Source organism: Poecilia reticulata, chromosome 18, assembly GCF_904066995.2.
Source record: "Poecilia reticulata chromosome 18, P_reticulata-male-v2, whole genome shotgun sequence".
In the NCBI taxonomy this organism is placed as follows: domain Eukaryota; kingdom Metazoa; phylum Chordata; class Actinopteri; order Cyprinodontiformes; family Poeciliidae; genus Poecilia; species Poecilia reticulata.
The window spans coordinates 19510004-19647726 of NC_088847.1; the positions used below are offsets into that span (position 1 = coordinate 19510004).

At 38.5% G+C, this 137723-nt stretch overlaps 7 protein-coding genes across 18 annotated transcripts; 2 read left to right on the plus strand and 5 right to left on the minus strand.

Annotated features, from left to right (window-relative positions):
• Positions 1-1717: 1717 nt before the first annotated feature.
• mark2b (MAP/microtubule affinity-regulating kinase 2b) lies at positions 1718-64732 on the minus strand. Of its 9 annotated transcripts, none has more exons than XM_081600101.1 (22): positions 64455-64732; positions 63489-64153; positions 40226-40396; positions 38586-38639; positions 35910-35958; positions 35656-35721; positions 35306-35376; positions 34089-34145; positions 32110-32346; positions 30683-30802; positions 29534-29633; positions 29306-29418; positions 29065-29139; positions 28253-28310; positions 27869-28020; positions 26354-26448; positions 21331-21471; positions 13811-14077; positions 10994-11020; positions 6138-6176; positions 5513-5619; positions 1718-4406 (listed from the first exon to the last, which is right to left on the minus strand). In XM_081600101.1, exons 2-22 carry the CDS (start codon positions 63537-63539, stop codon positions 4057-4059), a joined length of 2400 nt encoding a protein of 799 aa, XP_081456227.1. In that variant the 5' UTR covers positions 63540-64153; positions 64455-64732; the 3' UTR covers positions 1718-4056. The 9 variants fall into 9 exon arrangements, with proteins under 9 accessions (XP_081456227.1, XP_017166009.2, XP_081456225.1 ...); XM_017310520.2 differs by having other exon boundaries at positions 6138-6173; positions 29534-29636; XM_081600099.1 differs by having other exon boundaries at positions 29534-29636.
• Positions 64733-69304: 4572 nt separating this feature from the next.
• krcp (kelch repeat-containing protein) lies at positions 69305-76134 on the minus strand. The gene is made up of 13 exons (XM_008435935.3): positions 75806-76134; positions 75463-75624; positions 75078-75159; positions 74935-74982; positions 74301-74526; positions 74075-74152; positions 73361-73492; positions 73085-73272; positions 71695-71891; positions 71511-71605; positions 71362-71416; positions 71134-71231; positions 69305-69927 (listed from the first exon to the last, which is right to left on the minus strand). The coding sequence occupies exons 1-13, from the start codon at positions 75865-75867 to the stop codon at positions 69707-69709; spliced, it is 1644 nt and encodes a 547-aa protein (XP_008434157.2). The 5' UTR covers positions 75868-76134; the 3' UTR covers positions 69305-69706.
• Positions 76135-76479: 345 nt separating this feature from the next.
• On the plus strand, positions 76480-83954 carry cct7 (chaperonin containing TCP1, subunit 7 (eta)). Its single transcript, XM_008435944.2, has 12 exons — positions 76480-76600; positions 77226-77309; positions 78162-78231; positions 78313-78419; positions 78499-78677; positions 79449-79620; positions 80757-80921; positions 81009-81197; positions 81264-81361; positions 81472-81604; positions 82087-82293; positions 83286-83954. Exons 1-12 carry the CDS (start codon positions 76595-76597, stop codon positions 83508-83510), a joined length of 1635 nt encoding a protein of 544 aa, XP_008434166.1. The 5' UTR covers positions 76480-76594; the 3' UTR covers positions 83511-83954.
• A 1260-nt stretch (positions 83955-85214) lies between these two features.
• On the minus strand, positions 85215-111049 carry hspa12b (heat shock protein 12B). 3 transcript variants are annotated; one of them, XM_081600061.1, is made up of 17 exons: positions 110935-111049; positions 107631-109678; positions 106118-106222; positions 102606-102679; positions 101134-101194; positions 100760-100842; positions 99611-99735; positions 99339-99525; positions 97405-97509; positions 97183-97299; positions 94583-94760; positions 89290-89376; positions 87585-87689; positions 87255-87513; positions 87064-87167; positions 86132-86322; positions 85215-86058 (listed from the first exon to the last, which is right to left on the minus strand). In XM_081600061.1, the coding sequence occupies exons 2-17, from the start codon at positions 107656-107658 to the stop codon at positions 85573-85575; spliced, it is 2295 nt and encodes a 764-aa protein (XP_081456187.1). In that variant the 5' UTR covers positions 107659-109678; positions 110935-111049; the 3' UTR covers positions 85215-85572. The 3 variants fall into 3 exon arrangements, with proteins under 3 accessions (XP_081456187.1, XP_008434163.1, XP_008434164.1); XM_008435941.2 differs by lacking the exons at positions 107631-109678; positions 110935-111049 and having other exon boundaries at positions 102606-102683; positions 106118-106199; XM_008435942.3 differs by lacking the exons at positions 106118-106222; positions 107631-109678; positions 110935-111049 and adding an exon at positions 102794-103463.
• Positions 111050-111149: 100 nt separating this feature from the next.
• paip2b (poly(A) binding protein interacting protein 2B) lies at positions 111150-122944 on the plus strand. 2 transcript variants are annotated; one of them, XM_008435937.3, is made up of 4 exons: positions 111150-111288; positions 120040-120206; positions 120737-120919; positions 121036-122944. In XM_008435937.3, exons 2-4 carry the CDS (start codon positions 120051-120053, stop codon positions 121090-121092), a joined length of 396 nt encoding a protein of 131 aa, XP_008434159.1. In that variant the 5' UTR covers positions 111150-111288; positions 120040-120050; the 3' UTR covers positions 121093-122944. The 2 variants fall into 2 exon arrangements, with proteins under 2 accessions (XP_008434159.1, XP_008434158.1); XM_008435936.3 differs by lacking the exon at positions 111150-111288 and adding an exon at positions 113376-113577.
• A 1626-nt stretch (positions 122945-124570) lies between these two features.
• Positions 124571-131007, minus strand: LOC103480771 (uncharacterized). Its single transcript, XM_008435945.3, has 9 exons — positions 130873-131007; positions 128214-128345; positions 128038-128121; positions 127813-127945; positions 127667-127729; positions 125768-125908; positions 124973-125063; positions 124741-124882; positions 124571-124657 (listed from the first exon to the last, which is right to left on the minus strand). The coding sequence occupies exons 1-9, from the start codon at positions 130894-130896 to the stop codon at positions 124628-124630; spliced, it is 840 nt and encodes a 279-aa protein (XP_008434167.1). The 5' UTR covers positions 130897-131007; the 3' UTR covers positions 124571-124627.
• An 816-nt stretch (positions 131008-131823) lies between these two features.
• nagk (N-acetylglucosamine kinase) lies at positions 131824-137232 on the minus strand. Its single transcript, XM_008435953.3, has 10 exons — positions 137088-137232; positions 136656-136740; positions 136333-136431; positions 136105-136246; positions 135212-135322; positions 135036-135148; positions 134183-134270; positions 133999-134096; positions 132600-132678; positions 131824-132511 (listed from the first exon to the last, which is right to left on the minus strand). The coding sequence occupies exons 1-10, from the start codon at positions 137114-137116 to the stop codon at positions 132306-132308; spliced, it is 1050 nt and encodes a 349-aa protein (XP_008434175.1). The 5' UTR covers positions 137117-137232; the 3' UTR covers positions 131824-132305.
• Between the last annotated feature and the right edge of the window lie 491 nt (positions 137233-137723).

A 137723-nucleotide genomic window follows, 5' to 3' on the forward strand; every position in this document is an offset into this window, starting at 1 on the left:
TAGTCAAAAAAAGTTTTATTTCGAAATTGTCAAATTGCGCAGTTATGTAAATGGAAACGCAGCTATTAGGACAAAAGAACCAGAAAATATAGTGATGAAATTTGAAGTCCATATCGCCCAGAGTACGGCTTGTATAACACATGTTGCCCATCCGCCAACAAAAAAAAACCTGAAGGCACAATGTCCAAATTTTCTCCCAGTTTACCATTTTCTCTCGGCGATCTATCATCTAGTTTTGAAGTTGTAACTTGCACTCTCTCATACTGGTCACTAGATGGCGCCATATGGCAAAGAACTCTCAAGTTGGTCACAATTTGGACATTTTCACGTGCGTTGCCAGAGGTTTAGACAATGTCTTATCGTGAAAAGCTATAAAATATTTACACCCAGTCTAAAGAAATGTATTAAAATCTTTGACATTTGTTCGTCTGGAAAGGGTTAAAACAAATGTATATAAATAAATTTCAGACGATCTGAAGTGAGAGCCAATATCCGAATGGAGAAAATGTCAAAGTGGTGAAGCTTCCCAGGAGCGACCGGCTTGCAGCAGCTTCTAAAGCTCAGCAGGTTTCACTTGCTGCTGTAAAGGTCACCGTTCATGATTCAATAAGTAGGGGACAAAAATAACCTCATAGGGAGAGATCGAAGGTCCAAACTACTGCAGATTAAAAAAAACAAAATAAAGGAGCGTGTCTTATCTGCCAAACATTTCTTGATGTTTGGGGAAACATTTGAGACGAATTTGGAAGGTTTTGGTGTAAATCTGACAGTATTTCAGAAAGAGACATCCAATATAGTAAAGCATGGTGATGGCCAAGTGATGGCCTGGGCTTCTGTAATGAGAACGAACTGTACGAGGTGGATGGCTCATGTGAATCAGCAATGCTCAAAGTATGAAAACAAATTTTATTTCAAAAAATGATCGTTGCATATCATTGGGAAGTTGAGTGGAAGAAAGAACTGCAATAGAAAGCGGCACAAAAGCAAGAGTGATTTGTTTACTTCTGTTCATTTTGATGTAAAATTTATGATAATCCAAAGTTAGCTTGTGAATTTATCAGTTTTTCCTTTCACTCAACTTTCCATCAATACACCTGTATGCTGTTAGAGCCATTTTTAAAAATAATAATAAAAAATAATGATGGTTTAATGCAATAATCTAATTTTAATCAATTGTAAGCAGGGCATTCACAAGTGCAACCAATTACTTTTTCACATTGGGTTTAGGTTTAATAAATAGAACTGAAGCAATTGGGATTAATCTATTTTTTTAAAATAATTGTTGACTAATTTAGTAATCGATTATAGATTTAAGTATAGAAACTCAAAAACTTGAGTGGAAGAAAAAACTAAAAGGATGTATCAAGGACCAGATGTTAATTTCTGTTCACTGAAATACATGAAAAATTCAAAACATTTTAATATATCAAAATTTTAATTCCTTGAGTTGCACTTTTTCCTTCCACTCAACTTTACATCAGTATGCTTGGATACTGCTGCAGCGTAGCCACAAGACGTTTCAAGTAATTTTAACTTTAATAAACTGTAAGCAGTAGTTCCTCGCTTTGCTTTTCCATATTGGAGTTTTTATTTGCATTTCTTTGTCAATCTGAAACATTTCAAGTTTCAATTTAACACTTCTTGCTACGTTACCTGAGATGATCCTCTCCTTCGCCACCTGGGGAGGCAAAGCGGCGGCAGCAGAGCAGAGTCAGGCCATCATTATATCATTGTTTTATTACTATCATTGTAATTTTTCATTATGTCGTCTTTGCACAAAAAAAAAAACAAAAACAAATACATTTTCTTAAGGAGCTGATCGTCCCTCCCCAGAGGAAAAAAAAAAAAAAAAAACAGAACAAAAAGTAATCCCACCACTACAGTTACACTTTCCTCAAAACACATTTAAAATCAATGTAAATTACAGCAATGTAAAACGAAAATAATGCAAAATAAAAATCAACCCTGAAAGAGATAATATAACAGCAACTGGCTGAATAATAATAATAATAATAATAATTAGAATCCAACACCCAGCACCTTAATACAATGATTTTAGAGAGACTGACGTATTAAAAGCTGAAAGGAAAAGTGTTGAGTTAGGTTCGACTAACTGAGGCTTCCTCGCTGATCCCAGTTTATTTCTGAAGCTAAAGCGTCAAACGCAAACCAGAGTCCGCTTGGGTGTTCTTCTTCTTCTTTTTAGTTTTTTATTCTTTTTCCGAGAAACTAAACTTTCTCCATCTGCTTCAAGCCATTCTGGACCAACAAAAGGCCGCCTTTAAACAGAGTAAAAATAATAAAAATAAAAAATAAACCAGCAGTAGTCATCATCACCACCACCACCATCATTAAATAGGTCAATAATCCAGGGAGGGTCGGTGTTAATCTGTGTTAAAGGTGCAGTACACCAGAAAACAAAAACAAAAAGGCAGCAATGATATGATCCGAAAATCCCACCCTGCCCGCCCGCCCGCACAAATCTGTACAAATCCCCAATAATTTCAACGACACAAAAATATATTATCAAATCAAAAAAAAAAAAAAGTAGAAGAAAATAATTCACCATTCGTCGTCAATTACCTTTTTTTTTCCTCGTTGTTTCCAGTGATCTTCAATAACACTCATCCTCCAAACATAAAAACAAAAAAACCCAGACTTCCTGTGAGTTTGCTCTTTGGGACGCTCAACAAGCGGGAGGAAGAGGAAGATGGCTGACATTCTGGAGATGAAGGCGTGAAAACAACCAATCGGAGGTGAGCGGGGTTTCCAGGGGCACAAATAAATCGTTCGAGGACGAGGAAACGAAAAAGCCCCCCCCCTCCACCACCCCCCCGATTTAAATTCTTCTACGAAAGGCAACGTAAAATCCTCCCCATCTTGTTCCAGTGCACAACTCTTACAACGACGGAGTATTAGAGCCATGCTGAGAAAAAAAATAAAACTACGACAATAAAGTCAGAATATTACCAAAATAAAGTTAAAATGTTACAAAAATAAAGTCGAAATATTACGAAAATAAAGTTGTAATATTGTGAAAATAAAGTCGTTATTTATTGAGAATAAAGCTGAAATATCACAAGAAAAGGTTGTAATATGAAAATAAAGTATTACGAGAATAAATTAATGTTACGAAAATAAAGTAATCATGAAAATAAAGTTGTGATATTGTGACAGTAAAGTCATAATATTACAGAAATAGTCGTAATACGACTATTTTGTGATACAACTTTATTCTCAAAATACGACTTTTTGCACGAATTCTCATAATGATTATTTTCGTAATACTACGGCTTAATCTTGTAATACTACGACTTTTTGAACGAGCTATCAACTTTTTGTACGAATTCTCATAATGATTATTCTCGTAACACAACTTTTGGTATGAATTCTTCTGACTTTTTGTACGAATTCTCAACAATTTTTCGTAATACTACGACTTAATCTTGTAATATTACGACTTGTTGTACAAGTTCTCTATTTTCGTAATACTACGACTTTATTCTTGTAATTTACTCTGTTTTCTTGGCGTGGCCGTAACACTCTGTCGTTTATTATAAGCCTTTTAAAAAAAGAAGAAAACAAACGTAAAGATGGCGGCTGCAGAGAAACCAAAACGGAGTGAGAGAGGTGAGAGAGTTCGGATGTGTTTGTGCCGAAAGCGGGGAGAAAACAAAGGCGGCAGGACGGGGACAGGGTCCGTTCGCTTGTCGGGACGAGTCGGAGCAGAACCCGAACCGAACTCACCAGCAAAATAAGGCTCAAAAGATCGCTTTCCCCACCAGAACCGCCCGACAGCAGAACCGTGCAGGAACCGAATAAATACAAGGAGGAAAAACTGGAGTGGTCCGAGTGATCAAAGTGCCTCCTAATGAAAAAACAGAGAAGAATCAGACATGCAGAAGAGTGGAACGTCTCAGCAGAAGATGGCGGCCATCTTCTCCGTCTGCAGGTCTCAGAACCGGCAGCCCTACGTTGCTTCAGACTGTAGTCTAGACAACAATCATGTTTTTAAAGTGATCCCGCCCCCCGCCGCTGGCATCAGCCCGCCGCCGCTCACAGTTTCAGCTCGTTGGCGATCTTTGAAGCAATGTTCTTGAAGGCCATGGACGTTCCCGAGATCCGCTTGAAGCGCACGCCGTTGAGGGAGAGCCGCGGCAGCTTGCACACCTCCATCTCCCACTGGACGAAGTCGTCGTGCGCCGGGTTGCCCGACACGCACATCAGCATGTAGCGCTCGCGCAGCTCGTACTCGCAGCTGTTGGAGTCGAGCACCTTGCGGATCTCGCGCATCATCTCCGTGGGCTCCATGGACGACGTGGTCTTCATGGACCAGGTGAAGCGCAGCGAGCGCGGCTTGGCAGCGTCCTTCTGGCTGGCGTTGGCCGGAGGCGTGCCGGTGCCACCTGCAGGCGGACCAAGGAACAACAACAACGTTTCACTTTTTTTTTTTCTTCCGCAAACCAGGAATGTCTTTCTACAGTGGCGTTTTAGGGTCATTACAGATAGAAAAAAAAGGTGTAAATTTCTGCCAGAAAACTGTAAAAATTTTAAATTTAATCCCAGAAATTTTCTTGAGGGGGAAAAAAAAAAGTTGCCAGTTTTTGAATTTCAAAAGTAAAACATTTCTGACTTCTGAAGATTTCCTGACTTTCAAAATGTTTAATATTTGAAATGAGAAATTTCTTTATTACTAGAAAATTTCTCAGAATAATCAAAAAATGTCATTGTTTTATTTATTTTTGCAAATGTTCGACTTGAAACTCAGATTTTAAAGTTTTTTTTATAGAATCTTTCTGAATCTCAAAATTTCTGAAAATTTTTCACTTTTGGAGATCAGAAATTTCCTTTTTTTCCCAGGAAACTTCTGAGTTTAATCTCAATTTTTGAGTTTTCTCACAAATCTAACTTTTTCAAACTCAGAAATCTCAAAAACATTTTCTAGAAAATTCCTGATTTTAATCTCAAAATTTCAGAAATTTTTAATCGCAAATTTTTGACTTGATCAATGTTCTTTCTAAAGAATTACGAAGTTTAATGTCAAATTTTCTGAGTTTTTAAAGCGAATTTTCAACATTTGAATCTCAAAGATTTTTTTCTAGGAAATTTCTGCTAATCTCTAAAAACTTCCCAAACATGTCCTTACCATCAGGATTGATAGTTTTATTATTTTCTCCAGTATTTGTTCAATGACCGTGTAAATATACCAATGCATGTGAAAATGCGGTTGCAGTATATAATTACTCTATGTAACTTGTGTCGTAAAGAAACTCAATGGGAACATTTTCCAAGAGTAGTATTTGTGTTTGTGAGGCTATAATTGCTGCGACACCCAGTCAGTCACCTAAAAAAGGAAGTAATTAATAGTTTATGTCATCATAAAAGTACTAACACGGTAAAACTTTAACCCCATACTGCCCGCCTCTAGTGTACATTTTTATGGTTTTATTCAATATTTTCTGAAATGAACGACTGAAATAACTGAACGAGTTGAAGGCATTCTGTCACCCACCGGTGTTTCCAGAGCCGGGCGAGGAGTTGTTCTCGTCGTTGTTGGAAGAGGAGAGAACGCCGCCGGAGGTTTTCTCCGACTTGTCTACAGTACTGCTCAGCACGGATCTGTGAGGAGCGACGAGAGGGAGGAAGGGAAAGTCGGAGAGGAGGAGGAGGGAGGAGAGAGGGGAAAGTTTGAGATTTAAGAGGAAAACCGTAAAAAAAAAAAAAGGGGAAGTCAGAACAAGGAGCAGGTGGGGAAACATGGAGAAGCAAAACCGATGAGGATGTACGGATGATGAAGATAAACTTCACCGCTCCTCCGTGTGTGTTGGTGCGCATCGTGGTTCTCTCTGGGTTTTTGGACCGATTTGTTGCACACAAACACACATTTCGGAGCCTAATAAATGATTTCCCCCGCCCCACTCTCCCACACACTCATGACCATGCAAGCTCACCCTCCACGCCATCGCTGTCACTCTCTACCGCTAAAAATGGCCGCAGCCCCCCTGATTGGACACCGGAATCACCATCACCAACCAATTACAGCTCCCCTCTCCCAGGCGGTCGTCTACTGATTAACAGGAACTTTGCTACAATCTGAGGGATTATTTAATCTTCGGTCGGGTCGCTCTGTGTCTCACCTGCTGCCCTCATCCCGACCCTCTCCCTCATACGAACTCCTCGGAGAAAATCAACACAAGTTTAGTTTTTGCTCAAGTGTTTGGGGGAAACATTCAGGTTCTCATAGATAATTACAAAATAATAATAATAATAGTAATAAAACCAAACATTGTTTTCTTCACCATGCCGTCCTGAATGCTCCAGTCCAAATATCAACTTTTTATTTTCAACATTTGTCAATTAGAGTCGCTTTGGATTACACTGAGAAAATTTTTTTAAAAAACTATTTCAAGCTGCTATAAACTGACATTTTTTCCAAACAGAAAAATATGAAGCAAATTGGAAGCCTTTCATTCAACAGAAACATTTTGGATCCTGTTCACTACAAAAACGTTTAAATAGTTCATGCTTGGCTTATTGTTGAGAAGGTAAAGTAATATTTAAAAAATTACATTTTTGGTGATTTTAGTTTTTAAGTGATTTTTTTTTTTAGCTGATTATTTTTACCCCACTTTGACAAAAAAGTTTAGACATCAAAAGGTTTAGGATTTTAAGATTGAGGTTTTTAAATGTAATAATATTTTCTAATGTTTTTAAATCAATGCAGGAAGTTTTGAATGCACATCAAAGCTTCTCAGAAATTCCCAATAGAATTTAAAAACATCTCATCTGATCTTTGGGTTTGCAGTCGCTGACTGCAATCTTCACAGTCAGCAAATTTTAAAAAATGAGAACGAAAAAAAGCTGCCTTTTGAGCTCTGTTTTATTAAAAATAAAATGCCTAACATGAGAGCACCTATTATATTTCTGTTAGTTTGAGAGTTTCTTAAAGTGATAATTTAAAAGAAGAAGAAGTTAACTTGCTTTGAGTCAGGAGCTCAGCTGCTTCACAGAATCAAAATGCAAACAGGAAGTGATGTTAAAATGTGTTTACTGTCACATTTTTAAGAATACACAAATATCAAGGCGTGACTTTTTCTCAACTTGAGCAGCTCCACACATCCTAGAGATGCTTTTAAACACGTTTAAAACACTATAATTAAATAAGTGAGATAATCGTAACAAGTTGGACCAAATGAGAGGCTCTTTGGATGAGGGCTGGACAACCAGGGCGGCATGGTGAGGGGGCGACGTTAGGAGCATGAATGACCCCATAACTGGAGGTTAAACCAACCTGTGTTAGTAACACATTGGACCTACACACAGTCTAAACACACACACACACACCATTCGCGCTCACAGCAGCAGACGGGACACGAAACACGGAGGACAAACTGAACGGAGAGACAAAGACAGAGACCAGGATGAGACACATCCAACAGTTTGACGCCTGATTCCTGGTGGCTTAGTAACAGGAAATATAATATATTTTTAACACCACCAGCAACATTTATTGCCCCACACCTCGAAAAAAACGTGTTGAAAGCTTTAAAATAAATTCAGCTTTTCCTGCAGCAGAACCTCAGAAAAAAATGACTTATTCAGTAGAGAAAAGTAAGCAGTTCAAGGATTAATTGACTTTAAAGTTTGTTTAACAGTGGGAGCTGACGGTGTCGTCACAAGAAGAAAGGAAGCTAATAAAGAAAGCTTGACTAGCAGTGACTGCGTTTCATCTCCAATCTGATTGGACGTGCAGTCAGAGCTGAGAGTGATGTGATCATTTCAATCTTTCAGCTAAATCTTTAGCTAATTCGTCTGGCCTCTTCGGGTTCAGATTTATGATGCACGTCTCACTTTTTTCACGCAACTGTGGGATAAAATGCGACTGCGGCCTCTTTGAAAACGATCGTGCAGGTATCTGACTTGGTGCCACATCAGGAAGTGGTAAAAATAAAACTTTTTGCGGCGAAAAGATCAAAATTCTGCCGTTCAGATTGTGACGAAAAAGTTTCCCTGCCATGTGAACATAGCTTTACCCGCCTACGACAAATCTGATTCAAATATTGTTTATAGTTAAATTTATAGAAACTCAGATCAGCTTGAAAAATTTAAAAGTATAAAGTTAGAGTAAATACATGTACAAAAGTCAGAGTTTATAAAAGCTGCATTTATTTTAAGGCTTTTCAACATCCCAACTGAAAGCCAATGTATGCATCAGACACTAAAAATATAATTTAAATGAAAATATGGGAGTGAAAGCTGTAAAATAATTAATTTTAAATCTATTTAAAAACACCTTAGAGCTGTCCTCCCAGCAGCAGAATAAACATCTTTTTAGACACTGAAATAATCTCACGTTAACACAGACACAACATGTAATACAAGCTCTGACCAGCAGGTGGAGCAGTGTCCCGCACTAAGTGCTAGCATTGCTCTACCGGCTGGCTGAAACAAACCAATGCAAGGGATAAACGACTTCTCTCGACATGCTTTTTGCATTTCCAATGAACACAAACATGTGAAAAGGTGTGAGCGAGAAGATCCACATGTTTAAATGAAGAGATAAAAAAAAAAAAAGGTTGTTTTATTTTTTTTCCAGCCACAGTTGCTCAAAGCCATCCAGGTCTGTTGCTGCTGCTGTTGATGTTAGAGAGCCAATGCCAGGAGTGAGTGAGTGAGAACAGAGATGAATGTTAGGGGAGAAAAAGCCTGAAGGCACTGCGGACCCGTCCCTCCGGGGTCCTCTCCTCTGCTAAACCGACCAGAGCTGAAAACAAGCCAGGCGGACGACCCGGCGTCGCTTTGTAATCTGATTAAGGCACAGGGATGTGATGGGTGATGGTTTGGAGGAGTTAGCTTGGATTAAAGGAGCATTAATAAATGCGGGGGGGGAAAGGTCACAGTACTATCTACTTTCAAAGTGCTGAGGGGGGGAACAAACGTTTGATCCTCAAATAAATTGTTTTTTTTTTTTTGTCACAATTTTTCAGATCATCCAACAAATTCTAACAAAGATGAAATGAGTAAAATAAAAAAACTATCCATGTTCATATTTGACAAAGTAATTAACCCTAAACCTTAGGGTGAATTCACGCCGGCCCTCATTAGCCTGCTTTAATTAAACTTTAGTTTGTTTGCATAGAAAGTCCGGTTCGTTTGTTGGAAGTGTGAATGCGCAATCAGAGCCTGATGCGGACCAAAACGTTGAACTCAGGTCTGGGTTTGCTTGACGTGAACTCTGCCCGAGTTTGAATGCTTATGTGAAATACTGACCCTTTGCAATACTGGACAGTCGTCAAAACAATCTGCACGCTCCTGTAGATGACGTTTATGACTTAACGTCACTTTTATTTAGTTGATTTCTTTGTAAAAACGGCCATATGGTGCTACACAAACATTAAATTGGATTTTATCGTAAACCTTTGATGAGAAAAGACGGCGGCGATGGACAGCAGCCGTCAATTAGCCCTTGGGGTTACTGCCAATTAGCAGTGAAGACTTTTTACAAGGCAAAAAGATTAACGTTTATATACTTCATGAGACCAGTCAGATGTAATCAAGTACTGCATTTTGGTTGATAATCTTTCATAACCATGGAGAAATTGCCCAACCGTCATGTAGCTAAATGTGTACGGAAAAATTGGTCTTTTGTCTGCTTTTCAGTAAGCCCTGATGTAAGAGGAACATCAGGGGACAGAAGGTTTTGGTTGGTTTAGAAGCTACACTTGCAACTTTCTATAACCAGACAAGTTAGCTCGACTGGCTGCACCGCCATAAACAACCCGGGAAAACAATCAAAGCTGATCCGTTTAACACTTCCGACGTCCATTATGGCGCCTTGATGTGATTAGCTGACGTAGTCGCAAAGGGTCAATACCAAAGTGGACTGTAGAGAAGGGCATTCTGGGTAGATACAACCTGAACAATTGTGTGAGTTTAGCGCTAGCTGGAAAAATGGCTCATGATCTTTTACCAAAGACATAAGAGTAATCCTGCAACCGCTAAAATCTGATGTTACTCCATTTTTGTTAATAATACGCTCGTGGCTTCCTCAGAGGGTTTTGGTGTGATTTCCTGTGTTCTGTACAAGACGCTGCAGTTTTATGACTGTTGGTGTGACTGCAGGTACAACACGAGTCCCAAAAACGTAGAAATGGTCTTGTAATCCTCTCCAGTCTGACAGATCTAGTTTTAATCTTTTCATTTCTATAGATCAGGGGCATGACTTGCTGCTTTCGCCTTTTTCTTGGCCTTCAGGCTCTATTAAAGAGATTTTGTGACTTTACAGGCCAGGCAGTCATTATGACTGCTTCAGGCTTCTGAATGTGATAAATTCATGTTATAACAAGACGGGGACGATTATATTTTCACACGGGAGTCAGGTTATCTTTACAATAATTTAAATCATTTTGTGTTGACTCATCTTTAGCTGATATTCTATATGATCTGAAACGTTTGTGACAAAAAAAAAAGCAAAATCAACAACAATCTGTTTATTTCTGCAACTATTTCTCCTTGTTTTTGGATTTTTAAGAGAAAATGTTTTCACATCTAGGAAGGCAGAGGTTTGGGCTTAAATCTGGGATTTCTGCAGACGACCCAAGCTCTCACACATTCCAGACGGATGGTAAACAGGATGGGGGGGGCGAGGATGAGGTGGATGGGAAGGACGGTGGCAGGACGAAGAGGAAGAGAGGAGAAGTGTTATGCTGCATGACGATGGCTTGGTGAGTGACAGGGATGTTAGTAAGAAAAATAAAATAAATAAAATCTGGCCAAAACACAGCAGTCAAACTCAGGGGGAAAAAGGGGCCAAACCACAGATAAAATAGGAAGGCAACAAAAGGAAGATCCGAACAAAAAAAGCGGCACGAAAACACCAAAAAATAAATAAAGGGAATAAATATATATATATATGTGTAATATATATAAAGAGGAAAATATACGTGTAAAAATATATCAAGGGGTTATGTTTAACGTCAGGTTTGTTGCCTACCTTCTTGGAAACCTGAATGAGAGATTTCTACAAAAAGCAAAAGAGGGATAAAGAAAGAAAGACAAAAAAAATTGGATGTATAAAACGTACGCATTTACAACTTTACTGTAAAAAAGATACTGTCCTCAGGATAAAAAATAAATTAAATTAAAAAAAAAAATGAACAGACAAAACATCAGTATTTCTGCATAAAGTGATTAAAGGCGAACCAATGACGTTAGAGGGATTTTAAAGGACGTCTGAATCTAAAACCTACGACGGAGTTAAAGGGCCATACGGACAAAATGAAACTAACTTATGACAATAAAGTCATAAAATAAAGAACTAAAATTACAAATCATAATATGAGAATAAAGTAATACAATTTCAAGAATAATGTCAGTTATACGAGAATGAAGTTACAATAATAAAAGAAAAGAGTAAATGTTATGAGATTAAAGTCGTTATATTACTTTATTCTTGTGATGCCACGACTTTGTTCTCGTATTATTTCCTTTTTATTTTGTTCGGCTTTGTTCTCGTAAAACTATGACGTTGTTCTCGTACAAATTTATTTGACTATTCTTTTCATTTTAAAACTTTGTTCTTGTAATTTCTTTATTTTCTTGTAATACTACGATTTTAATTTCGTATTATTTCAACTTTATTCTTGCAATATGTAATATAGCAATAAACTGACATTATTCTCATACAAGTTTATTTTCGCCATATGGCTATTCTCAATTTTACGCCTTCATTCTCATAATTTTCTCATAATTTGATTTCTTCATCATTTTCTTGCCGTGGCCCTAACACTCTGCCGTAGAAAGCCCTTCTGCTCTGCCTCAACAAAGCGAGATGAAACTCTCCTCCACATAACTCGGCCGTCCTGGTTATTCCTGAAATTAAGTGTTTGTGAGGTGAGAAGGTCAACCGTGCAGCAGAGAACAAAAACATTCCCATAAAAAAAACACACAGAGACGGTTAAGCAACAACCTCATCTGTAAACACACAGACAGAGACTCCAGAACAAGCATGGCGGTGATGGTTGGGTGCTACGGTTTCCTGCTTTCCTGACCGGGTTTGTGTGCGAGCGTGTGTGTCAAGGTGTCCCCACCAGCGGTATTTATAGTTGTGGGAGAAACTATATCTCCGGCGTAACCATGGATACGCTGAGTGGGAGGCTTGGAGAGCGGCTGTACCTCCGTCTCCTCCTCGTACACACAAACACCCGGTGTGTTTCCATGAGGACGAGCAAAACGCAGGCCTCATCCTTAGAAACACCTGAATGACCCGGCAGAACTCAAGACAGAGATAAATCTGAAGAAATACTTCATTTATGTTCCTTTAAGGATGAAAACAGTAAAATGAGGCCTGGCGTCGGACTCGCTGCTCATTGATCAACTTTGACTTAATGTGGAATCAAATATATATAATACCACAGAATGACTAATTATAACTAGTTAACAGTGACTTGCTTATCTTAATATTTGATTTTATTATACATTTTCCATTCACTTTTATTATTTTAGATCTATTTATATTATAATATACGTAAATTGTTATAATAATAACTATGTTTATATAATATTTATATTATAAGTATCTTATAGACATACTAATAATATTATTATTATATTAGTCGTTAGTATTAAAGCCACTAATTATTATAATTTCTGTGTTATCTCAGTGTCATACTATTTATCACTTTTATTAGTTATTAATTATTATACTATTTTTCACATTTATTTAATGAATTTAATGTAATTTAGTTTTGTTATTAGAGCTGCTCATTTGTATTACTATAATCAATATTACTATCATGTTTCTATATTACAGCTGCATTATTACTAACATAACTTTAATTTTCAGGTTCAGATGTAATTTTGTTCAATTTTAAAAGTTTTTTTTACATATTTATTATTATTCATTCTTTATGTTTTTTCACATTTATTTTCTACTTGTATTTTTTTAGATTATCCAATTTGTTTGTTACTGTAATTATTTCAAATCCTATAACCACTAATATTTCTCAATTCAGATGCAACTACAGAAACATAATTAAGCGAAATATTACAATTGCAAACGTTAATAATTTGATATTCAGTAGATTTTTAATAAATTATAATTAATATAGTTTATCATTTATTACTATCAGTTTTATTTCTTTTCAGAAAATCTTACATGCTTCTACATCTGAAATAATGATATATTACCGCCTTAAAGAAAAAAACAGAAATGGATTTTCTAATTGTATTGCTTTAAAAATGCGTGTTCCTGTAATTCTGATTTTAACGCTATAATAAAAGTCACTGCCCTTATTATTGTTAGCATGACGTTTTTGTGACTGTCTATTAATTTTTTCTTTGCCTTAAGAGGTTTAAGTAGTCAAAATCGACAACTTAATGACAATAAAAAATAAAATAAAAAAACACTTCAGTGTCTGATAAATCCTCTACAACTGCATAAAACAAAATGCCAAAGAAACTGGACCACAACCAAAATGACTGGCTGGTGAGAGCAGCTCCAGCCCAGATTACAGAGCAGCTGCTGCTGCTGCTTTCCTTTTCCACCTAAGCAGCGCTGTGACGGTGCAGAGTGCAGTGATTCTGGCTGGAAACTGGCCCGTTAAATAACCTGTAAAGAACATCCCGCCTCAGCCGTCTTCAACTGGTGCTTAAATACCAACTACCAATATAACTTCACTGCCTGTAAACCTTCTACTCAACATCCTTCCTGTTCCACTTCCTTCCTCTGATCCTTCCTTCCTCTAAAGCTGCAAACGGAGACGAGCCTCAACCTGCTCATCTTTCGACGACGACAAAGACGACGACTCACTTTCGTACAAACTTGGATGTGAACTTGCTGAAGATCCCTGTGGCCCCGTGGCCCCGCCGGGCCTGGCTGTTGCCGTGCGACAGGGACGGGGACGCCGGCCCGCCGGGGTAGGCGGAGCCCTGCTGGTCGCGGGCGCCGCGCTGCTGGCCCGCGTGGAACGTGCTGCGGATGACCCCGCCTCTGGGGAAGTTGGTGCGGTCCGACACGGTCGAGCTGCTGATGTTGTGGGCAGACGGGGAGGCACCGGGCGGCCGCTGCGGCGCGGCACTGCAGAGGAGAAGAAGGGGGGGAAAAAAAGGGGAGGAGGGGGAAAAAAAAAAGGGAAAGTGGAGTGATAAGGGAGAAAAGTGGGAGGCGAGGAACAGAATTTAGAGGTGAAAAACGAGGAGGACAAACAAGTTAGAAAAACACTGGAAATCCTTTCACTTTGGTTTTACAGTCAGTGTTCTGATGAGGTCACGTTGGGTCAGCGACTCACTGGGCTAAACACTGAGCTAAAGCTTATTAGCATGTGGAGGTCGGGATGCACAGATCCACTTTAGGCGCTTTTCCACTGGCACGTGGTGCTCTGACCGGTTAACGCGCCGTTCGGTTTTAACCAGGTACTGAGCTTTTCCGTTATGCGCTCCGTTCCTTGTTACGGTGGGCGAGAAGCGAGCGCAGCAGCAGCGGCTGTGGTCAACTCTCTGCTGATGGAGAACCTCGAGATTCTGATGGACTAAACTAAACCCAGATATTTCATTTTGTCTCATAGAAATTAATTCCTGACCGAAACAATGACTGTTGCGCCATATTTACATTCTGGCTCTTTATTTTTAAAATGTGCAACCTTTTGGACTTAGGTAATGCAGACAAAAGGTACAAACCAACAGCCACGCATAGACTATTACTTTTAATCCAAATGAAAAATAAAATTCACATCACAAGTTAATATTATGTAGTTCCAGTGTTTCCTGCGGTTTGACCACAGCAGCACCGTTTCTCTCTTTTTATTACTGTTCGTATTTCAGAGCGGCTAGCTGGTAGCGGTTAGCTGCTAGCAGCGCTGCCAACTCATGGTCAGTCTGATGCAAAACGTCCTCCTGACTGAACTCAGATTAATTAAACTCCATTTAATCAGACTGACAGACTGCTTGTCCACGATTCAAAGCCAAGCGCTGAAGGTTGTTTTTGAGTTTTCAGTGACGTAAATCAAGAACCAATCAATGATTGTGATCAGCTGTCAATCAAATGGTTTCGGTGCCGTAGCCTGGTCGGTTCTGCTACCAGAATCTGAGCTCATCCGGGTCGAGCCGCGCTGGTTCTGCTAATGGAGAACGAAACTGGGCACAACAGACAGAGACCGTACCAGTCAGGAGGAGATCTGGTGGAAAAGCGCCTTATTTGACGTCCGATACCGATATCTGGGGATTAGTATCGGCAAATATCGATTCGATACAGCAGAGCAATGCTGAACCAACTTGAAATGTTTATTTTAAAAGAAGGGCTTAAAGCACAAACACAAAGGAACAGCAGTGGGCTGGAGATGAAGCCTCAATCACTCAAGACCAAAGAATAAAACATCTACGTATAAAAAAATGTTTTTGTAACCTTGTGATTTCACAGAAACAAAAAAAAAAGTTTAAATACACTCTTCCCACAATAAAATTTAAGGTAGGTTTTCAAACTTTTCCAGCACCACACTTTGGCATTAAAAACTATAAAAACTTTACTAAAAAGATTATCAATTTAATATCATTTATTACCGTTTTACTGTTCACATTATCACAAGACTTTGTTCTACAACAAGAACAAAGAAAAATAAAACGGAACGAAATTTTATGTTTTTAAACGTCTGTATGCCCCTGATTGGCCTGAGAATGGATTTTACTTATGTTTAATGCATAAAATATAAGTCAACCTTTATTTCAATTATACAGATGTTATAATCGAACATTGAGATATTAGGAATAATAAATGTGGATTACACTAAAACACTCCAAAAAAAAGAAAATTGTTAAATACTTAAACACGATGTACAAAGAAGGTTATGAAAAAAATCTCTGCCATTTAGCAAAGAAAATAGTTTCATCTGTTTTAACTTCAGACTTTTTAAATATCTGGTTTAATATGCAACATTTTCTAAATTTAAGCTTTTAATCAAACGTTAGACTGCACTTTATTAACAAAACTGTGCAGATTAAATATCAAGCACCTTAATTGACATTCAAACGTTTTCAAGGATTTCAAGCACCTTAGATTACTTTAGCTGAATTAATCTTCTCAGAGGTTAGAGACTGAATAAAAACCATGTCTGACTGATCACCTGGATCACCTCAGAGCGTTTCTGTGCTGCTCTCAGCTGCATCACCCAACAGCCTCTCTGCCGTCGCCCATAACTACGGCTTTCTGACAGAGACGGATTACATAACGAGTCTGAGAGCGAAGCGGTCCTCTCCAGCCCCCTCGACAAAACTTAGAGCTCAATCCAGAGCGGAGATCGAGAGAAGAACGTCAGCACATCAGTCAGCATCAGTTAGATGAAATGGAAAAAATAAAACACTCGACGTAAACAACACAGGCTGGATCGGGGAGATTAGTTGAGTGGTTCTGTGAATGGAAATGATGCGATTTGGGTTAGATAATGTGTGTTAGCATTAAGAGAATCCGTGTTTCTAATGTGGCGTGAGAGCAAAGGTTAATGGAGCCGCAACATAATTTCTAATGTGGGCACAATTGCAGGTTTTCTTTGCATTTAGCATCAAATTAACCCTCAGCGGATCCCGTCACAAGCAGACGGCACAAGAGCATCGGTAAAGACCCGACAGGGAAAACGTTTTAATAAAGCTCCTGCAACATCCTGAGTTTCAACAAGCTGCTGTTGTGTCTCAATAACGGATTCAGTTTAACATCATCATCATCATTTTCCTGGGTGTAAACGCTTTGATGAAGCTGTTGCCACAACTTGCTGCAATTAATACAGTGTTGTTGTTTCAGTCTTAATGCAACATTTTTGACATTTTTATGCTGCAACCAAGTTTTTAAATTCGAAAAACTTTGAAAATTCAGATTTTCTTCACAGGTTTGCAGCAACAGCTCCGTTATTATGACCAACGGCTCTGAAAATAGTTCCTAATTTAATCAACATTTTTAATTATTTTTTTTAGAATGTTTTTCCACCAAATGTCCTTTTTAGAGTCTGTATACTCCGATCATCAACTAATTTAGTAATTGATTAATTGTTAACTGGAGCATACAGACTCAAAAAAGGCCATTTGATGGGGAAAAAACAGATCAAGTACCTGAATATGCTGCAATATGTTTATTTTTTCCTTTATTATTGGATTAATTTTAAGCACATAAATGTACTTTGCATGGAAACTACTCCTGGCTCAATGTTTCTATTTATTTAATTTACTGGGTTTTCCTTTCCTGGCTCAGTAATTTATTTTTCTACAGTGTGTTCTCAGAGGAAATCTGAAAGTACTCCTGGTTCAGTGGTTTGTTTTGTGTGTGGATCACCTTCCTCTGGTTAAAATGAAGTATTTTCCCCCCACAGTCGCCACATGCTTGCTTGCTTAATGTAAGGTCTTCCTTACATAACTGAATTTGACAGAACTGTGTTTTAATTTATATCAAATTTGACTGTAAGGTATTGAATATGAATATGACTATTTTATTGTGACTAATAGATTTTATTGTGACTAATAGACTAGACTAATTTGGATTTCTTTAAACTAATTAGTTTCTTTATTGGAGGTTATTTCAAGTTTATTGGAGCTAAATGTATAATTGAAGTCAAGTTTGTTATAACCAGGTAACTATCTGACTTTAAAGACTTGGAACTCTTCTAAACTTCCTGCTTTTTTGCAGCCACACAGCGTTTCCTCCTTGACCCTGTATAACCTCTACAACTGTTCCCCAATTTCTTCAGACGCAGAAAACCCCGCAGGTTTTCGAAACGCTTCTCAAAGAAACCTTCGGTTTGAGATCAGCAGCTTTGGGGAAGAGGAAATAACGCAGCTCTAAAAATGAGAGACAAATGAGCAGCTACCAGCTGCTGTGTTGACTGCAGGTGCAAAAATTAACACAAAGCGGAGGCGTTCTGGACATCCTGTGCACTTGGAGTCCCTTTTTACACGGAATATTTTTATTCTGGACACGAGGAATTAAAAAATGAAGACAAATGTGCCTCTGGGTGAGGACTGCAGCCGGCCAAAATTTGGGGAATACCAGGCTACGACCTGTAGCTCTTAACTTTTTCTTTTCTACATTTATTGAATATTTTATATAACAAAGCAAGCAAGTGATGTTACATTACATTATATTAGCATTCAACAAACTAACAACTAAACAATTATAGGACAGAAACAAAAAAAAACCTCAGCACTAAGAATAATTTTCTTAATGTCTCGGTAACTGACAATACAAGCGAGTCGTTCCAGTTCAGCTCTTAGTAATTTTGGTCAAAAATGCTAAACGATTGTCCCTTTTGTGTGACAATAAAGACCGTTTCTATTGTGGCGCTTTTGAGGCTCCAATTAAATTTTGTTAAGTTGGACCAAAGGCTCTCAGGGTTGAAAGGTCGCTGACCTCTGATTTAGATTACACCTGCACTTTCCAGCGATCCATTTATGAGCAGAACTCCAGAGAAAAAGAAAAGCAACACAAACACAAATAAAATCAGTCAGAAAACGAGTCATTTTGGAAGTTTGTGGATGACTGGACAGGTTGTTATGGATGGGAACGAGTTAGAGGCGCGGATTATGTTCTGCCTGTTGGTGAGTCGTGGTTCGGTCCGAGTGTCTGAGTGGTACCTTCTCTCCGGCGTTCCCAACCAGGTTCTGAACGGGCCGAGCTCAGGGCTGAAGGACGCATGCAACAGAACGAGACAGAACCACACACAGCCAGAGGGCCACTTTGACATTCGCTCTGCAGAAGTTTAACGTTGACATTTGAGCCAGCTGCACCCAAAGTGTTCGGGATCTCCCCGATCCGCGCCGGGAGTCACGCTGGGCAGCGGTTTGGGGAAAATTAGAGGAAAAATATCAAAGTGGCCCTCAAGGAGACGCACAGGGAGAGCGGGGAAGCGAGCCGACAGCAGGACAATGCAAGACACAGAAAGCGGGTAGCAAAGTCTGATTGGTGGTTCTTGTAAGGGAGTTAGGATTTCCCAGCCAAATTTGTTTGAGATTAAGATGTATTGCAACAATTTTCACAGAAATTAGAGGAACAGAATATATTTTTTTAGCCAGAAAAAAAGCTCTCGCTATACAGAAACAACATGTTAGTATTTAACAAGAATCTAAATGCATTCAGAAAAACCAAAAATAAATCAGCTGTAATAACTTCATGACATGAAAAAGAGATAATTCATAGGTTAATTTGGGTGAGCTGAAGAAACTTGTATAAAAAAAACAAGTCCTCTATAGAATGAAGACATCACTATCTCAACCTGAAAATCTACCAACACTTCTTTTTGTACCCTTTTTAAAAAGGTATTTATAAGCAATCACTAATATATATGTAAAAGTGGTTCTTCTGAGGACTTATAAGATCCAGTTTGTTCTCAATTTCTGAGTAAAATGTGCTGTGATACAGACTGCTACAGGTTTTGCCATCAGGATCTACAAAAACCCCTTGAAGAACCTTGATTAATAAGAGCTGCAACATGTAATTTATCTCTGGGATTAATGGAGTATTTTGAATTTTCTTCTACTTTGTAGATGTAAAAGCGTAATTTGTGTTTAAAAAAATGCCCATATTTTGAAATCTAAGCTAAAATCCGAGTATAAAACTCACACCTGGACCAAAACCAGCCCTTAAATGTGTGGAGAAACGTCTTTTTCCTTCAATCACTATAATAAACAAGGCTTCCCGTTAGAGGCAGAATGTGGAGAAAAACCTGCTCAGCTTGATCTGAAACGTGTGACTGCTCAGTTATGGTCTGACGAATAAAAAGTGTGATTTGACAGCGCCTGTTTAGCTGCAGGAAAAAAAAGGAGAAAAAAAAAGCAAGCCATGTCAACATTCCCACGCTGGCACAGTTTTCTCAACTCGGCTGTGTAGTTCCTGGCTGTTGCTAGGGAACCAGCAAGTCTGAGATGGCCAGTTTTAGAAAATGTGGAGATGCTGTAAACATGTAAAGTCACAATGTTAGCTGCTAACTTGTAAAGATGAAGGTAAGAACGGTTATTTTTCAGCTTGTTTGCTCAACGATGAGGTTAAAGTTGACTGAAAACATTCTGAAATTGTTAGAGAAACAAAGTCTTCCCCCATCTTGACTCTGTGGCTGATGCAAACAGAGCAGCAGGAAGAAGAACTGCTTTGATTGATAAAGTCATTAGTGAGGGGGAATTATTAGGGATGCACCGATCCGCTTTTTTCACTTCCAATATCGATATCTGAGGTGCAGTATTGGACGATACCGATCCGATACAGACAAACAGCGCTGAACTGACTTAAAATGTTTCTTTAGACAGACGTAAAAGTACTGAATTAGATTTATTTGATAACTGTGCACCAGAGTGCGCAGCACATTGAAAATGAACATGTAAACATGTACAAATAAAGAACAACCACCTTCTTTTAAAAGGTTCAGAAAGTGAAACTAGGGACTCTAAATATAATGTTAAATATTAAAGAGAGACATCACTCAAAGCACAGCAAAGAATTATACTGACTAGATCTGCCCTTATATCGGCACATTGAAATGATACTTGACCTATAATTTGTTTTCAATAGGGATGCAAGTTATTGATTAATGAGTTAATCTGAAGTTGATTGATCTCATTGATCGAGTAATGATTAATTATAAGCAGCCATTTTTTCTTAAAAACTTGAGTTTTTTCTAGTATCAAGAGAATCGACTGTCTTTCCGTAACATAAAGGTCTGAAGTTTTCATAATACGCCAAATTAAGAAAAAAACAATAGTCATCATACTTTCAGCTGCATTAGATACCAACTGAATAAAATTGTTATTTTCTCACCTTATTAGACTTATTTGTGAAATATACTGTTTTTTAGGTTCCTGTTTTTATTAAGGTGAAACTGTTTAAGTGTTTATATATCAAAACTGCATAAAGTGCATTTTGTGTCCAAAACGTGGAGTCTGTTTGGAGCGTGTCTCTTCACCATCCTGTTACTGCCCCACCATCTTTGTTTCTCTGTCAGCAGGCTCCAGTGATGACCAGTGTTGCCCTCTACTGGATGGGGGCCAAACTGCAACACTAACAGAAAGATCTAAATGGGTGTTTTTAGTTAATGGACTGGAACAAATTTGAATCTAATTAACCAATAAAAGACAATTAATTGTTTGCATCCTTAACTGGGATCAATACAGATGTTACTATTGGATCGATGCATCTCCCAAAAAATTATTAGCACAGGGAGGGGGGACAAAAAAAATGTTAAAAAAAAATCACAGATTTGTCCCAAATTGTGTCAACATGCGTCTTCATCTCTCCTCTTTGTCCTCTCCAAGAAGAGTGATGTGAGGTAAAAAGGTGTGTGTTTGTGTGTCTGCGATGCGAGGACTTGCCTGGGCCGAGGTGCGTGCAGGTCAGAGGGGCATGGATGATTGGAGGAGGACAGGGACTTTTGGTGGCGGGGACGCGAGGACGTGGAGGAGAGGACGGCGGCAGCTGAGGCAGTGGAGGCTCGGGAGCCCGGAGTGTTTAGGCTGGCATGGGAGGGGAGGGAAGGAGGAAGAGGAAGAGGAGGAGGAGGAACACCCCGCCCGGCGAAACACATCCAAACACATTCACACACACACACACACACACACACAGCATGGGGCGTTTGCACACACAAAGCGGGCGGGGTTTGTGTGAGGGTGGGTGGGGAAGTGAGGTGGAGTATGGTTAGAGGCAGCATTTATTTTTTTTAAATAAAATAAAATGACGAAAAAAAAAAAAATGAGGAAAGTGAGAAACAAATAAGTAGGGACAGGAGATGCATGCAACAAAATCTTCATTTGTTTTCATCTGTGCGGTTCCACAGAAAGAGAGAAACCACAATCAAACAGGTTTTTAGTGCTTTCATCTTTTCACATAAAGGAAAACACAAAAGACCAACTTCTAGACGATTCAGAGCCGTCGCACCAGAGGAAGGCAATTTATGGAGACAAAGAGAGACAGAAATGTGCAAAGCAATAAAACTCAAAACGTCGGGAGACAAAAACATCTCTGTTTTATGGTCTATTGTGCCCACTGTTTAGGACTGCTGTGCGCAAACTGAACAACTAATTTTGCTCCTCATCCAAAGCTTTCTAACAAAATTATTCATACCCCTTGAACCTTGTTCCAATCTTCTCCCATTAACGCAACACAATCGCACAATCACAGGGCGAGTCTCAGTAGAAACGGATAAACACAAATGGATCCAATTCGGTTTTAAGTTCCAATTTAACTCAACATTGTCACTAAAATCCACCACTTTGTGTTGCAATACCACATGAAATCAGAAAGAAATGCATTTTGTTGTTGTAACCAAACAAATGTGAAGAACTTCAAGGGTGGGCTTTTTGTACTTGGACTTTTATCGTAATGTTTTGTGGTGCTATAGTGATAATGACAAAAAATGTGATCAATTATAATGTATATTTTAGGCTTTTTCAGAACACTGCTTACTTCAAAATGTGTGATTTATATCACTGAGCTGCACAAATCAAATTTGTCTAATCATATTTTTTTAATTTACCAACATTTATTGATGCATTTTCTATCATACCATCAGTGTCGTTTTTTATTTAAAATCAATCATTTTAATATATTAATATGGCAATAAATGACGCCTCTATCAGGGGGTATGAAAACTTTAGCAGGATCACATGCAAACGAACATAAACCAACATCTACTGATAAATATCTACTGCAAAAGCAACTAGCAGCAACATTTGCCCAAGTGTTGCGTGATTGCACTGCCTAAGCTCTGACTGTACTGCAGTATAGATTTAATCTGCGTTCACGCTCCCGTCACGTCAAGCAGCAGATTAGGGCTGAAACGATTAATCCAATTCATCGTGATTAATCGATTATTGAAATAATCCTCAGCTAATTCAGTAATCGAATAATTGTTAGCTGGAGTAGGCCATTTGCTGAAAAAAAAAGAATAGCATATTAAGAGTAGTAATTAAGTCAAAAATGTATAATAAATATATACATTTTGCATTTAAAATAAAAACATATTTGTCTGTAAATATGTTTTAGCTCCTCAAGCTGCAGTTTTAGCTTCACCTGGTTTGGATTTACTAAAGAAATGCTGCATTATTGCACTTTCGGCAATAGGATGTTTATTTTCTTAACTAAAAAAGGAATTTAGTTGTTTATTTAGATTCTTTAATGCATTCCTAATATTGTATAAAAAAGGCTTAAGTGGTTAAATTAAATGTCTAATTTTTTAAAATCCGATTAAATTGATTAATCGTCAGAATAATCAACAGATCCAGACTCTCGACTTTCTAAACATTTTCTATTTCCATCTCTTTACCTTCCCTCTGTTAATTAGCACGCTTGTCCAGATGCTACAAAGCTCTGCACATTACTGACAGCTCCAATTCTGTGTTAACATGGAGACAGAGTGAGAGAAAGAAGAAGAACAAGAACACACACAGTGAGAGTACTGTGTGTGTTCTTGTTTTTTTTTTTTTTTTCTCAGAGTGGTACCACAGGGAGCCGGAGAAAGAGATCATTCGAGAGAGAGAGAGAGAGAGAGAAAGAGGCACAGTTACTGAAGTCGAACAACAAATGATTATTGCACAGAAAAAAAGACATAACAGTGAGGGGGAAATTCTCTCTTTCCGATATGGATTAGCAAGGCTGGCGATGGTAGAAACAAAGCACTGCTTTCATTTCTGGAGTCTTACACATCAGGACATAATAAAAGCTATCGGTTCTTTAAATAAAACTACATAAAGGAGAGAGAAATTAGTGGAGTTTGTTCACCCCTAATCTTTTCATAGGATTTAAGAGGGAAAGCATCAACCAGGTGATATTAATTAAATGAATTTGATCAATGGCAATCTCGAAAGAGATTAGAAAGTTTTCAGCTCTAAAGTGTGCCGCCGTGTTTTAACACAACGCCAGGCCGGAGAGGCATCAGCAATGGCTTCACTGCTATCAATCTGGGAAGGGTTATAAAGTGATTTACAGACAATTAAAGCTATGATCCAACAGCAGGTCTTGATGAGCAATTCCAATTTTTTTACTAAAATACTATTTTTTTATTTTAAGTTTAGTTGAGTTTAGTTCATGCTACTAAATCAGACTTGTGTATGAATAGTTTTACAACCCCAAAGCAACGCGCATGTGAAGAAGAAGAAGAAGAAGAACGTTGACGTCACACAGCAGTGCATGTTTATGGGGGTAATAATGGATGGAGCCGTTTGTGGATCGATTTAAAGTTTATTCAGCAACGATTCACAAAATCATGAAACAAAAAAAGCTAATAAAAGAAAAGAAAGCACAACTAATAGCAGTGACCTCTTGTGGAGAATTGACTGCAGTTTTTACAGAGAAGTCTGTTTGGATGCATAGTGAGCACTATGACTGCACTGACAGACTTCCTTCATATTTTTCATATTAATATTTTTCAGCTAATGTTTACATCTGGATTTACCGTGTCTGGGTTCTAGCATTAGCTTTTTAGCTAATTTTGACTTCAAAACTAAAACGTTGTCTCTATGAACAGATAAGGTTTATTGAACATGCTAATCTAAGCCAACATGAGCTTTTTGGCTGCAAACGCTTCAAAAACAATCAGATATACAACTGATTTAGTGCCACATATATAGAAGAGGCACAAATTGGACTTTTTGGGGTAGAAAATATCAGAATTGATTTGGGTCCCATTTGCCTGCTGTGTGAACATAGCCATAAAGTCCCAGCTCCAGCTAGCATGTTAAACGGTCAAATTTGTGAACAGCGCTTCCTCAGTTGAACGATTAGAAAAATATGCACTATTGGATACTTGTGTGAATAGTTACAAAGAAACTGACTATATCCAAGCTGTTTCTCCTAAATGGAGTTTAATTTAGTTTCAAACACATTTATTCTTGCTTCATATACCGAAAGTAAGCTGCTGCGTGTTTTAATACAGCGGTTAGATTTAAATACCTTCAATACCTGGTTAAGACCAGATCATTTTATTATGTCCTGATATGAAGGAAAAAAGCTAGAATTAGAGTGGGTGTACTTTCGTTTTACCATGACTCTGTTTAAAGCTGCGTAAGCCTATAAACAGCGACCACACAAATTAAGGAGAGGGTTAATATTCCACTAGTGGTGCTAATCTCAAAAAGAGAGCGAGGGAATGTAGAAATGGGACAAAAGATTAATATTAAGACAAGGAGGACTAAAGGAAGCCAGGAAAGGAGGAGTCAGAGAAAAGTAAGACTCAGAGACCAGAGGGATAAGCGCTCAGACGAAGATAAAAAACGACCAAATTAAGAACATTAGAAAAGTTGAGAGGGAGAATGAAGATGAGAGAGAGACAGTGGGAGGAGTAAGACAAGTAAAAACAATAAAAAGAAGCCCAAACTTCAAAAGCATTAATGATGATCAAACAAATGCAACTTCAAAAACAAAGCAGATGATAACCACTGTGTTAGCAGAAACTAGCATAGCTAATTAGACCCACATGACTTTAAAAACACAAAGCAATGAGCTCTGAAATGAGCCCTTCATCACCAGGCAGCGCTGAAATCTGTAAAACATGTTCAGATACATCAGTGCCTGAGCACAGATTCAGCTCAATTTCTGCTACAGTAGATAAAGCGCTGCTGGCACCGAGAGGGGTCATTTGAGAACAACAACATGAACAGTAATAAAGCAGTTATGAACCATGACGCCGTCGCAGTTGGGATTATGTTTTGGCTTAATGTTTGAAGCTCATGAGAAAGCACACAAAGCGTATGGCTGGTTAAGCATGAGCTGCGTGTGAGGACATGAATGAGTTGGGAAATGCAAAATGTTATGACGATTTGGGCAAATATTTGCTTTCGATCATCAATGTGTAGTTCCAGTGCAGACAAAAGACTTTTTTTTTTTTTTTTGTCCAAACTGGAAAAGTCTGAAGCAACTGAGAAGGAAGAGTTTGAAGTGTGAGCTAAATTTAGAAAGAGTAAAATGAGAGGGAGTATCCCAATCCCAGAGGAAGAACATGGGAAGCCGGTTTTATAGCCTAATATTATAGACTTGTGATTCCTTTTACCGTCCAGTTCCCTCAAGCTCCCTGCTCTGACTGCCGGGCCTCCATGTCAGCATCATGGGGGAAATCTGTAATCTACTGGAGGTCTGGCCTAAATTCCCAGGAGGGCCTGATTTTGGAGTCCAGGAGGGCTTACCCCTCCCTGCGCCAGCTGGCAGCGCACTGCGGAGCACCAGCCAAGGTTTGGGGATCAGTCAGTGACGTGGCTGAGGGGCGGCTTCATTCACAAACCGGTGTGAGCGCGCTCCTGCTCGGCGTGCAGCGGCGGGGAAGCGGCACCGGCTGCCTTTTGATCGCTGTATGCGGGTGTTTTCAGAAACATCATTGTTTTGCGAGCAAGGGGTGTGTTTCTGTACCTGTCCTTGCCGTTCTGGATGCCAGTGCCAAGCGTGGCTCTCTCAGCCAGCGGAGAGTTCCGGCTGCGGCTGGTACCGGTGGAGAGGATGCTATTCTGCAGACGGACAGAAGACAGAAACGTTAGAACCGGAGCGACTGGTCGCCTTTCATGTCGGACTCGTATCATTTCCATATTGGGATACAATTTGCTGAAACACACTGGAGGTTATGGACTGTGGCAATGGCAGCCAATGAATGTAGTACAGAGAAATAACAGCATTTCTACACCCGACACAATGCTTCTGAAAGCAGCTGAGCGGCCATTTTACGGCTGGACGATATGGTTGAAAAATGTGACGGTTTAAGAGTTTCGTATCAGTCAGTATCAATAATTATTGATTAGTTTTTTTCATTTTAAATATATTAAATACTGCCAAACTGGTTGCGTGACTTTTCGGTTTTCACTCCATGTTGTCGTTATCCATTTTTAAGCAGACATGACGCACGGTGGTGAAACCTGAAACTGCTGCTGCGCAAGTTACTCAACTGGTTGTTGCTAGGTAACCGAAGGGGTGAGTGAGTTGTTGCTAGGTAACCAAAGGGTGGGCGAGTTGGTTGATTCCACCAACCTTAGTTGAGAAAGGTTGAACAGCTAAAGCCTTTCCTCTGCCTACATCTCCCAGAATGCTGTGTGATTCTGGATTAGAGTCCAGTGAAATGATTGAATATTCTACTGGACTGATATTGATCACGTGTCGATTGCGATATACATCGTTATTGATTTGCGCTGGAAAGAACCACTGCTGCCAAAAACTCTCTGCCGTCTTCATAGAAAGTATGCACGGCCTTCTACTTTAGTTTCTCTTACTTTATCTACTCTGTTTGCTTTTTCTTGTTTGTACAATTGTAGGCTAATTACTGCTCGATCTGCTCTTTCACCTTTTTTGAGTCACTTGATGATTTTATTACTAAATTAGCTGACAATTGTTTCAATAAGCGATTCATCATGATTAATCGTTTCAGCCCTACTTTGTTCTTAAGCCGTTTTATTCCCTGGCCATTGACAAAAACAGAAAGTATTCCTGACTCAGTGCTTCTGTTTTTGTTTTTTCATCGTCTGCTTCCTGTGCTGATGATTGAATCTGTTTGTTTTTCTTTTGAAAAGAAATTAATCCTCTAAAGTCTCACAACATGATTTATTAGACAACCATTTACCAACTGGCATTTTTTAATCAGAAAGTGGACTGTTTTTACATCTGAATGTGTTCATATGATTGGATTGCATTGGAATGAATTCGAAAAAATAAAAAAGACTTTAACTGGACACATTAAACATCCTGAATCCTTTTTCGGAAATAGTTTTTCACATTTTGTTGTAAAGTAGTAGAGTGGACGTCTTGACGTAGAAACGTTGAAGCTTAAAGTTAAAGAAACATCAGAAAACATCTCTATTCTGGTTTTGTTGTTTAAGTAAATAAGTAGATGTAGTTAATTTTTTGTTGTTTCATTAGAGCGCGGCGTTTGGCGGGTCTTACAGTGGAAGGCGTGGCGCTCTTTTTACGATCCGATGAGACCAGAGGGCTGGCCCCCACCTTGGTGGTGGAGCTGCCTGACGAGCTTTTCCTCCCAGAATCCTCTGCTGTAGAGCGGTTGTCAGTCTGACCTCCCCTCTTCGAGTAGGAGGAGCCTAGGAGAAGACAGAGTCGGCGTCAGACGCAAAGACCTGCAGTTCATTTGTCTGGGATCACAAAATAAAACTGGGCAGAATAAAAACCAAAGAGACTCACAAAGACGAGCTAATTTGTTTTCCAAACAACCAGCTAGCTAAACCTGCTAATTTCCTGGTAATATTGTCCCAATTCACATTTCTCCCCTTCACACATCAGCTTTAATAACTCTGATAAAAAAACCAGCCTCACTCTGGTCAGTGGTTCTGCGGTTCTGAGGCTTCGGGTTGGACGACACGCTGCGCTGTACCTGTGAAGAGGGAACAAAGGAACAAATCATGACGATGTTACAGTGAGATAATGCTGTCCAACTGCTGCTGCTGTTTTTTTTAACCAAACTGAAGTTCCTGTGGGATGTCACAGGTGCAGGAAATGATTTGATAAAGTAAAAGATAAGTAAAGAAAAACAGAAAATGATTTTAAAAATGATAAAATGTATGTAACTATGCCTGTCAAGATCAATTTTGCTGGACCTTAAGATGTCCCATAAATTACTGCGATAAATGATAATATTGCCATTTTTAACTATGGTTACTAAAGTACACCCCAAAAATAGAAAAACTTTAATTTCCAGTGAATATTTAACACAGGAACTGGAACACATTTTAAATATCCAAGATAAATAAACAAAACTATCAAACCATTAAATAAAATGGATTATAAATCTCAACAAAACATATTGATAAAAACACTTGGACAGGGAAAACAGGCAAAAAAAAAAAAGAAAAAAAAGCAAACTTACTACTTTGTACTGTGTCAAATGTTTTAAAAATTTTTAAATTGCAGCTTTTCACTAATATTAAAGATCAAGCATCTCTTTAAAGATTAAGCTAATTACACAAATGAACATGATCAAGATTTACTGCAGATTTTTATAGAAACAGCCCCGGCCCACAGCCTCCATGTGCCTTTAATGCCCATATATTCAGAAATTACAAAAGGTGTGATATAGAGGTAAAAATAAAAAAAAATAAAAATAGCAGCATTAATATGTGTATTTGTACCTTGTGAGGTGGAGAGGGGGCATTTATGTTGCTTAGATCATTTCCTGGCCTTGCTTTGAGGGGTAATTCATCCAGCTGAGGAGAAGGAAAAACATTATCAGGCACTCAGACACAAACACAGAAAGACTAATGGTGCTCTTATGTTTTTATGTAAATACTGAAAGGAGTTACCAAGTCACTCTATTACAAAACAAAACAGAGAACAGAGGGTTGGTGTGCGAGCATGAGAAGAGGTCAGTACCTCAGAGTTCCTATAGTCCAGAAGCAGGAACGTAGCCATCACTTCATTGTACTTCTGGTTCAGCAGAGAATCCTGGATCTCTTCTTGGGAATAGCCCATCCGCAACATTTTCTCTGTACACAACAACAACACAGATCATTCACGATTAAAACGCTGTGCTCCTTGTGTAACCATAACCCTGTATGTGAAAAGGGGAATGAAGAATAGATGGGTGGGTCTGCTACATACCTGTTCTCCTGGGGTCTTTGTAATCTGGTAGAGGTTCGATGTAGGGTTTGAGTTCGTCCTCTTCATAGCCCACATTCATCCATCGGTCCCTCATTATCTGCTGCTGGGATAAAACAAAAAAACAAAAAAAAAACATGCATACAGGATGACATGGTTTGCTAAATAGGATAAAATAAACTGCTGCATCCTAAGTGCACAATGGCGCGTTACCTCAGATCCTTCCTCCCAGTATCTGACAGATTTCATAACCATCACTGCTCCCAAAGAAACACGTGTTTAAATCCCTGTTATTTGCAGTTTCACCCATCTTAACATTAATTGCACACCTCTGCAAAATCTTTAGTTTTATATGTTATTTTCAATCTATTTGTTTTTTTAATGCACAAATACACATGAACATTATGTACTTTTTCTTGTTTTTAATTATGCTGCTCAGCTTCACTTTCATTAGATCGGAGTATGCCATTTGTTGATTACGTTTAAGTTATAATGTTGTCCTTAATGTACAGAACATTTCCTAATTTGGCTTGTTTTGGTTTGTTTTTATATACAGGGTTCTTAAATTTTTTCACATTTAGTGTTTTAATCAAGCATTAGGTTGCACTTTATTACAAAACTGTGCAGTTTGAATATCAATCACTTTCAATGACTTGAACCAGAAATCAATTACTTTTCAAACCTTTAAAGCACTTAATTGAAATTTAAGCACCCATAAAAACTCTGTATACTTTAATACTTTTTTTTTTTATCTTTGGGTGAACCTAAATGCCTCAAAGCTGCTGGTATAACAAAAAAAGAGCTTTAAAATGAAATCAGAATCATTTCCCCTCCATTTTGTTCTTGGAACAAAAGTCCCGCTGTTTTCAAGTTAGTAGCAGCAAAAAAGTGACATAAAACTGAACCTAGCTTGTGCTCACTATGCCTTTAAAAATCACTTTACTCTTTAGTAACAAAGTCACATGCAGCTGATGAAACAATCTAGGTTTACCACATCACATGTGTGCAACAAAAACTGGTTCTATGCAGTGTTTAATAATAATAATTCAGCTTTATGTAACATGTTTAATAGTCACGATTAGTGGGATTTCCTGTTTACTGCTGTAGTCGCTGTGTGTTTTGTGCTTTTTAAATTAGTGCATGTCTGCATACCTCGAGGCTTCCTCTTTTAGAAGGGTTTAGGATCAGGAACTTCTTCAGCAAGTTCTCACAGTCGGTGGACATGTAGAAAGGAATCCTGTATTTACCACGTAGCACACGCTCTCTCAGCTCCTGCACAGCCACAAGAGCATCAAAGGTCAAGGGTTAATTCAACATATTTAGTCCATCTTTAACCTGACAATCAGGTCTGTCCAGATAGGCCTTAAAAGTTGTGTTTACTTGAAAAGAAACAAGGGAATTTGTCCAAGTAGAAGACAAAAAAAAAAAAATCACTTCAAAAACAGTTTCTTATTTTTTATGTACTGCTCGAGTATTTGTACAATTACTTTATTTTTGTTCTTCCTTCATACAATAAAAACAATCAGAAGTTGTTAATAGAATTAAAATCTTCTGGCTTTTAGATACAATCTGAAAAGAACGAAGAAAGTAAAATTTGAAAGATTCGAAAGAGCTTTTTTTTTTTTTTTTTTGTTAAATATGCAGCTATATCTAGAATCCACACAAGCCTAGATGGTGCATCTTTGAACCCACATGTGGTCAACAGCAGGAAGTGAAACTCAAGGTCACCGTTATGTCATGTTTATGTGACACAAAGTCATGGATTACAAATAAAAATTCACACAAACTGATAATTAAAAAAGTAAAGTAAAATATTAAAATGTAATCAATTTGTATTTTTAAATATAACCAACATTAAGTGTTTGTTGGTCTTTTTTCTGTTTTGTTTGTTTTTTTCTTTTTGTTGTTATTTTTGTTTAATAAGTAAATATCAGTTACTATATCTGTTAAGGTTTATTGAACTTTTTCTGAAAATGAAAAATGTTCACACTAAAATAGAAAAATTAAGTGTCTACATTTTTCAGAGTGAAATTTTGCATTTTTTTGTCTTTTTTCAAGTGCAAATATCTTAGTACACTTGAAATAAGACAAAAGCTACTTATCAGTAACTTTTCAGTAAGATATAGGAGTTTGTTTTAAGGTCAATCATTTGTTAATATTGATGAAAAAAAAGTTCCAATTCTACTAGCAAATTACTTCACTTATAACATTGGAAAAATGCCTTTTAAGTGAAATAATGCAAACTTTTTTTTCATTATTAAGGAACTATTTACTGAAAATAAACTCTTATTTATTGCTGAAAAGATACTTGTGTCTTTTGTCTTATTTCAGTTGCACAAAGATGTTTGCACTAGAAACTGGACAAATACTTGGTAATATTTTGTGTTTCGATGCGTGCTACTGCAATGAAGACTAATTTATTTATTTATCCAGTCTGCTCCTCATTTTGGATTTAGTGGGCCAAACGGAGCAGAAACTAGCCTGATAAATCCAGCAACCACCCACCGAATGCAGACGACTGATTGTGTAACGCACAGAAAACACACACACACACACACAAAAAGTCCTCCCGTCCCAACCTTGAGGTTTTGTCCGTCAAAGGGCAGTGAGCCGCTGACTAGCGTGTAGAGGATGACCCCCAGGCTCCAGACGTCCACTTCGGGCCCGTCGTACTTCTTGCCCTGGAAGAGCTCCGGAGCGGCGTAGGGCGGGGAGCCGCAGAACGTGTCCAGCTTGTTCCCCAACGTAAACTCATTACTGAAGCCAAAATCTGCTATCTTGATGTTCATATCTGCGTCCAGCAGCAGGTTTTCTGCCTGCAGTCAGAGAGGCGTGGGAACAGAGAAGGAGGAGACAGATGGACCAAAAAGTGAGGCACAGAAGAGGCTTCGTTTGTCCAAAAAAGTGCATCAAGCTAGAAATCAAGCTGATTATTTTTGCTCTGCTTCATCTAAATGATTTATTTAGACTAAATCTTTCATTCCTCGTCTTCCATGCAAACTGCGACAACAGAGAGAGTCTCACTGTCTTGCAAATGAGTTTAAAAACTATAATAATAATAATAATAATGCTGGATCAAACACGTGCTTTCAAAGTGATGGTCTGAGGCAAAGTGAGCTGCCGGTGCTTATACTTTCATGTGTGCCTTTTTATCTTTAAGCCTGACGTGAACCACCGAGTAAGGAGGCTGGGTTGCCTAGCAACAGGTGTGCTCTCCTTTTCACTTGCTCTGAATGCTCGGCAGCTTCTGTGCGTTTCTGGGTGAATGAGCGTTAAATACAAAACGGACATCGTCTCAGAGCTCTGAGCCCCAAAATGAATGAGAGCAATTTCTGCTCCTTTAAACGGCGCCGGGTGGGATTCTGGTGGGGAGACCCGTCAATCACACTGAGGTTTCGCACCATTGCTACAAAACTGTGGCACAAAAAAACATTTCTAACTTGATCTAATTGCTTTAAGAGCAACGTGACTAGGACTTTATTTATGCTGACTTGTTTTTTAAATGCTAATAAATATGGATGTGTGTAAAGAGACCAACTGATTTATAAAATTAAAACCACAAAAAGATGAAATATTAAGTCAAATATCACAAAATATAAAGTCAGAATGAGCAAAAGCAGCTTCTTTCAATAGATGGTGTAAAAAAGAAGATTTAAACATTGATGGAATTAAAAAAAAAAGTTAGCAAAGGTGACCAACATGCTGTTTTACATCATTTCTGTCTAAAAACCTCACTCTGTTGCTAGTTTTAATAAATTCCAACATAAGTTAATTGAGAAATTCTCATTTATATATAAAAGTAGAACAGCTGATTTGTGTATTTGCATATTTTAATGTATTTCTGGCATTGTATTAAGAACCTGCTGTGCCAATTGTTTTTATCCGATTTATTATCAGAAAAAAATAACAATCGCTAGTTGATCTAAAATATAGTTCAGGCCAAGAAGAAAAATATCACATAGTAAATATTCTCAGCTTTAAATACATCTTCTTATCTTCTGCATTCTTTCTGTTTTGTTTCTTTTAACGATTATAAAGTTCAGAAAACCAGAAATCACTTCATACCATTTTAGTTTTAGGAGACAAAATATTCTTCAAAAGCAAAACGTTGAGTTCTGCCTCAGTGTGGGACGGAGAAGGGGTGTTCTTTCAGGTTATCGTGGCAGTAATCACGATAATGCCTACACGTCTGCCTTCTGGCACAATAAGAGGATTTAAAAAGCGCCATAATATGATGAACTGAAACGACCCTGAGGCTCGGATCGGCGTGTGCAAAGCTGCGGCGGAGGTTTTGCCCCCAAATTCTGTGAATCAAACAGAAATAACTCAAACAATTTTCCTAAAACGGACGAGAGAGACGTGGACGGGAACACGGAGAGGTTATATCATCTTTGTTGTTAAGCTCAGGGCCACTTGGTGGAGGGGGGGCAGCTCTTAATCCAAACTTGAAATCATATGAGGTTTAATGTGTTCAGAGAGATGGGGTGCTTCTTTTCACATAGAAAAACGCTTGTTCAGTAACGTGTGTGTGCGTGTGTGTGTGCGTGCGTGCGCTCACCTTGAGGTCTCTGTGTACTATACATTTCTGATGACAATACTGCACTGCTGACACAATCTGGAGGGTGACAGAGTGGGTGGAAGGGAGAGAGAGAGGACAATAAGACGTTCAGGGTGAAAGAGTTGCATAATTAAGTAAACGGCAGAATGCTTCATTAGGAATTAATCAGGAAGCATTTATGAGGAACAAGAATAGACTCGAGGTTTACCACAGAAATGTCGCTTAAAAAAATAAATAAAATTGCTTGAATTCATGCAACGCCACTTCCTGGACAGCGTCTTGCAAAAGTATTCATACCTGTAGAACTAGGGCGATACATCGAATTTATTGATTCATCCAATTTTGTTTCTGGAGATTTAATTTTAGGAAAATTATACATATACATATATATATATATATACATATAATTTTTATTTTATTCCCCCCCCCCCACCAATTAACTCCTTGTGTTTCTAAAGTTTAGAGTGATGTCAGCATTCCCAAAGATGCCATATTGTATGACAAACTTGTTTTTTAGCTTCTAAATATTTAAATTCATGTCAACTCACAGAAAAAATTACTGAAATAAAATAAAGTTTTTGAAAATGTCTTCTGTCACGTGGAGTTTCTTTTTGAGAAAAGAAAGCGAAAGAAAGAAAAAAAATAAAAATAAATCAGGAAATACATTTGGTAAAGAAAATGAAAAAAGAAAAACATCTTGGTAAAAAAAAGAAAAAAGATGTTTATTTTGAAGCCATAAAAGGGGAAATAAGAAAAAACGAGAGGAAAGGCATGAGGTGGGACAGAAAAAGAATTAGAAAAAGAAAATAGAACGAGTCATCTTTTAAAAAGATGGGATACAGAAAATGCAGATATTTTCTTTTTTTATATCCAGACTTGAAAAACTGTAAATTCAAATCAGAGAATTTTCCAGATTTAGTAGGAACCCCGATTTGTGACAGACAACTAAATTGAAAAAACTGGGACATGGAGTCAAGATGATAAAATAGTTTTCGATTTTTTTTACAAACTAAACATCTGAAACGTGTGGTGTGAACTTGCATTCCTTCCCTTTTTAATTCCAAGCCCCTAAACAAAATCCAAAATATCAAATTACCATTAAAAGCTATAGACGTTTGTTGATTAAATATGAAAGGATTTGAATACTTTGCAAGGCGCTGTCGTTTCCTTTAAATGAAAGCTAAGGTAAAAAACGTTTCAGAAACGAGGATCTTCACCTGTCTGAATTTGGCACGTGCTTCTTTTTCCTTCATCCTGCCATGGGCCACCAGATAATCAAAGACCTCTCCTGAGAGAGCGAGAGCGAGAGAGAGAGACAGACAGACAGACAGAGAGAGAGAAAAGGCAAACAGATTTAGTGCTGCAACCAAAAGCTGTACAGTTGAGATGTCCTGTTCTTTTTTAGACTTATTTTTTCAATGGGTAAAAGACTAAACCCTTAATCCCAACACTGATTCAGAGGAGGGAACAGCCCAAAACATTAATTACTTTCTGTTAGATAGCTGGTTACATAACGCGCAGAGATCCAAGCTGCTGGGTCAATAATTTCCCAGAGACATGTGCTTACCTCCGCTGGCGTACTCCATTACCAGGTACAAAGTCTTCTCCGTCTCTATCACCTCAAAGAGCTTGACTGGAGGCAGAAAAAAGAAAAAACTTTTTTTTTTAAAAAGGAGGAAGAGAGAGAAGATAAACAAAAAAAAAAGTACAGGATGTAGACTCTCTCTAAAGTAGACGTCATGACCTTGAAAGATCAATCGGGTGTGATCATTTCTCAGCAATTGACGACAGAACGGACCGTGGTGCTTCAGGGTGACTCACCTATGTTGGGATGGTTCAGCATCTTCATGATCCTTACCTCCCGAAACAGCTGCGGCAAACACAGACAAACAGGTCGTCAATCGACGACACAGAGCTACGGCGCACAACCGTCGGGTCTGCTTGTTTTCTACACATCGATTCATTTAAATCTGCGGTTCAAGCTAATCATCATCCAGGCACAAACCTCCAGGGTTCTCAGACTATTTAACAGATTTTAAAAGCATGAAAGATGAAAGTTAAAAATGGGCAGTGGATAAAGACAAGAACATTTTCCTTTTTTTATGCTAATCCTAATGTGGATGGTTATTGACTAATTCCAGAGTTTTCCAGGACGGCTATAATGGAAGTATTTGCAGGAGAGAAAAAGAAAGCAAACATCTGGTTCCTGTTTATAAACATGGGGTGGAAGAAGATTCAAGCTATGCCGCCTGTATCATCTGCTGTAAACGAGTCAATAAAACCCAGTAATGTTTGACTTGAATGTATTAACTTACAATCAGAAAAAATTAAATAAAAATGTAGCTAAAATTTAAATTTTTTAGAACAAACAAATGACATTTTCTGTAATCCATTCAGTTTCTGTGAACTAGTAAAGAAAAATTTAAGTTTCATAGGCTTTTAATAAAAAGAAGAAGAAAAAAAAACCTTAAGATTGACATTATATCCAGAACATCTGCTGCTCATCCAGATGTAGCAGGTATCAATCTCTTCAGGCCTTCTTGGCGTTTTGAGCTGATCACAAGTTGCTGGCTACCACTTATCCACCCAGTTTTTAAGAACTGACTAGTTCCCAATGTGGTAAAAGATTGGAGGCTTTCCCTGACCGCAGGTCTAAAATTTAAATGTTACAATCCTTAAAGGTAACCAATGGGATATCAAGGCCATCTGCCCTCTTTTATAGTAATCAGTCTGCTAATTACAGCGATAGGATAATATCTTGTGTGCTCTTTTATGATACAACTATACTGTAATTAAGCTGGGTGATAATTACGTGCCAAGGCATGAATAAAAGTGAAATTGTGTGTTATATAAGGCATCTTTTGAAGTCAATAAAGCTCTTTGCTTTGTTAATATGCATTGAGTCATCATGCACACTAAAAAAAGTGAACAGATGATCCAATTTAAATATATTAACTGGTCACAAGTAATTAAATTAAGGTTATCCAAGTTTATTAAGTTGTTAATTTAAACAAATAAATTAACTTGGATAAGCTTAATTCAATTACTTTTGACCACTTTCAGAAATTTAACTGGAGCAAAATTCTCTTTTTTCAGTGCGTAACACTCTAAAAACAAATGATCAACTCCAAAACAAAGTCTATGAAATATTTTTTAAATGATGCCTTGAAAATGAGTGAAAACGTCGTCAGCATATTCACTTTTTGGCACATTCCGCCAGAAGCTTCCTATACACACCATGCCCACAGTGAAACATGGTGGAGGCAGTATCATAATGAGGGATTGTTTTTCTCTAAATGGAGACGAATGGAGAACCTGTTACTTGAGACCTGGGTAGAGGAGACCTTTTATGCCTCCTGGAACAGGTTTACACTTGCATATAATAATGGCTGCAAATAGACATGTATATGCGCAACCAAATATATTTGAAAATCAGAAGTGGAACCTCCAGTACAATCAACAAAAATCCAGCAAGTGGTTTCTGGATGGCAAGTCAACATAACACTTGTCTTTTCCAGCAGCCACTGTACATACAACGGTAAACCCAGCTGACTAAACGTGCTGGAGCTCAGCTTGGGTTGCTAGGCAACGGAACAGTGCCCATCTATTGTGACTCATCAGGAGGTTTTTTTTTTAAACAGCTCGTTTTTCAGACAACAAAAGCAATTAACCTAGTACTTTAAAGTGCTCAAGAAGCAGTCAAGACCAAAATGAAAGTATAAAAGTGTTCAAAATGTGAATTTTGAATAACAAGTCCCTTTAAAATTCAGGGAGTGTGATTAGTTTTGAATGTTATTGTGAAGAGTGAGTGAGGTACAGTGATCCAGAAACGCATGAAAGAAACAGCTTAGATGTCGTTCTGTTCAAATTAAGGCTGCTTACTAAATGAAGAGATTAAAATGCTTAAATAAAAACATCTGTTTTAACTAAACATTCCTTTGTTTTTAAATAAATATTTAACTTTATCCCACAAGCCTCCACTATCACCATTTTTATTTCTCCGATTAGGAGACGACGGTCGATCTAATTCATCAACTACAGGACTTAACTGCATCTGCAGGAGCCATGTGACTTACTGTAAATGATTTACTTCATCTCCGCCACTGTGCTGCCTCTACATTTTGTGCCTGGTGTCTGTATTTGGATACAAGTGTCTATTTTATGGCCTGCGTCGGTGGATGGAGACGTTAGAGGAGCGCATGATGTGTGTGTGTGTGTGCGTGTGTCTGTGTGCGCGCGCGCGAGGCTGGGCCGTGTCTGTTTAAGTGGACAGACCCCACCCTGCCACGATCAAAGGAAGTAATTGCAGCTTGTTTCCCGTAATTAAAACTCTCTCTGAAAACTGGACCACTTCAGACAAGTCGAGCAGAGAGGGAGAAAGGAGAACATGTGGGGCAGGAAGAGTGACTTCTGAGAAAAAAGGGAAACGAGGGAGTGTGCTTTAAAGATTTTCCCTGTGTGTGTGTGTGTGTGTTGGGGGAGTTTATGGAGACCCACCTTTTGCAAACTGGAGGAGTTGAGCTGTGTCTTATCTATTATCTTTACAGCCACCTGGAAGAAAAACAAAACGTGTGAGCTGATCATTGCGCCTTTCTTTCCATTTATTACACTGTTGAATCTCACTTAGAAATCCCATTCTGTGACAGCAGAGCACACACAAATAGACCAACACTGTTATCTTTTCAGACACATATCGCTGGAACGACACAGTCCTGCAGCATGAGCACACAACCACAGCACAACACGGTTGCATAATAAGACAAAACAGAGAGAAACACACACACACACACACACACACACACACACACACACGCACACGCACACACGAGGGGATGAAGGATGATTTTGGCTCTAACCAATAATCAGGTCTACAGTTTATAATCCACCAAAGGAGACAAAGATGAAACGGGAGGAGAAAACTAAACAAAATTGAGAAATGGGAGGGATTTCAAGTGAGAGCCGCACAAGAACAAAAGAGCCGAGCACAAAGGCAGGGCAACAAAGAATCAGCTCTTCAGGAGGAAACAGAACAGGGAGGTCTACTTCTGCCTGATATTTCTGTCAACCAACGTCTTCCTTTCAGTCCTCTTTCTGGTTGTGCCTGTCTGACTCCCTTGTTTTCTTTGTGTGCCAGCAGGTCACGTGGAGCGTTATCAGGGTGTCAGGCACAAGGCTGTCACATATTGACAGAGCCTGCCCACTGCACTCTCTCACATAGGAAAGAAAGGGGAAAAAAAAAATCAACAGCTGACTCAACTGGGCATTGGACCGGAGTCCAACACGGGCTCAGATTTTAGCTCTTAAAGGGACAGACCGCCACCTTACATCACAGCTGTGGTTCGGCGGAAACCAGAAAGACTCGGGCTTCTCTGTTCAGCCTCACAACGCTGATACAATCTGCAGCAGCCGATGCAGAAAAAGCTGTGCAAAGCTTTAGATCAGATCAAACTTGCTCTGTACCAAGTCTGAGAGCCTGTCAGTATCCTTAGCAACCAGGAATACAGTCCAACACTGGAGGACTCAGCCAAACATCAACCATCAACTCCTACTTTAACCATAGCATCAAATAAAACTTAGCCTTGTAGGATTTTTTTGGGTCTTATTTTACAATGTTTGCTGAGATAAGACATCAAATTGATTCATTAATGTCCTTTATATCAGAAAAAGACATAAAGGAGTTTGGTTTTGAAGTAGTTTTCTAAAACAAAAGTTTGCTTTGGACCGATGTACAAGTTTGGGTTGATATTAATATCCGATATTCCTACTGCTGTTATGGTTGATAACTAATTTTTACAGATTTTCCTACGCTACACTAGCAACTTCATGTCTCCCATCTGTTCCTCACAATAATGCAGGACGTTTCAAATGCTACCTTTGATTGACACCAATTTCTGTGGCGGCACACTCATGTTTTACGAGTGATGATTCCTAATACATGAAACTGAAAATGTTATTTCCTCTTTGACTCTAAAAATAAAGCAGACAAGTCATACCTGAAATGGATTATTCACCAATGTTAATTAGATTTTTTTTCTAAACAACACAGACTGTGGCTTAAAATCAATTCAAGTAAATATAATCATAAAACCAGATGATCTGAACGAAGCAATTTGCAGGAGGAGCGTGTTCATGCTCACCTCTTTTGACGTGAGAACGTGTCGTGCCAGTTTGACCTTGGCGAAGTTGCCTTTGCCGATGGTTTTCAGTAACCGGTAGTTGCCGACGTGCGGCTGTTCCTCTGACGTGGCCGTGGACCCCGAGTTCGGACATCGCGACATGCTGTATCGACCAGTTGAAGACTTCTGCTCCTGCAGAAGCAGATGAGGAAGAGTTAGGCGGTGCGATGGGATGTGAATATGAACAGACATGCAGACAAAATCTCAGAATTTAATTCTCTTTCATCGCAGGTTTACTTTAAGTAATCCTAAATATGGAAAACAAAAGTCTATATGATAATTGAGTGGTCAATGGTGGATCTGTTTTTGATCCAGATGTTTTTTTGGGGGGGCCGGGGGGGTTCAGATGCTAATGCTAACTTTGACTAAAGTTACAACCTTGCTTAAATGTGTAAAAGCAGTGATTTCATTAAACATCAACAACAGGTTGTGTGAAACTGAACTGCTTTGACATTTTTGCAAACCTTGTGGGGTTGAAAATAAGGATTTAAGGATGAATATGAAAATGTACCGATTTCTGAAGAGGACCGTTGCTACTGACATCAAGTCTGTATCTCATTAAAAAGTGTCCAGGAATCTACTATTTCTGGATAACTATGTTTAGTTTGGATTATTTGGGGGATGAGGGTCTAATAAATGGAGGGAATAATGTTAACATAGTCACCTTTAAAGATTCTCAAAGAGATTCTGCAGATTTCAACCCATAGCAACAAACGTAATAGGATTCCAAAGGACCTCTTAAGGGTAATAAATAATTCAGTTCGAGACATCTGTGTGGCCATTATCATGAAGCTACAGCTAGCGTGAAGAAAGTTTTATGAGCACAGAAAATGTGGGTTTCTATTTATTGACTTGGCTTGCTTTTCCCTGGTTACATCCGATAAAGACTGCTCAAAATATTCCAGACTCAAAAAACCTCAAGTATGAGGATAGGTCTGAGTCCAGACGGAAGTCATTTATTGTATTGGGTCATTTACCTTGTATTGTTTTCATAAGTAATTCAGTTTTCTTTTAGAAAATGTGTCCGTATTGTTGGAATTGCCATTTTCTTTGTTCAATGAGAGCACCAATTAATACCAGTAAATTTGAAAACAGGATCTAGCAGTTTTAGTGATGCAAATCATATTTCCTTTTACATTTTCAAGAGCAATATTGGTGTTAGGTGATGATTGCTCTTACTCACAGTTTTAGACGTAGAAAGAAAGAAAAAAGAAAGAAAGTAGTTCTTATTGCCACTTATGACAATGGTACCACAATATATCATGATAAAAGTCCATATTGCCCACCACACGTCTGAAGTATTGCAGCTTGGTTACAAGTTTGAAGCTCCTCTAGTTCTAAGATTAAACTAAGATTAAATCTTAATATTACGAATAATTTAGCTATTCATTTTCCAAATAATGCGACATGTCTAAACCATATTTTTGGCACACAATTGCAGCTTGGTCCTCTAATCTTTAAAATGAAATCATGGTCCACACAAAATGAATTTAAATGTAAAAGGTTGTTGGTCTTTTGAGTGTGAATTGTTCAAAATAGGGGTGGGTGATACGGACTTAAAGTTTTATCACAATACTTTGCGGTACAATTGCAATAATAAAAGTGACGATAAAAACTATTACTTCTTTTTAGGTGACTGTATGGCCGTGATTGTTTGTCACAGCAATTGCAGCTCCACAAATGTTGTGACACTTGCTGTGCTGTGATTTGAATCACACTGCGACTGTATTTTCAAATTCATTTATATTTATTGATGCTTTTGTTGAACAAACAGCAGAGAAAATAATAAAACTATCAATCCTGACAATAAGGACATGTTAAGTGGAATTTATTGCGACAACAATAAGTCAAAATTCTTAAGACATTTAACATGATAAATGAAGGATACAATAAATGCCCACCCGTAGTCTGAAAGCAGTGAATGTACATCCTCAGGAGCAGTTTGGTTCTTGCTCTATCAAAGGTCAAAATATTTTAAGACATTCTATAAAGACAAATATAAACTAAAATAACTTTAGCTGATCCTGCAGTAGACAGTAGGCCCTTCATCTCAAACCCACGCTGGAAAAAGAAAACAAAACCTTGCTGTGCTGGCAAGTTTTGCATGGCTGGCAACTGTGATTGGGTTTCAACTCCAGGAAAGGGTCACGGCAATTGTGCGCGCGTGTGCGTGTGTGTGTGTGTGTGTGTGTGAGAGAGAATGTGTCTACGTATTTCCATATGTGTGATCTGAGCGGACAGGTGAAGCGGATCAGGGTCAGAGGAGAGGACGACTGGCTCCAGGGTGACGAGACGCAAACACACACACACCCAGGCTATGAAACAAACAGCGACAGTGCACAGAAACTAGAATACGCTGTTGTGCACACAAACGTCTAACAAGACTGACGCGTGTTGTCATACACACAGGCAGAAAGTCAACACACCTCTCTGAAGTTTGCTATCAGCAGCAAACATGGCGGCCAATGACATCTACACAAGAAACGCAGCCGGTAATTCTTCAGTCCTGACGCAAACTTGACACACAGAAGGAAATTAAAGCTGCAAATTACAGAGACTCCACATTTTTATTCTCCTGCCGTCAAGTCATGGGAAACGAGAAGCTTCCTGATTACTCCACCGGCTTAGTGTGGGCTTTTTAGCTCCAGATGGTATAATCTAATGGCTGCATCTCTGCCTCCCCCCCACAAGCTTCCTCATGCTGACAGCGCAGACTTGAATAAAATGTAATAGGCCAGATTAAGCATTAACAAAAGCAGGGGAACAAGGATTTAAAAACAAATGACAGTTACTCTAAACCCAGAGGACAAGGCAAAAAGGCCCTTATGTCGTCTTGTGGGAGGGATGAGGCCAATGATTTTTATTTTTGGACTATGTGGGTGAGACCAACTGTCCTATATAAGCGCCATTAAAGACAATAAGATGCAAACGGAGCATTCGGAGTCAATTTGACGATCGACTGCTGCCCTCATGTTTCAGGAATCTAACCGTTTGTGACCAACTCCTCTCCGCATTGATTTTACTCAAGTTCTGCTGACTCAAACAGCATCAGCAGCTCATATTTTATTCTTGACAAAATATCTGTAGATAAAACATTTTTAAAACGATGAGCCACAACGTTTCAATGCCCTGTTAAATCCTGTCAATCCTTGTCGGGAAAGCTAAATGGAAAAGCTGTCAATACTGCATGGCGAAGCTAAAAGACTGACAACAGCCCAACAGGCAACCACGCAAACTTTTAAAGTGCTCCCACGTGCCGTAAAAGTGCTGCAGCAGGCAGAGGAGGAGCTGGGAACTAACATGAAAGTAATGGAGAACCTTTATTAAAAAAAAAAACCCTCAAAAATATTTTGATCCAGTGCTTCCAGGCCACGCTGAAAACAACCTTCAGTGTGGAAGTTACTAGAAGACTATCCATTCTGAGCATTACTGTCGTGTATAAAAATAAAGGCACAGAGAGGATCTAATTCAAAAGGAAATACATTTTTTCCACATCTCTCCAGATTGTTTAGATTGCAAGAGAGAGCAAGACTTTCAGCAAATACCAGGAAGGTTGAACATTTTACAACAACTTTGTGATAATGTACTAGTGAGTTTGTTAAGTGAAAGGTTAAAAGTTAAGATAAGAATCAACATTCTCTAGAGCAGTGTTTCCTAACCCTGGTCCTCAAGGCACACTGACCTGCATGTTTTAGATGTTCCCGTGCTTCAAAACACCCCATTCAGATGATTGCAATTCAGCAAAACCCTGTTAATCAGCCATCAATTGAAATCATGTGTGCTGAAGCAGGGGAACATCTAAAACATGCAGGTCAGTGTGCCTTGAGGACCAGGGTTGGGAAACACTGCTCCAGAGGGTACAAACAGCTTAATGCTAGTCAAGCTAATCGCTAATAAAAGATGTCAAATTACATGACTTTTGCTATACATAATATGTAAAAACCTTTTTCACCATGAGTCCTTTCTCCCACACTGTGTAATGTCATCTCTGCTGCTCCAAACATTAATAATGACCGCTCCGGGCAGGAAGGTTAGAGAAAAAGAACTAATTAAAATGCTGCTCATATCTTTTGTCATTATAGTTCTTAAAGAAAAAAATCAAAACAACAGGCAAAGCTTTTAAAAAGTTGCTTAATTTTTCTCCCCATCATGCCGTTCCTAAAGTTTAGGGTGCTTTGAATGAGATACCGGAGAAAGCCCTTAAGTTTCACAGTTCTGCCCCTGCCCAACCTGTTGCTATCCATTGCTGGTTAGCGACCTATGGAGAGGGTAATGTGTTTTTACCTTGATGTAAAAAAAAAAAGAAAAGAAAAAAAGAAAAGAAAAAAAGACTAATTTGTCAGTTTTAAAACTACAGTTATGACACATCTGAAGCAGCTGCAGGTTAACTATGTGAGCAGATAGCCCAACTAATTAGGTTAATGGCATTTTATTACAATTCCCAAAGAGCAAAACTGTAAAAAGCTACACCGCAGGCTCTTAAAAACTACTGTTAGCTGCGATTTGTATACATGATTATTTTTTGCTTACACGTGTGTTTAGATAAAAATAAATCTAATTATTTTTGCTTACATGTGTGTTAAGATGAAATAAATCTAGTTAACGCTATAGCTGTAATGATGATTGTTGAAATTCTTGCTTTGTTTTGAATAAAAACAGGAACATGGGGTATTTTTACACAATGTCATGACACTTTGAGAATCTCAACAGCTTTCACTAAATTACTTTACTTATAAAAACAATAAACTTTCACAAATGTCAAGATTGAAATTGTAGACTTTTACTGTTGCCACAACAGTGGAGGCACTTTTAATGTGAACAACCAAGTATAAAACTGCCTCTCAATAAAACATCCTTCAATTTTCAAGATTACGTCTCCCTCGTCTCCGATACATTCGCCTTTTCACTCGGCTTTTAAGAATGATCAACCCTGACAACTATAAAGCTTTTAGATTTCTGGCACGATTGGATAGAGTGTCTTGCAAACCAGATATGAGAGACTATAAACTGCTCTTTAGTCTTCCTGCTCTCCTATCCTCTTTCATGTCCGACTATTTTTGCCTTCTGATTCTTCCTTCATTTTTGGGCAGCTGCAGGCCGAGCCAACCCTCCTTACTAACACACACACACCCAGGAATACAAGCACATAGCCACCTCTCGCCATGGCTATAATTATAGACGTGTCGGAGGACAATAAGTGACATCATTGTTTAATTCTCATATTACTCTGATGTTAAGTTTAACTCAGGAGTACTAGCAGGGAACTACAACCCAGGAAAAAAAGGAAGGACATTTTGTGGCATTAGGTTTGATTTGATGTGTTAAAGACTTTCAGAATGAGGTGTCTACAAGTCGTCCCTCAATCAAAACTCATGTTTAATGACAGAACTTATCAAATATTTCCCCTATTGTTATTTAAAACCTTACATTGTGAAAGTAAGAGGTAATATTTGCCTAGCGGATATAAAGGTTGCCAACATTACTGTCAACAAATCTAAGAAGAAGTGCTTTTATTTTGAAGAATCTGAAATGTCACGAGACTGGAGTCCTGAACTTTGAGTTCAAGTCTCGAGTCTCAGAAGCAGCTTCAGTCCGAATCGCTGCCTTTAGGTGCCGGTTTATTAAATTTAGTCAACATACTAAATTCACCGTTTTATGGTCTGTTAACATTCACCATCTACACTCACCAGCCACTTCATTATGCAAACAACTGTTAGCACAAATAGAAAACCAGCCAGACACCTGGCAGCAACTCAATGCACTTAGGCCTCCAGATGCTGCAAAGACAACTTACTGAAGGGGATTTCGGTCATTTTCAGTCACTGCTAGACAAGACGGTCTGTGTATTTTACTTGGACTTTCCACACATAACATTCTCTAGCACTGCCATTTGATGTAACATAAGGTATGAGGAAAACCATCTCTCAATGCACAACACATCAAACCCTTAAGCAGATGAACTATAGCAGCAAAAAAGTGGTTGCTGCTCCTGTCAGCTGAGACCAAAAAACATGAGGCTGAAACACCGGCGCATATAAAGATTTGGTGAGTATTCAGGTAATAAGCAATGAATATGCCCAAGTATTGCTGCTGACCATCTTCTAAAGGCTACTTCTTGAACGTGTCTGAGTAGTTCTCTGTCTGAGTAGTTCTCTGTAGTCCAACGGCTTCTACAATCAACAGATCTTAATTTAAAGGAGCACCTTTAGGACTCAGTGGAAAAGGAGATTCATTTCATGTTCAAATCTGAACAGCTTTATGACACCGGCATGTCAATATGGACCCAAAAACTCTTGGGAGTGTTTCGACAGCTTATTAAATCTGTGCAAAGGCGAATTGGAGCAGGTCTGAAGGCAAAATTGAGGTTTGGTGTTAGCAAGTGCCGAGGTGGTGTTTAGAAGGATAACTTGGTGACAGTTTGGTGGTGAATATGAATATAAACCATTAAAAATTTACGCTCAAAACGGAACCACCATTAAGCAACTATTAAGTCGAGTCATAACAACAAATGCCAGGTCACATTCCCAGCAGGTTTCCAACAAATGAACTGTGAACCTTTTCCGTTTTGTTTTTGTCAGAAAGACAAGAACAAAGTTTTTGCTCCTCTTTTAGATATTTTGTTAAATTTCCAAAATCTTCTGGCCCAAAACTCTGCCCCTAAAGCAAAATGCAACACTTTTTAAAATTAAAATTATGATATTTGAAGCTACTAAAGGTTAAAGAGGTCAATCAATGTTGATGATAGTAAATTAGTATAAGTTTGGTGCAGGTGTTCTCAATGGCAGATAGATCTACAAAATGCTAACTCGTTTCAAATTATTCCTTGTGGTCTTCCTAAAACAGTTTCCATTTCCGCTTCCTGGCACAAATAAACACAAAGATAAGCTGACAAAAACTTACCATGATACCACATATGTTAACATTTTCTTCTTTGACTACAATCAAACTTTGAACAACGTGAAATTACTTCTGATTGACAGCAAAGCTACTGCTAAATCAAGCACCATCAGCTCTTTGATACTGCATACAGGAAAATAAAGACCCAAGAAGTGCAGCTACAAACCTCCTCCACACATCGGCCAAAGTCTTTGTTCTCCTTTTTGTCACAGATCTCAGAGACTTCTTTAATGACCGCCACTTAGAGTGCAACAGAGCAAAGCCCTTTGCTTTAAACCTGAAAACATGAGCTACTGTATTGGAAGCACATTGCATGGGGTGCAGGCCTTTTATGTCCGTTGTGTACCGTGTGGAGAGACCATTAGCGTAGTGTTTACATCCTGCTCAACGATTGAAAACCCTCTCCCAACGCTAACACAGATCCAGCACAGTTACTGGCGAGCTGTTCGCAGCTGAAAGCCATTTAGTGCCAACACAAGCACTTGCACAAGATCAAAATACACACACAAATGGGAAAGTCAAGAAACACCAAGGTGGTACTGGTTATGTTTTGACTCGGGCCTCATTATTACTGACCTTTGCTTATCTGACTTTGAAACCAATTCACTCTGATGCAAACAGATGGAATTTTACACCAAGAAGTTTAACAAAGTGCTTATTTTAACAGCAAGAAACGTTCGCCTAAAAAACAAAAACAAAACTGACTGCACCTTAAAATGTGGATTGTAGCTACACGATTATTACCCTTACAATTGCAAACAATTGAAACATAAAAACTTCAAGCTAATGAAGCTCATTAGCTGCAGTTAAAAACTGTTTATTCAAACCGCTTCTGTAAATGAAACTCAACCAAGTATTAATTTGACTCAATTTACCCTTTCTTCAAATAATTAACCCCTATAAAATCAGAGTACTCACCTGAATTATCCCCTTTTATTGCACATTGGCTACAAGTTCAGTACGTCTTGTTTTTTTTTTACTGGAAACATTTCAGGAAATCTCGTTACATAACCTACTAGATGCAATATGCAAGAGAAGTAAAATGAGCATGAAATAATAATAGCTTTGTGATGCTGCAAAGCACAGAGTCAGCACTTCTGTGCTCGCTGGGCTTATTATTTCAAACATTACAAAAGCACAAACTGCCCCGTCTCAAAGCATGTTAGTAAATGTGATGTACAATAGAGGGCTTTAGAAAGTTAAATAATAAAACTAATAAAACAGAAGTTGGTCAATTCCGTAGAGCCACTAATACCACAGCGGCTTCAAACCACCGCTGGCTTGAAGCTCTTCAGGGTCAGCAATAATAAAACATCTTAATAGGGATGTCCGAAAAAAGGCTTTTTCTTCCAGATGCTAATTTGAGTCACAAAATGCCAACTATTGGTCAGTAAGTAGGTGAAGTAGAAGTTCAACATAATGTGAACAACCTGCAGTACAGCTTTGAGAGGCATCCACAAGAAAAAAGGCTGCAAGTTGTCTGAAAAAATAAAAATATTGGATGTCCAAACTACAGTACATCTTATTGAGGGCGTGGCTGAGAGAAAAAAAAAAATCTTCACTTTCAGTTGAATCTACACTTATATTCTTATATTAAAAGGTATTCTCAGACCTGATAGTCTGGTAGATCCAGTTTGATTGGGAACCAAAGTTGCAACATTTGTTACATTTTCACTTGCTGCTGTTTGCTTCCACACTGCACTTTGTCAAATGATCCAAATCCTTTGAAAAACTTGTTCCCCTCCTCACCTGTGGTGGCGCTGCACCAAGAACCACTGAAGGAAACGACATAAAAACCTCTGAAGACAACACTGACTGCAACTTTCTTTTTTAGGAATGTAAACAAAATGTAAATGTGGAGTCAGATTTCAGTGGTTTCTTTTTTGTCTCGCGTCTAGCGCTAGACACAAGCGTTTGCTTTGGTTGTATTGACCCTGCACCATAGTCCACTTCCTGCGTTTGGAGCAGTTTCTGGTCCACCTGGCATTCATACATGACCCCTAAATGAATCTGACTTTCTAGGCAAACTACAGTTTGATTTAAGCAAATTAAACAAGACTTTTTTTTTTCTGTCGGTCTTTACACAACATTTCAATGTACAACTCTACAAATGTGGCCTAGAAGTCCAAATCTCATCTACAGAATGTTTAATTTGAGCTCTGATCCTAAGATGCCTGCATTTCTCTCCTGCCCAACCTACTTAGGGCAGGAAGGTCTTACTAGAACAAAAAGTCAAGTTTACTGCCAAGCTAACTACAACATTTTAGATTTAAACTTAGGCTAATTATCTGTAGCATCCCAGCAAATCCCAAAACATTACCTTTCAAAGTATCTATCTGGAAACTACAAGAGATAATATCTCCCAGACTGGTTTTGCCATACTGCAAATTTGACAGTGATAGGGTTTACAAGTTATTTAAAAAACGAATCTCAACGTGTTCAAATAAATATATTTCAGTAAAAGCTCTGTCAAATTAACATAGTGATTAATGACAAAACATAATTTAAAAATTGGGTCATTTTCTTCCGCTAGCAGGCTCAGAAATCCCAACACACCAGTAAAGATGAGCCTTCCAGTGATTAAACTCTCCATCCACACAGCACTATTTAAAAAGGCACTTCTTTGCTACAGAGCAGTCATTAAATTTCCTCAGATCTCCACTCCAAAATGAATAAGTGTTGGCTGATGGATAAGGAGTCCTAATTAAAAGCCAAAAACAGGAGGAAACAAAAAGGGGAAAAAGCAGCACCTCAGCCAAAATCAGAGATAAAAGAACTGCTGTAACACCAGCTACACGTGGCCTCGATATTATTCCTGGGAGCTTCTTTCATACGGTCCATAAAAATCAGATGCAGAGCTGCAAGTACAAAACATTTACTGTAACGCCACTGAAATAAAAGTGAAGCTGCTGCTGCTTTGAACACACGAGACTTTATTAGACTTACTCATACAAAACATCTCAGCTGTATTACCTTCAGTTTACAGAAGATTCACTGGTCTGGAAAAAGTTTGCAGTGACCATAATAAAATGACTCGGTGGAACATTATGTGGAGAAACTAGTAACGTGACATTTTTTCAAATAAATATTATATTCTAAACACAAACAGGGTGAACTTTACTAAAGACAATACTTCTCTAAACAAAGCCCCCACTAACATTCTCAGTTACCCAGATAAAGCTGCTGCCCCATGCAAAAAATTAAATTAGTTAGATGCCACTCTGTACATTTGCTCTACATACACGCTTGCTTATCTTGATGTTGGTTTGTATCGCCGTTCAATTGTTACCCCACTTCCTCATCAATAGGATTCAGACTGCTGTTCTTATGCAAGCATTTAGTCTTTGAATAAAAAATATTTAAAAATTTCCAAACAAAATACACCAGCACGACTTTCAAAATCCCCAAAACTTTCCAAGCCATATTTTTCAAAGTTTTGCATCCCCTGCTTTGCAATTGACTGAAGCCACCAGTTAGAGGCACTAATATAAATAAAAATCAGACCAGGTAAATGGATAAAAATACAAATAATTGTGATTAGTAATGTTCTTCTGAACCACAGACGGATAGTAAAACTGAAACGAGGTGTCAAGATTTGCACATGCATGTTTTTTTTACAGTTGCTGATGGAATAAGAGGAACAAGACCTTTAAAAACATCCCAGTTATTAAGTAGGTCAAAGACAAACAACGGTTGCTCAGTTAAAACATTATTGTCTGTTTTGAATGCAATTAAGCAACTTTTAATTTTTTTTTGTCAATTTATGCAGAAGTGTATTTCTAATGGAGAATACCCAGGTGTCTGAGCACGTTTTCTCCCTACAGGTATGTAAATGCAACTCTTATACAAATTTGTTTTACAGAAAAAAAAGAAAAAGAAATCTACTTTTAGCTGGCACTGTAGTTTAAGTTTCTAATTGCATTTACTCTAGCTCTGCCATAATGTTGTAAAATAAAAAAAAGGGGGTGGGGGGTGGGTGAAGGAAAATATTATATTCTGGATCTCAAACATAGTTAAAGCCTTCAAGGTCTGAAACATAGATAAGAATCAGCCTTTTCCTTTTTAATCATGTTAGTGCCATCAAAAAAGGAAACTTCTCTAATACAAAGAGTCACGCCCTTCAAACCAGGTATGCCACTCCTCATATGGATAATGATGTACTATTCACCACACCATCTTGAAGACAGTCATCTTCAACAAAATTACAGATTATTTTTATCCCTTTCTCATATGAATACAAGTGAATGGATGGGTTCCCACTTATCTTTGTTAACTACATATTTTTGACTTTCAGCTACAAAGATCCATTTGCAGGGGGAAAAAAGAGGTTTCAGGAGAGCTGCAACTTATTTTTCTATGTGACTGAGCCAAGTGAAGGAGAGAGTGTTTGACTATGTGGCATTAGCTTGACATATTGATAGTTTTGCTCTCAACATGTCAAGCTAACTATACGGACAGTGTTTTTTCCCAAAAGCTACATTACTATAGTGTAGTAGTTGAATTCTTATGAGTGAAATGCAGATTATGTGTAGAAAAGTGAGGCTCACACAATCCCAAAAACCACATTTACGCAAATACTGACATCATTTAATGCTTCAAATGACAGTTTTTTGTTTTAAGAATTAACGCTCACCCATCTTAATAACAACCAGACTGTTTAAATCCACAGGGAAGATGCTGACCTGTGCCCAGCTACTTTAACAGGATTTCCACCGACACTCAATGTTTATTAAAAAATTGCAGATGATGCACAGAATTTTAACCAGTCATTTGAATTTGTAACTAATAATGCACACATTTACTGTGACATAAATTAATAAATCACATTCAGTATAATAAACTGAGGCCCAAAAACAAACAAAAAACCCTATTTATTTAATGGTATTTTTTCCACTTTCAAAAGTGATGCAACTTAATGTTAGAAGAAGACAGCATCAGTCTGTCGTTAGTGTGTATAAATCTCACCTTATGTGAAGGAAGTGGGAGGCAATCTCCCCCCGTAGGCCTTGATACAGCCCAGGTACAACAGCCACGCCAGTATAACAAACTCCCAAAGTAATTTTGAGAGAGACCCCTTACTTTAGCAAGATGGTGTCACGCCGAGTCTCAATTCGCTGTGAATGCAGTGTGTGCGGGATCGTAGTGAGTGTGTGCCCCCTCTGACTGGACACTCGCCCCCCCAGCTCCCTTTGGTGTGTGTGTGTGAGTGAAATCAACCCACCAACTCCTGTTTGCACTCTTGCCATCATAGTTGGGACACACAGCACAGCACTTCCTTGATCTGAGAGCTGAGTGACTGGGTGTGAGCGCTACATGCTACTGCAACCTTCAGAAGGTGCGATAAACCGATGGCTACGTCGTCAAGTCTGCTTGCGTCATTTTGTTGCTCTGAATTGAGGATTTGGACTGGAGAAGTTTTCTTCTTGGAACTTGTCACAAGAAACTTTTAGATTGACTGGATTGCTCTCATTTAGTGATTTTAAATTTAAACTAAAACTCAATGGGGCCAATTCAATGACATGCACCTGTTTAATAGCTTGACATTTTAACTGTATTTTTTGTGTTGTATTTGTTGCTGCCTCCTGACCAGGACTCTCAATGGGTTTTTATCTTGGTAATAAAGAACAAATATTTAAATCCGTTTCTTTGATAACAATGCGCAAAAAGCCTCTGGTGAACTGTTTTGGGATCAGTTTAACCATACGTTTTGGATATTGAATTAAAATCATCTGGTACTTAAAAGCCCAGAGTTTCCACAAGTGTATTATAAGTCTGGCGGGCCACCAGGCTTTGCTTGTGCCAGGTTAAGCATTGCTTATTTATTTAAGTTTTTAAAAAATGTTTGCATTTTTTTAAGACTTTATAGTTGATGTTCAGGTATTAATGTTCCAATTTTTCAATAACACATGATTATCAAGTGCTGTTTTAAAATTTTCTGTCAACTTTCAAAAAAATTTAACTCAAAAACACCACAGGACGCTGGATGAGTGACTGCCCTAGCACCCAAACACGGGGCCAAGTTTTCTGGGGGAAACCATGAAAGCCTATGACGACAAAATTGATTTTAACAACATGAACAGGCCCACAGCATCACAGATCCTCCACCGTATTCAACAGTGAGCGTTAGTCGTTTTTATGCATGTTCATCCTTTATTTCACAGAAATCTAAATCTTTATATCTTAAAAGTCAAAAGCAAACTCCACAAAAGCAAATGTAAATTTGTGATGGTAAACCAGATTTTCTCTGCTTCCTGAATAAAAAAATGCAAGATAAAACGCTTTAGTTACATTTTAGTATTTTATTCCCCAGTGGATTTTGCCAAACTAAATCAAGGTAATCCATGAAAGAGGTCAGACTTCTTTTTATTTCTCAGTATGAGCTCACACTCCCACAGTAAAAATAACTTTTTTTTAAAGCTTTAGTACATGGTGTGCCAACAAACCTGCCCTGCGGGTTGATCGAGGCCAACATGAGGCGACTGTCCCTGTGAGAAGATCCTCCTTTCCTTCCTCATTTTAATGGACTCTAAACAAGGGTGTGAAGTCAAACTGCTAATCAGCTGTGTTTTAAAAGGCATTTTTCTGGATTAAAGTCGATGAAAATTGAGCTACGCAAGCATTACCAGAACTCAACATTCAGGGTTTGGTAGCAGCGACTCGATGTTTTTTAAGAATGGGTGATCGTTTTTACCCTAACAGACATTTTCCCATCAGCTAAGCTAACATGTCAGAGCTTGAACTGCTCAGGTATTAATTGTCTGCTTTCATTCTCCACCGTTTTAGTTCATGGTAGAGGTTTGTGTGGTAACTAGGAAAATATTCTTTTTAAGATTTGATTTATTCATGTCTTTTTTTTAATGTTGAAACAAATCTAAGTATTTGCTATGATGTTTTATTCCCATCTCTTTAAATGTTTTAATCTACAATTTGAAACAGCAAATCCATGTCAATAGTAATAATAATGAGGGAAACCTTGCGTTGGACTGGCAGGGCAGGTGAACAGAGTTCACCTGAAGCCTGGAGAAAAGCCCATCGTTTCCCCTCCTGTATGACGTCAAGCTCCTCAAATCTACGGTTGAGTGCCGCACCTATGGCTCAGCCAAACCAGAAAGGCCAGTTTCACCCCTGCTCCCTGAGATCCAGTCCAACAAACAGCTGGGAGCTTCACAGAAGCCGCCGCACCACTCCAATTCCCAGGAACGCCAAACCTACGACGACGACGTCGAAAACGAAGCTCCGATTTGATTAATAATTAACGGAGTGTGCGAGGGGGAAATAATGAGTAACTCCTCTTTGAGTGAGTGAGCGAGTGAGACGAAGTGAATGACCTTTGTGTGCTTGAAGCAGAATCCCTGGTTAGCTTTGCTTTTCATCTCATCTGGCTCGTGACAGGTCTGTCAAGGTTAAAGGCCCAATTTATTGTTTTCTGGGAGTGAAAAAAGGCATATCCAAATCAAAGCAAAACATTGCTTAGAGATGAATCATAACGACAAAAAAATTGGTTGTGATATATTTCACAAATCCAGAAACTCTCATGTATATAGAGTTTTGCTGCAAGCCTCTTTCACTCCCAAAAGGTGTCAGGTGAAAAACATGAACTCGTGCCCAGCTGCACTCAAATTACCAACACGGCGTTTGCTTTGTCTTTTGTTGCTGTGGTGCTTAGCAGCGTTTTTAATCTGCAAGCCACAGTGGGGTGGGTTCAACAGGTCAAAGTAAAACACAAACTAAAGCTGAGAAACAAGACAACTGTGCAGTTGGTACAACACTCTTAAATTAATTCAGAGGCTAAATAGATCACCATGCTAGCTCACAGGTGGTACAGGGGTTTCCAGACACACAAAGGGTGTTTTTTTTAAACACAGCAGGAGGTGTTCCTAATCTTATTCATTAAAAGTCCACATAAATACAACACAATCTGATTTAACCTCATTAGAAGCAAGTATTAAACAGTTTCCTAATGAAGTTTAAAAAGGTTTCGTCACTGCTGAACCTTATCGGACAAGAAGATCCTAAACAAAGGAGCAAAACTATGGGAAAATGTTGCTGATCTGTCTAAAAATGCTGACTATAAATAACATTAGAGACTGTTTGGGTTTTAACAGAAATACTTTACACAATTCCCAATGATTTGGCAAAAAGGAGAAAAAAAAATAAGATTACGTAAAAAGCTGTCAAACCAAAAGCCGTAATAATAGTCAAAAAATATTCTCACACCACCCTTGAACTTTTTCAGTGTCACATTATAACTACAGACCTGCCAATTTTATAGGATAGTTGAAGGAAAATGATAGTAGGACTTCTCTACTAAAACATATGTGGGTTAGGAGAGTGTTAAATATATTGCTATGACATCATCAGTAGGGATAAACACACAGGTACCCAGCAACTCTGTCAACTAAAACCGTGAAGATCATTTTAACTATAATTTATTTTAATAGTCATATTTTCATTAGCTGTTTATTAGTTTATGATTTGATGCTTTTAAAACTAAAATACATTTATCTGGTTGAATGTAAATGTTGATACTTATAAATGGTGCTGCTATCTTGTCAGATCCATCTTCAAAAAGAGATTGCAGACCTCAACGAGGGTTTTTTTTTATTATTTAAAAAAGATTATTATTACTGTGCAATATCACCAATATCCAACTATCACAATCTAAATTTATTTAATTTCAGTTTGTGGCTGCACAGTAACAAAAATGCAACAGGATATTAACAAAATTTCAGGCGAAACCTTCTGCTATTTGCCCTCTAACATAACAAAAAGTAAAATCAATGTATAACATAATATGTAGTTCTATACATCCATTCATTTGAATATTCAACTCTAAAAATGCCTGCAGTGACCTATTTCAGTATTCAAATTACTAAAAATGCCTTAATAGGCATCAATAAGTGCAGTGGAAACCATCTTAGTGCCAACACAGATCCTAACGTCAATCAATAGTCCCATTCATCTATGCTCAACAAAAATTATTCACGTCAACCAATAGCGTGTCAAGAAGCAAGTTGATATGCTTTGCGAAAAATAATCTGCAGGCAGATTAAAATTTTCTGTGAGTAATGCTGTTATGTTCTACAGAAAAATCCTCAAATAGATAAATCTGTGAATACTGAACCGCAAATGCTGCTGAAAACTGGTACAAAATTTAAATAATATGCATTACTAATCATTCTGGCATCAGACCTAAACTGTCTGCTGTTTTCATAAACACACAAACCCTAAAACCACAATGAAAACCACAGTCTGGTCCCGAGCAGGACGACATGCCAGCAGTGCCACATATACCAGTAAAATAAGTCAGAGTGTGATACTGAAGTGGCCGAACATGTGCAACATTATACGACTTCCCTGCAAGTACAAGTCTCAATAATACATGGCATGCACTGCTGAAAATATTAACCAAAGGCAGCAGACAGGTATCTGATTTCAGGCCAGTTCCTGTTCAGACACAGGCCAACTGCCAGCATATAAATCTGATATAACCGCACAGCTTCAGGTCATAGTTATAAAATACGCTCACTTCCATGTTACCTTATGAAACGTTCATAAAATACAAACAATCTTTGTGATATGTAGCAAAAGGCCTCACTAGAAAAATCCCTGCATGTGAAGTTATTGTTGGTCATATTTGCACCCCATATCACAAAATGTCTGGGAAAAAAACCTACATAGCAAATCTTTATGTAAATAAAATGAATGAGATAGAAATTGGCTTGCCCATGAATTTATTTATTTTAAAATAATTTTCATCTGTCTAGTATGTATAAAATGTGAGCCAAATATTCTACTGATGTTTTGACGTCAACATATTCTTTCAGGCACTTATTAAAACATATATACAAGAAATCAAGAGTTTCTATAAATTTAGCCATCATAAACCAAAATAAGTAATATTTAAATGATTCCCATAGCCATTATAGATAATTACTGGTATCTTACATGCTGACGTGAAAGCATGTGAATGATGTCAAACACAGAGGGAGAGAAAAAAGCAGGTCATGTTTATAAACTTGGTGTCTGGCGGTTAAGGTGCACAGTCATACGGGGTGTTATTGCTGTTCCTAAATTAGGCATGGGCTGGTGTGAGACTCTCACAGTACAATGACCTTCAGTAAAAATGCCAGTTTCATAATATTTACGTGTAAATGTGAGACAAAATGATTTATCTGCTTTTATTTAAAAATAATAATAAATCCACCAGTTTCCCTACTGGTACCAAAGATAATTTAACATCTTGGTGGTTAAAGTTATGTTATTATTATTATTTATTGTTATTTTGATACACTGACTTGGAAAAAAAAAGAAATAGAAAATCCATTCAATTTGAAATTATTATGTCATCTTAAGACGGAGTATTAGAAAAATTGTACATATAAACAAAAGAAAGAGTACATTTCTGCCAAAATACTCAGAAATTAAGATTAATCTAAAATTTTCTCGAAATAACAAGGATATTTCTGAGTCTGAAGTTTAAAATTTGCTAGAAAAAAATCACTGAAATTGTGAACTTTTTCTCCCTAGAAAATTCCTGAGATTAATCTCAAAATGTCTAATTTCTCTGCAGAAATTGACTCCTCTTTTTTTTTTTTTTAAATCTACAATGGCCCTAACATGCCATCATAATATCTTAATTTTATTTCCAATCATGATTTGTAGCTGTATCTGAATGCTTTTTATTTGTTAGTTGCTACTGATTAACTGAATGTTTTCCATTGGGGGAGAAATAAAGGATTTTTCTGCTCACTTTTGAACTTTGCATTAGCTTTCAAGGCCTTTTTATCATTGTATTATTGCTAATTATTTATTAACTAAGGTAGCTAGAAGAAGGTTGTCAAACAGAGAAAGTCAGTGATGAGTTAGTCTAATTTATAATGTTTTATTTTCAGCTATCATTTATTTTTTATACTTACAATTTTTCTAAGCAGATAAAGCAAAAGACAATGAATGGATTCAGATCCAAACAGTCAAGCTTTTAAAGGGTAATATTGCAGCCACCTGTTTGGCAGTGAGCAGCAACAAGTTACTCAGTTGAAGAAAGCTTAAGAAAAAGAAATGGGTTCTTGTTCCCTTTCTTCTGCTCCTCTCCCAGTTTAACTACAGACTCAGACAAACACTGCAAAAATAAAATCGTACAAGTATTTTCCATCTAGTTTCTAGGTCAAATATCTTAGTACACTTGAGATAAGACAAAACTAGCTTCTAATGAATATTTCATAAAGCTATAGGAGCTTGATTTAAGTAAATAAATGATTATTAAAACATTGGCTCCACTGGCAGATTATTTCTCTTAAAACAAGATTAAAATGTGTACATAACTTTAACATTCTGCTCATAACAGCAGAGTATTTGAATTTTATTTCCTTTGAATCTTCAATAAACACTTGATTTAAATGAATAAAAACATTTAAAAAAAACAAATTCAGTAAAACTTGAGCGCCTCGCCTTCATTAAAGCTCAACAACAGAAGGATCCAGTCTGTTCAGCCACTTCCCAACAATGACAAAAGGACAGAACAAATCGGACCGACCTGTATTTCTAGCTTGCATGTGTGTTAAAAGACACGGTTTGACGAAGACTTCTCTGTAAAACAGGAAATCAGTAGGTCATTCGCAAGGAAGCCGACGAGCAACAACATTCTGGAGACATTTTACACCAAGAAACCCTCTTTAGTGCTGAAGTAATCAAAGTAAAAACAGCTACAGCTTTGCGTTTGAAAACAAGTCGCCTGTGTGTCATGCACTTTTCAACAAGTTCCTCAAACCGACTGCCGGTATTAGCCTTGCATAACGAGCCACTTAACATATCTGCCATTTAACACTGCTAAACACATGTCACAAGGCACTTCTCTGACGATACGCCGGACCGGGACGTCCTCACAGGTTACGTTTACTCCCACCTCAGTTTGGAGTAACGTGGACATTCGCCGCCATTTGGTCCTGCATCTGTAGCTTTCCAAACAGAACCGCTTGTGAGGGGAATGCACATCGGTGACCTTTCAACCCAGCAACTCTGTTAAGGACTGGCAATGATCAAAACCCTTTTGTCTCCTGAATGGAAAAATTTAGATTAGATGTGATCGGGTTAATGAATAAATGACTTCAATCGAATGCACATCACGTTTCGAGGAATGAGGGGGACGGGGTTTCCGGCCGCTACAGGGAAAATATCCTCCGCCTTCTCCTCTTCTTTATCGTCGTGTCATTTATGAAACTCCACTTTGGAGGAGAAATTGCTGTGTGCCAGTGAGAGGCATAGAGGAGAGCTAAATGTAATGCTCTCCTCGTCATAATGAGAGGTTGGAGCTATTCTAGATGGACGGTTATCTGCCTTCATCCGGCCAGTAACCGCTCTCGCTTGGTACAGACGAGAAAAATGCAACATTAATGGCCTCATCCGTCTGTTAAAGCACTGGCATTTAGCATCAAGACAGATATTTAATGCACAGCTTCATGAATATTTCTATTTTAGTTTAGTCAGCTCTTTGTCAGGCCTGAAAGGAAAAGATGCTGAGCACCAGAGAGAGGTGAACATTAAGAGTAGCTTTTATTTTTAAGATTTCCTTGTGAAAAAAAAACTAAAACAAATGTACACATTTTTACATCTTACAAAAATCTTATTTTTTTGTTTATTTGGAATTTTTAAAATATATATTTAATTTTTTTAATGGAAATTTAAATTTATTTTAAAATAATTTTTCATTTAATATTTATATTTTTTTATCTTAAAAAATGTATATCATTTTTAAAATTAGAAATATATATATATATATACTTGTTTGTTTGGCTAACACTAATGCTGCAACAAAAAAATTATGCTAAAAAAAAAAAAAAAATGTAGTGACCAGTAACCCTAAATAATGTTTAACAATACAATTTACTGGATTTACCAATAGAGCACATTGAAGTAGTACTAATCTATAAAATGCCAAAACAATACAAGGTTCAGTTTGAATATACAGCTGTCAGAAACAAGTTAAGGAAATGTATCGTAATGTTTAAAAATTAAACCGAAAAGATTTAGCTACCGTTATTGAATATAAGCAATAAAAGAATAAGATAAACATCTTCCCAAGTATGTTCCAAAGGTTTATTGAGACTTTAAAAGTATTTCTCACTTGATTCAAGATATACGACGGTTTTTAAAAACCCCAAAATCTTACGTAAGGCTTATATGTTGATTAAAATGATTTTGTGGAAAGGCAGAGAAAATGTTATGGAAATGCAGCTAACTTTCAAAGAGAGTTTTGATTTAATATACTTAAAATATTGATTGAAATGACTAACAACACATTGTTGTTTTTAAACAATTTGCAAGATGTTATCTGAAAGATCTTTAGATTTACATGCAATGCAACATTATCTTTCATAAACATGTTTTTTTTAATGAAATAAAATGAGTGTTTTTTTAAAAAGCTTTTTACAAAAAACAGCAGTAAAATATTAGATTTTTTTCAAAACATTTTTCAGTTCATAAATCAATTGATACAAACAGGTTGGAGCTTTAATTCACCTAAAAAGTGTAAATCTTTTGGTAGATTATTGGTATTGATGTGCTTCCCAACGGTTTAGGAATACAAACTTGAACAAATGTGTTTCCTACCATCACATCACATCCTCTCTGAAACAATACAGCTCAATCGTTTTTAAGCTAGCCGCTCTATTCTGGCTTCGTGCCCCGACAGCGACGCAGCCAAATACGGAGGTGCGTATCTCTCAGAGTGCGTGCGGTTGTACCCTCACCTACATGTGGTCAACATGCTTTTCCTTTTACAGAACACCGGAGGTAATGATCTATGCTGTTTAATGTGCCAACACACTCTGGTTGACTCATGGAGTGAGATCAGGGTATCAACAGATAACGTCTGACAGCGGCCTGCTTTTTTTTCTTTTTTTTTTTTACACTGAGCAAAAACCTCAGGTGTCCGTCACCAAGAAGCGTCCCTATTGGCTGATAAGAGCCCACACACCTGAGCTCTGCTTTTCAGTAGAAAATCAACAAGATTCGTGTTATTTCCTTCTACCAGAAGTGGTAAATATATTAAAATTTCCACAAAAATAAAGTTCACTGTAATCTCTCAGCAGATGTTTTTAAAGTCGTTCAGAGTTCAATTAATAACCGTAAAACCATGAAACGTCTCAATCAATGTGATTTCTTTATATAATGCCCACTCACAATAAATGACAACTCAAAGTATTTTAGGTGCACAGCTTAACAGACCTTTATTCTTCCAACAAAACAATTTGTTTCCCATTGTTCAAATCCTTTGCAAAGCACCAAGTGATTATTCCAGTGTATTTAGGAACCTCTTAGCTTAAGAAGAGATAATGGAGCATTGTTTGACATCACATGGTGATGTGTATTGCTGCAGTGTTTATAATCACTTCCTGCACCTGTATAAGCCATGAAATGACGGTTGTGCCTCTCCCCAACCTCAAGGCGTCACTTGAAATCCAACACGACAAAACCTTTTGGTAGATTTTAAACAGAACTGAGTATGTGCAGTAGATAGGAACTGAAGTTTAATTGGAAGTTTGTGTTTGCACAAAGCTTCTTCCTATTGTTAATGATCCACCATCACAACAAACAAGTGCTTCCTGCTGGGAAATATTTAGTTTTCCTGAGTCAACACAGCCCTGTGGAAACAATACGCGAACTGATTTCTTCAGTGTGAAGCTACTTCACTGACGTATTGCCGTTTTGAATGGCAAATGAGAGCGTCTGTGTATCTAAAAGGCAATGTTCTGGCCTTTATTTCCCCTCTACAAGAACGCACGTTTCACCAAATTCAAATTATTGTTTCCGCACTAAGACGTGCCCCACATAGGAACCACAAAAGATTAAAGATAACAATTCAAAACATAAGCTAATGTGGGCAACGAATACCACATCTGCTCCAGAAGAAACATGATCCTTTTAGCATTTCTTATTGCTACCTATTTATTTGCTGCTAGTTTGATACACAAGAAGAAAAACACAAAACGAACACCATCCACTAAATCTACATGCAGTTCTAAAGCGCTAATTATGTAAAATATTGAACCTTTGTTCTTTGTAGAGTCATATTGGCTGGTTCATTATTCGGGTTTTCTGCTACGCTAGCCAGCTAGCATCCAGTCAGGGTGTAACTAACGTCAATGCCTCAGTAGGAGTGACGAACGGCACTCCTTTAGCTTTCACACCGTGACTGTTTGTGTTTTTTTGAGTCCACAAATGCTTCCAGACCGATGAGCCCTTCTGTGAATGACAAGAGACGCTTTGTAGCTTCCTTTCAGCCAGAAGACACGCAGTGCTCAGCAACATGTATCTGCTTGGTATCTTATTAAACTAATATAGTTGTTGCCAAACATTTATGGTCAGAAAGATGGCGACTGTGTGAAGGTACATATTTTCGTGCCGCTATTACGCCTAAATTTCTCCACTACGGGACAATAAAGACTATTTCTATTCTTGTTTTTCTTAAAATGAAAGAAAGGGTCAGTATTGCAGCTTGGTAATATCTAAATCCAGTAAAAACATAGTTGGAAACTAAAAGCGATGCAATCATTGCATTAATGAAGGCATCGCGGTGCAAGGGTTGCAGTTGTATACCGGATCAACGATCTTTAAAAACCCTGACGATTTCGATTTTGGTCAATAATTCCTTTTTTGTCGAAAAAGTCGCTAAATGTAGCAACAAAGTTACTAAAGGGAACAGCAGATGATTTTTAGACCTTTGCAAAAGGTAATGTAGCATCAGTAGACGTCATCGCTCTACCAAATTTAAGGAAATCGGTTGATTTATCGGGTCACCTCTACTTATAACGCAAGTTATCAAGTTGTTTTAAATAAAGGGAATTTTATTATCAATAATGTATGTTCATTCAAGGTTATTCCAGTCAATGTTAAGTCAAACGGCTTTGGTTTTAGCATTAACATTTGGGGCATAAATTGCCCCAAACTCTAATGTTATTTCTTACAACACCAGTTTTATTCACCCTTTCAAATGGATTCTTTGACTACTTTTTGCCAACATGCCTATGCTATGCGTTTCTGGTCATTTGCAATGACAAGTACATTAACAATCACGTTAAATTGTCTATGTTCCAACATAGACAATTCCAGGTTGAGGTGGCAGAAAGTCAAAAAAGACAGACCTGCCTGGAAACACAGACTAAACAGATACCTAAATTTGCTCTGCCCTACTGCAAGGAGTGGGAAATCCAGCCTAATTGCGTAGGCACGCTGGTGAATCACTGTTGTGTGGCAAACGACAACAAAGGCAGAGCAAAAGGACTGAGAAATCAGTCATTTATGACACTATTCGGGAGAGTCGTCTTACCTGTCCTGTTGAAATCTCAATGACTTGCCCCTGTGAGGGCCTTGTTGACATTTCGGGAGAAAACCGTTAAGAAAGGCCGATCGATCAGCGTCTGTTGATCATTTAAAACCCCTTGTAGCCAATGGTGGAGGGAAACTTCCAACAGATGTCCCCCGTTGAATCAACAAGTTGAATCCCACATCAGCGGCTAGTTAGGAGAGTTAGCCTGCGAGCTAGCGTCTAGCTTGTAGCTGCTGCGCGTCCCATGTTTGTCAACGGACAACAACCGTGCGAAAAAGCTTGTGTTTCCCCCCCTCAGCTTTGCTGTTTGGCTTTAAAAGCATTCAGGTCCAAATAAGCATTTACAAATGGGAAGCAGAGGAGTTCGCAGAATGGGTACGGTTTCTGGGACAGCTAGCGTGTTGTGCTAGCTTGGGAGGAAAAAGTTGAGCAACGGTTGAGCTAAATGGGGACAAGGCAACTTAATTCTTCATGAAAAATTTTGTTTTCCTCCAAAGCTAACTCCACAATTCTCCTCGACGGCGTTTCAGCGATCCTCTTGTGCCAACAGATGTTTCCTTTAAGCTTCGAGATCAGGTCCGACGTCCGAGGTCCAAAAACTTTCAGGCCAAAAGTTATTCCCGACTCTGACAGGACAAAGTCAAAATATTCCACTCAGAAGATCCCTGGAAGGAGACAGGAAAGGTAAAACTTTGTAAAATAGAGACATTGCAGGTGAGAAACTCCGAAAAGAGTCTGTTGCGTTGGCTAACAGTTAGCCAAAATCGCTATTTCAACGTCTCTTTCAAGGCAAGGCTTAGCTAGTTAGCTTCTATCACCCAGCGACAGACCGCAGTGGCGCTGACTGCCAAAAGGGCGACCCGCAAAAGAAAAAAAAAAAAAAAAGGGAAAAAAAAAACTCCCAAATCCACGCAAATTACCGGCGATTTCTTTCTCGCGTTGCGTGATTGGAATAAGGTCGCTCACCGAGTGCTGCACTGCAGTGTGGCGATATAGCAGCAGCAGCTCGTCCTGTCGGTGCGCCGACTGAAGGAGGAGGAATCATCAGGTTGTTGAATCCATTATAGGGCAAAGTGGGGCTTTCTTCTTTAGGAGGTGTGTGTGTGTTACGGGCGGCAGGAGGAGGGGGGGTAGAAAGGCGAGGAGCTGCGCCCCGAATGCGGTCTATCCTGCCCTGATACCGGAACAAGCCAATAACAGCAACATGGCTGCTTGCACCACGACTAAGAGGGAGGGAGTTATGTGTTCGGCTTTGCTCGATTTTTTCCGAATTTTCACTGCTGAGCGACTGACCGCCCGGAGATGGGAATTCCGACTACTTTCCGGGATCCGACTCATCTCAATTCAAAAATACTTTATTGGTCCCAAAGCGGAGTTTATTTTGTTGTAACTCATGCTATCCAAGATTCTTCAAGGAATCGATGCTGATGGTTATGAGGAGAAATGGTGTCATGTAGCAGTCTGTATTACAACATATCTGAGGAAGCTTCTGACTGAAGACACTGTTTTTGTACAATGGTCTCGTGAAGAGGATGCTCAGGGTTGTTGATAATGTTCATGATTTTATGTGCTTTCATCTTCAGATTTTCCAGAACAGAACTATCCTTCTTAATCACGTTGTTGAGCCTTTTATGTCACTTACTTATGCTGCTACCCCTCAACAAATGATGGTAGAGGATCTAAGCTTCCTCAAGAAGTGCAGTCTGCTCTGCCCCTTCACTGTTTAAAAAAAAAAACGGTATATATTTACATTTCAATTTTTGTATAAAAAAAATCAAAGACCCACTAACTTATCGTAATCTTTCAGTTATCAGATTCTGATAAAAACATGAGTTGGTCGTGGTTTGTTCATGTTTTGGTGATTGATTTTGGATCAGATCTACATGAAAACAGACAATAATAAAAATGAACTTTTGAATTGTATTTACTCCAGCTCTATGGACTCATTTACCTCTCAAACATGCTCCACTGAGTTGGTCTGTCTTTTTTCTTTACCTTTTAAATAAAGAAGATGATGAAACCTTAATAGATTTTACTGTTTGTATTTAATCATGCTTTTACCTTTATTCTCCATATCTGGTACATTATTAACTTTTATGGATAAAGCGTGAAGCTTATTGGTAATATTTAGCTGATTTAAATCTATAATACAAATAAACTACATGATTGAGGAGACAAACTTTTAAGTCATATTTAATATAAAAAACATATTGTAATGTTCAGAAATAATTATATATGTGCAGTGCAGCAAATATTAGTTCTTGTGCTGGAAATGAATGTGCTCTTTATATTGAAAAGGGGGGAAATGTTTTTCCCTCCCATAATTCACGAAAAGGATTTGGCCGAATGCGCTGGCTCGCTCACAAGCAGCACATTTGTTTGACCGCGATTCCTTCATGTTGGAAAACAGCAGGTGCTGGTACAGATGTCCTCAGACGAGTGCATTAGACTTTTAAAAGCTGTTCGAGATAAGAAAAAATAATTTACCTTTATTCTTATTGTGAGAAACAATTTAAATAAATACAATATTTGCAAAATCTATGCATTATAGACAGCTATAATTAATATAACCGTCTTTATTATTCTGCTTACTGTTCTTTATTATGGTGATTCAAGAAGTATGCTTATGAAACATGAATTATTAAAAACAACCATACGGTTAAAATGGGCTCTAACATTGTCAGAGTCTATTTTATGCTACTAAAATTAGCCCATTTAAACTGAAGTGTAGACATAATTGATTATGTTAGAAAACATATCTATTTTGTTTCCTGAGAAAATTATTTAATAAGGACATATGCATTTTTTTACAGTAACTGTAAAAAATATATAATTCTTTTGCAACTAACGCAAATTGATTATTAAACAAACTTAAAGTAATTGTTTTTACAACTGTACTGGCAAATTTCTAACTGTATTTCATAAAGTAGAAATATTCAGTTAGGGTTCTTCTGTAATATTTAATCCCTGTTTTCTTTCATCTTTTGCACATTTAGTTTTCCCCAATTTAGAAAAAGACATAGGTAATGTTTACGTTTGCAAATTATACACCAATGTGACAGATGTAAAACGTTTTGTGGAGCATTGCAGCTTTTCCACTGGACTATCTATCGCTAATGAACTGAGTTATCGAGGTACACAGTAAAAATACTTCAGTTTGATGAGACCAAAACTGCACAGCATGGAGAGAAGCACTCACTTTCTATGCACCACAAATATGGAACAAGCTTACAGAAAAATATGCAACAGCCAAAACACTCAGTTCCTTTAAATCAGGGTGACCTGGTTGTCTTTGATTAAAAACAACTAAGACATTGATTAATATATTTGATGTATATTTTATGATTATTCTTGACGATTTGCATGAATGTAATGTTTATTGCTTGTTTCATAATTTTGTTTTACTGTATTTTATGATGCAAAGCATTCTGACCTTCTCACATGTCTGTTGACGTTCTGCTGTAGCTTTAGTTGAATGCAGTTTCATATTTCACAAAAACTGGCATCACACATTATGTGTCATTAATAGATAAACATTTTTCACTGTGACTATTACTTGCTCATTTTGAAACTACTTCCAGAGTGACAACAATATTAGAAACTACTGAAAATCGTCACAATAATTACCTGCCTAAATGATTGGATCATGGCAAAAAGCCAAGATTCTTGGAAGCTTAAATTGACACTTTTCCTACTAGCTACTGTAGCATCTACTGTAATGCTAATGCTAGCTTGTAAGCATGAACACAAAACATATTTATTCCATTATAAAATAAGTCCATTGTGTATATTAATATTGCTGTTGCTCTAGCTTATGACAAAGTTTAATATTTCACAAATCACGGCAGCTTATGACTCATTGCTGGTGAAACTTTACTTTCGTAGTAGTTTTGCTAATATAAAAACTGCAGCCTGAGAAATCCTAATATATAAAAACTGCTGAATACAATCTGAGTAAAATAGTTGTCTGAATTGTTTCCATCAAACAAAACAAAATAAATTAATAAACAATCTCAACACAGTTGACATAATGATATTTTTAAAGAAGCCTGTAAGGCAAGGATGTTTAAGTGTGTTGTGTCATTCCTTTACACCGAAGTTCAAAGTCCTTCACAGATAATAAAGGAACAAAGGTAACCTAACTGCAACAAATTTACAACTAAGAGATGATAAAATGCAATGATAAAATAGTCGTTGTGCTTCATGGGGAAGTTGCAGTAAACTAATGTTATCAGTGACTTACACTTATTTATGTTACTGAATCAATAGACACGGGGGTTGTTAATTCATTGTTGCGCATTTTGACACTTTCTAGCTCCAATTCAGTCAAATTATGGGCTCTCTGCTCTAAAAATAATTTGTACATGTAAATACCCTCTGTTGTTTCCATGTGTGATTGTGAAATGCAGACTGCAGCCTCAGATATTTTCAAGTTACTAAGCAACAACAGTAGGTTGCCTTGCATAATGTGGTCTCCCCCATGAAAAGAAAACGAAAAAGGATGCATGATCTGTCAGCTGGGAGATCTGCAGAGTCGCAAATAGTCACACAATAAGAGGATGTAACAGGCAGAAAATAAAAGACGAATCCAGGAAATGAAGGGCTCTGAGAGACTGGTTCAAAACGACTGGGAGGGAATCCAACTGGCAGGATTTCCCGATGAATCAAGGGGGAAAATCACCTTCCACATGTGGTGGAAGGATACTCTACGATAGGTGCGCCATTAAAGTACTCTATAACAATCGTATTATAACATAAAACCATGTATATCTTTTTAGAAAGACGTAACAATTTGTTAGCACAGTTTTAAAGTGGATGTCAATCGTTTGTGGAGGAGGAAAAAGTGACAAATATCGCCATCTGCAGGCTGTTGGAATATTACAACTTATTCTATCTATGTAGTATATTTTCAGTGTCAGTTTAGGTTGCCAAATAATCCATCCATTAAACATCATATGTATTTGGTAATATTTTCCATCAAACCTGCCAAGCCACACACATGATCAGGTATTTGATATCTTATCAGCGTTTCCAGTTTTTTGAGTTTCTGTAAACTCAGCGGACTGGTAATCATCAAAAGGAGATTTATCATAATTCTCTCTAATACAGTTTCAAATGTGATTTATAGGCAGCAGAGCATAGACAATCCAGCTGTTAGGACCTGATAATAAACAAAGCGTGGAGGGAATCAGTGAGAAATGTCATGCACAGTCTGTGAGGAAGAGATAATCTTAATTTGACTTTTACTGACATTAACAGAACAGTGTTGGTGACAAATTTAAATTAAAAAAACTGAAATCTGATGTAAAAATTAAGGTTGTATTTACATATTTTTAGAACCAGTTAAAGGCAAGATTATTTATATCACCCAAGTAAAAAAAAAAGAGGGTATCATCTGAAATTTCTCACATTACAACCACAAACTTCAATGTATTTCACTGGGATTCTCTGTGGTATGCATCACTTTGCGTCAGTCTAACTATTAGGTGAACGACAAGTGTGACTTTCTAAATGTTGGTCAAACAGAAATCTGAAAAGTGTGGCATGCATTTGTACATAGCCACCTTGTGCACTGCTAATCAATGTTATTTTGCCACTCCTCTTTAAATCTGTGCGACAGAAAGCCGGGGAAAGAGATAATGCCTTACCTAAAAAACAAAAGAGGAATGAAATATTTTTAAACACTAAAATGATAGCTGAATAGAATCTTGTTGTAAATATTTCTGATAACCAGGTGATGCAGATTTAGATTAGCCTCTCAAAGTTGACCCACTGAATGAAGATTTATGAAAAACAAAAATGAAAGGCATAGAAAGAACAAATTTAACAGAGAAACATTTATTAAGTATAAATAGAAGCTAAGAGAGGAGTATCTAAACAATATATAAAGTAGTTTAAATACAAACCCTGAAATTGCTGAAAGGATGGCTTATAACACAATAAAAAGACAAGAAAATAAAGTAAATTTCCCCCAGGATAAGTTTTAAACATATATACAAAATATTTTCTCAATACACATTTAAAAGCCTAATAAATGATTACGATTTTTACAAAATAAGCAGTAGTTTGACTCTTAATGCAGTTTTGTTTATACATAAGAGAACACACATGAAAAAGAAAAATCTCTCCACTAAACTCAAAATATACACTTCAACAGCAGATACCTCGACTTTAATCATAGAGCCGGATGTAGCGGGTGGAGCTAAAAGGCTAGCTCTTTACGCCGCGGCTAGCAGGTCCTCGACGGAAACGCTCGTCACGTCGGAGAAAAACGTTCCCTCGTTGTCTCCGCCTCCGAACACCAGCAGAGTTCTTCCGGAGGAGACCGAGGAGTCCTTGGAGTAACCATGGTGATCAGGCGTTTCCATGGTGACGATGGAATGCCCCGCCCTCGGCATGGAGAGCTGAGCTAGCTTCAGCTCGGTCCAACTGTTTGTGTCTGAGAGGTGAGAACCACACATCAGAACAGTGACGAAAGAACCCTCAAAATGTTTCTTTTATTTACTTATTTTTAAATAAACTAGGAGCCAGGCTACTATAAGGTATTAGGGCTATTTAAGATAGAAAAAAAAGAGAGTAAATGTCCACCGCAAAACTCACAAAGACATTTCTGAGCTCCAAAAGTAAAAAATATGCTAGAAAAAAAACCCCTCAAATTTTGAGATTAATCTCAGAAATTTTCTAGGAAAAACAAGTTTCAAAAGTAAATTATTTTTTTCTAGGAAGGTTTTTCTGGAAACGCTTATTGAAACTCTAAAATTCTTTTGTTTCTAGAAAATTTCTGAGCTCAATAAAAAAACAAACGTGTATATATATATTTATTTTATTTTATTTTCTGTCTGGCACATTTTAGACTTTTCAAATTCTGAAATGTCCGAGTTTTTCCTATAAAATCCCCGGGGCGTAATCTCAACATAATCTTTTGGAGGAAATTTACTCGTCCTTTTTTCTTTTCTACCTGCAATGACAAATAGCAATGGCTCTGCTTCCGGTCTGCATGTCGAGTTCCTTCTGAACAACAGCTGGGATTTTAAAATTATTATTATTTTTTTGGTCTGGTCATTCATACGACTAATTAAACCCGACCACAATGCATCTGATTAGGGCTAAACAATTAATTTGGTTAATCATGATTAATCAATTACTGAAATCATCATCAACTAATTTAGTAATTGATTAATTGTTAACTAGAGTATACAGACTGACAAATCAACATATTCAGAGCTTTAATTAAGCCAAAGTTGTACAAAATAAGTACACATTTTGCATTTAGAATAAAAAACCAACAACCTCTGTCTAAAGATGTCTTTTAGCCAAAACGTCTCAAGTCGCATAGTTTTAGCTTCACTTGTTCAAATTCACTAAAGGAATGCTGTGTTATTGCATTTTAGGCAATAATATGCTTATTTTATTTAAGAAAAAATTTATTCTGTCATTATTTTCATCCTTTAATTTATATCTAGTATTGTATAAAAAGACTTAAATGGTAAAATGAAAAGGAAGTAGAATGTCCTGATTTTTGATCGTCAGAATAATCGCTGAAAATAATAGTTAGTTGTAGACCTACATATGATTGAAAGCCTAGCTAGAGCTTCATATTCATCTATTTCAGTCCAGTAACTGTATCTTTTAATCTGCTTCTCACCTATATCGAAAATGAAGGTGTCACTGAGGGCGTTGTTTCCGTTGTAGCCGCCGTGGATCAGGAATTTGGTTTCTGAGAGAACTGCACTGCCATGCCAGCTGCAACAGACACAGACGTTCATCTTCTTCATTTAAAATCCTCCAAAAACTTTTTTTTCTGTGTGTTTTTTAAACTATTCCAACAAAAATAACAGGAATGAGATTTCAAATGCAACTTTTGTGTGTGTACCTTCGAGGAGATGGAGCTTTTCCTGATGTTTTCACAACAGAGAACTCCATTAGACCTTAAATTAAAAAATAAAATAAAATGCAGAATATTAGCTTGGTCTATATATATTCACACCCAGTGAGATCTGGTTCTGGTGCCGTGAGCCTCACCGAGGTCCAGCATGTACATGTCATTGTAGCAGATGGGAGTGTCCCATCCCCCAAACACATAGATGTACCGTTCCTGCATCACACAGGCCGAGTGGCTGGAAGGAAGCAAAACACAGAAGCAGCTAAAGCGTCGAGTTTGAGCGTAAAACGTGTTTGAACGAATGTTTGGATCGAGTTCTGGTACCCTGATCGGGGGGAGGGCTTATCTCCGGTGACGATGGGCTGGTACCAGATGGAGAGGTGGGGGTCGAAGATGTATAAAGAGTCGCTGCAGCCGTCGGGCTCCGGGCTGGGCCGAGGGAACACGCCGCCCAGAACGAACAGCTCGCCCCGGAACATGCTGCAGCTGTGGTAGGCCAGAGGGGGAACCTTTCCCTGGGCCTGGTAGAAACACAAGATCCCAGTGAAACCTGGGAGTACTGATGGACTCTGACCTGAACCTTCAGAGCCACATGAAGACAGTTACAAAGTCGGCCTTCTATCAGCTGGAGAACATCTCCAGGGTTAGAGGACTGATGTCTCAGTGAGATCTAGAGAAACTCATCCATGCGTTTATCTTTAGTCTCATTGATTACTGCAACAGTGTCTAAAACAGTGTTCTGGATCAGCTGGAGGTGATGCAGAACGCTGCTGCTGGTGTTCTGACTAAAACTAGGAAGTTAGAGCACATCACCCAGTTCTACAGTCCTTCCACTGGCTCCTTAGAGAATAGACTTTAAAATACTGCTGTTAATTTATAAATCACCACAACACATTAAAGATCTGCTGTTGATGTATCAACCTTCCAGACCCCTCAGGTCTTCTGGTTCTGCTCTGAAGAACCAGAACCAAACATGTAGAAGCAGCATTCAGCTTCTATGCACCACAAATCTGGAACAAACTTCCAGAAAACTGGAAAACAGCTGAAACACTGACTTCCTTTAAATCTAAACTAAAAACCCAGCTGTTTAGAGTTCATTTTTATACATAATCAATGAAACATTAATCAGCAATCTGATGTGTGGCGATGGCAAAATGTAATGATTCAACTGTTGACTCAGTGGCACGACTTTGTATGTTTCTTTTTTTATGATGTAAAGCACTTTGAAATGCCCTGTTGTGAAATGTGCGATGCCAATAAGCAATAAATCAATAAATCGCATGATGAATTAAAACCAGCTCAATCTCTCTTACTACCAAAAACTAGATAACAAAAGTCTTCAGTCTGGTGGTTTGGTTTCAGCTAAGCTTGAGACTTCGGTTTCCATTTTATTTGTTGTTTCTGTTAAGAACTTTCAATGACTTTATACAGAAATCAAGAACTTTCCAAACCTTGAAAGCACTTACTTGAGACTCAAGTATTTTCAGCTGGTCATTAACTTTCCCTGAATAAAAACCTCCAATTAAATTCACCTGTGTGGAACCTAATGCCACTACATCCACTGTGGAGCTTGGTGGTGGCAGCGTAATGATGTGGGCACGCCACACTTCTCAGACATTTTGAACAGACATTTAAAAATGTAAATTTGTGGCTGTGAGAAAACGTAGAAGTGTTAAAGTGGTCTGAATACTTTTTGTGCGTCTGCTTTACTCGCCTCCACCATGGTCCACCTCCAGCTCTGAGTGTCCAGGATGTGGACGTCGTTGAACCACTTCTTGTTCTTGGAGCCTCCGAACACAAAGATCCGTTTGGAGTCGGGGTCAAAGATGGCAGAGTGGCCGATTCGGGCCTCGGGGGTGGGGCCCTCCGCCAGAGTCTCCGCAGCCACCCAGGACAAATCCTCTGTTGCGTGGAGAGACAGTTTTAATACCCGTCGAAAGCATTCGGACTCAAAGAGGCGTTTCCAAACGCAGGGCAGCATGGAGCGAACCTGTGCAGAGTTTCCACATCGGGTCTTTGCAGAACTGCATCCTGGCTCCCTGACCGCCAATTAAAATGGCCGTCTGAGAGTCGATGGGGCACAAAGTTTGACCCCAGCGTCCCGACGGGCTGACCAGAGAGGCTGTGGGTGGAGGAGAAACTCATAATGAAGTGCCACATACAGAGTTAGGTAGTAACTAGTTACATTTACTCAATTACATTTACTTGAGTAACTTTTTTTTAAAATTACTTTTAGGATTATTTCTACTACGCTGTATTTTTTACTTTTACTCGAGTAATTTTATTATAAAGAATTGTAAAATTTCTGGATTCTCTAAATGAAGAACAAACATGTTTTAACCAAAAATTCACCAGACTCAGACACACACCTGCGGTTTCTGTTAAAGCTTCATAAGTTTTACATTGAAGGAAAATTATTTGGAGACATTTTCTTTTGCCCGATTGTTATTTATTTGCTATTTCACCTGAATATGTCATTATCTACAATGAGAGCTATAATTCTAAAAAGTTTAAAACACCTGGAGCTGGAACTAACTCACAGCTAATGCTCATTGTTATGTGTGGTGGAGGCTCTGTGATGCTGTGGGTCTGTTTCTCTTTCAAAGGAACCATGTTAAAGTATGAAATACCAGATTTTACATAGAAATCTGCTGGTCTCAGGATTCGCTCGTGTACATCTCATATGTTGTGTAAATAAACGTACATGTCTGTGTGGGAGTCTTGGCCTGCCGACTCTTCGTCCTGGTTGCGTTCTGAGGCGTCGTCGCTCCTGCTTCATTAGCTGGAAAAGGCGACAAAGAGAAGCAGAAAGGAGAGAAAAGCCCAGCTTTACACCTTCTTGACACACTTAATGACTGTGTTTTACTGTACTCTGCTAAAACTCTTCCTCCCAGATGTAAATTAAGGTGAGAAAACTCTTCCTTCCTCACCTGCTGCCTTCACCTTGGAGGCGTCTTCTCCGTTACCAAACAGTTTCTGGCTTTTGACTTGACCTTTGCCTTTTCGGACAGGCGTCACCTTCTCCCCAACTCCATTTGGGCAAATGTTTTCTTCTCCTCTCGCCTTTGACATCCTGTCGCCACCGTCTTCCTCAGCCGATCGCTCTCTCTTTCTCTTGCCGCTGAGCTCTCGGTCTGCGAGGGGAGCCGTCGGATTCTGATGCGACAGTGTTTATGAGACAAACTAAACATGACCGCCAGGAAAGTAAAGAGTGCACATACCTGCGTTAAAATACCATATTTTTAAACATTTTTTCCCAACTTCCATAAAAGTTGAGTTGAAAAAAAAATAGAAAACTGGAAGACTTGAGATAACATTTTATTGACAACAACACATAGATAGCAGAATTAAGATCTGAACTGAATTAAAAAAAAAGAAAAATTGCACAAAATGAGATAATTTCAGGTTTGGTACTTGCTTCAGGTTTCAAATTGTTTGAGGCATTCCTTCTGGAGTTTTTAGTTCATATTGAAAAATATAGCAAGGCATACATAAACCACCAAAAAGCTGGTTTATGCATCGATTTTAAGCTGATCTGCTCCGAGTGAATGATAAATAAACTACCTTTGGTGTGTATTCATTCACAGCTATCAGCTCTGGTTGTGAGTTTGTCTGAAAAGAAATAAAAACAAAAGTTTGGTTAATCTGTTTCTGATTAAAGACATCCTCCCTCTCTTAATGTTTGTGAAAGATTAAATGTGCTTTACCAGGTTTCCTCCCTCCAGAGAAACATTCAGTGTGACGCCGTCTGTCCAGGTTTCTTCTTCCCACTGCTCCCATGACAGACACCTAAATACATGATTTTAATAACAAAACAGGGAAGGAATAACACAAAACATGTGGCATTCTTGTCCAGGACATACAAACAATACATTTAAAAAGCTCTTAAATCTCTAACATGCAGAAAAGCTGAAGGCTTTAAACTGATATAAGCTGATGTTGTGACATTGGTCCATATCACAAATACTTTATATGTGTATCAATTTCGGACTTTTAAGGGTTTAAAAAAAATTATGTAGTAAAATCAAAACTACCAATAAAAACATACGTTTCATTTCTTAATCACTGAGCAAATGTACAAAGTGTGCATACTTGTTATAAGGGGTCAGTTTTCCAATCGTGATGGGAATCTGATCAGCGTCGTTAAGCTCCGCGTTGACGCAGATCCTTTCCCCCCACGGTCCGCTGCTGAACAGCACCACCTGGCGGACAGACGGTGGAACCGCAGCAGACACTCTCCACGACCCCTCCGCTCTAACAAAAAGACAAGTCAAATAAATGCAAAAACTGAGCTTTTGTTTCCCAACAAAACAGAGACCAGATTTATGTTTTCCCATCAAAAAAAGAAAATTTTCTGTACGGTACAAATAAAGAGCAATAAAACCCCACAGTAACAGCAAGCTGTTAAATAACTCCCGTGAAAGATCTATCCTACCTCAACAGCCTTTGAGGCGGCCCATTTACCCCAAAAATAGCATAAACTCCGAACTCATCCATCTTGAAATCCTCCCTTAATTCGTTTTTAACTTTAGCACGATTTAAAATGTTAAAACGCAATGTTGTTTTGGCTTCTCCCGCCTGCTGTGTGTACAGCTTCTAAATTCCGCGCTATTTCCAGCCAAATGCAAGTGTTGCGCTTGGTTTGTTGTTAACCGTATCCTTCCAGGAGGCGGCGGCGGTGCCAAACCCTATGTCAGCGAGTGATCCGCCCACCGCCACGTATCCTTATACTTATATCGAGCTCACTCCGGGTTGAGATCCACACCCTGCTTCCGCGACCACGGGATATGTTCAAAAACATTACGAATCTATGTTTATTACAGATTGCAGCTATTTTCAAAGTAGCAAATGAGACTGTAAGGAATGATCCTGTTTAATTAAAAAGATTAAATTTAAATAGTTTGCAAATTAAACTACTCTCCACCGAGTATGAAAGAATAACTGTTGCCGTAATACAAACCTGTGGGAGTTTTAAGTTATTTTAAAGAAACATGTTCAATCGCTTTCCCCCAACAGTGACTATATGATATCTCGATTTGCCTTATTGTGTTATTTTACAGAATATCAGCGAGTGTGATGCAAAAATAAATGTAATTCACAATGTAACTCATGTTAGGGCTGCAAATTATAACGTTGCTCTTGAACGCAGCCCCAAACAAGCGTAACTGTCGCAAAGCATTGTGGGATCGGATGCCGGTGAAAGCTTCTCGAAAGAACTGCTAAGATGATGGTGAGTGAGTTAGCATTGAAGCCCCGAAATCAACGTATAATCCGTGCCCATCCTTTAATTTATCAGCCATCATTAACATCGGAGGTGTTCTGAATAGATGTGACTGACAATCAGATGTGCTGCAAAGCTACTATTTTATTGAAATTACTTCAATTTAGATGTTTTTGTTAGCCCCGAAGGTGTTAGCATCCTGCAATCAATGTATGTGATGCGAACGGCGATGTCCGTTAGCTTGTTGCAAATAAACGGGTTTAGAAATATAACCGAACACAGTTTGTCTCACGTTTTGCAAGTTTTTCACATTGTGGAACGTTTAGTTTTAATATTTTGCATTTGTTTAGTTCTTTTTGAACTTTACATCTGATTCTTTGATTTAAGATGCTCTACGTAGGAGTTCCCCCTTTTGTTTGATTGCCTTTGTAAGGCATATTTATGTTGTACGCTTGATCAAATCTAATTATCAAAGGAACCAGTTGGTGTTTATATAACTGTAAATGTTATGAACAGACAGGAAAGCTTTTAAACGCAATCAGCTGCATCACATGAGTTATACTCAACACCCTTCTTTCCCAGTTTTATGTTGTCAGTTGTCTGATAATTGATTTTCTCGCTTTCTTTCCTGCAGCCCACACCCGTTATCCTGCTGAAGGAGGGGACAGACACATCCCAGGGCATTCCCCAGCTCATCAGCAACATCAATGCCTGCCAGGTGAGTGGAAGGCTTCACCTGTTCTGTTCATTATTTAAGAAATGTAGCAGCTTATTGTTATTTATTAATGTATGACAACAGTCCAGGTAGACATGAGTTGGTAGGCTTGAGTAAATGTATTAATGCATTTACATACACAAAAAAATGACCTCATGAGCTAATAGTGGTTTTTGCTGGTAGTAATTATGCCGACTGTGGTTGAAAAAACGGAATTAAAGTCGTTTTTACAGGGTTTTTTTTCCTTTTAATTAAATGAGGGAAACGTAGGAATCCTTTAAGTTTGCTGGCCAGCAATGTGCAGCAACCTAAGCGCTCTACCCCAAAAATTTCTTTCTCTCATTAAACTAACTTTAAATTTTGGCATAATACTATGATGAAGAGTTTTTACCACTTTAAAAGCATAAAATCTTTTCGTAACATGATGCTGAAAACTCCATAAATTGCTTCTATTTGGTATAAATTAAGTGATACATTCAGACAGTGTGCAGTTAATTCTGCTCTAAAGAATCTTTCTGAAACATTGAATCAATAACTGATGTTGTTTCACCAACATTTTCAAATCTACAAAAATTTAGTTAAATCAAACAAGTTATCTGATAAAACATCCTGCCTGCTGTCTGTGTATTAGCCTCAGTGACATCAATATAGTTTATTTGTGAAAGGTTTAATCAAGCTTAGGTCTCTTAAGTTGCTCTCAGAAAAACAAGAAAATGTGTTAGTGGGATTTTCAACTGCTTCCATTCACTATTTGTGTTTGGAACTGAGTTTTAGGTGTCAAAAGAAACTATTAAAGTAATGTGAGATTTAAAATGGCTTCCTTCGTAATCATAGAGGTGATGTTTCATCCTGCAGGTGATTGCTGAGGCTGTCAGGACCACCCTTGGGCCCCGGGGGATGGACAAGCTGATGGTGGATGGAAGAGGTGAGAAAAGATGAAATTAGTTATTTTGGCTCAGTCTCTTGTCGTTTTATTATTGCTTTTTAAATGTGTTTGTTCTTCCAGGTAAAGCCACGATCTCCAACGACGGCGCCACCATCCTGAAACTTCTGGATGTGGTTCATCCTGCAGCCAAGACGCTGGTAGACATCGCCCGCTCCCAGGATGCCGAGGTGAGTTCCAGGTTGACAGATTTCACATTTAAAGCTGGACGAAGTTAAATGTTTCTGTTTCCGCTGAATCCTCCTCCAGGTTGGAGACGGCACCACATCCGTCACCCTCCTCGCCTCCGAGTTCCTGAAGCAGCTGAAGCCGTATGTGGAGGAGGGCCTCCACCCTCAGACCATCATCAGAGCGTTCCGCTCCGCCACCAACCTCGCCGTCAGCAAGATCAAGGAGATCGCCGTCTCTGTGAAGAAAGACGACAAACAGTGAGTTTTTAAACATGACGTCTGTGGATCAATTATATTCATAGATCAAAAATTAGCCCTCAAAAAAAGTCTTAAATTCATTGAAAAAAATGTTCTTACGTTTTGTTGTGGCAGAACTATTTAATCTCATTTATTTTATGTGGGTCTTTTGTAAAATATTGAGTAGGTATCCACTTCTTTCTGTGATGCTAGGCAGTTGAGGCTACTGCTCCTAGCTGCTAATATACCATTGCTAGCCAGCTAGCTTTATTATGTCCTCACATCCTTAAAAAGTCTTAAATTCATGTATCTAAAATTATGGCTTCAAAATGTCTGAAATTAATTCAAAAGCCTGCAAGTTGGCCTTAAAAAAAGTCTTTAATTAGTCTTAATTTTTTTATTTACTCTTGTGTAGTGGATATACTTTATTTTTCTTGAGACTTTTCCATCAGGCAAAAGTTTGAGTCACCTGCAGACATCTTCATTGTGTTCTATGACTCGAGGCTTTTGAGGCTAACTAGCTGCTAATATACTGTTGCTAGAGAGATGACTTTTTGTGTTTATCTTTGACGCTGGTTCACGTCTATGCAATATTACATTCGTTCTGTGCAATAAAACCTTGGTACTACTTTTCTTTTGCATGTTTCAGTTATGATACAGATCTTACATGTCATTCATAATGGTTTTTAAAAATGTCTTGACACCTGCAGAAACCGTATTAATGGCTTTTAAACTCATCAAATCACCTTCTCCTGTTTGGTTGAGTTGTAAATGTTTGATAAACTTTCTCAGGGAGCAGAGGCAGCTGCTGGAGAAATGTGCCGCCACAGCGCTGAACTCCAAGCTGATCGCCGGTGAGAAGGGCTTCTTCTCCAAGATGGTGGTGGACGCCGTCATGTCTCTGGACGAGCTGCTGTCTCTCAAGATGATCGGCATCAAGAAGGTGCAGGGAGGCGCTTTGGAGGTTGGTGCTCACCGTTCAGTTTCAGGTGTCAGGGTCCTTATCGCTGCTTGAAATCCTTGAAAATGCTTGAATTTCATTTAGGTGTTTTCAAGGTTTGGAAAGGGATTAATATTGAAACCATATAGTTTCATAATAAAGTGCGATATAATGTCTGATTAAAAAGATAAATTTTGTAAACATTTACAGTTGAAACCAGATGTTTTCATGTGTCTAAAAAACTTCTTTTTTAATGTCTAAAGTTAAATCAGACCAAACTTCTCTTGTTTCAGCTTAGTTACAATTACCAAAATTATATCTATTGTGCTAAATGCCACAAAACAGAATGAAGTTGTTTTTCTTTAGATATTTTTTGTAGCTTTTTTTGTTTATTGTGTTTAAGCATTTAATTTGATTAGGAAGGTAATTTACCTTAACACGGTTTGTTAGAATTCTTTCAATATAATGAGTGTTTATTATTCCTAATGACTCATTATTGATCTGTATAATTGAAATAAAGGTTTTCTTATATTTTATATGTTGAACATGATTGAAATGAGGGGTTTTGTTGTTAAATAATGTTTTGTTCTCAGACCAGTCAGGTTTAGATGTTTGAGAGAAAATGTTCAAAATATTATATTTTAGTTCACTTTGTCCCTGCTGCAGAATGTAGATACTACAACAAGATGTTAACAATTACAATAATAAATGATGTTGTTCAGTTAATACTTTACTAATTCCAAAGGAAATTAAATGTTGTATATTAAATTAATTTAAGTTTCATCAGTCTGCCCACAGCCATCTTTCCTGGCTGTGGGCAGGAAAGATGTCCTGTAGAAGTCTGTGTCACAGCGAATTTGACGAAGCCTCTGACTGAAGACACTGTTTTTGATTCTTGATTTTATGTAAAATCTTTTTTTGCATCGTCATCTCCAGAGGTTCACAGTCATCATAATTATCATAATTGTGAATTGAAGTTTACTTTTGTTTTTGTTTTGTTTTTTTGTTTTGTTTTTACTTCCAGTGTGTGGTGCTGGACAAGTTTTAAAAACTTACCTTGAACATTTTTGAAAGGTCTTTGAATCTTATGGGATAAATGTGCGAACCCTGGATTAAATGTTAGTTGTGAAATTAAATTCTGGATGAAATTCTCTGCTCAGGATTCCCAGCTGGTCACTGGTGTTGCATTCAAGAAGACGTTCTCCTACGCCGGCTTCGAGATGCAGCCCAAACGCTACGAGAACCCAAAGATTGCGCTGCTCAACGTGGAGCTGGAGCTGAAGGCCGAGAAGGACAACGCTGAAGTCCGCGTGAAATCAGTGGAGGTCGGCCTTCGTCTCAAAATTAAACTCTTTAAATCACTTTTTCGTTTTGGTCTTTCTCATGACGTCTCCAACGTTTCCCCCTCACAGGACTACCAGGCCATCGTGGATGCAGAGTGGAACATCCTGTACGACAAGCTGGAGAAGATCTACCAATCAGGAGCCAAGGTGGTTCTGTCCAAGTTGCCCATTGGGGACGTGGCCACGCAGTACTTTGCCGACAGAGACCTGTTCTGTGCCGGCAGGGTCCAAGAGGAGGACCTCAAGAGGACCATGATGGTGAGACTGGGCAGATTGAACCGGGCTGGTCTGAACCGAAGGATCTCTAACTGGTTTGTGTTGCAGGCCTGTGGAGGATCCATCCAGACGTCGGTCAGCGCGCTGACGGAAGACGTTCTGGGGCAGTGCGAGCTGTTTGAGGAGGTGCAGGTGGGAGGAGAGAGGTGAGAGAGACTTCTTGCTGGTGGTTTGTCATTGAGATGAAGGACTTGGTCCTAGAAATGTTCTGTAAGGAAGTGGCGACCTGGGTAACATTTCTTCTTTTTATCCGCAGGTACAACTTCTTTAAGGGCTGCCCGAAGGCGAAGACGTGCACCATCATCCTGAGAGGCGGAGCGGAGCAGTTCACAGAGGAGACGGAGCGATCGCTGCACGACGCCATCATGATCGTCCGCAGAGCCATCAAGGTTCGGTTCACACTTTTGAGCTCGTCTGTGACTGGTAGTGGTTCACTTTAGAGACCAGGAGGTTGTTTACTTGCTGCAAAAATCATGTCTGGTACTTCCAGGCCTGTCGCAATTAATCACTTGATAGCATGTTAAATTAAAATGAGCTCTATAATTTCCATTTGCATCATTTATTGTTTTTCTCTTTCTACCAAAAACAGGATGTCTAAAGTCTCCAGTCTGGTGCTTTGGTCTTAACTAAACGTTTTCTTGATGAGAAATATTGTTTACAGAGACTAAATAACTCATTTTAATGGTTTCCAATGCTGACCAATGTCTGAAAAGTGTGTTGTGCTTTCATGTTCAGACAGCATGTTTATTCCTGCGTATGAGATGTTTAGCAAATAAGTTACTCTAGATGTGAAAAGCTGGTGAAGAGCTGCAGCAATATCCTCATAATCTGACTGAATCCAGATGTAGATGAGCGTGTCGCCTCTTTCCAGAATGACTCCATCGTCGCAGGCGGAGGAGCCATAGAGATGGAGCTGTCCAAGTACCTCCGGGATTACTCCAGAACCATTCCCGGGAAGCAGCAGCTGCTGATCGGAGCGTACGCCAAGGCCCTGGAGGTCATCCCCCGACAGCTGTGCGACAACGCCGGCTTCGACGCCACCAACATCCTCAACAAGCTGCGAGCAAAGCACGCGCAGGTAGGAAACGAAGCTTTAAGACTGAATTCACCCCAGGCTTGTTTAGTTCGCTTTAATCAAACTCTTGTTTGTTTCTCTGGAAAGTCCAGTTCATTTGTGGAGGTGTGAATGCGTAATTGAACTCTGTTGACCGAAAAAACTAAGCGGTCTATTTAAAAACCTTGATTTCGGTTCAGTTCAAGTGAACTGTGGCGCAGTTTGATATGTGAAATACCAAGTGGACTGGAGACCGCTCCTGAAGCAGGAAATGACTAAAGCACAAGGCATTATGGGTAAATACAATCAAAACAAACCCGCTAAGAGGGCGAGACGGGCCGTGGTCTTTTAGCAAAGACAAAAGAGAAATCCCACAACCGCTGTAATCTGACACCATTTGTTTACATTTCATGAAGAGTCAACGGTAACCAGCGTCTTCTGCAGATATTTCTGTCTTTTCCTTCAGTAGTTTTTGGTGCAGTGCCACCACAGGTGAGGAGGGGAACAGTTTTTTCAATTAGTTTGGTTTGTTTGACAAAGAGCAGTGTGAACGTGAACTGCACCAACTGAGAATGTAGCAAATGTCGCAATTTTGATCCCCAATTAAACTGAGTTTACAAGACTATCAGTTATGAAAATTACAACAAAGTATTTGGGTCACACTAAGAAAATTAAAGAAATACGAGAATGGAGTCATACAGGAATAAAGTTTAAATAATATGAGAAGAAAGTCATCCTATTGCAATTTTATTCTCATACTATTATGACTTCAATGTCATACGAGTTTATTCTTATTTAAATTTTGTTGTATGACTTCTCGTAATTTTATGTCTTTATTCTTGTAATACTATGACTTTATTCTCATACAACTTCTTGTAATATTATGAATTTTTTGTCATTGTATGACTTTATTTATTTTTTCTTGGTATAGCCCCAACACTGTTGTAGAAAACACCCTCAAAATATGTATTTCTAGGGCTTTTCCTCCAGCTGTATTCATTTTTCTGTCACTGCAGGGCGGCCTCTGGTTTGGCGTGGACATCACCAGTGAGGACATCGCCGACAACTTCATCGCCTGCGTCTGGGAGCCGTCCATCGTGAAGATCAACGCCCTGACGGCGGCGTCTGAGGCCGCCTGCCTCATCCTGTCGGTGGACGAGACGATCAAGAACCCCCGCAGCAGCGTAGACGGACCTCCAGGTGGCAGGGGCAGAGGCCGCGGCAGACCCCACGCTCACTAACTAAACCCATCAACTGAAAAAATAATCCAAACGCAGATGCAGGAGGAAGAATTTCTGGATGCTGCTTTAGTTTCTGGGGGAGATTTTCAATGTTTTCAACCCAGATTCTTTGGACATTCTGCTAAAAAAAAAAAATCTCTCCTCTCTTGTCTTGTAGTTTCTGACCAGCCAACTAAAGCATTTCATATTCTCTTCCTGTAGCCAGTACAAGCAGAATGACAGCAGCTTTTTAAATTTTTTTTTTTTTTTACAGAAACAGGCTGGTCTTTTCTCTGTGACCTGATGATGTCTGTAACCTTTAGCTTCGTTTTGTTAATAAGAAAAGCTGTTGTTTGATGTGGGGGGTGAAAAAAGCACTGAAAGGATGTTGAGCAGTTCTGAAACCATCTATGTGAAGCTATTTATTGGACCATTGTTATCAATAAATTCACAGCTGAAATCAAACGCTTATTCCTGGTGTTTATGTTCAAAGTGGTTTTAAAAACACTACAGGATTATTTTAGTAGTATTAGTATTTTAAATGATGAGCTGCTTAGGTATAAAATGATGTCTTCCCCTTATTTAATGTAGTCGACTGAGGTGGTTCTGGTCACAATAAGTTTTCCTTTAGACCCCAAGCTTCCTCAGAACCATATAAATGAAAGATGTTTAAATGCACCAGAAAAAGACACATTTTCTGTCCTTGCTGTCTGACCTAAAGTTGGAGTTAAAGTTATTTTACTCTTCAAATTCAGGAGTTCAGATACTCCAAGATTACTTGGCCTAAACGTATTTGCAAAATGACGTCATGGCTTGGAAAGCTTCTCACAGTATTTGGGCTAAAATGATTAATCGCAATGATTGTAACGAATTGATTTAAATTTAATTTAGTAACTGATTAATCTTTAACTGGAGTTTAAGCTCAAAGAATTGCCAGTTTCTGAAAATGAATGGCTTTTCCAGCATAGTGGCTAAAAAAAGAATCGTTTTTGTCATGGACAGGCTAAGCCAGGCTACATATCCCAAACCTACAGAAAACATGAGCGAAAGAGTTTCTGCACCGAGAAATGGCCTAAAATCCCTTTTGATATATATGAAAACCTGGTCATCAACTACAAGAAACAGCTTAGTCATCTTACATTTAAGCTTTGTTTTTGACCCAATGACCTAGCTAAAGAAGCTAACGTTCAATGTCGAATGTTCGGACGTTAGCCAAACTTAGATTTTTAATTAATTTTTTTTTTGCTGTGATTTTTTAAATAATTTTTTGTTTCTTTTAAACCCTTATAGTGATCACTGTTTTTTTTAATACAAAATTGCCATTTTTGTATCTCTGACGTTGTCTGAACGTCTCCGTGACGTAGAACGTTGTCTGCGGACGCTCAGTAAAAGTTCGGCCTCCAGCCAACGTTCGTCCATCGTGTTTCATTCTGACATTTTGCAAACGTTAGCAGACCAACGTTCAAGGGATGTCCAATGGTAAAACTTTCTTACTATGTTGCAAAACATGGAAACGTTTTAAGACTTTTTTTTTTACTGCTTACATTCGGTTTAAACAAATCAAGTCTGAGTAAATATGTTCAACACAGTAGCACTCATATGACACTGTAAAAGATTCAAAATGTTATAATGCCACAATCCTTACTGTTCTTTTCCAGCTTGTAGTTATGTCATCTTACCACTAGATGGAGCACTACCTTGTTAGAGAAACAATACGAGTCCAAACAGGTTTCATGATTCAATTTAAATGAGGTATTGAGTATCATATTAGGATAAAATAAACAAGAGTGATTCTCACTCTAGGTAGTATACTTTATGAGGTCTTTAGGTAATTCAGTCTTAGCTTGAAATCCTTATACTGAAGGGTAAGTTTGTTCCAGCATCTTGTGTCAAAGAGTGTTTTTGTTTCTTTGAAGAGTTTCTATGCAAAAAATGCACAGCAATCAAATCTTCTCTGGAGGGCTGGATGGATAAACTCAGGGAGAGTTTGAGAAAATATTTAATGTTGATTGAAGATCAAGATCCATAATGTCTGAATTAAATCAGTTTTGGTTGTTTTCAAGTCTCTTCAAGCTACTCCACCTCAGTTGGACAGGAAGTCTATGGAAGCCCGGACGGACCTGTTAGACATGACGTCAATAGCGGTGACTTTGATCTCCGTATCTCCAAACTGCATGGTGGCTCTGATCTCTCTCCTTTCTGGGCCTGCCACCACCGCTCCTGCTTCTGCTCCTCCCACGGCACCAGGTGGCACCAATGGTTCCGGTAAGTCTAAGGTAATTGTCCCGCACTTCCGGACGCCGGGGTCGGAGATGTAGGTGACGTCATCTGTGGCGCTGCAATAGATGTTGATGATGATCTTCCGCTGGCCCACCCGAGCGGGCGTGTAGCTTCGTCGAACGACCTCTCCCAGCGCCACAGACTGGTCGATGGAGACGAAGCGGTCGAAGATGTCCGTGCACCACTCGCGGCCATCTTTGATGAGGAGTTTATCCCGAGGGTGCCGTCCCTCAACGAACCGGTTCAGGACGCCGACCCCGTAGGTCACAGGGCAACGTCGCACTCTGACCTGCGAGAGAGGGAGAAGCCATTAGATCGACAGTTAGCCACTCTGATGCTAACTGGAATCCCTGGTGCTTTACCACAGTGGGATCCAGTCCGAAGAGAACGGCACCCTTCAGGATGGTGAGGCCGACATCATGGGGGATGATGATCCGGCAGGTCCTTCCCAGTGCCTTCTGGACGGCTTTCTGCAACATCGGCGACTCTGCAAAACCACCAACCAGGAACAGGAAGCGCACGCAGCGCACTTCCGGCTTCCCCATCAACTCCTCTGTTAGAGAAAAGAAAACAATCATTACAGAGTTGCTGTTTTTGAAGAATTTCATCTACTGATTACTTTCCCACTGGGTACAAGCCTGGTATTCTATTCCCTAAACATCATTGATAAAAAAAAAACTTTTCCTGACCTCTCATGTCAGCAAATCTGTGTACTGCAAATCTACCAAAGGTTGAAAGTATTGTAGGTTTCTAACAGCATCAGAAACCTACGATAGCCAAGCTAATATGACAAGAACTACCCCAAAATCTACACTAGTGACGTAGCGCTACTTTTCTGACTCTTTGGGCACAGGACTAAAGCAGTGTTCACGCAGCAGGCGAATGCGACCAATTCTTTTCCCCCCCATGTGTCACAGCAGTTTAAATGGCCCAATTTCTATCTTTTCACAGTGGCACAAATCAAAAATCCGATTTGTGCCACATGCACCATAATTCTGCACCAGAACAAACCAGATGTGGTAAACCTAGAGGTAAACAATGACTGAAAATGTTATGAAAGAAATGTGTTCCACTGAAACGAGTAGAAAACAGTCAATAGATATTTCACCCAACCATTTCACAATCTAGTTGGAGTTAAGAAAACCAGTAGCATTTCCTGATTGTTGTTCTAAGCCACCAGGAAGTTTCTGGATGAAGACATGATGGCTTAGATGTGGAAAGTAACAAGTCAAAGATAGCGCCTCTTACTTTCTGTACATGGACAGTGTCTGAATGTCGTCCACGTCTTCCTCACCTATATGTCTGACTATGTTGCTGATGGTGGGCTGGAAGAGTTCATTCATTGCTTCCTGGGTCAGCCGCAGCATTCCCTGAGACGACCACTTCACAATGTTCATGCTAACAGACAAAAACAGATTCTTGTTGACTTTTACAGACACAACAACAGGCCACAGCCTCAGACTTCCACCCATCGGTCCCACTCACTTGCTCCTCCTCAGGGCGGCCTCCACACTCTGCCCTTTGTGTCTCTTGTAGAAGTCGATGAAAGAGAAGGGCAGGGAGATATTCAGGGCGTTTGCTCTTCCTGGCGACGCGGTTCGTTTCCTGGCTTCGAACGCAATCATGAGGTCCACCCAGGCCGCCGGCCGCTTGGCTTTAAAGCTCTGAATGAAGTCCTTGCCGAAGATCTGGCACAACATGGCTTCGAAGGCCAGGTCGACCCCGACCGCGCCGTACGGACCGCCTGGAAGACGCACTGAAGGTTTGGAAATGTGTCGAAAATCGTTGTCATTTCTGGATGGAGAAGTTGTGTACCTGAGGCTTTGTAGAGCTCTTTCAGTGTTCCCTGCGGCTGCTCAATCTGATGAACCGTCAGGTCCACCGTTCCTCCTCCGCAGTCTGCAACCACGTACCTGTCACCTACAGACAGGAAGCAGTGAGCGAAAGTGTTCACTCTCATCTCCTCTCTTTAGTGTCTTAAAGTGGTTTCCAAATTCTTACATTTGCCTTGCAGTCATAAACTTATTCTTTAGGATGTGCAGCAATAATCTCAGTTTTTACAGCACCTCAAAAAAGTATTCACGTCCATTTAGCTTTTCCACAATTGTTCATATTACAGCACAGTCGAGCATGACTAAAAATATTTTTAAAAAGAAGGAAAATATTTTTAATTTTTACAGATTCTTTTTCTGATAAAGTTGATGTATTTATACTTTATTTTACACTGAAAAGTGTGGTGTGCGCTTGTATTTTACTCATTGTTTTTTTTTTTACATTTTGATCTATAACATTTTTTTTTTTAATTTGATAATCATTTTAGCAGTTTTTTCTGAATATTTTTATATATTTTTTTCACAGTAAATCTTTTTTTCCCTCTCTGATGATGAATTTTGGATTCATTAAATATGTTTTTAGGAAACATATTCATGCCCCCCCAAAAACTGCTATTAACTCATCACACATCGAGATTCTTCCGAAACGTCTTAAACAAAATCACACTTTCTCAACACTAAAAAAGGCCAAAAATAAAAAATAAATTAATCATAAACCATAAATTTTATAATAGTAGCTTTTAATTTAGCAGAGAAATAGTGATATTTGACATATTTACTGTATTACAACAGATTTCACTGATTTCTTATTGCAGGCTAATGGATTTAATTGATGTATACTGCTCAAAAAAAATAAAGGGAACACTTGAGTGTTCACTTAAATGTTTAAGTGTTCCCTTTATTTTTTTGAGCAGTGTATTTTCTGTCATTAAAGCTTGTTGCTGTCATGTGACAAAGTTCAAGGCAAGAGTAGAGATCAATCTGAGTGATTTGTTTTTTGAAGGTGAGTCCGTTGTTTTCCCTTAAGGCTCTAAACCAATAAACATCTTCAGGGTTGAGTAACGGCTGTTTGTCTGAGAGCGTTTATGATGTGCGTGGAGATAAGTGAAGGACTCTGTCTCAACCCAAACATAAAAACACAGAGAATAAAATGACTAGATCAGCAAAGAAACAACAAATAAACTGCAAGAGAGGAGGACAAAGGAAGGTTTCTTGTGTAACTGCCTCAGTGGGTTTGCAGCGCAGGGGTAGAGAGTCCCACGGGCTGGGTCCATCCTGTGTGCGTGCGTGTGTGTGTGTGTGTGTGTGTGTGTGTGTGTGTGTGTTTGGACAAGAAAGAGCAGAAGAGGTCAGTGGGGTCACGTGTTTCGTCAGATTGTGGTTACGGTTCGACACAGAAACGATCAAACTCAAATGATCAAACCCAACACTGAGATGCAAATCCTGAATATTGTCCAATCGGAGCATGAGGTTTGTTGGAAAGGACTCTTAAACATCGATTCTGTCTGGGGTGGAGGGGGAAAATAAATAAACTAAACTCAACACACCAGAGTGCAGCCCCTCCCCCTCAACACACACACACACACACACACACAGAACATCTCTGCATAACATAGTCAGCATGTCGGAGGGTAAAGGTCAAAGCCATCAGTGTGTTGGATGTGAGGCGGGCTGTCAGACACACTCACCGGTCTGCAGCTCGGACCACAGCTCCCCGGTTCCACTCTCCACCAGGAAGGTCCTGCTGTGTCTGGATCGCCTCAGCTGCTCCCTCGCTGCAGAACAAAACAAAACAAAAACGGTTTTTAAAAGCTGGATGTTGAAAAGTTGATGAGCTGAACAACAACAACTGGCCTAAAAACAACAACTCGTTCTCACCAAGTTCAGATGGGAAACGATGTTTTCAAGATATCTTAAAGGGATAGTCCACATCTTTTTGCACGATCTGGGTAGGCCTGACATGATAACAAATTTTGCTGGAGAAGTTATTGCTATAAACGATGATATTGTTGTTTTGAGACCATTTTTAAGTGATATAAGGGTAATGGCAAAATAATAATGCAAAAGCATATTCTAAAAGATCAACAAACATTTAATTCTAATGATCATTTAACACTGGAAGACATTTAAATATCCAAAATAAATAAACAAAACAAATAAAATGATTTTTTAAGTATTTTTAAACAAAATTATCCTTCAAATAAAGGGCTAGTTGAGCCCAAAGCACCAAACTGAAGACTTTTATCATCCAGTTTTTGATAGAAACAGAGAAAAAAAAGAGATAAAAGATAAGGCATGTCAATGGAAATAATTGAGTTTTATCATGCAATTAATTGATTTACTGATTATTGTGACAGGTCAAGATGTGGGGTAAGAAACTATGGCGTCATTTATTGTTTTGTTTTTTTTTTCATTTATTGTAATACATTTATTGTGATAAGAAATTTTATTTACTGTTGTCATGATAAATTCTAATTCATGATGTTTTTTTGTTAAACTGTCCCGATTGTCACGGTTATTTTTATTATTTTCCCAAATGTTTGTTCAACAGGAGTATCATTAAATATCGATAAATTTGATTAAATTCAGTTACTGTGAGAAGTTTAGTGATACAAATTACACTTCTTTATGCAACTGGTGTCCTAAATCTTCTAAGCATAACATCTTTTATGATTTTTTTTGCCTCTTTATTAAATGTTCTTGTACTAAAGGTCTTGTGTTTCTAAAATTTTAAATAAAATAACTCGTTTTAGGGCTTTTTTCACTTGAGGAACTGGTGTATGTTTTGGTATAACACATATTACTGCACTCCTGAAATTCCTCGTCAAGTTTATCTGAGGTTTAGACGTTGGTTTAAACATCCTTAATGTGTCATTTAGTTATGTTTAGTTCAACTTGAGCTCTGTTACATCCATTAGGAGGGTGTTGGTGTATAAGAAACTCTGGTTCGCAAGGTTGGTGGTCTTAAAAGATCATAAAAAAGTGCAAAAAAGGTCCTTTTTATCTCAAAATGTCCAACCTGTGTCTCATAATTGTAGAAAAAATTAAAACAAAAATGATTTGAAGTTTAATGTACAAAATATGGATTCAATTTGTTGCTGTTATGCTTTTATTTGAATCACATAACGATACTTTATTGGTTGCCTGGACTCTTTCCAGCTGGAAGGAGTCATCACCACTTTCCAGAGCCTCGCTTTGCGTTTCTGGTTGTCAAACATTTTTCTCTTTCCCCGTGTAAACACACTTAAAGTATAATCACTGAAGAAATTAAGACGAAAGCAGCTCAGTCAAAAACATAAACACAGCCAGCTTCAGTCTGCATGTAAAGCTCCAAGTGCCCAAGACAAAAAGCTCGTTAGTCAAACGAATAACTTTAAAATGGAAGTAAAACGGCAACAGGGTGAGTTTTTGGAAAATGAAGTTGCTCAGGTTTCAGTTTTTCCGTTTGCTTCGGTGACTGGTGGGTTAGAGAGCGAAGCGGTGGTCAGTGAAAACGGAGTACGCTCAAACACACAGCTGGAGAAGACGAGACGTTCCTGACGGCCATGTTGGAAGATGATATACAACCAAGAAGTGAGTTACTGTGGTTTTAAAAACTAAATATATATCAAATACATACAATAAGATTAGAAAAATGACAGAAAGAGACATTCTGAGGTCTTTATGTTGTATTTGAATCCAGTCGCCAGGGTGTATGCAAATATTTGAGTCTCTCCCTATAATCCCATGTGTTGATCAGAGCCAATACAGAATAAACAAACTTCTGAACCTAATTTCTTAGTTGTAAAGATAATTTAAGTTACATGTTGTCCATCCAGTGCATTCTGTAAATAAATAGTTTAAACAAATCATGAAAAATCTATAAATAATAACGTCCAGCCTGAAAATGTTTAAATCAGGTTTGTTTTTTGTAACAAAAAAAGGGGGGGGGGGGTTAAAGTTATGGAGCTGAAACAGGGCTATAACGTTTGCTCAAAAAAACTAAAAAGATTTGAAACCTAACAAAAAAGTTAGAAACTGAAATAAAATATTTGAAACTGAAATAAAATTTCAAAATTACTTTTCAGATTTAAGTTTTTTTTTAGTGCCAGGGTTTTTTTTTTCAGTTAATTTTTTAAAGTTGCAAATCCTTTTTATTCTTTCATAGTTTTTCTTTTGAACAAACTTTATGGCTCCTATTTAGCTCCATATGTGTTTTTTTTGGATGAGACTGTGGAAAAGCTTCAGCAAACTGAAGGTCTGTGGGCCAAATCTGGTCCGCCGTAACTATTTCTGTGGCCCTTTAGACTCTAAAGAGCCACGGAAAGTGGACTTCAAGAAAACAGTTTTGTGTTTTGATTAGTCAAATCAAATCAGTATCTACATGTATGGAGGCAAATTACTTTGATGTACAATATTATAACATTTTTAGACACATTGAATGCAGAGAAAGTGATGCAAGTTGCTTTGTGTGAAACTCAGATGAAACTGCAGATGAGAAACTTCTTAAAAAGCACGAGGGGGGTGTTGAAATCAAAACAAATATTCTGTGTTTAATGTTATATGACTGTGAAGCCGTTGAGCAACAGCGTCTTGAAAGCAAAGATTTATTTAAACAGCCGCCTGTGTGATAGCGAGTGTGTGTGCTTTGTAAATGAAGCCGAACGAAGGCCGACCGAAATCACGCAAGCTTCAATTTCATGTGTGTGTTTTTGTTCATGACCGACAAGCAAGTCTGGAAACCATTTACATGAAACTGCAGAAGAGAAAATGTACATGTGCTTGTTTTTACGACTCCCAGGCGCTAAATTTGGACATGAAATGAGGTGGAAGGAATACTAAAGGTAGCAGGAAAGAAAGAGAAGAAGAAGAAGAAGAAGAAAAAAACAGATCAGTGATGCCAAGTTTGTGTGTCTGTATTTGTGTGGGGTTGCTTTTTTTTTTTTTTTTGTCCTTTTGGTCCTGGGAATGGGACCAACCTCAGAGAGAAAAGAAAGTGAGAGATTGAAAGAAAAAGCGAAAGAAAGCAGAAAGCGAGTGAAGGAGAGGGAGAGTGACAGGCCAGGAGGGGGTGAGATCACAGTCACGCTGCACCTTGTTCCAATTACAATATCCTGTGTTTAGAGTGTGTGAATGTTCTTTGTGTGCATCTCGCTGGCTGCATATGTATAAGTGGGCCTTTGCAGGGGATTCTGGACGGCATGTTCTTTGCCCGCTGAATTATGCACTGCTGATTTCCCCCCCTCTGAGTTTCACATTGTGCTTTTAGGTCCTAAAAAGTGTTTTAGTCCTGCAAACAGAGGCAGAGTTTGAATCCAGCTGAAGCCTGAAAAGTTTTTTACTCTTGAATATGCAAAACGTTCTCCTTTAAAGGTGAACTATTATGCTCCCTTGAAGAGGTTATGTTGGGTCTATAAAACGTTTTTTGCACAAAATCCTTCTCTCTCTCTGACACGCAAACTGGGCTTCAAATTAATAGAAAAAGTTCAGCAATTCATATTTATAAAATGATATTTTCCTATAAAGCTTAAAGGTGATCTATTATGCTTCCTTGAACAGGTTAGGAAAGGTTTATGGGTTACATTTTTTTTGCACCAAATTATTCTTAGATAATCAGATTTTATTCTGGTCAGTTCTATTTTGAGCTGTTTTATGGCCTCTTGTCTCTTTAAATCCAGATAAGCTGCTGTTGGCCACGCCCCCTCTAACCCAATGTTTACACTCAGATAAAAATGGCTGCAAACAGAGGTGAAATTATTTAACCGTACGTCTTTGAAAAGCAGAAGTAGAGCCTCCTGCACAAGGAACAAGAATGCAGCAAGTGGTTTCTGGATGGTGAGTCAACTACAAAAAACTTGTCTTTTCCAGCAGCCATTGTACAGCGCTTACAGCGATCAAACCAGCTGACCAAATGTGCTGGAGCTTAGCTTGGGTTGCTAGGTAACAAGGTTTGGGTTGCTAGGTTACGGGACACCAGAATCCCTTGTTTGTGAAACTATGTTCAGGAGGTTTTTAGACACCAAAAACATTAACTTATTGCTCTTTTTTTAAACACTTGAGCTGGTTTTAGAAGCAACTGGGGGTAAAATGGAAATATAAAAATGTGCAAAATGTTTTTAAAATTAAAAATGGATCTGTTGCAAACAAATAAACATATAAATGTATTGAACCAAAAGGTTTAAACCAGCCATGCATTTTTCTTGATGCATTTCTTTAAAGGAGCCAGGAATCCCTCTTTAAACATCCAACACTGCAGGTAAAAGTAGTTCTTGCATGAACGGCGTCCTGGGTTATTATGTCACTCACACAAAATGCTGTGAAGCCTGTAGAGTTTCCTTTCCACTTCCTAATTATCAGCCACTTGGAGTTGAGCTATCATATAAAGTCCCGAATAACCTCCATTGAGGTTTAAGAGAGGCTGAAGCTGTTCATTTTAACCCACAATGTGTGGTTATTTAGAAAAATAAACATGTAGAAGAAAGTCAAGCTTTTAAATAACATACTTAGTGTTTTTAAGAGTTTTAGAAAAAAATCTAACATGACATAATCTAATCATGTGTCCTACAGTACTGCCTTTAGATGCAAATTTAACTAAACTCCAGAGAAAGCGTCCCAGGCAGAGTGTAACGTTGATTAAAGGGAGCCTTCGGATGAGCGGTTCCTCTTTCTGGGAATTCTGCGGTCTGTTTAAACACAGCTCTTCTCCTCTTTCTTCCTCAGCTCATGAATCCGTTTCTGCTTCTCTGGCAGCTCTACGTGAAACATATGCCCTGTTCAAAGTGGTTTGTCTTTACATAACCTTCCCCGAAATACACACACACACACGCACGCACGCACACACGCACGCACGCACACACGCACGCACACACACACACACACAAGAACATGAGCCGCATCTGAGGTCACGTCTTTCCGCCCGGCTCTTTGTTTCTCTCCAAAAACAAACAGTGAGGTTTCATGCTTATGCTAATGAAGAAAACTCCTGGGTGCCGCTCCACCTGCCTTGTCTGAAGCTGGAGTCGAAGGGCCGAGTCCCGTCCAGGTCCAGGCCGTTTGTGATTGGCTGCAGGCTCAGGTCGATCACCTGGTGCAGCCGGAGTTTCCGGCAGTAGATGGAGGCGGCCTCGGGCTCCAGGGCGATGAGGAGCTGCTCAGGACAGTCGGGAGGCACCAGTCCAGCCTGGAGGACGCAGAAGAGACGTACAGTATACTGAGAGACCAGCGCGTACAGAGACGCAGTAGCCTTATTATGCTTCCTTGAATAGGTCAAGATCGCTCTATGGGTGATACAAAACATCTTCACTAAAAAGTTTTTTACACAAAATCAATTTTAGATGATGAGAATCATCTTTGAAAAGCAGTAGTAGAGCCTTCTGCACAGCCAACAAGAATGCCTCAAGTTATTTGTGGATGGTAAAGTCAACAACAAAACACATGCTGGAGCTCAGCTTGGGTTGCTAGGTAATGGGGCTGGTCTCAGTTGGGGTTGCTAGGTAACGGCGCACACAGTGCGCACACAGTGTGCACGCAGTGCGCCGTTACAGCCGTTTCAAAACAGAGGGTTTTGAAACGGCTCATTTTCCCGACACCAAAAAAACATGAACTTGTTGGCAAATTAACGGTTGGGTGTTTGTTTGTTTTTTTTTTAATCACTTGGCTGCTTTTAGAAGAAGCTGAGACCCAAATGGAGTATAAAAATGTGCAAAATGAGCTGGTTCTTTGTCCAAACTGGGTCATCAACAAAGTAATGATCCCAAAAAGACCGATAAGCTTTATATTATCGCTGCTACAGGAAGTTCTGCAATCTACCGAATGATAGGGTGTACATAATTTTTCTTTGACTATCTTTCTCGCTTACAGGTCATGATAAAATGTTAACTAAACAGCTTTGTACTTCACACTGACCTTTGGATGCAAAAGAGGAGAAGTTTCAGAGGTCAGCAGAAAGAAAAACAGTGGTGACACTTAAAGAATCCCTTCTCACTAAACAGATTTAAAGATAAAAACGGTCAAACCTGACCTGAACTGTTTATTATCTGTTAGGATGAAGGATTTAAACGACTTGTATAAGTATTAAACGTGATTTTATGGGGCGTAAGGTTGAGTGGGCTGTAACAATAAGTGTGTGTCTGTGTAGGGCGGGGGTCTGCTCTCTACTTCCTGTGTTTGTACGCCGGTCTCCCTTATTGTTCGCTCCTAATGACATCACCACCAGCAGGAAGCACCCACGCCCCGACAGGCCTTACGCCAGGAGCCCGCGCAGAACATGTGTGTGAGAGTGTGTGTGTGAGTATGTGTCTATTTGACTCTTCATGAACTCACCTGAGATGGAGGCAAGTGGCAGAAAATATAAATGATTCATTCTGTGTGCGGAGCTTAGAGACATCAATGACTTTAACAGAAAGAGGTGCAGAGCTGCATGAACCTTCTGCTTGATGCATTCCTGTGCATGCATGCACACTTCCTACAAGTCGGTCTAACACGTACACAATAAGAAAGGGTGTGAGTATTTTCATAGGGTGACATACAATCACAGACAAAGCCAAATGCATTCTGTAATCTGTGTAAAGAATCCTTCATGGGAAAGCTAATCTTTCTTTTATCCCAGGCTTTCTTTCCAGCTTGATGTTTTCCTTCCTTATTCTCTGTCTCCCTCTCTGACACACGAACTGGGCTTCCTAAAATCCTTAAATTAATAGAAAAAGTTCAGCAATTAATATCTATAACAGGATATTTTCATATAAAGCTAAAAGGCGACCTATTATGCTTCTTTGAACGGGTTAAGAAAGGTTTATGGGTTACATTTTTTTAAACCAAATCCCTCTTAGATAATTAGATTTTATTCTTGTCAGTTCTACTTTGAGGTGTTTTATGGCCTGTTGCCACTTTAAATCCAGATAAGCTGCTGCTGGCCACGCCCCTAACTCAAAGTTTACACTCACAGATGAAAATGGCTGTAAACAGATGCGCAATAATACCACCGTACATCTTTGAAAAGCAGAATTGGAGCCTTCTGCACAACCAACAAGAATGCAGCAAGTGGTTTCTGGATGGCAAGTCAACAACAAAACTCTTGTATTTTCCAGCAGCCATTGTACAACGCATACAGTGGTAAAACCAGCTGACCAAGCGTGCTGGAATTCCACTGGGGTTGCTAGGTAACAGGGCTTGGCTTGACTGAGGTTGCTAGGTAACAGGGCTTGGCTTGACTGAGGTTGCTAGGTAACAGGGCTTGGCTTGAGTGAGGTTGCTAGGTAACAGTGCAGAGTCAGTGGAATGTGACTTAACAACTGAAAGGTTTTTAAAATGGCACATTTTCCAGACACCATAAAACAGTTCAGTGATTTTTTTTAAGCAGTTTGGCTGTTTTTAGAAGCAGTTGAGACCCAAATGGAAATTCAAAAATGTGCAAAATGTTAATTTCACATAATAGGTACCCTTTAAAAAAAAAGACTTGGTCAGAGGATGCAAGCTGTTTGCTTTTAGAAGGATAATTAGTTTGGAAGCATGATGTGGAGTGAAACCTTCCCACGCAAGGGCAATGTTTTCTTTTAATCTGAGAAGGAGCTTGCTTCGACATCAGACGTGTTGCGGTGTCCTACCAGGTACGCCGCCTCTCTCATGAACTGCTTGGCCGGTTGTCTCCAAACAGCTGGGACGGTGATCACCCATCTGATCTCCTCTCCTTCCAGCACCGAAGACGACTGGTCCTTCACCTCCTGAAACAGAACCTCCAGTCACCTCCGAGTATCACTGCTCCCTAGATCCAGAAACACGGTGACGGACTGCGCGACGTCGCGTTGCCTTGACGACGGGGGCCTTACCTTCAGGGCATGTTCTCTGAAGAAGCGCAGGGCGTGTGCAAACACCTCGATGGCCCGGACCTTTCGACCGTTAACAGCCTCCAGCTCCGTCTCCATCGTCAGGTCCTGTTGAGACGTAGAAACCACAAGCTTTATTAGCCACCAACATTCCTAAAGCAAAACCTTGGGTGGATGTTTGAGTACTCTTGTTTTCATTAATTCAAGAGTTTAATAACGATTAATTGCTTACTCTAACGATTAACTGATTAATCGGGTAAGAAAATTGGCAAATTCTGCAGATTTTTCTTTTGAGCCTTATTATGCAATTTTAGAAACTCATTAGAAGACGCAAATACACAAATAATTCAATTCTTTTTTAAGTAAGAAAATAAACATTCTATTGCGGGCTGCACAGTGGCGCAGTTGGTAGAGCTGTTGCCTTGCAGCAAGAAGGTTCTGGGTTCGATTCCCAGCCCCGGTCTTTCTGCATGGAGTTTGCATGTTCTCCCTGTGCATGCGTGGGTTTTCTCCGGGTACTCCGGTTTCGTCCCACAGTCCAAAAACATGACTGTCGGGTTAATTGGCCTCTCCAAATTGTCCCTAGGTGTGAGTATGTGTGTGCATGGTTGTTTGTCCTGTCTGTCTCTGTGTTGCCCTGTGACAGACTGGCAACCTGTCCAGGTTGAACCCTGCCTCTCACCCAGAACATGAGCTGGAGATGGGCACCAGCAACCCTCCTGACCCCAATAAGGGACAAGGGTGTAAAGAAAATGGATGGATGGACATTCTATTGCCTAAGGTGCAATAACAAAGCTAGTGTTTGCTTGATTCTTTGTAGCTAAAGAAATACTTCTAACACCAATATGTTTCTGCTGGACTTGGCATTAATACAGTGTAGAGCTGACCTGTTGACCAATTAATAATTGGATAGAAAAAGTCTCTAAAATTAGATTTTTTTAACAGAATTTGAACTGGGTGAAGCTAAAACTGCCACTTGAGGAGTTTTGAGTAGAATGTATTTACAGACAGAAGTTTTTAAATGTAAAATTTTGATATTCTTTGTACAGTTTTGGCTGAGTAACTGCTCTGAATGTGATGTTCTATTAGCAAATAACAGTTTTTTTAGTCTGTATTCTCCAGTAAACAATTAATCAGTTACTAAATTAGTTGACGATTATTTCAATAATCGATTAATCATTATTAACCTGATTAATCGTTTCAGTAGTAGTTCAAATTGGTTGTTTTTTTAGCACATTGTCCCAATCATTTAAATGAGGCTCAGGTTTGGCTTTAATTCTGATTTTCTTTTGGGATAATCGTCCAACTGGAAAATGTGGTTTAAATTTTTTAGATTTTCAAACTGTTGATTTTAGCTTGAAAATAGAAAAACTTGAAGATATTCCTCCATTTTCTTTAGACCGTCAGCTTTGTGAACTCATGCTTGATAATTGATACTTCGTTCTTAGATTTGAAAGATTTACTTTGACTATACCAAGCAGGGTTCCGGCCTTTTTATTGATAACTGCTCTTGCTTTGAATCTTCCATGTCAGGTTAAGCTTCAGATTTGCTGATTTCTGAGTTTTTATTAAAAAATAATTAAACAGTTTTCCAAATTTAAATTCATTTGAGGGTGGCAGTTTAAGTTAAATGGTTGAAACTTTGATACAGTTGGTTGTACCACATTCAGGCACTGGTACTGAACGTGGTTAAAGCTCATATTAGGTTTGTGAAATGGCCCAAACCTTGACTCTATTAATAATTTGTGGACAATATTTGAAATGCCGGTAAATAGATTTCATCAGAAGCTTATTTACGGCTATAAAAAGTGTGTGGCTAAGGTGAAACTTGTGGAGATACGTCAGTCTGGGTGTGTGTTTATATTTGAACGTGACATATTTCTTGCTCATTATAAGGTGTATGTAAACTTCTGACCAGAACTGTATTTGCTACTTACACTGGTGCTGTGGATTTTCATTTTAAATTTGTCAAAGTAGAGCCAGTGCTGGGCCTCCTCCGGGTCTAAGTCATGGTAGAAATCCCGCGCTGCAAACCCAAAACTGTGGAACCGCAAATCAGGAGTCAGCAGCAAACATGTCGGGCTCTTCTGATTGGCCACTCCGGGGTCGCCGCCCTCCCAGCGTCTGCACAGAGCGGCGCAGTGACGTAAATGGGAGTTAAAATAAGTAAAGACTGTATAAATGGGGGGGAATTTAAGCAGATTCTTACTTCATCATATGTATGGCTTCGGAGTCCTGTGTGAAGCTGAAAGCGTAGCCGCTGGAGGTCGTCCCAAAGTCTATGGCGACGACGACAGAGAAAGGACAAGCCATCCTGGGTCGGACCTCCACCCTCTGCCACAAGAAGAGACAGGAGTTGTTAATGTAGTTATTCAGATAGACACTAGGGGGTGCTAAACCCCTGTTCTTTTATCGCTGGACAACAAAAGTGCCCTTCTGAAATCTTTTTTATTTTTTATTTTACCGTGATTTGAGTGTAGCTGAAGACAGTGATCCGTGATCACCAGATTGTTCCTGAACATCATAACCAATTCCCAGAGGGGGACAGTTTTGGTAAAATAGTTTGAAATTGGGAAGAACTGGGTTTTCCAACTTGACACTGACTCTTAAAACTCAGAAAAAACTGGTTTGGAGGAGATGAAGGAGGCAAATAATAAGCTTTTGGAAAACCTTGACCTTAATTATGGTGGAAAACAATTTCAATGAACTCTACCAAATCTGAGAGTCAGATTGATGCCAGACGTTTTCTGATGGCTACAAAAAGCAGCTTGCAAAAGGACATTTAAAGGGACAGTACAGTGTATTTTCCAATCACATACTGCCATTTTATAACACAAAAAAGTAACTTTACTATCTTCGTTTGTTATAAAAATGCCGTATAACTTGGCGCTTTGAAATTGGGCCTCTGTCTCCTTAAGAAGCTCCTGTTCTTTATGAGACTCTGCCTTCAGCACTTCATCACAAAATGTTTCTCCATTAAGGTTTTCACGATGCTTTGAACTGAGAAATAAATGTTATGATATAAAGCTCAAAAAGATTGATTTTACATAATACCCCACTATAAAATAAATATAGTTAATCACAGTTTTTTGATATAAGACCATTCCATCTTGAAAAAGGAGTTCTAATACATAATGTCAGCCCTCCGTACAACCATTTTTGTGATTGCTGAACTTTTTTGCTGTGCACTTCTTTTCCCCAGATCACATTCCTGTTGAAGTACTGGTTTTCATGTTTATTCTCGACTGTAAACTGAGAGCTTAAGCCTCATATGACCCACTAATAACAGGTAGAAGCTCTATATAAAGAGAAAGCAGAGAACGGGAAGGGCGTGTGGTGGTGAGAGGCTGCTGGTTACCGGTGAAGGCGAGGGCGTGAGCGGCGCGATGCTGCAGTCGTTCCTGGCTGTGGCTGGCGAAGATGGAATGGATAAACTCCCACCTGCAGAAATAATTGGGAATTAAGAGATTAACAACAATATCTGGCGATATAATCACAGAATTACCACAACTAAAGGAGATTACGGTAAGAAATGAGAAAGCGCCGGAGTTCTTTAGAAGCAAGTCTGGATAATTGAAATGAGCAGGAATGACTGGAATGTCACTGGAATCCGAAGTGGGTAGTGTACCCCAGTGGGAGCGGGACGACGAGAGGTCAGCACTCCAGAGGATGCAGAAGAAGTGACTCATTTCAACCAGGATGAATTAAAAAATAAATAAACGTGGGTCTTACCAGGAATCTGCAGAGTTGAATCCAGCTGGACCTCCTCAGCCATTTTCACAGGAGCCAGCGTCTGCAGAGAATTGGACTCACGTTAAAACGACATCAAATTTAAGATGTTCTTATTGACTAGGTTTACTTTTTATTATATTCTGTTCACGACAGAGACTTTAACGAGACAAACCAACAAGTTTAAGCATCAACCATCATATTGTGGATCAAAAAAAATGTAAAGACTGTCTATGTTTTCTAAGAAAAAGATTTATTTAGTTCTTACAAAGGTTACAAAGTTTTACCACAACATTTTGAAGTGCTTCTGTGATAATAAAACCTATTTACTACTTCTTTTTTAAGTATTTGTGTGGTTGTGACTGTTAATTACTTCTTTTCCCACAAACTCATGTTTGTGGGCGTATTACAAATTCCCATTTGTAATGCGCCTCTTTATGACACGAGTCACATGAAAAAGTGTGATTTTGCACAAAGCAGCTGTCATATTTTCTAATTTATTGGTGTTTATTGATACTCTCATCGAACGCAAATTTGTTTCTTTTGATAAAAACATGATTTATTGGAATTTACTGTGAAAATATAAAATCAAAATTCTTATCATGATGAGAAATTCATCACAATAAATGATAAACATTACAATAAATTCCCACCTCATGTTTTTCATGTCAAAATTCCAGACTTTTTTTTATATATAAAAAAAACATATTTTGTTTCGTTTTGTAGACAAAATTACAGAGCATAACTTTGATGGATTTCATTTTTACTTACTCATCTTTGGGAAAAGACATTTTTTTCCCCCTCAAACATATTGTCATTTTCTTCTTTAAATTGTATTTTTACAGAATCTGTGCATGTTTGATTATGCAAATGCAAAACAAAGTTATTTATTTTCTACTGCTCAACTTAATAGTGACGCCCAGGGTTTGACTTTTTCTCTGCACACATAAGACATCTGTGTCTGTGTTTTTAATTCTGCACTTTGTGCACCAGTAAGTGCTGGTTTTCCTTCCCAGCTGTTCTCTTTGTTGCTCTGATGATAAAACCAGAGAGAAGATAAAAATGCACATGGGTTTCATGATTTTCATCCTATCTCTTCTTTCTACCTCATAAAAATCCCTGTGCAGGGGGGGGATGCACTCTGGTGTTTAAATACTGTAGCTCTACTTGACTTGATCATGAAGTTTTGCAGTAAAGCAAGAGGATAAAAGCTCCTCTAGTGTCTTCTGTCATGCACAAATTACAGCTGAGTTCTATCAGTTTGACATCTTTGCATAAAAGTGTAGTTTATTGCATACATTGGCGCATAAAAACAACTGGACAAAATTCCTTTGTTCTCTTAAACAAAAGCAGAAAAGGAATCAGAGGTTTCAGGTTTCAGGTTTTCATTCCTCTCTCGTCACAATCAATAAACTTTTACCGCAGGACTGCGAGTGTGTGATGAAAAAAAGTTCCTCCAACTTAAATCGACTTACCACTTCGAGTCCTTCGTTCTTTTTTCTGTAGATCTTCTGCTGGGCTGTAAGACGTTTTCCTAAACTTTGGAGTTCTGCCTCCAGAGAGAGAGAGAGAGAGAAAGATGGATGGATAAAAGACCGGAGGAAAAGCGCAGCTGGATACAAGAGGATGCTTTTCTGGAAAGCTGTTGTTAAAAAAGTAAGACCTCCCAAATGTTTTGCATGCAGAATCTCCGAAACTGGATGTTAAAAGAATTGGCACAAAGCTGCAGGAAGACGTTTCTTTTCTCTCGGTGGAATTGCGATTTGGCTTTTGCAGCTCCAGCAAAGCGCTCCGTCTCTCTGCTTTGCAAATGAATGTCAGAAGAAAAAGTGGTGACACACACACACACACACATGAACTAGTCACAGGAGTGGGAGGGCTATGACAGCACATACGGGGGGAAAGCTGGGGGATTTACCTCACTGGAATACAGCAGAGTGTAAGTCAGAGACGGAGGGTGGAGTAATTCTGACACTGGCTTTGTATCCTGCTCCAGTAATGTTGCTCTCTCTCTTCTTTCTTCCCATTCGGTTAATTACCTTTTCCTGTCTTCATCTTTCCTGCTTTGTTGTTTTATTTTTAAAAAAATATCTTTTAAACATTGTTTTCAAACCTTTAATCTTTATCTCTCTCTTTCCTTCATGCAACTCTCCCTGTAAGTGTGTCAGACAAAGGCAGGAAGCAGCCAGGTGTGTTTGGTCAAACTTGGGGTGACCTTTACACCACTGCTCCAGTTTTTCACTGTCACTTCTGACAGAATAATGTTTAGTGTCACTGACAGGTTAACATGTTTGACTTCTTGCTGAAAATTGATTTTTTATCTAATGATAAAATTGGAAAAACGGACGGATATTCAACAAAACCTTTACTGCTAAAATGTAAAATCTTACCAAGTGTTTTTGGTCCAGCTAGCAAACACCTTAGTAAAGTTGAAATAAGACAAACTAACTTAAAAGTAACTTTTCAGCAAGATATAGATGCTTATTTTAAGTAAATAATTCCTTAATATTGGTGAAAACATTCTAGTTGCATTGGCAAATAAATTAATGTATAACGTGGGAAAAATGTCTCGTTATAAGTGAAATGGAACAAATACTTTTTCATCAACATTAAGGAATTATTTACCTAAAACAAGCCTCCATATCTGGCTGAAAAGTTACTTTTAAGTTAATTTGTCTTATTTCAACTTTACTACAATATTTTCACTAGAAACTAGACCAAAAAATACTTGGTAAGATTTTGTGTTTTTGTAGTGGGATGGAGAGTTTTGTTGAATTTCCAGCCTTTTTTCCAATTTCCTTTTCAGCAAGAAGTCAAATAACACCAAACATTTCCTCACTTGTTAAACATTTAATTAAACATTTTGTGTTTTTGCAGGGTTATCTTTTTTCTCTCTGTTGGTCTATTGGTTCTACATTGTGTCACATTTGCCTTTACCTTGCGAATAGTTTGTACTATTCACGAGGTAAAGGCAACTTAAGTGCTACTTGTTTGTTTGGTTTTAGCTTTTACAGACATGCTTATTTTTCGTCTTGAGTTTTTTTAATGTCTGCATGTGTGTGTTTTCAGTAGATTTGCAGAGATCTGAACCAATGTTGTTGCATGTGTGTGTACAAACAAAGATAGGGGTGGTAATCCCTCCCTTCATTGGTAAAAAGCAAGCCAGATCTTTTTATTATGTGAAATAAATGCCCCGGGTATTTATATACACACACATATGTTCACATACACTCAGCTTCCTCATCCTGTCAGATTTCCAAGTTGAATTAGAGTGTGTGTGTGTGTGTGTGTGTGTGTGTGTGTGTGTGTGTGTGTGTGTGTGTGTGTGTGTGTGTGTGTGTGTGTGTGTGTGTGTGCGTGTGTGTGTGTGTGTGTGTGTGTGGGTCTGGAAGCCATTACCTGGCACCTCTCCCCCTGTTGACTGAAAAGCCAAGAGGCCCCATGCAAAGCCTGCCATCACCTCTTTCACTCTCTTCTTTTCCTCCATATTGTAACGTCTTTTATTGCTTTATTGAACTGGGCAGACGTAAGGATGTCTCATTCAGGATTTTGTTTTGTTCCTGATCCTAAACTGAGTCATTAAGAGAAGGAATTTGGTGACAGAGTCCAATCCTAATTAAAACCAATGCCATCCACAAATTAAAAATTCAGCTTTTTCTTGAATAATACCACAAACAGCCCTTCGATAGACAGAAAATTATATTTTAGCACCTATTCTGAAGAGCATTGATTTGGTAAAAACCTGGGATAGAGCAGATCAGTCCAGTTCCTGAGAGCTATCTGAAACTTTCTCTAACACATCTGAATCTTTTTTAAACACTTTCAGACGTGGATAGTTTTTAAGGTTTTCCTCTTTCTAGTTTACTTATGTTTTCTTACTTATGTTTAAGAAAACACTGGCTCAACATGCATGCTGGTCATATATGAGGACTCAAACTATAGACTACACACCAGACTTGTTTAGTCCACTTTAAATTAACTGTGGTCTGTCTAAAAAAACCTAAGTCTTGGTTTGGTTGAAGTAAATTCTGGTGCGGTTTGAATGAATATGTAAATGCCAAGCGGACCAGAGACCACTCCAAAAGCAGGAAACGGATTATCAAGTGTTTTCACACCTGATAATTGGATAAGCTTGGTTCGATTGGGGACCAAAATTGCAACATTTGTTACATTTTGAGCTGCTGCGGTTCACGTTCACTCTGCAACATGTTCTCCTCCCCACCTGTGGTGGCGCTGCACCACTGACAGAAACAACTGGAAAAGCTCTAAAGGTAAAAGACCACAAGCCATTCCTCCCTCTAGCGCTAGACTCACATGTTTGTTTTTATTGTATTTACCCAGAATGCCTTGCACTGTGGTCTGCTTGCTGCTTTTGCAGTGGTCTCTGGTCCGCTTGTGTTCACATTTGCATCAGAACCGCACCAGAGTTCCCTCTGCCTGAAGTGGCCCAGAGTTTGCTTGGTCTCAATCAGAGTTCGATTGCTAATTCACACCGGCCTTTCAAGACAAACTAGATTTGTTTGTCTTTTCATTAGGGCTACGCTAAGCACAGGGAATTCTGGGTAAATACAACCCAGACAAAAGCGAGAGTATAGTGTTAGCAGGAGAAATGGCTAGTGATCTTTCTTAAATCCTACAAACACTAAAATCTGATGCCACTCCATTGTTGTTCAGTTTTGAAGAAGGAAGTTGCAGTCATGTCTTCTTCTGCAGTGTTTGTGTCGTTTTCTTCAGTGATTCTTGGTGCAGCGCCACCACAGGCGAGGAGGTGAACGGGTTTCTCGACGAAACTGCTTCGTTTGACACAGTGCAACTGAAAATTTAACAAATGTTGCAGTTTTGGTCCCCAATTGAACCAAATCATGAAACGATCTTAAAAAAAATCTTAATAGATGTTGCTACTTCTTTCTCAAATATCAATTTGTCACACAGAACCTTTAAAGACCTGGAGTTGCCAAATATAAGGAAGTTAGAGGAAGTTTGTTACTTTCTTCTGCCTCCATCCTCATCCTATCAGCAGCGTTGCAGACCGGCTCCTCCATCACCCCGGTCAAGATCTGGCTCCTCGGTGGACACTCAGACACAGGAAACTCTGCACAGGAAGAGATGGGGTCAGGTGACAGGAAGGAACCCCCTGTGTGACATTCCTTTCATGAATTCAACATTATCTCAGGGACTCTGGAAGTAATCTTCCAGCAACGGAAACACACCCATGCCATATGACACACTAACGTGCACGGACTCAAACACACATAGACGCTGCCTGGCAGTTTCTTTAAATAGCCCAAAAATGTCAACAGAAACTTGAATGAGAACTTGTTACTTCCCAAGATAGCACCAGACGTCACTCTGCGGAAACAAGCAAAACGCAATTGCAATGTTTAGGTGAAAAAGTCAAAAGTTAAAGGTGACCTATTATGGTTCCTTGAACATGTTAAGGAAGGTTATTACATGGGTTGCACAGAGTCAATCTTAGATAATGAGATTTTAGTCTGATCAGTCCAGCCTATTTTTGAGCTGTTTTAGGGCGTCTTGTCACTTTAAATTCAAATAACCTGCTGCTGGCCACGCCCCCTAATTCAACGTCTACACTCACACATGAAAATGGTTGCAAACAAATGCACAATTATATAACCGTACATCTTTGAAAAGCAGAAGTGGAGCCTTCTGCACAACAGACAAAGATGAAGCAAGTGGTTTCTGGATTGTTGGTCAACAACAAAACACTTGTCTTTTCCAGCAGCCATTGTACAGCGGTCAAACCAGTTGACGAAATGTGCTGGAACTCCACTTGAGTTGCTAGGTGACGGGGCTGGCGTTGCTAGGTAACTGCACCAGAAACAGACACACACTTGCAGCTTCACGTTGAAATAAATTGATATGGAAATTTTTTTAATTTGCCTGATTTTGTTATCTAAGAATTATTTATTTGAATTATTTTCATGTTAATTTTTACAATTCCAAAATTCTACATAACTTTATATTTTGGTCCATCTGATGATGTAACTTTTAAATATTAAATAACTGATGTTTTGATCAGACTTCTTACAAAAATAGTTTTTTAAATCTTGAGTAATTTCTTGAATACCTTCTTTCACTTCACTAAAAATATGATGAAGTAGCGCTACTTTTATTTGAGTAAAATCTTTGGGTACTCTGCCCACATCCACATGTATTAGAATGGTCTAGTCAAAGCCCAGACTTATTCCCATCTAGACTCTGTCTAAGTTCAAATAAAAACAGGACTTTCTGTTTCTAGATGAAGCAACATTATGGCTCCAAATATTCCTGCAGAGAAACAAGTTTCTACACAGTAGTGACTCCAGACAGTTTGATAAATATAATATCTTATGGTTCAACTATTTTTCCCCTTAAATTCATGTTAGGCCTGATGCTTAGCAACTCCACTGAGGTTTGTAAAAACAAAAAAACTGACAATAATCACCTGTGTGTGCAACAATACGGGGCTTGTGCAGAAATGACAGAAGGTATTTTTGTACCTTTGGGTTGAAGTGAGAGGGCTAACATGCCACTTCCTCTTTAGTGTGCGTTCTCGGGGTGTGTCGTCTCCTCCAGTACATATTCATGTGAATGTTTGAGTCGCACTGTACAGCCTGGGGTGGGGACCTGGAGCCACAGGAAAGAGCTGGAGTGGAAGTACACACACACATGCACGCACGCCCACACACACACACACACACCCACACACACACACACGCATGTTAAAACGTGGCTGCTCTTTGACATGGAGTCTGGGCTATTGTGTCATAAAAAACAGTTTTAGCAAGCAAGAGAGGGGAACAGGAAGGGAACTTTATGATTTATGATTCGACTGCAAAGACGAAGGAGGAAATTTATGGCGAGGGGGACTGAAGGGGATTGGAGAGCAGTGAGGAGGGGGTCAGTGCAGAGTGTGGAGAGAAAAACTGTGAAAAGCTGAAGAAATGGATCCATTCTTTAGTGAACTTTGATAGTGCAAAATTTTAGCCACCACCAAAAATAGGACTTTTACAAATAAATACAACAAACTCCATAAGTGCATACATGTTGGTGTTTGGACAATCATTTATTCTGACTTTACTCGTTATTAAAATAGCATTTACGCTCTTATTGTACATTTGTGACATACTGTATTGTAATTAATCTGCTTTTTTAAAAGTTAAGTACAAATGCATATTATGTACGCTTCAGAAAACGTGATTCGACTCAGTTGCACATCCCTTGGATTTCTAGAAACTGCACAGTATCTTCCGTTACAGTCTATATTATTGCTATTATTGTTAATTTTATTTCTATATATATCGCTTTAACACTTAAGAAATTTTGTGTGAACTTTTATATCTGTTACTCAATTTTCCCTTTGCAGAACAATAAAGGCTGTTTCTATTTCATTCTAAATTTTGTGTTTGTATTTAGCAAATTAACTCGGTACATTTGCACCAACTTTGCTGCAACACAGAACAAAAATATTTTCAAACTGTTTCACAAATAAAAATGTGATAATTTAGGTACATATTTAGATCCATTTCCATCTGTGTCGATACTTTTGCAGATGCAGCTGAAGGAATTTTGGGCCACGTCTTTACAGGCTTGTAATTTGATTCACAGCTTCTGATGCAGAGCTAAGCTAAACTGGCATTTCACTTTATTTTAAGAGATCTGATTGTGAATATTTGAAAATCTAAAAGGTTTGATAAATAAAATCTAGACTGGATAAATCCTCTCTGATCAGAGCTTCTTCAAAATGCAGGTTGAGATTCATGAAACCTTAATTTTATAAGTAAAAATGCAAAAAATGGAGCAGCTTAATGCTTTTTTTTAAAATTAGCATTAGTATGGTTTACATTTATAGCCACAATATAAAGTAATTCTTAATTAGGGTTTATTATACATTATAATCACATTAAAACCTTTTTTCCCCTCCAGGCTTTTATGTTGTGATTTTATTGTTTCTTATGTTTGTTTTATGCTTTACATTGTTTTAAGGTTGCTTTTTATCATTCAGTGCTTTGTGATTTTATGTCTCTGAAAAACATTTTGCAAATAAATTTTACCTACTGACATTATTTAGGATTTATGAGACCTTAATTTGTGTAAACAAATGAGCGGGATAGGCATAGGAAGTCTTATTTTCATCTGTTTTCACAATCAGGTGTAGAAATGTTCTTTTTAGATAATATGAATTGAAGCAAAACAGCAAGACATTTAAAGGTACTTTTTATGTCAAAAAAGCTCAATAGACAAGATTCAACTGGCTTAAGGAGGGAAGAAAAGAAGCATTAGGACAAATCAGAAGAGGCTTCAGCAAGAAAAACTGTTCTGGCCAACATTTATTTTGAAAAGGCTTCGAATTTGTTTCTATTCTTTAAAATTTTTATGCATAAAATCTTCACTAAAGCCCGAAAAACACCAGATATTTCCCAGATAGACTTCACTAAACATGTAGCTGCAGCTCACACTCATCTTACATGCACATGTGTGTTTAATCACACATTCCTATGGCTCTTTGTGCAGGGACACATATCGCAGGACGCTGTGGACAGATGATCTGCAGGCAAACACACACACACACACACACACACACACACACACACACACACACACACACACACACACACACACACACAGGCTTAAATTTAGACTGACACTCGGGGGAACATCTGGCATTCTTGAATTTAATGTTTGCATCTTTTTTTCAACAAATACAGGCATGTACAAAAAAAAAAGCTTCAGAGACCAAGAAAAAGAAAACAAAGAAGCTGAAACTCAGTTGCAGAGATTATTTACATTTAGTTAAGTGGACCAAGCAGAGTCATGGAAAAAAAAATTAACTTTGTCAATGTGAAATTAGGAATTGGGTTGACATTGCACTTTGATGAGGGTCTGTGATGTTTCTCTACTGGACTCGAACCAGATTTTAAACCAAGTTATACCTCTACCAGCTGAAGCAGCATGCCACCCACAGGGTGTGCTACAGTCGCCCTCCACTGTGATCTGGGAGTAATGCATCCATTTGGTGTGGTGCAGCTGAAACCCAAAAGCTGGCAATGAATGCAGTGACAATATTCAATATGGACTTAAAAAAAAGAGAAAAGAAATAAGAAACTAGGAAGAGATTCTAATCTTGAAGCAGCTCCTCTGCTCTACTAACTTTATAAGAACATATTGAAAACACTCAAAATAAAATAAAAAAATTCTCTTTAAGACAACATATTTTTTCAATTTTATTAAGAAGACTTAAAATAATATACTTATGGTTATCTCTAATAATAATGAAAACGATTATAAGGATAAACATGCGCTCAAGTTTAGAAGCTTTTCCAAACTTTTGCCCCACAAAATAAAAATTTAAGAGGGACATAACCCAGACACTGAGTTGGGTTAAAAAGAAATGCTAGCATCAATAGCCAATATATTTGCTTAAATGTTGCTTTTACTTATATTCAGTGGGTGTTTTTTGCAATCTGTGACATTTTTAAAATCCACATGCTTTGTGCTGAATATTTTTGGCATTTAGGTTGGTTTCTGAAGAGGCCATAAAGACCCCAAACTTATATTCGTGACAAATAGTGGGTTCCCGACCCCAACTTTGAAAATTACTGCTTCTAAAAGTATTCATGCGTAACTTTTATTCCTCTTTTCATTCATTATTCCTGTCCCTGTCCCTCGAAAAAGCACAGCATTGTAGCTTCACATCTAAAATACACGTAAGACCTCCTTAAAAAGGGCCACGTAGTCAAATACAAACTCTTATGATCACAAGAATGAGCGACAGGAGCAAAAAGGACGATTTTGTTTACTTACGTGAATGGAGAAGTAAGGCGGGACCTATATTCAACATGGACCAATAGCGTGGCGAGGAAGCTTTGATCGACGTTCATTTTAACCAATCAGTGAAGGGTACAACTGGACAAGCGGGCTACGACACAGTTTTTTTCCTCTCAGCGCTTAGACTGAATCTAGCGTTTTTATCGTGTTTTAGCTTAATAACACGAGCAAAAAGAACGAGGAAGCGAGAGTAAAATAAGCGAGTTGGAGCTAACTGGAGGAGTTTCTTCACAGCGCGGGTTTTTGGGACCGTTAAAGAGACGTTTTGCCCCCCTCCTCTTTTGACAGCTGGCTTGCGGATTGCCCCCGTTTTACACTTAAAGTTCAGTGGTGAGTGGGTGAAAACTAGCTTAAAAAGGAAACAGGGCAGGCTGGACGCGCTCCGTGTAAATAACTAGCCGCAGTTTTTCTGAACATAATTCTATTTCTGCGTAATGTTACATCGAACGGCGTGTATAAAAATCGGGAAATAACTCATAATAAATGCTGTTTAAAGGTCAGAATACGGTTCTCCAGGTTAGAGGTGGGTAACACGAGCTGTAGCAATTTTACCCACACTATTTAGAACATAACTGTTTTATTTCATAATAATTCCCACGTATTCAGCCACGATAGTGTTGAAACAAAACGGAAGCCTCTGAATGTTTTAATTAGTCGTGAGAAATGCTTTAATTCGCGAAGCCACGCAAGCATTCGTGTAAGAGAGTGAAAAGCATCGTGGTGGATGTTTGTCCACATGCTGCGTTCAGGGACCTATTGTAAGCTCTGAATTTTTAAGATAAAAGTTCAGATTTCTAATATTCATTTTTAAAAATTGCTACAGTTTGAAAATATGTTATCATTTGTTTAACTTTTTGGCAGAAAACTGAAAAATATGTTTATTTTTATTTTCATTTTGATGGAGTAAAGGATACATAAAAAAGGAAAAAAGTATTTTAAGTAAAAACCTAATGCTCTGGCTAGGAAAAACATTCAACAAACAGGCAAAAATAAATAAATACATTTGAAAACTATTTTGTCTTTATAAAACTGATAATAATAATAATAATAATAATAATAATAATACATTTAAAAGTTAAAAAAAAACTTCATAACTAAAAAATTCGGCTTTATAAAATACACCTCACAAAAATGTAAAAAAAAATAATTAAAAATTGAACAAAAAAAATGAAATATTTCATTCATAGACAAACCTAAAAAGACAAAGGTACAGTTGTCTAATCTTTTACACAAAATGAGGATAAAATTTGCATTTCTAAAACGGGTATTCTGCAAATAATGTAGCTCATTTTAATTTATCATGTGATAAATTGATTTATTGCTTATTTATATGATTTATAAATATTATTATATAATTTTTAGATATTTATTTACTGCTTTTAAACTTTATGCCCAGACATTTGAACATGTTTCGATTTACAAAGTGTTTGTTAACATTGTCCTTTTTACCAGCATTTGTAGACACATCTACAAATCTTGATTTCTAAAAAAAAAAAATCTATTTATTTATTTTTTAAAGGACAAAAATAGAGAAGAGAATTAGGAGGCTTACAAATCTGACTCGGTTCCACCGGTTCTGTCAGGAGGAATGAACCAGAACTCCAGCTGATTTTGAAAACCTAAATAAATAAATCTGACATATTCTCCCTGTCATTATTGTGGAATATAGCAAATAGAAATACTTCAGGTAATTCTAACTGACCTACAGCATGAAAGGTTTGGTCTGATTTAACTTCAAACAGAGGAAACGTTTTTTTTTCTCTTTTTATTCAGTGTTTTTAAACAGACCCGGAAAAAGACATTTGTGACTGCTTAGGGCCTCCACACCACCAGGGGGTCCCCACGAGCACCAAGGTAGCATGATAGAAATTTATATTTAAAAATAACATTGAATAATGCTAACTAAATGCTACCACATACGAAAAATTTCCATTATTTTTTATAGTTGTACATAAGTTAACAGCTTCCTGTTGATGGCTCCTTACACTGTTGTGGAAACTTAATATATCAAAGTTGTTTACAATAAATTTTGTGTTTATCATCTGCTATTACTTTCAGATGGTTGAAATAAAATGGCACACTTGGATCAAATCAAAATCCAAATATTTTTTCTTTGCTTGCTACTCATTTAAGATAAAAAAAAAATGGCATAATCACATTATGCTAATGCTAGAGAGTAGCTTAGGAATGATTAAGCATTTGCATGTTGACATGTTGGTCACAAAAGAGGCTTGGGCCACTCCTGTATTTAAACTTCTGGTTTCAACTGTAAAATGCTTTACAAGTATATAAAAATACTATTTTTTAATCTTCAGTCCTGTAAAGTTTTACCGTAAAGTCGGTGCACACTTTCCCAAACCTTTAGAACACACTAACCCATATTTAAATACTTGACTATAAACCGTTTTTGCCGAGTTGCACGTCTGTCACTGAAATCCCGACTTGTCCGAGCTGCTATAAAGTCCGCGAACGCATCAGCATAGCACGATAGCAGCAGGCTAACAGGATTTAGCTCAGAGAAATCCCCCGCTGGAGAAACGACGAGCGAGCACTCTTCGCTGGGCACTTCAACCCGAGTAACGTTGCGCTTTCAGACGAACACCGACAGAACAATGCCAGGTAAATATACATCTCGAACGACTGCATGTAAATGGCCGGCGATTGATGCGTGTTAGGCGGCGGTTATGTTGGTAAGCGGACGCTTGTTTTGTTGACCTGCTTCAGGGATGCTGCCATGCTGTAGCAGCCTGCTAGCTGATAGCGAAGCCCACTTTGTTTGGCCTCAAATATTCGCGCAGCACCTGCGTTTGTCCTCGGTCTGTTTCGAGGTGTTTTAAAAGCTAATTTCGTCCTTTTTAATTTGACGCTTGTATTGTTGGGGATGTTTTAGCGCTTTTTGAGTTAGAAGTAAAAACAGTTTTGAGGCAGGCAGCCAGCCCCCCTCCGCTCTTTGTTGTTGCTGGGATAGCTTCTCACCTTTTCCTTTTTTTTTTTTTTTTTTTTTTAGGCCCCGTCCACTGACAGTCTGTTTACAGCCGGCCTCTGAGCATTACCTCAGCTAAATCCGTTCACAACAGGCTGCCTGGGGCAGAGCTTTACACCTGGAGGAACCCGTTAGCAAGGAGTTAGCTTCGAGCCGCATCGCTCCTGTTACATGCAGCTCGGTTACATCACGGAAACAGTTCGGAAGGCGCTTATTTACACTGTTTATTATGGCTGAAATGGACAGTTTAGGAATGGTTTGCTCCCCCTTACTGATACTCATCAAGTCTATTTGATATTTGCGATGTTTCTCATACAATTTAGCGTATAAAATGTGTTTTAAAATTCACAAATTATTAGAAAATTCCATAAACCGAAGGAGTTGGTAATTACCGACTGCGTCCCACCGTGTATTTGCACTAAAATAAACAAACAAAAAACATACAAGGTTTAAAATAGAAATACAAAACAAGTTCAAACATTTAAAAATGTAGTTTTAATCCAAAACATTTTTTTTACTAAAAAACGGTTTACGTACATTCTCATATTTACCTTGATCTTTATTTTTTTATATATATTCTATTTACTTTAGTTTTTCTTGCAAATATTTTTTATTATTAATCAAAACCTAAAATTTATTGTGTGTAAAAATACTTGGTAAATTGGATTTTGGTTTAGTTTTGCTGGTAAAATGATTAATTTACATAAAATTAGCCGTTGCTGCTGCTGCTCTTAAAACGATAACGAGGACAGAAGAAAAGGGAGAAATAATAATAAAAAAATATATAAAATTTCATAACATAGTGATAACCCTTACAAACATGGAAGTTTTTCTTTTCAATACAGTAATTTGGAAAAAGAGTTGGAACAATCAGTGTAATTGTAGTTGGTAGCCAATTTTATATATTTATTTTTTAAGAACAAAAATTTTATAAACCTGTATGCAGTGACAGATTTAAAGCTAAATGGACTTTGCATTAATCTCACAGAAAAAAATCACATTATATCATAAATAACACCTTTTTTTCCAATTCAAGTTACATATATATCCACCCAGTGTATTAATTATACAAATAAAAATGTATATGTTGAAAATGACTCTTCTAGTTGCTTCCTTTCACTAATGATGGAAATCTGGACGTTTTAAGATAAATCTATATATCTTTTAATACAAAACCTTGTATTACAAGGTTACATTTCAACACTGGAATTTAAGATGTGTGCATGAAAAACTGTAATTTCACAATATGTTGGTGTGTTTTGACCGCGCTAATTGGATTTCAGCATCATATTTGTTTATCTTAACTGATAATTATTGCTTGAACGATGCAGACGTGCATTAGTTGCATTTTAATGGGAAAGATTTAAGGTTTGGCTGCTGAATGTGTTTTCTACAAGTGTCTAATTGCTAGTTGCAGGCTTGCATGGTAGGGTTTAAGTTGTTTTTAGTCGCTCTATATTAAATGTTTAAAAGATTTTGGTTTGGATGCAGTTTTCTATCAGGGTCACCATTACTGGGCTTGTTTTCTTTATTTGTCACTCGTGTTTTTCCTCATCACATTTGAAGCTTTACCAGTTCTCTTTGACTTTTTTTTTTTTTTTTACAAACCTTTAATATCACTTTGAACACATTTAATTCAGATTCAAAGCAGCTCCTGATATTTCTCTTTAAACTAATTCTTTCTCCTTTGCTCTCTCCTGACCGGTTAGTTTTTCATTCATCGGTTGTAGCCGTTCGATTAGCCGTCTTTATTGCCTCTCGTAGACGGAGCCAGACGCATCTTTCCTCTGTCCTCTAACCTACTTAGGTTACATGTTTGTTCACGCTGTCCTGAAAAGCACCGTTTGTCCGTCTGTGTCAGGGTAAACTCCGCTTGCACATGGCGGCTGCGCTGCACAGAGCGTGAAAGGAGAAACATTTCTGTCTGAGGTCTGGAATTGGCTCATTATGGGATGTTTTCTGCAAGTCAAACATTGCAGAAACGACGCCTAGGTCGGGTCGGCCCTAAAGCTGCTCGTTGAGAGATATATATATATATATTTTTTTTTTTAACCACGTGAGTCATGACTGGCCTGTAGCAGCAGGAGGATTATGTCATCAGTATGGGCTTGTCTAGTATAGTAGTAAAACTACGCCTGCGTCAGAAAAGCGCTGATCAAATCCTGACTCCTTTCACTTGGAGGAATTTCTTTGCTTTGTGGCAACAGGCGGCTGTTCCTGCCGCTGTTTGTACGTCTGTGAACTTTTATTGTTGATCGAGATGCAAATATCCCAGATGAGGGAGGGAAAGTCCCACTGAGGGAAGAGGAAGTCTTACTTACAAGGGAACTAGATTTTTTTTTTTTTTCACTTCCTGAAGATATTTACTCTATGCTTATATAAGGAGTTTGTTTTCTAGTGGGACTACCACAACTAGGCCTTTTTTTATTTATTGAAAAAATTAATATTTAAAAATCTCTACAATTTTATGCTATTTAACGTTGATACAAATTATGTAGTGTAAAAGGAGACTAAAGTATAAAATTACTGTCTAGAGAAATGTTTCTTAGTTGGCAGTGGATGAGGCTGTATGCATTTAGTTAATCTGAAATATGTCTGCCAAGTGTTTTTAAATATTTTAAAGTAAACTTTTGCATTAGATGACAAAAGAGTTGTACTTTAAAACATTCCCACCAAGGCAAAGTAGTATTTACTGTAACATAACCAATTACTTGGTTTTGTTGTATTTAGTTTGTTTTATTTAAGAGTAAAATTAGCCTTAATAATTAGAATATAATATGTGATGTGACTGAAGTGATAATCAATGAGGAAAAATAAGTGAAACTCCAATAGAAAAACATTTTCTATTAAAGCTTTTACGTAAAATGTAGTAATGGAGACGGTAACATTACTGTTTTTTGTTTCTAGCATTGTTTTTAAATGGGATTTTTGTTGGTATGAACAAAACGATTTGATCAGCTGCACAAAAGTTAATCAGTCCGGTGTTTCTAAGTGTGTCCGTTAACATTTATTCAGAGACAGACACGGCAAACGGGACAACTTGTCTTAGAACATTTTGCCTTTTTTTTTTTTTTTGGCTCGGCGTCATCCTCAGGCGCTGCTCATTCCTCATGCTGCTGAGGTTCTCAATGAAACTTCCTGTCTGCCTTCGCTCCGGCCAGAAGTTGTTCCATATTTTAGGCGTCTTCATCCTTTGAGATGAAGTAACTTGGCTCAGCTGACGGAGCAGCAGATGGATCGGTCTTAAATCCAACACTCTGAAATCAAATGACCGAATCGTATCCTTATGGACTCGACTTTTACAAAGCCCTGTTAGTGATTTAAATATGTGATTCTGGTGACTCTTCAGGATGGGAATTTGACACTTCTGTATTAAAAGTTGCATTCACACTGGCCCTAATTAGTGTGCTTTAACTGAACTCTAGTTTGTTTAGATGTGGTTTAGATCTGATGTGGACCAAAAAAAGCAAACTCTGGTCCACCTCAAAACCTCGATCTCTGTTTGGTTGAAGTGAACCCTGTCATACCAATACACGTATACACAGTTCGAATGCATATATGGATACCAAGAGAACCGGCAACAACTCCAAAGGCAGGAAGTAGACTACAGCGCAGGGTATTCTGGGTAAATACAACCCAAACAAAAGATTGAAGTCGAGAAATCCTTCAACTGCTAAAATCTGATACTACTCCATTTTTGTCATTTCATTCAGTGTTTCTTGGTGCAGCGCCCCCACAGGTGTGGAGGGGAACAGGTTTTTCAATTAGTTTGGTTGGCTTGAGCCAGTGCAGTGTGAAAGCAAACTGCAGCAGCTGAAAATGCAACAAATGTTGCAGTTTTGGTCAAACTCTTTAAATTATACCTCAACAAAAATGGCGCAGAATTATCATTTACTCCATCGATTATGCTGACTATTTGTGGCTTATTCTGGTCTAAAACCACATATACTTTCCTATTTTAATGGTTAAATGGTTAAAACAGCAAATATACCTAAATATGCATTAATAAGCACAGTGTAAACCGTCGTAGCAGTGCAGCAACTAACGTCTGCAGTCCTTGTTATGTCTGCTCTTGGGGGGGGGAAACGGCCAATAATCTGTCAAGTAGCATTGTGTGTAAATATTTCAGCTTCCCAAGCAGCATTTTCTTTCAAATATTTTAGATATAGTCTACAGAAAAACCTGTAATTGGAAATTTTCCACAACTAAACGGAAAAATCCACCAACATCGAACCATAAGAAGGTGGAAAATGTTTGATTCCTGCTTTATGACGGCTGTAAATAATTTCTTAACCGGTTTAGTTTTTGATCATGAAACAAGGATTTCGTCAGAGAATTTGCATGAAACCGAAGATTGACCATCAAAAACCTTTTTTGTTTCCCGTGAAATCCCTCTTCTAAGACAAATGTACGAGTGTTGCAACGAGCAGCAAGATTTCACATGACTCATTTTATTTGCCTGGATTGCATCATGTGCAGCAATCTGCAGCAGCTGAAGAAAATAGAAGTAATATTTGTCTGTCTGTGATATTTTTCTACAGGGTAAAATAATTAGAGATCCTGTTGTGCGTTGAGGTTTAGTGGAGTTATTTACCCACTTCTCTCCTGATAAACTGTTCCTACAATATTTGCTTGCAGGATTTTTAAACCCTTGTCCACATTTTAGGCTTCAGATTTGCTTTAATGAATCGTCTGGATTAAAAAAATAAAAAAAAAAGCCGCTTTAGGCAGAGTGAGTCATCTGAGCCACGTCACATTAAAACGTGCTTCAGCATTCGTGAATGAAATTATAGTCTGCAACCCTCAATGCTCAGACAGTAGCCCTTTTTGATTTCCTTCAGGTTTTAATTCATTAATTGCACTTCCTGCCTTTTCCAGCCTCCACCTGCTTTTAAATTTCATTTGCTTGCTTTCCATTAGCTTTCCACACACTCCGTGAGTTTGCCTGGTAACGGAGCTGCACGTTCGTCTCTGGTTAATGATGAAACGCGTGTTTTACTGCAGCGCCGCCTTCCTAATCCAACTGGAGATGGTAAACAAAATGCCTGAGACTCTATTTGGGCTCCTGGCTGATTTGGTTGATGAATCGTGTCACCTAACTGGATCCATCCCAGCTGTTTCCCTTATCAACATGTAATAATGAGAAGGGGATCATTCTGATTGACCTGGATCATAGCCTAAATTTAACAGATGAGTTATTGAACTTGTTGGATATTTACCATGTTGTAGGGCTGGACGATGTATCTGAAAAACGTATCGTAACATAAGCATTTCGTGTCAGTCGATATCAATGATTATAGATTAGTTTTTTGCTTTAAATATCTGAAATGGTGTCAAACTTGTGGGGTGACCTTTCCTGTTTTATCCAGTTTTCTCTCTATTCTGTTTTTTTTTAAAAAAAGCAGTTATGAGGGACTTGGGCCTGTCGCAATAAGCAGTTAATCAATTATTCACATGAAAAATTAAAGCAAACTTAATTTCCAATTGTATGATTTGTTGTTTTTCTATCTTTTTGTAAAAAAAAAAAACTGGATGACAGAAGTTTTTTTTGGACTCAACTAGCTCTTGTTTTGAAGGACAATTTAATTACAACTCGTTTTATTTGTTGTTTCTATTTAATTTTTGTGTTGAATGTTGGTTAGAAATTAAAGTTTATTGATATTTGAGAATGTGTTCTTGCATTGTTATGCCATTAACGCTATATTACTTCAAATTGGTCTCAAAACAACATTATCGTTTATTGCAATAAATACTAGGATCATTTATTGTGAACAGGCGTAGAGAGACGGTGGCGAAACCTTTAACTTCTGCTGTGCAAGTTGCTCAACAGGTTGCTAGGTAACCAAAGTTGTGAACTTGAAACTGCTTGCCACCCAGCAGGTTGTTGCTAGGTAACCAGAAAAAGAGTTGGTTGATTCCACCAACTTTCCTTCGCTGGTTGAGCAGCTGAAGCCTTTCCTCTGCCTACATCCCCCAGAATCCTGTGCGTTTCTGGATCGGAGTTCAGTGAAATTACTGAATCTCTCACCGATATTGATTACGTGTTTATGGTCCAGCCCTACCACGATCTTCACTTTCATTCTGTAACCGTCCAACAGAGCCAGCTGAGATGAGCGGTCCAGAGGTCGCCAACACACCGGGAGGCGGAGCGCCGGGAAAGGAAGGGAAGGAGCCGGTGGCCAATGGGCACGCAGGAGACGGACCCGATGCCAACCCGTTTGCCGAGTACATGTGGATGGAGAACGAGGAGGAGTACAACAGACAGGTGTGTTTATGTAACGTACCATTTCATGTTGTAGGAGTCCCACATTTCCTTTACCTCACCTTCATACAGTGGAGCCAAAAAATAACAACAGTCCTGGTAGATTTAGATGTGAAGTTAATGTTTTCACTCGATCTACAACAGTAAAATAAAACCATAATAGTCGACTTTGAAAATAATCTTTATATTACAAAAAGGGCTTTTCAATGTTTAATGAAGGAATTTTAACTGCATTACAGCAATCAAACCCTTAAAATGTCTGGGGAAAAAAGCTTTATTCTTGTTAGTAGTTTTACTTAAGCCTGTTTTTGTAGCATAGCAGGGAAACGGTGATTGGCAGCACTAAGACCCGCCTCCTGGCTCTGATTGGTTGTTTCTGATCATCTGCATTTCTGCAGATAGCAGAGGAGCTTTTTTTTTTTTATTTAAACATTCATGAAAGTTGCATACTGCAGTTTTAAATTGTATACTTCAAATGCTGTGACGTATATTTTTGCCGTTCCTCATGTGTTTTTTTTTTTTTTATCTCCCAGGTGGAAGAGGAGCTGTTGGAGCAGGAGTTCCTGGAGCGCTGCTTCCAGGAAATGCTGGAGGAGGAAGACCAGGACTGGTTCATCCCTTCGCGTGACCTCAACAACCAGGGAATCGGCCAGCTGCAGCAGCAACTCAACGGGCTGTCGGTCAGCGACCACCACAGCAACGTGGAGGAAGTGGCGGTGAGTCTGCGTCTCCCCTCCCCCTCACACACACACACACACACACACACACACACACGCGCGCATCCTGTTAACAAGAAAAAGTTTTAAGTCTGTTTTCTCGTCGTCTTCTGCAGAGGAAGAGCATCTTGAATCCTGAAGCGAAGGAATTTGTGCCAGGGATGAAATACTAGAAGTCCCCCTCACCCCCATGGAGCCTCCATGCACACATGAGCCCTTGCACATCCAGAGACTCTTTACGGCCGTGGCCGCACACATTCTTATTGTTACACACACGCAGACACACACCGTACACACTTGAAGTCAGTGGCGTGCCGGTAGGCCCAGTCGGGGGGTGGGGGGATTTCTTTTTTTTCTTTTCTTTTTTCCTCTTTAATCTTTTTATTTTTGTTTTTTTTCTCGTAAACTGAGGGGCGCTGGGCCCCGCAGACGCTAGCTCATCGTTTGCATTTCACGTGTCATATTTGCCGTTTTGCAGAGCATGCAGAGCTCACTGTGGCTCCCTGGGAACTGTGGCAGCTACCTGAGAGAGATGCCAGGTCAGAACTTCAACCCAAAGGCTTTACAAGAAATCTAAATCGGTTCGGATCGACGCTTGTAACTGCTTCATTTTCAATTTTTTCTGTTTTGTTTCTTTGTTTTTCCTCCAAAATGAGCAAACGCCATTTTTAGTAGGAAGAGGGTTTCAGCAACAGCAAGGCTAAAGAAGGACAAGAATTTCAGGGGACTCCAGTGAGGTTCTGTGGCTGCTCTGCAAACTCATCAGTCATTAAAATTAATTAAATCCGATATATGAAAACTCCTGGTTACATCTGGATGCAGCTCTTGTGCATCCAGAGATGCGAGTTCACCTGTAGCGGCAGCAGCTATGTTTCTGAACAAACCCGGACGCCTCCTGCCCTCCCCCGCTGTTCACCCCCCCACCCCCCACCCTGCCTGTCAGGGCAGACATGGACAGCTGTAATCGTGGATGAGAAATTTATTTTTCAGATTTTTATATAGAAATCCAGGTTTATCTTTTTGTCCAGCGCGTAAGAGCTGAGGTGGTTTAACGTCTAAATCATGCATCAAGTTGAGTTTGTTGTTTAAAAAAAAAAAGAAAAAAGATTCTAATTGTTTATTTTGCTATTGGCTTCATGCTTGGTTTCAGATTGGGTTTATTTGGGGACCAGCGTTGTTATGGGAATGAGGGTGAAGAGGAGACGGGTTTGCTTTGAAACACAGCCGCTGCCGCCTCCTGCTGGACCGGCTCGGTTTGTTCAGATTTAGTGTCCAGATCAGGTTCTCAAAAATAGCTTCGTCTCCTTTTTTTTTCCCCCCGTCTCCTTTCTTTCCACTTTGTGTATTTTGAGGACGAGGCGTTGGTCTCTACTGTGGTGTCCGATTTGTCCTGGTAAAGTGGAGCATTCGGTGGACAGTATTGCATCCCTCCAATTCTTTTTATTCATACTCGAGGACAGAATTTGTTTTTCCTTCTCGACGAAGTTCTTCCTTCTAAACCAGAACTCCTCGTGGATTTTCCAGAGTTTGTATTATTTGAATATAATATCAGTTAAATTAAGGAGATACTTTTAGCTGCAGTCGCAAATTACGACGTCCGGTTTTCTGAGATCTGCCACGTCGGCTTATAAATTCAGCGGCAGTATTATGGAGAAACCATCAGGATATTTCACCACTGGGTAAATTAGTCGTCCTATTGGCTCGTCTTGGTGCTGTTGCTGCCTGGAAGCGCAGGAGTTCTGGTTTTTCAGGCGGAACTTCCTCAGTGTTGGACCACAGCACCGAACGGCAACCTGGGGAATGGAGAAGCCAGCGGGGAACCGTCCGCCAGGTGGATCGTACAACATGAAATCATTTTTTTGGTGATTTTTGTTTTGAGTTAGATGACAGAAGCTGTTTAAAAAAAAAAGAAAAAAAAAAGAAGAAATGGGGAGGAAAAAAATAAAAAAAATTCAGAAGACACAGTATGAATTTCAATAGAGTTAAAAATAATGAAAAAAGACGAATAAAGATGTTAAAGACAAATCTAAGCTGTCGGTGTTTCTGTTTGGGGCTCTCTTTCTTCCAGTTTAGTATTTACATTTTAAAGTACACAAAATGTGTATAAACATTATTTACACAAGTTTAACTTAATAGTGTAAGCAAATTAAATACTTTTTAAATTTCCAGCACTGGCAGATAACTCCAGTTTGTTGCTCAACTTCAACATCTTACCACATTGATGATGGGTTTCAGCAAAGGCTGCACAATATCAGGAAAAAGTGCAAGAGCAATATAAGATTTTAACTCCAATGACTGATTTAGAGTCGACATGGTTTCCTAAGCCTTTGGTGTGCAGGTGGAGTGTTGGAGAAACCTCAAGATGGTGAAGCTCTGGAACAGATCGAGCTTCCAACAACCCTCAGCAACCAGCAGAAGTGTTTACAAAGTGACTTAATGGAAAATCTGAAACCTGACTAGGTCAGAACTCCAGTAAACTACTGAGAAGCTTGTGGAGAGAAAACCAAAATATTTGATCCAAGATGCACAGCGTAAGACATCCTCTGATGCCTACCAAATAAATGCATGATGGGGTTTGTATTAAACTTCAGTTGGGTGTTTTCAAGGTTTGGAAAGTGCTTGATATTCAAAGCGCACAGTTTTGTGAGATCTAGTGTTTTACTAACGGCATGAATTTGGAAAATGTAAGTTAGTTGAAACCAGATATTTTCATACGCCAAACACATTTTTTGTTCTGTCACAGGTCAAACTTCAGACTACGCTTCTCTTGTTTACAGAATTACCAAAATTATATTTGCTGAATGCCAGAAAGCTGAGTACAGAACTTGAAGATGTTTTTCTTTGTGTGTTTTAGCAGGAAGGTAAATTTCCTCAACACTTTTAGTTTGGATTGTTCCAATATGACGAATATTTATTGTTCCTAATGGTTCAATGATATTGATCTGTGTAATTGAAAAATAAAGGTCAGCTTATATTTTATACGCTATGTTTTGTTCTTGGACCAGCCTGGCTGTGACATTTCAAAACATTTTGTTATATTTTAGTTTACCTGTAGGATACTATCACAAGGCAGTGATAAATTATATTATAGTGAAATCTGAAAACGTAACATGAAATATACTGTGGGAAAAATACAAATCCTGTTATGTAAACCTCTGAATTAAAAAAAAAATACAACAAAATGAAGCATTTTCATTCTGTTTTTAGGCATTTAGCAAATATAAATAATTTTAGTAATGCTATGTGGGCTAAAACACAGATTTAGTTTGACTTGACTTCAGACAGGGAGAGAAAAAAGGTGTATGTAAACGTCTAGTTTCAACGGCCTACATTGAGGCTGGGTGTATAATTGTCACCCTATGTGGTTTGAAGAAAATCCACAATAATCTGTTGGTTTTTTCAGAAACCATGTCCCTACGTTTACATTAAGACCTTGTCTAAGCTCTAACACACCTCCACTGGGTGGCTGGTGGGAGTCATGGCTCACGCTCAGCTCCTGCGTCTTTGGGGGAACGCGCTCGAGCCCAAACTGGCTCTGACCGTTGCGCTGTTTTAGGAACAATTAAGCCTAAAAAACAGCAGGTGGTGCGATAAAGGCGAAGCTCTTCGCACCGCGACTGGTTTATGTTTCAGACTAAAGACAAACAACTCTTCTTTTCATGAGCTGTGTATTGGTTGCTGAACGTTGCGACAAGGAGGAAGGTGACGTTAACCGGGTTTGATCTTCGGCTGGAACCACTGGGTAGAGAAAGACGGAGACGAGAAAAGAGGTTAGAACATTACGGCGACGACAGGAGAGGATCTGCGGCCTCGGCCCGTACCTTAGCAGAATAGCTGTCCTGATACTCGGTCAGCGGAGGCCTCTTGATGGGGTGTGGCAGGCCGCCGCTCTGACAGATGTGAGAAGGGACAAGTTGTGCCCCACAGCAGCAACCTAACGGATGCTCAGATTTAGTTCCACAGCTGGGAAGAAAAACAGAGACAAGAGGCGGAAAATAATTATAAAATTATATATACATGTATATAAAACAGTGTTGTGTATCTGTAACGTACTTGGTGCAGTAGTGGGATGAAGATTGAAGGGCGGGGGCCGGCTGACATACAGCTGGTTGGCTCACGGCGGTCAAGTTGCCCCCCGTGACTCCTGCGTCCAATCAAAGTTGAAAAGTGAATTCGCAGCGCCTTGCAAAAGTTTTAGCACCCTTTGAACCGTTACGTCTTTTCATGCCGCCACAAGCACCCAAACTTCGATGCACTGTGTTGAGATTTTTACCCTCTAGACCTACACAAAGCGGTGCAAAGCTGTGGAGTTGAAGGAAAACAAAAATCTGAAAAGTGTGGCTTGGACTTGCATTCCGAGTCAACACTTTTAAGAATCTTTTTCTTTTTTTCTCTTCAACTGTTTGCAGTCAGTCTTTTGAGTTAGTTGTCTGCCAGCGTCACGTCTACACACTGAAATTGTTGCTCATTCTTGTTAACAACAGATTAATCTATAGAGTGATTATCAGTCGAAGCCAATCAACTGAATCAACTGGATGCAAAGCAGGTGGACAAATTGCAAACTAATTGTGAACAAACAAAGTAATAATTTGACTTGTCCTTTGCGCACAAATGTGAATTCCGCTTTTATAAAAATAAAGTATTTTAGAAACAAACTACATTCAGATGCCCTTATCTCTCAATAAAACTTTGTTCTATGTCTATTTCTTCCAGAATTTCAGCTTAAATGTTTGCTTTTTCTTTTTCTGCCCTGTCCAACCTTTACTCCCTACTTTTTTTCATGACACAGACTGGATCATTTTGAGCTGCGGCTTGTTGGGAAAAAAAAAAAAACAGCAGATGATGAACCTGTGGCGTGATTCAGTGTGATGTAAGGAGCCGTCCCCCGTGGAACGGTGCCCATGTGAGTCGGTGTGGCGGTCTTGTGCAGAAGGTGCAGGACATCCTCACACTTGATGGGACCTCTGTATGGTGATAAAACAATCACTCCTGCAGGAGCACAAAGTAAGAGAATTAAACTCTGTATATGAGAGATGTGTTTTTCTCCATTCAGTCCCTTGGGTAAGCATTAACTGCCCTGCTAAATGACTCACAATTCTTACATTTTGTCACATTATAGCCATAAACAATGAATTCAAGCACAAGGCCCTGTGGTGTGCCTCTGTTCAGGACCAGGGTGGATGATGTTCGGTCCTCTATTCTCACCATCTGAGGCCGCTTGTTAAGAAAGTCCCAGATTTCGTTTGAAATGGTCACAGCAGATTTTTGGGGTACCAGCACAATGATGGTGGACGTAAAGCCGACAAGGACAGTGGAAAACTGCAGGGATAGATTGAAAATCTCTAAACTTCACACCACAGACATTATAAAGAGGACATGTGCGTATTATGTATAGCCTAATGTCTGCTATTATAAAACATGCTGCTTTATATAACCGTTTAAGCAGCACGTCTTATGTTTTCAACATGAACATTTGCTAAATAGTTAACTAGCAACCTAAATATTTAGTTAGCAAGTTCATTATTAATATCTAGTTTGAAAATCAAATGTTTAGTTTGGAAATTTAATAGTTTGTGACTAAATACTTAGTTAGCAAAATAAATGTTATTTTGAAACTAAATATTTCGCTCAGACTTAAACATTCAGGTTGGAATTAAATATGAATTTTGCAAACTAAATATTTAGCTTCCTAAATAAATGTTTAATTTCAAAACTACATATGTAGTTTGCAAACTAAACAGTTAGCTTGTGAATTAAAAATTTAGTTTGGAACTCGGACATTTATAAATTTATGAATAACATGGTTGTAAAAATATGACTTTGAAATGTGAGCATCCGCCTGTTTTCTCTCTCTATAACCGGCAAAATAAACCAAAAATATTGCGGTTAACTTTTTACTGTTTAGCTGTACAAACGGCATCCCATGGCTGTGTGGTTTGTAAAATGCTTAACATATCGGAATATTTTACTGTTACTGTTACACATATTGAAATATGCTGAACCGGGTATCAATCCAATTCAAAGACACTTTTTTAAAACATTTGTTAATAAGGTTTGGAAATATGGCTAAACGTGTAAGTTCAGTTTAATTTTCAGCGAGATATGATTATAACTTATACCTCATTGCGCCGCCAAAGTCAAGCGAGCGACCGTTCCAAAATGGCGGCCCCACGGCACATCAACGACAATATGGCAAAAAAACCGGTTCCTCTACTCTTTATTATTATGTGTTACATAAGACTAACCTCCGCGGGGAGTGTTACGGAAATTTTTCAAAAACTATCGGTCTTTGGTGTCGTCTTAACAAGTTCGCAACAACAACATTTTTATGGTTTAACTGACGAGCGGCTCAGTGCAAACGGGGCGTTATGGGTCGATCAGAATAGAGCATAACGTCCGTTGTAACTCTGGTGGGATAACATTCTGATGTGAATGCGCGACTTGTGAAGTCTGATCCTTAATTTTCAGCAGCTCTGCCCTGTTGTACTGCTTTAGCGTTACAGCTGCCATACCAGATACCAAAACACTTTAAAATAAAATGTAATAAATAAAAAAGATAGCCGCAATCTTCGAGCCGCTTGCCCGTTAATGCCTCGGCCTGGCAACCGTTAAGCAACCGTAACACGATAAACATGCGTAACGTTTCAAGCGGTACGAACAATACCGACTCCTGGATTTAACACTTCTCTTTTGGCTTCAAATGATCGTTTCGTGAGCGCAAAACCACTGTGATAAACGTGTCCTCACCCTCCTCGTAGTGAATGTCAGAGGTCCCACTTGGCTCCTCCATTTGCCGCTTCAACAGGCCAGCTGCCGACAGGAGAAAACAGGTTGAATGTCAAGACGCACACTGGAGCTTCAACGTCTATTCGCTTCAAAAAATGCCTCTTTACCTCTTTCACCATAGACGTTGTGCCATGGAGCTTCATTCTTTAAACAGCCAGCATTTCTGAGTTCCTCAGTAAAGGAAGTGGCTATGCCGCCGAGTGAGGGTATGAAGACTGGAAAAAGGGTGGTCGGAGGGGTCTGTGGGACCACAGCAGAATCTGAGTGTTGCTGCTAGCAAACCGAGAACTAGATGAGCATGAATGGGTTACTGAAAGCATGCATGGCCTTACCTGGGGGCCAACAAGTGAGGCTTTGGTTTCGGGGTTTTTCATGTAGTAGTGCTGAAGCAACATAGCCGACGTGTCACGTTCAGGCTGTAAAAACAGCCAAAGCACTAATGTAAAAAAAGTGACGCCATAAAAAAAAAGAGAGATGCCTTTCTGTGTATCCGGGTGATCCAACCTACCATACGCATCATGCTTAATACCCCACGTTTACTGGGCGGTATGGGCTTCAGAAATGATTTACGTTGGTGAAATGGTTTAAAGTCTGAGTTGTAGGTGGTAGTAAATCTCTCAGAAGGGCTCACAGCCAGACCCTGAGAGGAAAACAGCAAGGATCTTACAAGGCTGGAGTTAACAGCAAATGGACAGGTAGACGTAAAAACATGCAGGTTAGCAGAAATAATGTTGTGTTCAGGCAACCACCTGAAAAAGCTAATTGTTTAAGGGAAATTTATTCTTTAAAATACACCTTTGTAAGGTACAGAAATTACTAGAAGAGTACTAATTTCTGGGTAATTATTACACACAATTAGTTGTGTGTAATAATGAATAGATGTGTCCATCTATTCATCTATACCTAACCATGGTGCTACTATTACTAGCTCAGCCAGTAGCTTGTTCTGGTTGAGAACAAGTTATTGATCCAGAAAGAAGTACGTAAGTACCAAAAACTGCTACTTAAAATGTATATTACTACTGCTGGCCTGGTGAAGATGTGTAAAAGATGTGTAACTAATTTATTTTTAATTCAGTGGCTTAATTGTACATTAAAATAAATGTGTAATAACCAATTTAACCCATTTATCCAGAAAAAAAACTAAGAAATGTACAATAAATCACATATAACACACTTAATTGCACTCCTGCCTTTCATACTATATTCAATCAACCCTCTTTTACCTAAAGGACAACACTTTGCGCATGGGGGTTTGCATGTTCTCCCTGTGCATGCTTGGGTTCTTTCCAGGTACTCCAGCTTCCACCCACAGTCCCAAAACATAACTGTTAGGTTAACTCGTCTTTCTAAAATTATCCTAGATTAACTGAATTTTGGAATTTGATTAGCTGTAAAAATCATAATCCTCAACGCATAAGTAAGCGTCTACTGAATCTGTTTACTGAGTTTAATATTTTTCACAGAATAATTGAAATAAATGTACTTTTAGTAAATTTTTTATGCCTTGAATGTTACCAGTAACTTTTTGAAGGAGCCATTGCTCTATATACGTTGTAGCCTAATCATAGATTATATTAGGTTATATGTCTGTTCATGCTTTAATAAATCAGGCAAAATAACCTTGTTTTTTTTTTTTATTATAATTTAGGATTTGTAGCAGGGGTTTCAAACAATTAATTTCGAGCCATATCAAGATCATAAATGTCAAAGATACGGTTGTGGCAGAATGTGTTGCCAATTAGCTAAGTTAAAATATTAATTAACTAATTAAATATTAATTAATGTGGCAATATACAAATGAAAAAAATAAAAGCTGATTTTATTTACTGATAAAATAATATTTTGCACACAGCTGTCACCTTGATGTTCTATTTATGTGGCCTTGTAGTGTCTTGATGACCACATAAATAGTTATGGCAGGCGAATCTGGCCAGCAGGCCTTGAGTTTGACATATGGTCGGGCTGGGCGATATGTCTGAAAAACGCATAGTAATACAAGTGTTTAATATTAGAAGTTATCATTAATTATTTATGATTTTTTTTGTTTTAAATATCTAAAATACTACCAAACTGGTGACGTGAACTTTCCTATTTTATCGACTGTTTCTTCTAGTTACGAAACTGCTGCTGCGCATGTTACTCAACAGGTTGTTGCTAGGTGACCAGAGTGAGTTAGCTCATGCCACCGATCTAGTTTAGCTAGCAGTGAAACGTTGAGCGCCTAAAGCGCTTGCTTTGCCTACATCCCCCCGAATGCTGTGCGGTTCTGGATCGGAGTTCAGTGAAATTATTACATATTCTATAAAACATATGCTCTGTTGGCACCGATCATGTCTACAGCTTTATAGATTATCGTTTTATTGTTCAGCCCTAGTTTACAGAGTCATTTGGTCATAGTGCGTACTGTAGTGAAATATTGCCATTATGTATCTCTGTGTGTACTTTAATTGGATGGATGTTTTTGTTTACTTTTTTTGTAAAAGTGCATTTTTTGAGATAATTCTGTTAAGAAGTTACTCTATTGGTCAATGTTTTTGAAAATTGCTACAACCCTCAAAAATTAGTAAAAATATATATCTTTAAAGTTTTATGCGAAGCAGCATTGAAGCATAATCTTTGCTATTAAAAAAAATCCTAAAGTAATACCCATAATTATAAAAAAGCATGACAAAAGCCCAGTACTTTTAAAAACAGCCGTTCATTTTGTTCATTCAGTTAGCCTCTTAGCTAGCAGTGTCGCTGACAGTTAAGACTGCTCAACTTACTTCAGACTTATCGCAATAAAGTACTAAGAGGAAGGTAAATAAAAAAACACACACGGGAATAAACTATACTGTTGGTATAGTTTTACGGCCTAACTATTTAATATTTAAATATCGTTTCTTTAAGTGTTCTCCGAGGAGTCGATGCTGCCCCCATCAGGCCAAACATCAGCAACGCAGCCTTTCAAATAAACTCAATTCCATCTATAAAAGCTTCGGATTTATATGAATTAGCTTTCTTTTTTTTTTTTTTTATGTTATTCTTTTGCTTCTTCAGATATGTTGATTGGTTTTTTTGAGTGTCCATAGAATTTCCAGTTAGAAACAATGTTTTCTTTTTTCCCTTTAGTAATTAATTCAAAGCATTCAATGGGTAAAAGCCAAAACAAAAGGAGTATTTACCGCATAGCGAGCCCAAGGAAACATATTTGCTGCTTCCTCCTTGGCAGATTAATCCCTCTTCTCGGTTGCAGCTTCTCTGCTGGACAGCTCAGAGAAGTATGCCCATTACTTCTCTGGGCTGTTACTGTTTACATTTAAATGTAATTGTGTTTTATCACACACTTGGTTCTATTTTTCCCCAAGGATGGATAAATGAACTGAAAGAACTTTGATGAGTTTAAAGGAAAACAAGAGTGATAGCCTGATTAAATACGACATGCAGTTTCCAGATGATTCTATTTATTAATGGTTGGGGGAAAAAAATTCCCAAACCAACATGGATAAATGTGAAAAAGCAGTAGCCTCCTAAAATCTGCCACTCTTGGTGGCAACAGATGCCTTCAAGTGTTTTACTGGCAATGTGTTTTTCATATTTCTGTGGAGGAATTTTGGCCCATTTTCAGCTGCAGAACTATTTTAATACAGGTACTTTGTTGGCCAGTGTCTGTTTAAGCTCACGCCACAGAAACTCAATTGGATTAAAGTCCCACTGTTGAATGGACCACTGCGAAACCTAATTTATTTTAGACACAGCAATGAGTCAGTGGCTGACTCATTGCTGCATAACCAACGTTTGCTTCAGTTTAAGCTCTCAAACTGATGAACAAAGCTTTTCCCTCAAGGTTTTCCACTATTGAAGAGTTAATAATGTCAATAACTGCAAGTACTGAAGCAGCAAAGGAACCTCGCAATAAAATCTTAGTTTTACACTAAGATATAGCACATCTTCCACAAACTTTTGTTTAATTAATCCACAGAACATTTCCCCGAGTCTTCAGGATCATCAATAAGCCCATCGGTTCATCGGCTACACCTGCTCTTCCCTCCGGGGTCACAGTGGGATAAATCGACAAAAGTCAAACTTGAGCATCCGCTTTAAAAAGATCAAAAAATTGCAGCTTGTATAATCAATCGATTCCGTTCATATTTATTGCAAATTTGCTTTCATAAGAACTGTATAAAGATTATAAATCAATGTGAAGTTTTATACAAAGTTAACAGCACCTGTTTTTGCATGGTGACTTCATGTGTTGATTGTGTGAAATCTAATCGTTTTTAATCGCAGAACCTAGAGGGCAAAATCTCTCTCTGCAGACCTGAACTCGAACCGTCTTGTAAAATCACCAACACTGTTATTGTAAAGCCATAGTGCAAATGAATCATCAAAAGTCAGAAAAAAAAGTTTGACAGTTCAATAAAAAAAAAAAATATTTCAGCTGTTGCTACAGAAGCTGCCAAGTAAAAAGATTAATGTATTTTTAAATCTCTTCATCTGAGGGTTGGATCTTGTGAAATCATGTGCAAGTCCAGTCTCACACAAACCTGATTTAAAGTCATTGTGATTGGAAAATGAAGAGGAATGAACTGTAAAAATCATAAAGTGGCCTTTGTTGTCACTGGCCGCCGCCGCCGAAGAAGTATTGAAAGGAGATTTTAGCATTGGCGCCATAATCCATGCTGACGGAGAAGCCGAAACGCTGAGCGCCGAGACTGGCCCCTCCGAGGGCCGACGACTGCTGCAAAATCAGGAGGCTGTAGCCACGGAAACGACCCTTCAGCTTCTCAGACGACGCTGCCTTTTCCAAAACCTCTGTGAACCCTGGAGAGAGACAGACGGGGGGCAGGAAGTAAAACTAAAACGGTTACGATTCAGAGGAAACTGTTGGAAGGTTTTCTCAGTTTCTGACCTGGCTTCAGCAGAGACCAGCTCTTCCAGACGGAGCCCACGCACAGGATGGGCAGGCCCAGTTCGCCGCTCAGTAAAGACTTGGAGGACAGGAAGAAAGAAGAGAAATGCTCACGCGTTAATAACATGCAGTACTTCACAGAAACTATTCACATCCCTTCAACTTTCCCACCTTTTAAACGCAAACCTCAGTGTATTTAATTGGGATTTTATGTGAGAGACTAACATCAAGCAGTGCATGATTACGATACATGGTTTTCAAAAATTTCAGTCTAGTTTCCAGTACAAATATCTTAGAAAACTTGAAATAAAATAAAACTAACTTACAAGTAACTTTTTAGCAAGATATCAGAGCATGTTTTGATTAAAACATGTCTTAAATATTGATGAAAAAACCCCAAAACATTTCCACTGCCAGATTAATTTACTTACAGCAAGACTTTTCCATTTTCCTTTCATCAATATTAAGGAATTATTTACTTAAAACAAGTTCCTACATCTTCAATGTTCAACTTTTGAAATACAGAAATTTCCTTGTTTTTTTTAACCACAAAATTTGGTGGTTTTGAGGTTTTTTTTGGTGTAAATTTTGCTTTTTTTTCTCTGACTACAATGACCCTAATACGCCGTCAGATGCATGTTACCAGGTTGTAGCAAAGCAACAACAACAAAAAACACTAACTTCCAACTGCAGTTCCTAGTCAGGTTGATGTAATCCAGTATGATTAACAGATCATAAATTGGTTAAATAAAGTTTAGTAATTAATTATGTGTCTGATAAATTATTCAAATCTCGCTAAATCCAAGTAAACCAAACTTAAAATCAACAGAATTTATAAAACAATAACTCTGCCTTCATCAATAATTAGCGCAAATTATTGATGTTCTTGTTTATAACTAGAACATGTTACAATCTCATTTGGCAAACTATTCCAACTTCACTTGCAGTGAAAAAAAGAAGGAAGTTTTATTAAAAGCAGTCGTACATTTTAGGACAGCCGTCACCTCTAGAGGGCGCCCTTGTGACTCTAGTCATAATCTCAGGAAACAAACTTTGTAAAGGTCAAGAATCTTATAAACTAAACAAATGTTTGCATAAAGTATAATATTATCAAGAAGTTTTTCCCTGTAGAATAGCTACAGTATTTAATAATTTGTTGACTTCTATAGGTGATTGGTTCCTCTGAATTTTTGGATTAAAAATAAACTTTTTTTTCTGATTTTTATTGGTGAAAAATAAAAGTAAACATGCATTCTTTTCCTTCCACTTCACAACATGCACTACTACCACATAAAACCCAACGAAAGGCATTGAGGTTTGAGCTTGTTATATGAGTGGTTGCATAACTCTGTATATCTGATGTGGTACTGATACCACATGATGCATTGCTGCCTGCTACCTCTTGTGCTGCAGGCAGGACCGCGGCTACGTGTTTAGCCAGGACTCTGCCTGCCTCGGCAAACACGTGTTGACACAGGGCATCTCCAGCTTCTGCACCTTAGGTTGAAAAATAAATATTTTTCATCTTTACCCGCTTCTATCGAAGACAAGAACAAAACTAAAGAAACTGACGTGCTGATTACCTTCAGCCAGCTTCAAGCAGAAGCCAGCAAAGAATGATTTCTGGAAGTTTCTGTACAGATGTGGCAGCATGCCCATCAGATCTGACACCTGGGATGGAGAATGAGGCTTTATTCACTATAGTCTCATTTAAACAGGTGGTGTAAGAACTTTGTTATATATGAGGACACAAATTGTTAAGTTAAAAGCACATGGGGTTACAAAAATTTTATATATATTTTTTATAACATTAAAAAAAGTTTAATTTATCTGCTCAGTAATGAAACAAAAAAATGACAATTCTATTGGAATCGAAAAAGGAATGAAAATCAGTAAATTATTGCAGATATACCACATAATTACAGACTAAAGCTGGACAATATGGCTGAAAAATGTATCATGATAGAAGCGTTACATATCAGTTGTTATCTATAGTTATTAATTTGTTTTTTGGTTTAATATCTGAAATAATACAAAACTAGTGTTGTAACCTTTCCTGTTTTAGCCACAGATTTCACTCTATGCTGTTGGTTTTTATTTATAAAAAGTTGTGAAGCATGGTGGAGAAACCTTAAACTGCTACTGTGCAAGTTACTCAAGCAGTTTGTTGCTAGGTAACCACAAGTTACTCAAAAAGTTGTTGCTAGGTAACCAAAGAGTTAGTTAATGCCACCAACCATTCTTAGCTAACCTTTAGAGGTTAGCTTTTCTCTGCCTAAATTAATAAATGGGAATCTATTTTTTTGCACCCAATATTTTTTTTTTAGAAAGATATTTATCTACAAAAGATGAAAAAGTGTTCATCAACATCATGCTTGCAGGCCACATTTTGGACACCCCTTTTCAAAGCAAACACAACTTCTGGATGTGTCTGACCTGGAAGTACTCCTCCATGGCTTTCCTAACATGTGCGACGTCATGCGGCGGCGCCGCCAGGTTGTCTTTGGCATCAAACACCGTCTTCACAGCCAAATGAGCGATCCAGAACGCTGAAACACAAAAGCTACATGAGTTTGTGCCGCAACGACGAAGAGATAGACATTGATGTTTACCTCCTCCTTCATCCCCCATCAGGTGACCCCAGCCTCCGCAGCCGACCTGGGAGCCGTCAGGGTTGACCAGCTTGCAGTTGGAGCCGGTCCCAGAGATGAGAACTACGCCTCCTGGTGAGAAGACACACGGAAGACGGTGTTAGACAACAGAGGGCCATAAAGGAGCGGTGATGACACTCCTAGGTAGACACATCTGAAAGGGTAAAGTATCAGTCGTTGACGGGAAACTGTGAGGAGCTTTGGTGAAAGGAAATCATTAACAAAAGCAATGATGAAACTAAAAATGTAACCTGTGAAATCCAACTAATGTTCTTGAATGTAATTCTTAAAAATAAACAAATAAAACTGTACTATTACCAGCTAATTTTAATGACATGCAAGTTAAAAGGCAGAAGCTAACTACATTACCCGCACTATTGTGTTTATAGAAATGAGGATATTAAGTTGGGTGATAAAAGTGAGAATTTATTGGATCTTTTTTTGGGTGTGACAGACTGCATGTCACATCAATCATACCTCCACAAACACAAATACTGCTTTTGAAAAATATTTCCATCTGCAATAGTCTTCTTTTGGACTTTAGCACACACAAACTGCACTGAATCATATTTTTACATTTATTTACATTTATGAATACAAAAAAACAAAAAATAAATTTCAACAATAAACAGTTTTGGGTGGTTTTAGACACCAATAACCGGAATTTATCATCACAACGACAAATCAAAATTGTTATCACAATAGTGAATATATCACGATAAATGATAAAACAACGATACATCGTTGTTTAATGTGTGACAACTTCCAGCCCAGCATCTTATTACGCATCCAAAATGTATGAGATTTTGATTTTATCAACCAATTAAAACACCAAATTAAAACTAAAAGCTTACCTCGATCACTTGCCGTTGCCATGGCACCAATGGCGTCTGTGGTGATGAAGTAATGCTCGCTGAGATGTGGAAACCGCTCCTTCATCACAGCAATCAGCTTGTCGATAGCATCTTTCTGCTCACCCCCACTCAGAGACATACCCTTCACAAAAACATAAGGAATTATAGTTTCAACCTGAAATGACGACAGCAAGCAGGAATCTGTTTTTAAGGAGCCCTTTGACTGACCAGACAGCGTAGCGGCGTGTTTGGATCCAGTCCTGCGTTGATCTTCGCTTTATGGACCATTTCATTGATGGTTTCAAGACATTTATCCACCCCGATCAGCTATGTTAGATACAAACACACAAGTTGACAGCACAGTAATCATAAGAAGAAATGAAATCCACGTTAACTGCAACTATACCCGGGCTTAAGTCTTCAAAAAATAATAACAATAAAAAACGAGAGATTAAATTATTTCAACTAGAACTGAAAGATGGTGCACTTTCTATCTCTTTTGGTTTGTAAACCGTCCCACCCTAACTTTTATCTGCACCTGTGCAGCTCACCCAGTGGTTGGTGCAGGGTCCCACTGCCTCTCCCAACACCTTCCCATCTCCTGACAGCAGCACAGCCCTGGAGTGAGTCCCTCCACTGGATGAAAGAAAAAAAGAGAGAGAAAGAAATGCAGGGATAAGTTAAGACATTATTAACAACTAACATAAACACCTCAGTGAGCCAGGAAGGATGAAAGAATGCAACATGTAACATGTTTCTATGCAATTTCATGAGCAATCATTCATTTGAAGGCAACGTAACCAAGGGGGGGACGAGATGATCACGAGATTTACGCTTCCGTGTTCGAACATGTAAGTTTAGCCTTAATTTATACATGACAGCCTTCAAGACATAAATAAACATACAAAATTCAAACAAACTCAGAGACACGCGCCATAACACTTCAACTTAAACGGTTTTAGTGGATATTTCCACTTTCTTACCCTTCTATTCCACCGTACACCGATGCCATGTTCCTGTTTGGGTCCCTGTTGTCGGCTGAGATCTCGCGAGATACAGTTACACTTGCAATATCACATCTTAACCACTAGATGGGAGCGTTGTGCTGTCTTGTGTCTGCTGAAAGTTTTATGAGCAAATAAATAAAGAAAAAATAATTATAATTTTGAGTTCATTTATACAATTTTTTAAATAATAAAAAAAACATTATTCTAGTTGTTTCTTCATACTATTACTACTACAGTTGCTCAGTGGTGGAGAAAGTACTCAAAAAATTTACTTAAGTAAAAGTACAAATACACAGTCAAAAATGTACTTAAGTAAAAGTCAAAGTACCACATTAACATTTTACTTAAGTAAAAGTAAAAAAGTACTGGCTTTTAAAAATACTTAAGTATTAAAAGTAAAAGTACTTGCTGAATGCATTACCTAATCGCTAATATCATAAAGTGTGCCGATCGTATTTAATTTTAATACATCAGTAATGTGCCATTTTAATGAACAATGCCACAGATAAAGCATGTTTTTATTGAGTTTACTCTGTAACATAGTTTAGACTTAGATATGTGATTCTATGCATCATAATTTCAGGGATGGAAACATCTCCTGTCCTAACATAG

What these genes read in the sequence shown, in the direction of transcription:
- LOC103480771 (XM_008435945.3), bottom strand. Translation starts at nt 130,896, where the DNA reads ATGTTTCCTTGGGCTCGCTATGCG. An exon ending in TTCCTTGGGCTCGCTATGCG is followed by an intron (nt 128,346 to 130,872) that starts GTAAATACTCCT and finishes TTTTCCTCTCAG; the next exon opens with GGTCTGGCTGTGAGCCCTTC. An exon ending in CACACTGAATCACGCCACAG is followed by an intron (nt 125,064 to 125,767) that starts GTTCATCATCTG and finishes GATTGGACGCAG; the next exon opens with GAGTCACGGGGGGCAACTTG.
- paip2b (XM_008435936.3), top strand. An exon ending in AGGAGGAGTACAACAGACAG is followed by an intron (nt 120,207 to 120,736) that starts GTGTGTTTATGT and finishes TTTATCTCCCAG; the next exon opens with GTGGAAGAGGAGCTGTTGGA. An exon ending in GCAACGTGGAGGAAGTGGCG is followed by an intron (nt 120,920 to 121,035) that starts GTGAGTCTGCGT and finishes CGTCTTCTGCAG; the next exon opens with AGGAAGAGCATCTTGAATCC.
- krcp (XM_008435935.3), bottom strand. Translation starts at nt 75,867, where the DNA reads ATGGATGAGTTCGGAGTTTATGCTATTTTTGGGGTAAATGGGCCGCCT. An exon ending in AAACTGACCCCTTATAACAA is followed by an intron (nt 75,160 to 75,462) that starts GTATGCACACTT and finishes TCATGTATTTAG; the next exon opens with GTGTCTGTCATGGGAGCAGT. An exon ending in CATGTACATGCTGGACCTCG is followed by an intron (nt 71,417 to 71,510) that starts GTGAGGCTCACG and finishes TTTTAATTTAAG; the next exon opens with GTCTAATGGAGTTCTCTGTT.
- nagk (XM_008435953.3), bottom strand. Translation starts at nt 137,116, where the DNA reads ATGGCATCGGTGTACGGTGGAATAGAAGG. An exon ending in GTGTACGGTGGAATAGAAGG is followed by an intron (nt 136,741 to 137,087) that starts GTAAGAAAGTGG and finishes TCTTTCATCCAG; the next exon opens with TGGAGGGACTCACTCCAGGG. An exon ending in CTGCTTGAAGCTGGCTGAAG is followed by an intron (nt 134,097 to 134,182) that starts GTAATCAGCACG and finishes TTTCAACCTAAG; the next exon opens with GTGCAGAAGCTGGAGATGCC.
- cct7 (XM_008435944.2), top strand. An exon ending in GCAACATCAATGCCTGCCAG is followed by an intron (nt 77,310 to 78,161) that starts GTGAGTGGAAGG and finishes TTCATCCTGCAG; the next exon opens with GTGATTGCTGAGGCTGTCAG. An exon ending in TCCGCGTGAAATCAGTGGAG is followed by an intron (nt 80,922 to 81,008) that starts GTCGGCCTTCGT and finishes TCCCCCTCACAG; the next exon opens with GACTACCAGGCCATCGTGGA.
- mark2b (XM_081600099.1), bottom strand. Translation starts at nt 63,539, where the DNA reads ATGTCAACAAGGCCCTCACAGGGGCAAGTCATTGAGATTTCAACAGGA. An exon ending in ACGTTCTCACGTCAAAAGAG is followed by an intron (nt 38,640 to 40,225) that starts GTGAGCATGAAC and finishes TTTTTCTTCCAG; the next exon opens with GTGGCTGTAAAGATAATAGA. An exon ending in GGTCGGGATGAGGGCAGCAG is followed by an intron (nt 5,620 to 6,137) that starts GTGAGACACAGA and finishes CGCTCCTCACAG; the next exon opens with ATCCGTGCTGAGCAGTACTG.
- hspa12b (XM_081600061.1), bottom strand. Translation starts at nt 107,658, where the DNA reads ATGTTAGCCCTCTCACTTCAACCCAAAG. An exon ending in GAGGATGGAGGCAGAAGAAA is followed by an intron (nt 102,680 to 106,117) that starts GTAACAAACTTC and finishes CTCTGGAGGCAG; the next exon opens with AACTCCAAAGTTTAGGAAAA. An exon ending in TGAAAATCCACAGCACCAGT is followed by an intron (nt 97,510 to 99,338) that starts GTAAGTAGCAAA and finishes ACGTCTCAACAG; the next exon opens with GACCTGACGATGGAGACGGA.